The sequence below is a fragment of the Phyllobates terribilis genome, unplaced genomic scaffold (genome assembly GCF_046119375.1).
Source record: "Phyllobates terribilis strain yellow unplaced genomic scaffold, ASM4611937v1 Scaffold_5__5_contigs__length_657084704, whole genome shotgun sequence".
NCBI lineage: Eukaryota > Metazoa > Chordata > Amphibia > Anura > Dendrobatidae > Phyllobates > Phyllobates terribilis.
In genome coordinates, this window is record NW_027362765.1 from 47,793,663 (window position 1) to 47,937,841 (window position 144,179).

Sequence of the window (144,179 nt, forward strand, 5' to 3'; positions counted from 1 at the left end):
CTCCCTCTTCCTATTGGCTGCGATAAGTTTTAAACTCCCTTCCTGAACATAGCCCCACCCCCTGACGAAGGTGCGATACCGAAACGCGCGTCGGGGTAGGCGCCATCGTGCTCTGGTATAGTATATACATATACATGTGCTTGCTATAGACAATCCCTGTTATCTATGTATGAGCTTTATTGGACAAGTTAGTAGTTGGAATTTTACCCATGGTATTTTGTTATTTCTATTTGAGTGGCCAGCGAATAGGAGTGGATCACTATATATGACCACAAGGTCAAATACATTATGATGCATTACTGTGTTGCCCCTATTAGTGCTGGTAAAGTTTTGTTCCATTATCTATGACATTGTGGACCTATTAAAGGTTTTTACATTTATACTATTTAAAGCTATATAGATATACTTTTCTATTTATAATATACACTTTGCACTTTAGATATACAGGATATACCATTATGCTTGACTGTATATGCACTTTTTGACCAGTTATTACACTGATATACATATATGGATATGATATTCTCTTGTCTTTATTTAAATGTACCAGATTCATGTGAGTGCCTCTCTATGTAGTGCCACCTTTGGCCAAACCATGATTGAATAAAGGTTTTTTATGTATCCGTTTATTTTTGGTCTATTTTTGTTCGGTTGTTCTCTTTTTGTGTTTTCATTCCCATTCTTGAAACCTCTGAATGCAACATGAAAACCCACCTCTTAAAAAAAAATGCAAAAACCTACCAGCCACCTCACTGCCATCTTATCAGCTTCTACCCACCCCCTTCTCTGTGTTCAGGTTTACTTTTTGTATCTTTTGAAGCATTGTTAACTGATTAAACCGGTTTCTGCATGGATAGTATTTTGGAGTTCAGAGCACTATATAATTAATATATTGCTATGTAAGACTATTTTTCTAGCAAGGGAAATTATAGTAATGAAATGGATAGATAGACTGGCTTAATTTATTTATTTTACTCACTTATATAGCACAAATAATTCCTCTGCACTTGACTGACATCCTCACTGTCCACATTGGGGCTCACAAATTAAATTCCATATCAGAATGTCTTTTGGAGTGTGGGAGGAAACTGGAGTACCCAGAAGAAACACACAAACATGGGGAAAACTTACAAATCCCTTGCAGTTGTTGTCCTTGGTTAGACTTGAACCCGATCGTTAATGGCATAGTATGGCTAATATAATTAACACCAATAATAGAATCATTTTCAAGAACATAAAACAACCTATAAAACTATAGCTAGAATGTATGGCGTTATTTTCACCTTATTATTTATACACAAAATGGCTACCAGCTCCTCCTGAACTCCCCACTATCATAATATGTAAAGACTTAAAGATTATCCCAAATACGAGCATATATTGCAAACATTTATTATTGATAGGTACCAAGTTTGGAGATTCACATATATATATTTAAATATAACTCTTTGAAAAAGCTTGAGCGTGCTATGCGCATTGTGGATAGAGTGCTGGTGTGATATTAGCACTTTCCTATGTTCCAGTCTGGTCAGTAAAATTCTTCTTTATGCACTTTAGAGCCAATGTACTTTTCATTTCATTTTTCATGCTCATTTTTCTGCATCATGTTTCCATCCTCAGACCAATTTCAGTATTGCTGCCTTATTCGCTTCCTGAAAACACAATTGCCTTATTTCCTGTGTGATTATTTTGATGTGCTGTAAGATTTGCTTTGTTCGTAAACCATTTCCCACATTGTGAACATCTAAATGGCTTCTCCCCTGTGTGAGTTCTCTCATGTATAGCAAGACTTGATTTCTGGTTAAAACGTACCCCACATTCTGAACATGAAAATGGCTTCTCTCCAGTGTGAGTTCTTTGATGTACAGTAAGAGTGGATTTCCTGTTAAAACATTTCCCACACTCAGAACATGAATATGGCTTCTCCCCTGTGTGAATTATCTCATGTTTAACAAGACTCGATTTGTGGTTAAAACGTATCCCACATTGTGAACATGAAAATGGCTTCACCCCCGTGTGAGTTCGCTGATGTACATTAAGATTTGTTTTGTATTTAAAACATTTCTCACATTCTGAACAAGAATATGGTCTCTCACCTCTGTGACTTCTCTGATGAGCAGTAAGATCTGATTCATGGTTAAAACATTTCCCACATTTTGAACATAAATATGGCTTCTTTCCTCTGCAGGTATTTTGATGATCAACAAGAGTTGATCTTTGAATGTAATATTGGCCACACTCTGAACATGAAAATTGATTTCTTTCTGTATGAGATGTTAATTCAACATCCCTAACGAGATGTTTTCTTTGCTGTGATGAATGAGAAGAAAGGACCTTTGAAAAAGGAACAAATGTTACATTGTTGCTGCACAGAGCGGTTTGTAGAGCTTGATGAATGGTATGCTCTTTATTTGTATCTTGTATAATCCCATGATCATCCATTTTAAAATCTGAAGAAAGGACCTTTGGAAAAGGAACAAATGTTACATTGTTGCTGCACAGAGCTGTCTGTAGAGCTTGGTGAATGGCATGCTCTTTATATGTATCTTGTATGATCCCATGATCATCTATTTCAAAATCTGAAGAAAGGACCTTTGGAAAAGAAACAAATGTTACATTTTCGCTGCACAGAGCTGTTTGTGGAGATTGGTGGATAGCATGCTCTTTATATATATCTTGTGTGATCCCATGGTCATTTATTTTAAAATCTGATGATTTCTCATGTCCCTCTGAGTTTCCAACACAGTCACCTGCCCAAAAAAAAGTTTTTTGTTTAAATATTACTATATAGTTATATTGATTTATCACATCTTTCTATAAATATTAGCATACAAATTGAAAAGCATGTACATAAATTAAATTTGCTCATTAAAGTTGTCATACACTTTAGAAGTGGAAAACTTTCCTTACAAGCAAGGAATTATAGCTGTCATAAATAATATGGGTGCAACGGAGGATCTTAGAGAGTTTGTAGTTGTGCTTGCCCTTGATTTTCAGCACAATCCGATAGCTGAAGTTACATTTAGGCTATGTGCCCACGATGCAGAAATGCTCCGGATTTTTCCCTGAGCGTTTCTGCATCTCCCTGGCAGAAAAAACGCATGCGGATTGTACATGCGTTTTTCCTGCCAGGAACAAGCGTAATTGAAGCATTTTGCACATGCGATTTTGCATGCGGGTTGTCAAGCGCTTTCCAAGCAATTTTAGCATCACTTGGAAAGTGCTTGACAACTTGGTCACACTATATAAATCCATGCAACAGGCATGGATTTATATATTGTGACCGTAAAAGAATGGTAAAAAATAAATATTATACTCACCTTCTGATGGCCCCCGGTGTCTCGCTGTTGTGTAAAACGACCTGCCATGACGTCATTTAGTCATGTGACCCGTCACATGACTAAATGACGTCATGGCAGGTCCTTTTAGACCATCGTGAGCTGCCAGTAAGCCAGGACGGATCGCTGAGGAGACCGGGGGTCATCAGAAGGTAAGTATAATGTATTTTTTTATTTTAATTCTTTTTTTTTTTTTTTTACAGGTACTATGCTACCTGGGTCTGGAGGAGAGTCTCCTCTTCTCCAAACCCGGGTACCATAAGCACATTGAATCGCTTAATATCCGCATGTGCACATGTAGTGATGCGGATTTTATGCGATTCAATGCAAGTCAATGGCGGCGATTACGCAAAAAAATTGGTAGTGCTGCGGATTTTTCCGCAATGATAATCCGCAGCAGAAACTTCCGCAGCATGTACACAACACATGCGGATTATCATTGGGGAACATGGCAGACCTTCTACCAAGCGTTTTTTAAGCGTTTCTGCAGCGGAATTGCCACTGCGGAAACGCTTAAAAAGCGCATAGTGGGCACACAGCCAAAAAGTGTATTTCATAAATAGAACATGTCCTGTGCCTGTAAAGGCGCTTTAATATTGAGTAAATCATTATCATTATTATGTATTATTATAGCGCCATTTATTCCATGGCGATTTACATGTGAAAAAAGGGGTATACATACAAAAACAATTATAATGATCTTTAACAAAACGTGACGGCGACTGGTACAGGAGGAGCGAGGACCCTGCCCGCGAGGGCTCACAGTCTACAAGGGATGGATGAGGATATAGTAGGTGGGGGTAGAACTAGTCGTGCAGCGGTATAGTGCAGCAATGGTTACTATAGGTTGTAGGCTTGTCGGAAGAGTCTTCAGGTTCCTTTTGAAGGTTTCCACGATAGGCGAGTCTGATATGTTGGGGTAGAGAATTCGAGAGTAGGGGGGACGCACGGGAGAAATCTTGTATACAGTTGTGGGAAGAGGAGATAAGAGGGGAGTAGAGCAGGAGATCTTGTGAGGATCGAAGGTTGCGTGCAGGTATGTATCGGGAGACTAGGTCACAGATATAAGGAGGAGACAGTTTGTGGATGGCTTTGTATGCCGTGGTTAGGGTTTTGTCACACAAGCTGTGGGAAAGACTTAGTGCAACACAGAGGGGAGAGGGAAAGGGAGCCCAGACACTAGGGAAAGGGGGGAGTGGAGACCTCCTAGTCTTGTCTAGTGTCACTCTGTCTCAAATACCGTCCCTATATTGGCTGTGCACCAATCGCTGCACACGTGCCTCACCCTGACTTTCCCTGGCGTATGGCTAAGGCTAGGGAAGGCAGGAGATGAGCACTAGTTAATCTCCACTAAACTCTATAGACAACAAGGGTAGACAAACGGGGGAATTGCATAGCTTTAGACGACTCCAAATGCGCACACAGCCTGAAGCTCCAGAGAGGACGAAGTACTGCTCTTGCTAAAGCCTCACAAGTAGTGATGAATATAGCCGGCGCCTTCCTCTCAGACACACCAGGTATATATACACCCAGGCCAGGGAGCTAATTAGCCAGAGGGAGGTAGCCGCTAGGTCCTAGAGACAGCCTCTCATCTAAGAAGATGTCTGTAATGCTAAACGTAGAGATCTCCTGCAACCAACTGCAGGGCGACTGTATGTCACCCCTGATACACCTGTGACAGGTTTTGAACTGGAGTCCCTGGGCAATGGGGAGCCAGTGAAGGGATTGACATAGAGGAGAATCAGGGGAATAGCGGGGGACAGGTGAATTAGTCAGGCAGCAGAGTTTAGGATAGATTGGAGGAGTGCGAGAGTGTTAAAGGGAGGCACAGAGCAGGAGGTTGCAGTAGTCGAGGCAGGAGATGAAGGCGTGCACTAGTGTTTTTGCAGATTCGGGATTGAGGAATTTGCGGATCCGGGAGATATTTTTGAGTTGGAGTCGGCAGGAAGTGGAAAGGCAGTGAGCTTGCGGGACTAGGGAGAGTGAACAGCCATTGACATTGATAGATAGGTCAGATGGGGGAGGATGAATGAGATAGTGGAAAGATGATAAATTCTGTTTTATCCATGCTAAGTTTTAGAAATCTAGCAGAGAAGGATGAGATGGCGGACAGACATTGTGGGATTTTGGTTAGTAGGGAGGAGATATCGGGTCCAGAGAGGTAGATCTGTGTGTCATCAGCATAGAGGTGAAATCATTAGTTTGTTTGCAGAAATCTATTTTGCTGTTTTAGAGAAATCCATAATTGAAATTGTATGCTAATGAATTGCAAGTACAGCGGAGTTGAACATTGCACTTGCAACTCTCCTGCCCTCTTTCCCTATTCCCCGCCTGTTGCCTGGCTCCTGTCTCTCTGACTGACAGAACACTCTTGTTTCAGATCTCAGAGATCTGTAAGTCTGAGACAAGAGGCAAATATTTTTTTTCTCCTCTTCTTACAAGAGGCATAACGCTTCTATTTTTCTGTTTGCATAGCCATGTGATGGCTTGTTTTTCTTCAATTCCATTATAGCAATTTTGGGGTTTGTGAAATGGTGAAAAAAAATCCATACTCTATTTTGGGTTTCATACGAATAGGACTATTGTAAAGCTGTATATTGCTGTGTATCTTCACACAGACAAAATTGTTAGTACCCACATGTTAAAGCAAGAAAAACCCACAATATGGCTGAAATAATTTGAAACAGAAAAGGGTTATTTTCATTTTTAATTTACTGAATATCAACTAATAAGCATCAGACATTGCTTGTGAATAGTGTTCAAGAGAAAAAAAAAAAAAAACTTGAAAAATTTGACCATAGGGACATGTTTAACTAAGGTATGTCTACAAACTTGGAATCAGTTTTGTGTGTGCGTGTGTCTATTGTAAGATAGCAGGAGGTAGGGTTCTGGATGCCAGGTATGTGTCACCGAGGCGGCTGGCCTTGGTAAAGCAAGTCCCATGAAGTCTGTACCAGTAACACTAGGATACTGAGAGGGTTTTTACTTGACTGGATTTTGGGTCCGGGATTTAGGAGCAACCAAAAGAGTCTGGGTGGGAAAGGTCACACATACTTTAGTCTGGGTCTTACAGTTATATGAAAAAGTTTGGGCACCCCTATTAATCTTAAGCTTAATGTTTTATAAAAATTGGTGTTTTAGCAACAGCTATTTCAGTTTGATATATGTAATAACTGTTGGACACAGTAATGTTTCTGCCTTGAAATGAGGTTTATTGTACTAACAGAAAATGTGCAATCTGCATTCAAACAAAATTTGACAGGTGCATAAGTATGGGCACCTCACCAGAAAAGTGACATTAATATTTAGTAGATCCTCCTTTTGCAAAAATAACAGCATCTAGTCTCTTCCTGTAGCTTGTAATGAGTTCCTGGATCCTGGATGAAGGTATTTTTGACCATTCCTCTTTACAAAACAATTCCAGTTCATTTAAGTTTGATGGTCGCCGAGCATGGACAGCCCTCTTCAAATGATCCCACAGATGTTCAATGACATTCACGTCTGGGGACTGGGATGGCCATTCCAGAACATTGCAATTGTTCCTCTGCATGAATGCCTGAGTAGATTTGGAGCGGTGTTTGGATCATTGTCTTGCTGAAAGATCCATCCCCTGCGTAACTTCAACTTTTTCACTGATTCTTGAACATTATTGTCAAGAATTTGCTGATACTGAGTGGAATCCATGCGTCCCTCAACTTTAATAAGATTCCCGGTGCCGGCATTGGCCACACAGCCCCAAAGCATGATGGAACCTCCACCAAATTTTACTGTGGGTAGCAAGTGTTTTTCTTGGAATGCTGTGTTTTTCTGCCGCCATGCATAACGCCTTTTTGCATGACCAAACAACTCAATCTTGGTTTCATCAGTCCACAGGACCTTCTTCCAAAAAGAAATTGGCTTCTCCAAATGTGCTTTTGCATACCTCAGCCGACTCTGTTTATGGCGTGCTTGCAGAAACGGCTTCTTTCGCATCACTCTCCCATACAGCTTCTCCTTGTGCAAAGTGCGTTGTATAGTTGACCGATGCACAGTGACACCATCTGCAGCAAGTTGATGCTGCAGCTCTCTGGAGGTGGTCTGAGGATTGTCCTTGACTGATCTCACCATTCTTCTTCTCTGCCTTTCTGATGTTTTTCTTGGCCTGCCACATCTGGACTTAACAAGAACTGTCCCTGTGTTCTTCCATTTCCTATGTTCCTCACAGTGGAAACTGACAGGTTAAATCTCTGAGACAGCTTTTTGTATCCTTCCCCTGAACAACTATGTTGAATAATCTTTGTTTTCAGATCATTTGACAGTTGTTTTGAGGAGCCCATGATGCCACTCTTCAAAGGAGATTCAAACAGGAGAACAACTTGCAAGTGGCCACTTTAAGTAGCTATTCTCATGATTGCATACACCTGGCTGTGAAGTTCAAAGCTCAATGAAGTTACAAAACCAAAAAAAGTGCTTTAGTAAGTCAGTAAAAAGTAGGTAGGGGTATTTAAAACAAGAAAATGATAAGGGTGCCCATACTTATGCACCTGTCAAATTTTGTTGGAATGCAGATTGCACATTTTCTGTTAGTACAATAAACCTCATTTCAAGGCAGAAACATTACTGTGTCTAACAGTTATTACATATATCAAACTGAAATAGCTGTTGCAAAAACACCAATTTTTATAAAACATTTAGCTTAAGATTAATAGGGGTGCCCAAACTTTTTCATATAACTGTACAAAGCTAATAACAGGCAGCTGGGTTACCTTAGCAGAGTGTGCTGTGTTGGAGCTGCAGAAAGACCATTAATGGTGGATAGTCTATGCTAGAGACAAAGTACCTCTAAAACCAAGTGGGTGAGACCATTTTGATTTACTTTGCATTACACAGGAAAAGGACAGTGTCGTTATTCATTTGGGCCAAAGAAAGGACTGTTCCTGTTATTCATTTGTGCTGAAGAAAGGCTGTTTTAATCTGGAAGCTGTAAAGTTTATGAAAGACAATAAACTTAATTCTGTTTTGATATAGGAAGCCTGTGTGTATCTAGGCAGCTACCAAAGAGCTGAAATCCCTACAGCGTGTGTGTGTGTCTGTGTGTGATTATATATACAGTACAGACCGAAAGTTTGGACACACCTTCTCATTTAAAGATTTTTCTGTATTTTCATGACTATGAAAATTGTACATTCACACTGAAGGCATCAAAACTATGAATTAACACATGTGGAATTAAATACTTAACAAAAAAGTGTGAAACAACTGAAAATATGTCTTATATTCTAGGTTCTTCAAAGTAGCCACCTTTTGCTTTGATGACTGCTTTGCACACTCTTGGCATTCTCTTGATGATCTTCAAGAGGTAGTCACCGGAAATGGTTTTCACTTCACAGGTGTGCCCTGTCAGGTTTAATAAGTGGGATTTCTTGCCTTATAAATGGGGTTGGGACCATCAGTTGTGTTGTGCAGAAGTCTGGTGGAAGCACAGCTTATAGTCCTACTGAATAGACTGTTAGAATTTGTATTATGGCAAGAAAAAAGCAGCTAAGTAAAGAAAAACGAGTGGCCATCATTACTTTAAGAAATGAAGGTCAGTCAGTGCGAAAAATTGGGACAACTTTGAAAGTATCCCCAAGTGCAATTGCAAAAACAATCAAGCGCTACAAAGAAACTGGCTCACATGAGGACCGCCCTAGGAAAGGAAGACCAAGAGTCACCTCTGCTTCTGAGGATACGTTTATCTGAGTCACCAGCCTCAGAAATCGCAGGTTAACAGCAGCTCAGATTAGAGACCAGGTCAATGCCACACAGAGTTCGAGCAGCAGACACATCTCTACAACAACTGTTAAGAGGAGACTTTGTGCAGCAGGCCTTCATGGTAAAATAGCTGCTAGTAAACCACTGCTAAGGACAGGCAACAAGCAGAAGAGACTTGTTTGGGCTAAAGAACACAAGGAATGGACATTAGACCAGTGGAAATCTGTGCTTTGGTCTGATGTGTCCAAATTTGAGATCTTTGGTTCCAACCACCGTGTCTTTGTGCGACGCAGAAAAGGTGAACGGATGGACTCTACATGCCTGGTTCCCACCGTGAAGCATGGAGGAGGAGGTGTGATGGTGTGGGGGTGCTTTGCTGGTGACACTGTTGGGGATTTATTCAAAATTGAAGGCATACTGAACCAGCATGGCTACCACAGCATCTTGCAGCGGCATGCTATTCCATCCTGGTTGCGTTTAGTTGAACCATCATTTATTTTTCAACAGGACAATGACCCCAAACACACCTCCAGGCTGTGTAAGGGCTATTTGACATAGAAGGAGAGTGATGGGGTGCTACGCCAGATGACCTGGCCTCCACGGTCACCAGACCTGAACCCAATCGAGATGGTTTGGGGTGAGCTGGACCGCAGAGTGAAGGCAAAAGGGCCAACAAGTGCTAAGCATCTCTGGGAACTCCTTCAAGATTGTTGGAAGACCATTTCCAGTTACTACCTCTTGAAGCTCATCAAGAGAATGCCAAGAGTGTGCAAAGCAGTCATCAAAGCAAAAGGTGGCTACTTTGAAGAACCTAGAATATAAGAGATTTTCAGTTGTTTCACACTTTATTGTTAAGTATATAATTCCACATGTGTTAATTCATAGTTTTGATGCCTTCAGTGTGAATGTACAATTTTCATAGTCATGAAAATACAGAAAAATCTTTAAATGAGAAGGTGTGTCCAAACTTTTGGTCTGTACTGTATATATATTATAAAATAATATAAACACACATACACACATCTTGTAGTTGAAAACAATAAAGAACATTAGAAAACTAAATACATTTTTGGTTTTATAGTGGAAAATATTTACGATAGGGAGACCACATAGGTACTAACAATATGTAGTAATCGGAGGTTATTATAACAATATGGGGACTACATGGGGGACAAAATTTATGGTGGCAAGAATTGGGGGACATTATTACTATGTGGGGGCCACATGGGGGATTACTACTATATGGGGGCCAATAGGAGGACATTATTAATGTATGGGGCTGCAAAGTGAAATATTACTACTGTATCAGGGCCACAAAGAAAGATGTTACGCCTATAGGTGGACAATACTACTATATGGGTGCAACAGTGAGGAGAGGTCTACTGTACTTGGGCACAATTTCAGACATAAGGATTAATACTGTATGGGGGAACATCACCACTGTATTGTATTATATTTTGGGGGATACTGTTGGTTCAGAATTGGGGAGAATGCGCTAGAAGTGATTAGCCATAGACGTCTGTATGTTACATTTTGCAGCCATTTTCCTGACTGAAAGAAGTCATAGTGGTATGCGCCGGAAGAAAAAGAAAAGATAAAATTACTCGAACTGGAGACATCATTGTTGAGTATCAGGAGTTACCTGTACTGTATATACTGATACCTATACTATATTATATGGGGGTAGTATTAGTGTTAGTACTGTGATATTTATCAGTATGGTATTATTCGGTCACAATATAGTGGTAATATGTGTTCTGATCATGGTATGGTGATGGTGGTATTTATCCCTTGTTTGTGGTATTATTGGTGCATTGGTCTTGGCAGAGTTGGTTTCTGTCTTTAACAAGATGGTGGTTATATTCAAATACTATGTGATGATAATATATGGTCACGGTGTGGCAGCATTGTTCCTAGTATTATAGGTATTTGGATCTTGTTATAATTTGTTGTGTTCACTAATAGCATGAGGCTATTAGTTATTTGGTAACTTTAAAAGTTTATTATTTAGATTTTAAAAATATATATTTTTAATGCCATGTTTTTCTGACATTTTTAAATTGTACTTGTATTATTATTTTTTTTTAGGGGGCTAGCACATAATTAATGCTACTGGGGCCCACGCAAATGTGCACCATGTCCATGGGGCCAAATTACTCTAGTTACGTTATAGCTAGGATACTAACTTCTTACAGTATATAGAAAGAATTGCAATCTCCTATGAAATCATATTTTTGCTTTGAGTTACATTGGTGTAACACCAAGATGGTGGCGATTGGGGCCTTCAATAAGGAGGTGTAAGGCGCAGGAAGGGATTTCAATGAAGAGACAAATAATGGTAAAGAGAACACTAAGCTGTAACTAAAGATTAACTGAGCTCTCTAAAGGGTTTCTTTTGGATATGTTATAATCATCATCAGTGTGTTGCTAAAAGCATATGTGACAATCTTAAGTCAGTGATAAACAATGGCATGTAATGTTAATAATTGTGTGTTACTGGGGCATTTCCTAATATTTGTGGTGTGACTACTTTACATTACATTTATTATTAGTAGAATCTGTGACGTCTCTGCATTTAGTGGTTACTACTCACCAGGGCTGTTATCTGTAGGAATCTCCTCTTTACACCGCTCATCACCACTCACATATGTCTCTGTAGTATTAATATGGGTCAGATCTTTACCCTGAAACAAATATTGTAAAAGTCACATCTATGATCAGCTCTAATCCTGCCATCTCCACTGTGCTCATTACACAAGTATAAAACATATAATACTGGTGGATAAAACAAGACTGAACACAAGACCTTCACAGCCGTCTATACATCATAGGGGAAATCTCATGACACCTTCTCTCCATCTACCTGATGATCCTGAGGAACATTGGGATCTTCCTGTTTACAGTCCTGTGGGAGAAGAGGACGGGGACATCTCTCTGGTATTATTCTCTCACTCGATAAAACTGGAGGAAACACATATAGGGACCGAGGAGTGAATTCATTCTTTACATACAGAGAATTATAGGTCATGTGTATTTAGTCCTATTACCTGGTGATATGAGAGGCTGGGGAACCTCCATCATAACGTCCTTGTACTGATCCTTGTGTCCTTCTAAATACTCCCACTCCTCCATGGAGAAATAGACGGTGACATCCTGACACCTTATAACAACCTGATACATACAATGATACAGTCATCCCCGATCCCTTCATAGTGTTACTGTATCACATCCCAGCAGTGTTACCTCTCCAGTCAGCAGCTCAATCATCTTGTAGGTGAGTTCTAGGATCTTCTGGTCATTGATGTCCTCATGTATCAGGGGGTGAGGTGGAGGCCCTGTGATTGGGCTCAGGAGTCTTCCCCATCCATCAGACACAGGGTCCTGACAGCGCTCACTAGAGGTCTTCTTCACTACAGTGTAATCCTGGTTATGGAGAGACACATTAATAAATCTCACTACAGACATTTCCAGAGTCCTCACCTCTCCAGTTCTGTCCATCTGTTATTCCCATACATAAGAATGATGTAATGTGACGTCATCAGAATCTCTCACCTCTCCAGTAAGCCCGAAGAGGATCTCTAGGGTGAGGTGTAATATCCTCTCCGCCATCTTGACCCTGTCCCTAGCCATCCTTGATGAGTCAATCTGGAAAATTCTCTTATATAGAAGATTTACACTGAGAGTATCTGATATTGTAGGGACCTGAATGGGAAGAAGATTATCCAATGTAACATCATAAAGAATCCCATGCAAAATACAAAGCGATGTCAGATGTTTACGTGAACTTTGCACCCACCAATCAGAGAGGTAATGGCAATATGCAGAGCAAGTAATTACCGTAGACCAGCACTTCTCAAACTGTGAGGTTCGACTCATCGTCTGTTGATAATAAGCATAGACTCCAGAGAAGGAATTTCAGCAATACCTGTGATCATGTTGGTACACGGGAGGGCAGAATGGTGAAATCCAATAATTTTGTGTCTCAGATTAACCTTACTAACCCTGTAGTTAGGCTCAGAAGTTAATTTGTGCCACCAAAAGTACAATTCCTTGTTAAAACTTTCATTTCTCTAATTGAAAGAGGTATGGCTAATTTTAAATGTGACAAGGCTAACCACATTGTCCTTCTAATCTTAGTGAACAAGAGACAGATATTAAAATTCCATATTGAGGAGAAAGACCTTATAATTAAACCAGCTGACAAGGGTGGGACCACAGGCATTAAGGGTGAACATTAGTGTTGAGCGAGCACTAAAATGCTCGGGTGCTCGAAGCTCGGGCCGAGCTCACCATGATACTCGGGTGCTCAACCCGAGCAACGAGCCCAATGTTAGTCTATAGGAGACCCGAGCATTTTTGCGGCGGCACCCCCAGCAGTCTGTAGAAAGCCTAAAAAGCGCCCAAAACGATAGTGACAGTGCTCAAATGACATGGGGACAGCATGGGGATCGCCCTAGGAAGCATTTCTGACCCCCAGGTCACTGCTGTCAACAACATGGTCAGAGGTATTAAGCCACTTTTACGGGCTCACAATAAAACATTCAAAAACGAAACTGAAACTGTTTTCCTGTGAAATATGTTAAGGAACTTCCTTTCCAGGGTAAAGACTTGTGTATAAGGTAAAATAAATAACCAAAAACAAAAATACTCCTCCACACCTTGGGCTATGTTCACAAGTAGCATTTTTTATGCGTTTTTACACTTTTGTATTGCTTTCAACCGTGACAAATGCGTTCACCGGGAAATGTCATTTTAACATTTTACAACCTTATCTGGCCATGTGCTGTGTGACACATGCATACAGTGCTGAGAAGACATGGAAACAGCATGGGGAAGACCCCTGGAAGCATCTCTGACACCCAGGTCACTGCCTAAAAGTGTGCCCATCATTTTGCAGGCTTTAGAGACCCTACACTACCTATTTCGCAGTATAAATCTCTCCCTAGCTCAGCAGCACTCTCCCTACACTGTCTGATCTGGAGCGACTGTGTCCAAGATGGCGGCGCCTGGTTTTAAATACTCGAGGCGAGGCTGTGCGGCCAGCCAATCACTGTAATGCCCACAACCAACATGGCTGCGGCATTACAGTGACTGGCTGGCAATCCCTGCATGTTCATTGGCTCTGTAAAGAACGCCAAACATGCAGGGTGGAGACCCGAGCTCCCGCCCGAGTAACCCGAAAATGCTCGGTGCTCGCCAAACATCCCGAGTAGTGAGATGCTCGGGCGAGTACCGAGCAGTGTCGAGCATGCTCGCTCAACACTAGTGAACATGAATACAAAGAGAAGATTTAGAACAACTAAGTAATGCTGCGGTGTATCAGATAGTACCAGGTAATCCCATTATTGCTGTATAGACCAAAATGAAGAGAATTATTGACTATTATATTCACCTGCAGGTTATAGACAGAAAGGTTAATTTTTCACAGAAGAAGAAATTTCAACATTCTCTCACCTCTTTCCATTCACCTTCAAAAAATTCTTATGCCTCTAGGGAACAGAACCACCTCCTTTCTCATTGATGCATGCAAATTCCTAAATTTTATTAGGGACCTAAGCCAAATACCTGAGGACATGCTATTGCTTACATGGGATATCAGTGGCCTCTATACCTCAATCATACATGATCGGGTTTAGCGGCAATTGAAACGTAAAATGAGTTTGATTATAGTCTGAGAATTCTGAGCTGATCTTTTAACTTTGGTCCTCAAAAAATTTTTTTTTATGTTTCTTTTTGAAAATACAAGGTATTGCTATGGGATCCAATTTGGCCCCCACATTTGCAAATTGCAACGTAGCCCATTTTGAGGCGTATTTTACACACACACACAGACACATTCCATCTGTCGACATGGTCACATCAACAACATTTTTTGAAATTTGGAGGGGGGGGCTTAGATACCCTTGTGATCTTTCACTAGCATCTAAATGGCATTTGGCTGCAGTTCAGTTTGTTATGCATTATAGTGAAAAGCAGATTCATTTTTTAGTTACAAGCATCATTAAATAAGAGGGAGGTTTTCTATCCATTGATCCATTGTTAAGGAAACTAATAGAAGGAACAACTTACTGCATTTCTTCAGCTGCCATCCTTTAACACAGTGTTCTCCAACCTTTCATACCTTGAAAGCCACACTCAGCCGTGAAAGAGGGTTGCGAGCCAAATCCAGAGAACCACCTCCTCCCACAGTAGTGACATTCAGGGCCCCCATTGATATAATGATAGCCAAAGCGTCCTCGCAGAAATCACACCATGGCAGAATACTTACTGTATTTTTCAGACTATAAGACACACTTTTTTGCCCTCAATTTTGGGAGGAAAATGGGTGTACTTCTTATAGTCTGAATATAGCTTAACAGGGGGGCCCGGCTGCGGTGGAGAGGGGCCATAGGAGGCAGGGTCACTGCTGCAGGAATCCGCTGGCCGCATGAGTGGAGCGATGCTGCGGACCCTGGGTTGGGAGGAGGGGGGTGTCCCAGCGGTGCAAGGCAGGAGCCATTTATCTCTCAGCGGTGGGCTACAGGAAATTGGCACCGGCGCATGTGCAGTTTTAGAACTCAGCTCAAAGAAGAGCCGAGATCTCAATCTGCACCTGCGCCACCTTTGGTGCCATTTTCTTGTAGCCCACCACCAGAAGATCAATGTGCGCAGCAGGGACTCCGCTCCTGCCTCGCACTGCCTACATTTTCCTGGAGCCCACCGCCGGGAGATCAATGGCTCTTGCCTCACACCACTGGGACACCCCCTCCTCCCAGCCCAGGGCCCACAGCATCGCCCAACTCCTGCTGCCGACGGCTTTCTGCAGCGGCGACTCTACTCATGCCTCCTGTGACCCCACTCCACTACCGCTGCCACCCTCCCCGTAAGCTAAATTATGGACTATACGACGGGCTCCCATTATTTTTACTATTTTTCTCTCTTTTTGGTTGCGTCTTATAGTCAGAAAAATATGGTACATCCAGGAATTCCTACCTTATCCTCATTCGATATTCTTAAATCAAGCACTCCCGCCACGCTAACACATCCAGATTCAAGCACACCCTCTATCTGGCAGTATCATCCTATGTCCAGTTTAGACTTACTAAATTTCTCTCTCCAACCGCAAAGTCAGTATATGCATATCCAGATCTGGATTTTCAAATAAAGCGCCATCAAAAAAGAATTGAAGAAAAAAAATTAAGAAAAGAAAATCGGCTAGATAAGGAAGGATAGTGAATTATTAATTCAAGTATATTAGAAAATAGTTTTGATTATTGCACTAATAGATGGAGATTTAAGATGAAAATTAATTTGTACTTTGGACCACCACTTTAATAGAAGTGCTTCTTTAAGGAAACTCATAAATTCAAAATGAGATGCTATCCAGAGTCGATATTCCCAACAAATTAGAGACCACAGATTAAGAGACAACAAAATAAAAGATAATAGATTAACATATCTTCACACCTATCATCACTTCACCTACAGAAAACATAACTAGATCCAGAGATTTACAACCATAATCCTTAGAGGTTATTCCATGGCTGAGAGTTATTCCCATGTTTTCACTATCCCCCAAATTGGAAAAAAATTAGTTTGGGCTGACTAAGGCTAAGCTCACACATCATGGTTTTTTCAGCGTTTTTTATGCAAATTTTCAGCTGTGTTTTGTAGTACGAGCAAAGTCTATGAAATTCCAGAATTCTTGGTTCACACATCATGGTTTTTCTTTTCTTCAGGATTTTGTGCCTTGCATGTTTTTTTGGAAAATAGAGCAAGTCACTTCTTTCAGGGTTTTTTCACCCAGGAAATAATGGGTGGTGAAAAAACGCTGAATAAATACACCAAAAACGCAGGTAACTTTTTTCCAACGTTTTTGATGTCAAAATAGAATGGGTTGTTTTTTTTCACTGAACTTTATGTACATGCTTAAAAAGTGACAGAAGGACAGTGAAATAAACGCTGAAAAATCGCACCAAAAAAAATCACCAAAACTGCAAAAAAAATCCTGAACAAACCTCCCTTGAGAGATCAGGTTTTGATGCAGAAAATGGACGCCAAAAAAACATGATGTGTGAACATAGCCTAGGTGTCTAAAACACTCTAAAAATCTGCAGACTTTCCTTAAAACCCCCAAGAGAGATACATTCCTATGTCTCAATTACCTACAGTGCAATAACCAGGGCTGTGGAGTTGGAGTGGATATAGAATGGACCGACTCAGACTCCTAAAATATATAATAAATTGGGTACAGTAGTACAATGCAGGATGTGCTGTAAATGTTTTCATAAGAATTTGGGAAAGTTATGAAATGTCCTATAAATGTCTGTTCTGTTCCTGATCTAAGGATCTAGGCTTTTAGCTGAGATGAATCTGTACTACACTTTATGTACATGCTCAGTAGTGAGGCCGTGCTGTGGAGTCGGAGTCGTGGAGTCAGAATCCGGAGTCAGGGAAATTGAGGAATCGGAGGTTTGGCTTACTGATTCCACAGCTCTGACAATAAAGTCCAAAACGGTGATAAAACGTATCACCGTGAAGCAGGTGAGGACATTAACATCAAGGGCTATTTCAGATGTGAAAAATCTTTTGTGGTTTATGCCATCAAACGAACTAGCTAGCCCTGGTGACCCAGATGTCATCACCATGGCACCGATTGAGTCCCCGCGATAACGTTGCAGGGGCTATGATCGAAGGGCAAAGGAAGTCCCCTTCCTCTGCCTTCTAAATGGTGCGTTTGATATCGATCGTAGCATTTAAGGGGTTAAACTGCCGGAGCGGTGGAGGCACAGCTCCTGGCAGAGAGTGCGAGTGTCCAGTGTCGGCTGTCATATCAGCTGAACACCCAGCAGCGATCGCTGGCGCAAAACCCATTCACGCAAAATCACCTGGACGTATCCATACGTCCAAGGTCGGGAAGGGGTCACATACAAGTGAAATCCCATCTGAATGTGAGCGTATCTGGTGAATTAAATCTTTGCCAGATTCCTTCCTCCTCAGTAATAATCTGGCAGATTCCCTCCTCCTCAGTAATAATCTGGCAGATTCCCTACTCCTCAGTAATAATCTACATCAGTCACCAGAATTACATCTACATTAGAGGAAACACAAAATGTGGGGAGGTTTACACTGCAGTATATAGATGGCAAGTTACCCATGAACTCCGGCCGCCTCCATTAGGAGAAACAACAACGGTTATAATGTAGGAGAAACGAGGAATTCCTCCATTGTGGAACAATGAGACATTAAGAGGTAAAACATTAACTGATTAGTGTTCTCATTACCAGGAGTAATGGAAAAATACAACTCAGGTTATGTGCACAATATGCAGTTTTAATGCATTTCCGCGGCTGTTTTTCCGCCACGGAAACGCATTAAAACCGCTTGTTAATATGTCTGCCATGTATAGCAATAGTAATCCAGATGTGCTGTGCACATGATGCAGAAGTTTCCGCTCCGCATTACCAATGCGGTAAAAACCGCAGCATTACCATTTATTGCGCGATTTTGCGCCCATTGACTTGCATTGAATCGCAGCAAATCCGCATGTATAATATCTATACCCGGGGAATTGCTGGGTTTCAATGAAAATCAATAGGCGCAAAATCGCGCCGGAAAAGCGGTGCGGGTGGTAACCGGGTCGGGAGAGGAGGCTACTACTCCTCTCATCCGACCGCAGCTCTGGCTGATAACAGCGAGAGCTGCGTGGATGGGAGGAGCAGCAGGCTGCTCTTCCCAGCCCTCGTGCCCATGGTAGTAAAAACTAGAAAAAAAAAAAAAGTAAAAATAAAAAAAATAACCTCTATACTCACAGGTCCGGCTGCCCACGGTGTCCTCCTGGCACCCAGCGATGCTGTCTCCCCGGCGGCCAGTAGTATACTATGGGGAGCAGGCTCGCGCCCCGCAGTGTACCGAGCTGCCAAGACCTGCGGTGATGTCACTGAACAGTGCCGGCAGCAATCAGCTGATCCGTCACGTGACCATCCGCTGATCGGTCACGTGACCATCCACTGATCGGTGACGCCAGCGATCAGCTGATCGGTTAGGTGACTGATTAACTGATGCTCACCCTGGGAACATTCGCAAGTCAATTTGTTTTCTGAGGTCTCCCTGTAATCTAGCCAGTAAAGTCTAAACAGCTGTGGGCTGATATTAATAGCCAAGGAACATTGTTGGCTAATGGCCCCTTCCCCAGCTACTAATATCAGCCCCCAGCGGTCGGCTTTCCCTCTGCTGGTTATAAAAATGACGCGGGAGCCCACGCCATTTTTTAAAAAATATTTAGGCTCTGTGCCCATAATTCAGACGTAGCAGCACTTTGGATGCAAATTTTTTCTGCGCCCAAAACGTTGCATTCTATTTAATGCAGTTAAATCCACATGTGTTCACTGAACCATGCAGATTTACTGCATTCAATACTTTCTAGTGGTCAAATTTCTGTTGCGGAGACTAGCAACTCCGCAAGAGAGTTTGAAATGCTGCGGTCCTGAAAGATGCACCGCATGTCACTGTCCACAGGTGATCCGCAGCCTCAGATGCACGCATAGTGGACATGGGACTTCTAGAGATCCCATCCACTATACTGTAACATCTGGACGCTGCGGGTTTGACGCTGTATAAACACGCAGCATAAAACCTGATTGTGGCCACGTACCTAAACTCACCCGCAGCATATCAATTTCTGTAGCGAACAGGCTAGTCTCCACTGCAGGTTTTTAACCGATTGAAGTGTCATTATATGCAGTGGATTCACATGTACCAACAACAAAAGTGCGGTATTAGAACACCATGTTTTGCATGCAACAAAAATACGGTGTGTCCAAAGCGCTGCTGAGTGCTGATCGAGGGGACGTAGTGGCTAACAAACCAGCTGTGAGATGGTAATTCTGGCCATGGAAAATGTTTGCCTAATGGCACCTTCCCAAGCTAAAAATAACAGCTCACAGCAGCCGCATAAATTACATGAATAGAAATGCTAATGAAGACTGGGTGAATGGGACTAGCTGACACCCAGCTCTTTTGTTTGGTGATGACAAGGTGTCAATCAGACCTGTTCATGACCAAACTTAATGAAAGTAAAGTAAAGAGTTTAAATAAACACACAGACACAGAGTAAACACTTTATTTGTAATACAACAGACACATTATTTAATCATTTAAAGGAACCAATATACTCACCCAGATCTATAGTAATCCAAGGGTTTAAGCAATGTCCCACCAAATAACTTTATTTAGCTCCAAAAAGCATTCATTGATGTACAAAAACACTTCAAAAGACGCATATAAAAATCACGTAAAAAAAACATGTAAAATCCGCATGCGTTTTTTCTGCCAGCGGGAGTCAAAAACGCTCAGGAAATTTCTGCTTCAAATCCGCATAGCCTCATAGAAAATAACATCACTTTACAACTGAAAGGAGGAAAATTAAAGTTTTTAAATTTTTGCAGATTTCTATGGATATAAAAAAGATATTTCCATTCCCTCTAAATCTCCTCCCCAGAGAGAAAGAGTCATCTGTCCCCAAACCAGAGTGACCTCCCCTGCATACATGAGCACGTCCAGCGTTATATTACTGTACATATACACATGTCAGAACTGGGGGAAGCGGGCACTATCTCCGGGAATGGAGGGGTTAATGTCCCCTGTATACATGATCACATCCAGAGTTACAATACTGTACATATACACATGGTAGAACTGGGGGAAGGGGGCACTATCTCCGGGAATGGAGGGGTTAATGTCCCCTGTATACATGAGCACATCCAGCGTTATATTACTGTACATATACACATGACAGAACTGGGGGAAGGGGGCACTATCTCCGGGAATGGAGGGGTTAATGCCCCCATGAGCATATCCAGCGTTATATTACTGTACATATAGTACAGACCAAAAGTTTGGACACACCTTCTCATTTAAAAATTTTTCTGTATTTTCATGACTATGAAAATTGTACATTCACACTGAAGGCATCAAAACTATGAATTAACACATGTGGAATTATATAGTTAACAAAAAAGAGTGAAACAACTGAAAATATGTCTTATATTCTAGGTTCTTCAAAGTAGCCACCTTTTGCTTTGATGACTGCTTTGCACACTCTTGGCATTCTCTTGATGAGCTTCAAGAGGTAGTCACCGGAAATGGTATTCACTTCACAGGTGTGCCCTGTCAGGTTTAATAAGTGGGATTTCTTGCCTTATAAATGGGGTTGGGACCATCAGTTGTGTTGTGCAGAAGTCTGGTGGATACACAGCTGATAGTCCTACTGAATAGACTGTTAGCTGCTTTTTTCTTGCCATAATACAAATTCTAAGTAAAGAAAAACGAGTGGCCATCATTACTTTAAGAAATGAAGGCCAGTCAGTGCGAAAAATTGGGAAAACTTTGAAAGTGTCCCCAAGTGCAGTTGCAAAAACCATCAAGAGCTACAAAGAAACTGGCCCACATGAGGACTGCCCCAGGAAAGGAAGACCAAGAGTCACCTCTGCTTCCGAGGATAAGTTTATCCAAGTCACCAGCCACAGAAATCGCAGAGTAAAACAGCAGCTCAGATTACAGACCAGGTCAATGCCACACAGAGTTCTAGGTGCAGACACATCTCTTCAACAACTGTTAAGAGGAGATTTTGAGCAGCAGGCCTTCATGGTAAAATAGCTGCTAGGAAACCACTGCTAAAGACAGGCAACAAGCAGAAGAGACTTGTTTGGGCTAAAGAACACAAGGAATGGACATTAGACCAGTGGAAATCTGTGCTTTGGTCTGATGAGTCCAGATTTGAGATCTTTGGTTCCAACCACCGTGTCTTTGTGCGACGCAGAAAAGGTGAACGGATGGACTATACATGCCTGGTTCCCACCGTGAAGCATGGAGGAGGAGGTGTGATGGTGTGGGGGTGCTTTGCTGGTGACACTGTTGGAGATTTATTCAAAATTGAAGGCATACTGAACCAGCATGGCTACCACAGCATCTTGCAGCGGCATGCTATTCCATCCGGTTTCCGTTTAGTTGGACCATCATTTATTTTTCAACAGGACAATGACCCAAAACACACCTCCAGGCTTTGTAAGGGCTATTTGACCAAGAAGGAGAGTGACAGGGTGCTACGCCAGATGACCTGGCCTCCACAGTCACCAGACCTGAACCCAATCGAGATGGTTTGGGGTGAGCTGGACCACAGAGTGAAGGCAAAAGTGCCAACAAGTGCTAAGCATCTCTGGGAACTCCTTCAAGATTGTTGGGAGACCATTTCCGGTGACTACCTCTTGAAGCTCATCAAGAGAATGCCAAGAGTGTGCAAAGCAGTCATCAAAGCAAAAGGTGGCTACTTTGAAGAACCTAGAATATAAGACATATTTTCAGTTGTTTCACACTTTTTTGTTAAGTATATAATTCCACATGTGTTAATTCATAGTTTTGATGCCTTTAGTGTGAATGTACAATTTTCATAGTCATGAAAATACAGAAAAATCTTTAAATGAGAAGGTGTGTCCAAACTTTTGGTCTGTACTGTATACACATGGCAGAACAGGGGGAAGGGGGGCACTATCTCCTGGAATGGAGGGGTTAATGTCCCCTGTATACATGAGTACATCCAGCGTTATATTACTGTACATATACACATGGCAGAAAGGGGGGGCACTATCTCCAGGAATGGAGGGGTTAATGTTCCCTGTATACATGAGCACATCCAGCGTTATACTACTGTACATATACACATGGCAGAACTGGGGGAAGGGGGGCACTATCTCCGGGAATGGAGGGGTTAATGCCCCCTGTATACATGAGCACATCCAGTGTTATATTACTGTACATATACACATGACAGAACTGTGGGAAGGGGGCACTATCTCCGGGAATGGAGGGGTTAGTGCCCCCTGTATACATGAGCACATCCAGTGTAATATTACTGTACATATACACATGGCAGAACTGGGGGAAGGGGGCACTATCTCCGGGAATGGAGGGGTTAATGCCCCCTGTATACATGAGCACATCCAGCGTTATACTACTGTACATATACACATGGCAGAACTGGGGGAAGGGGGGCACTATCTCCGGGAATGGAGGGGTTAATGCCCCCTGTATACATGAGCACATCCAGCGTTATATTACTGTACATATACACATGGCAGAACTGGGGGAAGGGGGGCACTATCTCCGGGAATGGAGGGGTTAATGCCCCTGTATACATGAGCACATCCAGCGTTATATTACTGTACATATACACATGGCAGAACTGGGGGAAGGGGGGCACTATCTCCGGGAATGGAGGGGTTAATGTCCCCTGTATACATGAGCACATCCAGCGTTATATTACTGTACATATACACATGGCAGAACTGGGGGAAGGGGGCACTATCTCCGGGAATGGAGGGGTTAATGCCCTTTGTATACATGAGCACATTCAGCGTTATATTACTGTACATATACACATGGCAGAACTGGGGGAAGGGGGCACTATCTCCGGGAATGGAGGGGTTAATGCCCCCTGTATACATGAGCACATCCAGCGTTATATTACTGTACATATACACATGGCAGAACTGGAGGGAGGGGGCACTATCTCCGGGAATGGAGGGGTTAATGCCCCCTGTATACATGAGCACATCCAGCGTTATATTACTGTACATATACACATGGCAGAACTGGGGGAGGGGGGCACTATCTCCGGGAATGGAGGGGTTAATGTCCCCTGTATACATGAGCACATCCAGTGTTATATTACTGTACATATACACATGGCAGAACTGGGGGAGGGGGGCACTATCTCCGGGAATGGAGGGGTTAATGTCCCCTGTATACATGAGCACATCCAGTGTTATATTACTGTACATATACACATGGCAGAACTAGGGGAGGGGGGCACTATCTCCGGGAATGGAGGGGTTAATGCCCCCTGTATACATGAGCACATCCAGTGTTATATTACTGTACATATACACATGGCAGAACTGGGGGAAGGGGGGCACTATCTCTGGGAATGGAAGGGTTAATGCCCCCTGTATACATGAGCACATCCAGCGTTATATTACTGTACATATACACATGGCAGAACTGGGGGAAGGGGGCACTATCTCCGGGAATGGAGGGGTTAATGTCCCCTGTATACATGAGCACATCCAGTGTTATATTACTGTACATATACACATGGCAGAACTGGGGGAAGGGGGCACTATCTCCGGGAATGGAGGGGTTAATGCCCCCTGTATACATGAGCACATCCAGCGTTATATTACTGTACATATACACATGGCAGAACTGGGGGGAGGGGGCACTATCTCCGGGAATGGAGGGGTTAATGTCCCCTGTATACATGAGCACATCCAGCGTTATATTACTGTACATATACACATGGCAGAACTGGGGGAAGGGGCACTATCTCCGGGAATGGAGGGGTTAATGCCCCCTGTATACATGAGCACATCCAGCGTTATATTACTGTACATATACACATGGCAGAACTGGGGGGAGGGGGCACTATCTCCGGGAATGGAGGGGTTAATGTCCCCTGTATACATGAGCACATCCAGCGTTATATTACTGTACATATACACATGGCAGAACTGGGGAGAGGGGGGCACTATCTCCAGGAATGGAGGGGTTAATGTCCCCTGTATACATGAGCACATCCAGCGTTATATTACTGTACATATACACATGGCAGAACTGGGGGAAGGGGGCACTATCTCCGGGAATGGAGGGGTTAATGCCCCCTGTATACATGAGCACATCCAGCGTTATATTACTGTACAGATACACATGGCAGAACTGGGGGAAGGGGCACTATCTCCGGGAATGGAGGGGTTAATGCCCCCTGTATACATGAGCACATCCAGCGTTATATTCCTGTACATATACACATGGCAGAACTGGGGGGAGGGGGCACTATCTCCGGGAATGGAGGGGTTAATGTCCCCTGTATACATGAGCACATCCAGCGTTATATTACTGTACATATACACATGGCAGAACTGGGGGAAGGGGCACTATCTCCGGGAATGGAGGGGTTAATGCCCCCTGTATACATGAGCACATCCAGCGTTATATTACTGTACATATACACATGGCAGAACTGGGGGGAGGGGGCACTATCTCCGGGAATGGAGGGGTTAATGCCCCCTGTATACATGAGCACATCCAGCGTTATATTACTGTACATATACACATGGCAGAACTGGGGGGAGGGGGCACTATCTCCGGGAATGGAGGGGTTAATGTCCCCTGTATACATGAGCACATCCAGCGTTATATTACTGTACATATACACATGGCAGAACTGGGGAGAGGGGGGCACTATCTCCAGGAATGGAGGGGTTAATGTCCCCTGTATACATGAGCACATCCAGCGTTATATTACTGTACATATACACATGGCAGAACTGGGGGGAGGGGGCACTATCTCCGGGAATGGAGGGGTTACTGCCCCCTGCGCCCAGTAATGGGGGTCTCCACATACCTCCACCTGCAGAGCCGCCACCACATATATGGCTGTTCTGTGCGCACAGGACCTGTGATGAGGTCACAGGAGGGGAGGAGTCAGGGGTCACATGATCAGGGGCCTCAGTGGATGCAGGACTCTGCTGTGCTGGTTGTCATGGTGCTGAATGAGGTGAAGGTTGTGTGGGGTCAGGAGGGGTTTACAGTGTGGATGTAGCAGAGCCGCGTGTGTACGAGGTGTACGGAGCGGAGCCGCGTGTGTACGAGGTGTACGGAGCGGAGCCGCGTGTGTACGAGGTGTACGGAGCGGAGCCGCGCGTGTACGAGGTGTACGGAGCGGAGCCGCACGTGTACGAGGTGTACGGAGCGGAGCCGCGCGTGTACGAGGTGTACGGAGCGGAGCCGCGTGTGTGCGATGTTTGCGGAGTGGAGCCGCTTGTGTACGAGGTGTACAGAGCGGAGCCGCGTGTGTACGAGGTGTGCGGAGCGGAGCCGCGCGTGTACGAGGTGTACGGAGCGGAGCCGCGTGTGTACGAGGTGTGCGGAGCGGAGCCGCGCGTGTACGAGGTGTACGGAGCAGAGCCGCGTGTGTACGAGGTGTGCGGAGCGGAGCCACGCGTGTACGAGGTGTACGGAGCGGAGCCACGCGTGTACGAGGTGTACGGAGGGGAGCCGCGCGTTTACGGGGCGTACGGAGCCGTGTGCGAGGTGTACGGAGCAGAGCCTCGTGTGCGTGATGTTTGCGGAGTGGAGCCGCGTGTGTACGACACATATACACACAGAACAAAAATATAAACGTGACACTTGTTTTTGCTCCCATATTTCATGAGCTGAATTTTAAGATCTAAGACTTTTTCTTTCAAATATTGTTCACAAATTTGTCTAAATCTGTGTAAGGCTATGTGCCCACGATGCTGAAATGAAGCTGAAAATTTCTTCTGCGTTTCTGCATGTCCTTGGCAGTCAAAAATTCTTGCGGATTTTACACGCATTTTTGCAGCGTTTTTACATGCGGATTTGACTTGCGTTTTTCAAATGCATTGGGACCTCAAATCCACATGCAGAAACGCACAAATAATGGACATGCTGCAGATTTTTCCGCAAGGAAAATTCCGCAGCATGGGCACAGAACATGCCGATTTTCATTGGGAATCATGGGGCACGGATTGCCAAGCGTTTTGCAAGCGTTTATGCTGCGGAAAATCCGCATCAAAAACACTTGAAAAACGCATAGTGGGAACACAGCCTTAGTGAGCGCTTCTCCTTTGCCAAGATAATACATCCACCTCACAGGTGGGGCATATCAGGATGCTGATTAGACACGATTATTGCACAGGTGTGCCTTAAAGGGAATCTGTCACCACTTTGGAGTTATCAGACCTCTACTATGGGCATACAGGGTGTAGAAAAGTAAATCTATATATACCTGTATGGCCCATAGTAGAGGTCTGATTGTAGAGAAATGTAGTTTTATCTGTTTGGTTTTCAACAGGCTTGGCGTCTGGAGGAATATAGATCTTTAAGTGTACCAGTCATTTTATTTAGTATTATAATAATTTTTTTGTTAAATATACAATAGGCACTGCAAATAGCTTGTGATCGGTGGGCATCTGGGTCCTGAGACCCCCACCAATTGCTCAAAACACCGCTCTGAAGTACGCTGCTCTTGTAAGCAGCACACACATAGAGCAGTGCATGGGGTGAATAGTAATCCTATGGGTCCACACTGTGTACATGCTGCTTATAACAGCAGCGCAAATCACATGCAAGCGATCGCGTGACCGCCCACTTGCACTGGGAATCAGGATTGCAATTTATTTTAAGGGATGTAACAGAAACATTTGAACAATTGTACTGTACATTGGGTCAGTATGATGCCCATGTTCACTGACCCTATATTAACCAGTGTACCAGGGGACTTCAGCGATTCTTCATACAGACTTGTGGTCTATGCGAGATTGCAGCTTGCCCCTGCAGGGTACAGACCACATTAGTGCATGTCACCGGCAGCCGCTGTGCACACAACTTGTGGATATGTGACCGGCACTTTCCACTGGTGACCACTGCTGCCAACATGTTCATATAGGATTTTTTGATTTCTTTAAAACAATACTATTCCAGAACTTCCACAGGAGAGGCTGCATGTCTTACCATCCTGTCAGTCTAGTACACACACAGTTGTCTTCTGCTGAAGCTTCCCGCTCCAAGCTGTGACTCCCGGGCACAGAAGACACTTGCATATCATCCCCTGTCAGCTATATAAAGCAGGCAATGATGCACAAATGTCAGTGTGCAGTTCCTATAACTTCATAATGGTGTATGAAGGGGTGCTCTGGAGACCCTCCTTAGGCTGAGTGCCCACAATGTGGATTTAATGCGTTTCTGCTTTGGCATTTCCACCGCAGAAACGCATTAATATCGCTTGTTAAGAGGTCTGGGATGTATCCCAATGATAATCCGCATGTGCTGTGCACATGCTGCAGAAATTTCCGCTGTGGATTATCATTGCGGAAAAATCCGCAGCACAACCCATTTGGGCGCGATTTCGTGGCGAAATTGCGCCAATTGACTTGTATTGAACCGCATAATATCCGCATGTATACATGCGGATGTTATGCGGTTCAATGCACAGATGGTACCCGGGTCTGGAGAAGAGGAGACTCTCCTCCAACCCAGGTACCATTGTACCTGCAAGTAAAAAGAGAATAATAAAGTAAAAAAGAAAAAAAATTATTCATACACACCTCTCCAGAAGCCCCTGGTCTCCTCCCGGCCGCATCCTCTCTCATCAGTGTTCCGCGGCATACTGGCAGGACCTACGGTGACGTCATTTAGTCAGCTGATGGTCACGCGACCATCACCTGACCGCTGATGTCAGCGGTCGCGTGACCATCAGCTGACTAAATGACGTCACCGCAGGTCCTGCCAGTACACCGTGGGACGCCGAGGAGAGAGGACGCAGCCGGGAGGAGACCGGGAGCCGCTGGAGAGGTTAATATAAGGTTTATTTATTTATTTTTACTTTTTAATTCTTTTTTTTACTTTTTAGATGCAGCATTTGAAGCAGAAATTTCCTCTAAGTTGGTCATACAATATAAATCCATGCCAGTTGCATGGATCTATATTGTGTGACCAACCTGTCAAGCCCTTTTCCAAGTGATGCTCAAAATCGCTTGAAAAAAACACATGCATAAACGCATGTAAAAATGCTGAGAAAACGCATGTAAAATCCACATGCTTTTTTTCGGCCAAGGAGATGCAGAAATGCTCAGGAAATTTCGGCTTCAAATCTGCATCATGGGCACATAGCCTTAGGCTGCGTGCCCACTATGCGTTTTTCAAGCGTTTTTGCCGCGGAATTTCCGCAGCAAAAACGCTTGGTAATACGTGCCCCCATTGTCCCCAATGATGTAATTTAGTCATGTGACAGGTCACGCGACCACTGACTTCGGTGGTCGCGTGACCTGTCACATGACTCAATAACGTCATGGCAGGTCTTTTACCGCGAGACACCGGGGAGACCGGACACATCGGAGAAGGAGACCAGGGGCAATCGGAAGGAAGTATAATCTTTATTTTTTACCATTTTTATTCTTTTTTTTTAACTAACTTGGTCACACTACTATAAATCCATGCCAGTTGCATGGATTTATATAGTGTTAACAAGTTGTCAAGCACTTTTCCAAGTGATGCTAAAATCGCTTGTAAAAGCGCTTGATAACCCGCATGCAGAAATGCATGCAAAGACGCTTGACAAATGCTTCTACCTGGCGGGAAAAACGCATGTAAAATCCGAATGCGTTTTTCCTGCCAGGGAGAAGCGGAAAAAATCTGCAGCATTTCTGCATCGTGGGCACATAGCCTTATAGTCTCCTGAGTCAGAGATCCTCTCTCCCTCCCAACACCTCCCCCTAGCACAGGCAGGTCAGGTGTCAGCAGCTGCAGAGGGGAAGTCACAGCCTGACAGACTCCCTCCCAGTGTCTGCACATAGATAAGACAGGACAGCAGCATTAACCCTTAACAGGTGAGGACAGGGCCCCTTTCATCATAATCTTGTGTAGTGTGCAGCAGAGCGGGGCCCCGTCTGTTCTCTTAAGTGTTAATGCTGCTGACAGCTCTGTGATGGATCTCCTGGGCCCCCTGGGCTGCACAGTTGGTATGTCCACCACTGGGTGTATTAATTTTTTTATCATTGGGACACTAGACATTTTTTTTTCAAGAATTAAACAGAGCATAGTAGTTAAATCATCAAGCTTTAAAATAAAACAAAATGAGATAGTCTGAACAATTAAATAGTAATTATTTAAACTGAGCATTTATCATCAATTTGTCCCTTCTACTGGGCGAGATAAAGTCTTGTCCACAATCTCTTACTAACAATGGCCATTTCCTTTTGAGTCAGAGTATGTACGGCCTGTTATGGGGTTTGGATCCATCTGAGTTATATCTGATTTTTGTTTACTTTTAATATGTCTGGTTTTCATGGATACACAAAGGTTGGGATTGGACCAGAAGGATGCAAAAAAAGTCACTTCTACTTCTTCATTAGCATAATCTTTGGAGAGTCCATTAGCTACCAATACCGATCATATTCACAGGTCACATAACCAGTTACGTCATCCTTTGCCAATCTTGTGCCATCTCCAATCACTTCATGGACTTCACTGTCGTTGCTGAATGAAAAAATCCTTGTTTATATTTCTTTTTCACTCAATGGAATGAAAGTGTGGTATTGCCGAGTCCTTTTAATGGGTTCAGCTTCCTTTAGCTAATGTTTTAACAAAATCTCCTCTTCTTCTTAGTCCTGGTTTGCACAGTACATGAACTGAATGTTAGGAATATTTTTCTCACTCTAGTTGAAAAGTTGCATGGGTGTTAAGACTTGGTCTGAATACGGCCTCTGGAAGCTAGCCCGAGCTACTAGACGTTTGCTATGGTAAATATTTATACTTTGCTTTATTATTTAGACAATTCACATATCTTTGATAAAAAACTAATATTAAAATATGAAATTAAGTGTTATTCATAAAAGTGAACATAAGGCATTGTATCTGATATAGAGATGTCTTTGTATTATGTTTATTTGTTACAGAAGGCATAGAAGGCTGGGTAGAACCAGTTTTCTAGGAATTTAACAGTTTCCATGATTTACGACCATGTTTTTCCCAAACTTAAACATTCCTTTTTAGGTAAAGCCTGTAAAGACATCCCCTTTTTTTCCTCATCTCTTTGCTTGTAATAAAGATATGTGACCAGGCATCTGAGACTCAAATGAGCCTGAGACACAGACAGATTTGGTTGTGTTTCTATTGTCTCCGATCGATCGACTCCCTGATTTGATCAAAACTGGCAAACGTGTGAAGCCTCTTGAGCTTTTCCTAAAACTTTGCTTATAGGTTTCCACATCACGTTTCACGGATCCTCCTAAACCATCACATACATCTTTGCCATGAGCTGTGGCAAAAAAGTGCCATTCAGCATCCACTCCAAAATCTTTCTTGTGATGGCAGACATTTATAAAGTTTTTCCTGTTTTTAATATGTGCCAAAGAGCCATTTGAGAAGTAGTAGACCTTGCTCAAACTTGGTAGGATATCCATTTTTGTCACCGAAATCAATTATTTTTGAAACAAATGAACTGCTATTGAATCATGAAGTAAGCACTCATATCATAATGACACTTTTGTATTTTATTCTTTATTGTCATTGTAAAAGACCGCAAAAGGGGAGACAGTTGCTTGTTCATTGTCCCAAGTAAATGTCCCAAGTAAATGACTGTGCCTCATCCTGAACAACTAAGGAATAGTTCTCTGAAAAGTCTAAGCTTATTACTGTCTCACTCGGTTTGAGGTTTCTTTGAAGTGATTATAATAGTCCGACTATTGATGAGCTATAAATGAGTGTTTCTTAAGGACTATGAGCTTCTCACAAAAAAAATCAACAAAGTCTTCTGCACTTTTAGAGGTTGTGTCAAAAGTACATCTGTCCACGGATATCCACTGTTTATAAAGTTATTTTATCTACCATAGCCTCTTCGAAAATGATGTCATATTTTTTCTTTCAGAGCCATTACTGGAAGACATTTTTTGCAAATATTTAGGTAACAGTTTGAACCCTTTTCTTGACACATTATTTGAGACTCATACTTTGTAATCACCAACGTTAGACTCGCCAAACTGAATATATAAGCTTAGTGTTCTGGTGTGCTGTACATGCGCATACTGAGCGTGTACCACTACCACCAGCCAGGACACAATTCTCAGGTCACAGGTCAGCAAATTTTTAAAATCCTATTTTTGCAGAAGTTGAATTATTTTTTAAAAAAAAACAAAACAACATAGGTCTCTTTCAATTTGGCAAGAACCAGCCTCTTTTGGGCATGAGTTTTCATACCGTTCACTTGCATAGTCACACAATCTTTCCTGCCAGGCATAATTCGTTTCATTGCATCACTATTATAAAAAATCTTTCACTTTATCCACTATATAGATGTATCTAATGCTTTGCCTGGCTTAGGATCAGGACTAGCCATTAAATCTTTTTCTGTAAATAGAGATTTAGTTTTTCTAGCCTTTCTATTGCTAATGTTAAATTCATTTTATATTCTTTTGCATGTCCAACTCTTTGGTAATGTAGTTAGTATCATGAACTGTTCACTCCTGCCGAGAGTGAATTTCAATTTTTCTTTAAGCTGCAGAATGATCTCTGGATCAGTGTCTTTTTTTCCTTCATCTTTTTTTATTGTTTCTCCTACCAGTTCCTGGGTCAGTTTTTTTGCTGCATTTTCTAATTTTCTTTTGCAATAACCTGGAAAATGCATTCTTTTTTTGCTACAGGTGATTTTTCGATGTTAGAAAGTGATTTATTCAAATACTCTATTCTTAAATCACGATTTATAAACTCCTCATTCATGTTTGAAGTTCCAGGTTCTTGCAAATGTTCTGCCTCTATAGTATATTCCTCTTTTGCAAGTTGCTTTCTACAATGGTCACAAATTTTCATGCCTGCTTTGAATGATGGATTTGCATCAAACATCTAATCTTGTACTGGCCTCAGATTTCTTATTGTTTTGTCTTTATTTTTATTTTTTCGAAAGGATTGCAAAAGTATATACTAAAACCCATTCCAAGTTTAGAAGTACCAGCCATTTCTGTGTGAGAAAGAAACCAAACCGTTAATGTTAGGTAATAAAAATAGAGATTTTCAGTACTGTACGCTCTATAGCAAAGGTTCCCAACCTGTTGCTCGGGGCCCATGATGTGTGGCTCACGGCTTTCTACCAGCTCTGTGCATTAGCACAAGGTTTAGAAAACAGCTATGGAGAGTGGGTCTCCAGATGGTGACTTTTGTGAGTAACCCCTCATAGAAGTGCAGATTGGAAAAGGGGTAAGGTAGGAATCCCTGGATTTTGGTATACTGCATCAGTGTGATTTCTGTGGGCAAGCTTTGGCTCTCATACCGGTCATGGGCGCTCTGGGTGTCACTACTGTGAGGGTGGCGAGAGCTTAATGTGGCTCTCAAGGTCAGAAAGGTTGAGGACCTCTGCTCTATAGTGACACCACAATAAAAATGGAGATTTTCAGTACTCTACACTGTGTAGTAACAGTTACAGTTTTAACTAAAGTCAGTATTAATACTAAAAGAAAAACATTAAACAATAATGCAAATGCACTGAAACTGAACACACCAACCCAGATTGTAGTACACTGACTCACTTAATGCCTGTGTAGAGACTACTGTTTGTTTAACTCAGCAAGAGGGCACAGGTCCAGGTATGTCAGGATATAGGTTCTCCTTTGCCTCTCTCGGTTTTAAAATAATACTTCACTTCTTTCAGCATTAACCCCTTAATTTTCCCCTTCAGGTATTTATTCATTTGTTCCTTTTTTATTTTAATTATTGCTATATTCCACATCCATTCTGGGGTGTGCTTGTGGTACTCACCTTTCTAGAATCTGCTCAGGTTGTCTCCATTACTGGGGAGATCCGGGAGATGTGACTGGATTGGTGGAGAGCAGTCTAAAAAACATAGACCCTACACTTTTAGACCACAGGCTGAACAGATCTGAATTCAATATTTTCGATTTGACACTGCGTTTTGAAATTTTGCATTTAATTCCGCATGAGTAAAATATTAACAAAGATGCTATTGTGACATACCTATTGAAAGCCTGTACTGTTCTGAGTTGAATGGTGTTTTCTCCATTTCTCTATCTTGTTTCTTGCCTGAGTTATGAGGAGAAACGTAAAGGCATGCAATACAGAAATTCACATTTTTTCACATCTTTGAAAATTAATTAAAAAAAACAAAAAAATCAGTATACATTAGGCAGCCACCAGTGCTGATCATTTTCATAGGTCACATAACCAGTTATGTCATCCATTGCCAATATTGTGTCACCTTCAATCACTTCACTGTCATTGCTGAATGAAAAAATCCTTGTTTTTATTTCTGTTTCACTAAATGGAATGAAAGTGTGGTATTACCGAGTCCCTTTGAAGGGTTCTGCTTCACTTCACTCCTTTACACCCGAGGGTGGTTTGCACGTTAATGACCAGGCCAATTTTTACAATTCTGACCAGTCACTTTATGAGGTAATTACTCTGGAACGCTTCAACGGATCCCACTGATTCTGATTGTTTTTTCGTGACATATTGTACTTCATGATATTGGTAAAATTTCTTCGATATCACTTGTGTTTATTTGTGAAAAAAATCAGAAATTTGGCGAAAATTTAGAAAATTTTGCAATTTTCAAATTTGAATTTTCATGCCCTTAAATCAGAGAGCTGTGTCACACAAAATAGTTATTAAATAACATTTCCCACATGTCTACTTTACATCAGCACGATTTTGGAAACAATTTTTTGTTGTTGTTAGGAAGTTATAAGGGTTAAAAGTTGACCAGCGATTTCTCATTTTTACAACAAAATTTACAAAACCATTTTTTTTGTGACTACACCACATTTGAAGTGACTTTGAGGGGCCTTTATGACAGAAAATACACAAAAGTGACACCATTCTAAAAACTGCACCCCTCAAGGTGCTCAAAACCACATTCAAGAAGTTTATTAACCCTTCAGGTGCTTCACAGGAATTTTTGGAATATGGAAGAAAAAAATTAACATTTAACTTTTTTCACAAAAATGTTACTTTAGACCCCAATTTTTTATTTTCTCAAGGGTATCAGGAAAAATGGACCCCAAAATTTGTTGTGCAATTCCTCCTGTGCCTGCCAATTCCCCATATGTGGGGAAAACCACTGTTTGGGCACACGACAGGGTTCGGAAGGGAAGGAGCACCATTTGACTTTTTGAATGTAAAATTTGCTTGAATAATTAGCGGACGCCATGTTGCGCTTGGGGAGCCCATGTTTTGTCTAAACAGTGGAAATCGCCCACAAGTGACACCATTTTGGAAACTAGACCCCTCAGGGAACTTATCTAGGTGTGTGGTGAGCACCTTGAACCCCCAGGTGCTTCACAGAAGTTTATAAAATTGAGCCGTAAAAATAAAATCTTCACATTTTTCCTACAAAAATGTTTTTCAGCCTCCAATTTTGCATTTTCATAAGGGTAGCAGGAGAAATTGCACCATGCAATTTGTTGTGCAATTGCTCCTGAGCACGCCGATTCCCCATATGTGGGGGAAAACCACTGTTTTGGCGCACGGCAGGGAAGGAGCACCATTTGACTTTTTGAATGTAAAATTTGCTTGCATAATTAGCAGACGCCATGTTGCGTTTGGGGAGCCCATGATGTGCCTAAACAGTGGAAATACCCCACAAGTGACACCATTTTGGAAACTAGACCCCTCAAGGATTTTATCAAGGGGTATAGTGAACATTTTGAACCCAGAGGTACGACACAAAATTTGATAACATTAGGTCATCATATTGAATAAGTTGTCATTAGTCTTTACTTGAGTTTACATCGGATACTCGGGTATGAACCAATTATCGCGGGTGCTCAAGTGACATGCTCGAGTCCCTGCCCACGTTTCACGGTTCTTAGACACCCCCCCAAAAAATGCAGGGATCGCTCATGCATGGTAGGCAATCCCTGTGAGTTTTTTTTTTTTTTTATGCCATATCGTCGTCATTTTTTTTTCTTTACTTTTGAAAAAATCTCAACTCCAACACAACCCTAACCGTAACACAACCCTAACCCTAGCCCAACCCTAACCCTAGAGTTTATTTATTACGCCGTTCCTCATGCGGTATAAGTGATTAGACGACTTTATTCTTCGGGTCGGTGCGATTACAGCGATACCAGATTGATATCGGGTTTTTATGATTGACAGCTGTCACACACTAAAAAAAATTTTTTTTTTTGCAAAGACTAGTTTTTGCATTGCCATATTTTGAGAGCTATAATTTTTCCATATTTTGGCCGACAGAGTTATGTGACAGCTTGTTTTTTTGCGGGACAAGTTGACGTTTTTATTGGTACCATTTTCAGGCACGTGACATTTTTTGATTGCTTTCTATTCTGATTTTTGGGAGGCAGAATAAACAAAAACCAACAATTCAGAAATCTTTTTTTTTTTTTTAATGCTGTTCTGCGTGTGGTAAAATTGATAAGGCAGCTTTATTCTTCGGGTCAGTATGTTTACAGCGGTACCACATTTATATTTTTTTTATGTTTTAGTGCTTTTACACAATAAAAAGTATTTTATAGAAAAAAATCATTTTTTTGTATCGCTTTATTCTGAGAGCTATAACTTTTTTATTTTTCGGGTAATGGAGCTGTATGGCGGCTTGTTTTTTGCGGGACAAGATGACATTTTCAGCGGTACCATTTATATTCGTGTTTTTGATTGCGTTTTATTCCATTTTTTGTTTGGCGTTATGATGATAAAGCATAGTTTTTTTGCTCTCTTTTTTTTCTTTACCGTATTCACTAAAGGCGTTAACTAGTGGGACAGTTTTATAGGTCAGGTTGTTCCGGACGTGGCAATACCAAATATGTGTACTTTTATTGTTTTTGTTTTCATAATATTTATTTATGGGTACAGTATATTTTTATTTTTGTGGATGATTTTTTTTATTTTTCCAATTTTTTTTTCACTTTGACACTTTTCTTACTTTTACACTTTGTCCCACTATGGGACTTTCACTTTTTGCGTTCTGATCGCCTATATAGCGCAGGGATGCAGCAGCATCCCTGTGCTATACTGCCTGTCAGCACTCCATAGGGAGAAGTTACTTTGATACTGCACTGCGCATGATCAAAGTAACCTATTGCTGTCTGGTGACCCGGATGTTGTCATGACGACATCCGGGTGACCATGACAACCACCGGGACCCGGCTCAGACAGCGTGGGACGCTGGAGAGGAGGTAAGTATCGGTGCTTATCACCCCTTGCTCCCGGATTGCTGCGATCGATTTCGATCGCAGCATTTCGGGGGTTAATGTGCAGGAAGTGGTGCGGCACCGCTCCTTGCACATTGTCACAGCTGACACCCGGTACTAACAGATGACACCCGGCAGCGGTCGCGATCCCATTATGCAGTAATAGTACGTCCCTGTCCCAATAGGCCCAAGGCACAAGGACGTACTATTACCACACACATCAGAAAGGGGTTAACCAATGTTTTAACAAAATCTCTTTTTCTTCGTAGTCCTGGTTTGTACAGTACATGAACTGAATGTTAGGAATATTTTTCTCACTCTAGATGAAAAGTTGCATGGGTGTTAAGACTTGGTATGAATATGGTCTTTGGAGACTAGTCCGAACTGCAAGATGTTTCACAGTGCCTCCTAAACCATCACATACATCTTTGCCATGAGCTGTGGCAAAAAAGTGCCATTCAGCTTCCACTCCAAAATCTTTCTTGTGATGGCAGACATTTATAAAGTTTTTCCTGTTTTTATACTGTGCCGAAGAGCCATTTGAGAAGTAGTAGACCTTGCTCAAACTTGGTAGGATGTCCATTTTTGTCACTGAAATCAATTATTTTTGAACAAATGAACTGCTATTGAATCATGAAGTATGCACTCAGATATCATAACGACACTTTTGTATTTTATTCTCCATTGTCGTTGTAATAGACTGCAAAAGGGTGGACAGTTGCTTGTTCATTGTCCCAAGGAAATTACTGTGCCTCATCCTGAACAACTAAGGAATAGTTCTCTGAAAAGTAATAATAATCTTTTTATTTATATAGCGCCAACTTATTCCGCAGCGCTTTACAATTCAGACAATTTACAGACATTATCGGCACTGTCCCCATTAGGGCTCACAATCTACATTTACTATTAGTATGTCTTTGGAGTGTGGGAGGAAACTGGAGAACCCGGAGGAAAGCCATGCAAATATGGGGAGAATATACAAACTCCTTGCAGATGTTGTCCTTGGTGGGATTTGAAACCAGGACCCCAGTACTGCAAAGCTGCAGTGCTAACCACTGAGCCACCGTGCTGCCCTGTGTCTAAGCTTATTACTGTCTCACTCGGTTTGAGGTTTTCTTTGAAGTAATTATAGTAGTCCGACTGTTGACAAGCTATAAATGAGTGTTTCTTAAGGACTATCAGCTGCTCACAAAAAAAAAATCCACAAAGTCTTCTGTACTTTTAGAGACTGTGTCAAAAGTACATGTTAAGAGCTCTGCATAAACCACGACAAAGTTAACAAAACAAACACGACCTTTCCGGCTTAACAGGAAAACAAAACATAACGTATGGCACAGTCCTTGTTGCTACGGGTACTCGCCTGCTTCAGAAACAAACAACCCAATTTATAGCTTTCCTTCACATGACAAAACAGCTCTAGAGCTTGTGCCTCCAGGCCCATTCCACAACAAAGGCTCTAAAAGGTTGGGATTTTATCCTCTGACCTCCTCCCTCTCTACTGGTGTTTAATCACCCTAGCACTGAAGATGGCTGATTAACCCCTTTCTCAAATTAATGTGCTGGAACACTTTTTCTATGTTTATATTACTGGAGCTAACAATCTCAGTGCTACACATCTTCCCTTCAGTACTTTGCCAGTGACTTTGTCATATATCTCCTTCTTCTGCCCAAAGCCGTAGGTTTTGGCACCTTCAGTCATCAAACAGGGAAGTCTAAACAGTGCATCTGTGGTACTGTGCAGCTTCTCAGGGCTGTGTTCCACATGACAGTTGAAGTCCTGTAGCTCTGAGTTTCAACTCTTGGAACGCCATCTCTGTTTCAAGAGACAATTTGGCCATCACAGTCTTTGTGCCCTTAAGAAGGTCGGTCAGGGGTGCGCCTATCATGGCAAAATTCGGTATACACCGCTCATAGTTGTAACATCCCTGGCGGCGTGCTTGCATGGTGCACCACCTCCCACCATGCAAGACCGCAATCTTACCTGTCAGTCCATGCTGCACTCTTTGCTCCAGTACCTGTTGTGTCCATGTCTCTTGTCTGATTGCTTAGGGCGTCAGCGCGGCTTTCTGCTTGTTTCTTATAGCTACTGTGTGCACAGTCCTAATGCGTCCCCAGCCTATTGCTGTGAGTCACTGGATACTTAAACCCCCTCCTCCCTGTAGGAGGTGCCTGAGCAACACTTTCACTCAGTTTGTCATTTGCAACTGAGTTGCCAGGTCCTGTCCTGTATCTAGTCTGTTCTGCCACCCTGGGGGCTGAGTACCCGGGGCCGCTACCTGTATCTCTGACTTCTAGTCTGTTTCCGCCACCCTGGGGGCTGAGTTCCCAGGCTCGTTCCTGTATCTTGTTCCCGGTTCAGTTCCTATCTGAACAGTGTCCTAGCCCGTTACTTGTTTCTCTCTATGTCCGTGCCTTCCCTTTTCCTGCAGTGTCTGAACCTGCACTTAACTCCAACTCGTTGTCTCTGTACTTCTGTTTGTGAGTTTTGTGTCCACTGGCTACTTCATTGTAAGTACCTTGTGTGTATCTGGTTCTGCTTGTCCCCTTTCCCAGCCTCCGTATCTACCTCCTGTGTTCTAACTATCTTCCTGTATTTTCCAGTCTGTTCCATGTGAACAGAGCCCTGTCCTGTCTGCCTTCACCTTCTGCTCTGTTCTGCTTGTTCACCGCTCCGGCGGTTCTGCTCTGCTCTGCTTGTTAACCGCACCTGCGGTTCCGCTCTGCTCCGCTTGTTTACCGCACCTGCGGTTCTATTCCGCTCTGTTCCGCTTGTTTACCGCACCTGCGGTTCTGTTCTGCTCCGCTTGTTCACCGCACCTGCGGTTTTGCTCCGCTCTGCTTGTTCACCGCTCCTGCGGTTTTGCTCTGCTAGTCCACTGCACCTGCGGCTCTGTTCCTGTATCCCAGTCTGTACTGGTCCCTATCCAGCCTGCGTTCATACCTGCCAGTATCTGCCTGTCTGCATTCCAGCCGTGCCTGTCAGCACCCGCCTGTCCGCATACCAGCCGTGCCTGCCAGTACCCACCTGCCTTCATACCAGCCGTGCCTGCTAAGTACCCAACTGCTGTCATACCAGCCGTGCCTGTCAGTACCCACTTGTCTGCATACCAGCTAACCTGCCTGTTCCTGCATTCCCCGGTGTGGGTCAACAGCTGTGACCGGGGTCTGACCTGGAGTAGCACCTGGTCCCTCTGCTCGGTTCCTCCCTGGTTCACGGAGTCGACTGAGCCGCCGTGCGACCTTGGTCTGACCGGGTTGATACTTAGTTACACCCCTCCAGGCACTCCTCGGTTCATGGTTCAGTGGGATCACTAATCATGCTCACGCCAGTCAGTCCGGGCGCGAGCGTAACAATAGTATCCCACCATTCCCAGAAATGCCCGCACCTGTTTCTTGGACATAGGTTTTGGACAATTTTGGCTGCTTCCATCTTATTCACTTGCCGTCTTCCGACGATGTAGCCCAGGTATTTTCCCTTCTTTTTCCCAATAGCACACTTTTGTATTACTATTGTAAACCTCACTTTCCTCAGCACATCCAGCAGGACCTGGACCTTCTGCAAATGACTTCCCCAATCTGGACTGAATATCACAATATCATCGAGGTAAGCTGCGCCCTACTTTTTGTGATGTGCTAAGATCTGGTCCATGGCCCTCCAGAATGTAGCTGGGGGTCCTTGCAGCCCGAAAGGAATTATGGTATATTAGAAGCAGCTGTCAGGTGTAGAAGAAGCCGTCTTCTCCTTTGCACTTTGAGGATTTGGCAACAACCTTTCATTAGGCCCAGGGTGGTGATGTATCTGGCTGACCTTAGCTTCTCTACGAGATCATCAATGCGGGGCATTGGTTACGCATCACATTTAGTCTCCTGTTGTTGCAGAAACGCGACTCTCCCCCAGGCATCCGCACATGTGGTTCTGTCAGGATTACATGTCCAATCACCTGCGCACGTCCTGGCAACTCAGAGAACACGTCCCAGTTCCACTTAAGCAGTTCTCAGCACTGTTGTTTCTGGGCCGGTGACAGTGTCTCTGCCCTGGGTGACACCTCTGTTGCCCTGCCTTGATGGATATCGGCATGAGAGGATTTTGGACATGAGAGGTGGTAGCGGTTAACTAGCAGTTGAGACAGGACTTGGAATATGTTTGGATTTCTCAGTGCCATCTGGGCCAACAGAACCTCTGCATGACTCATTCTTGAGTTTTGTCCACCCCTAGATGGCCACTTAAGACATGTGAATGGGCTCTGTCCAACACTCTTGTCTATAGTGTCCTGGTACCAACAATTGCTCCACTATCTCCTCCTTCACCTTAGTAACCCGGTACAAGTCCCCACTCAATATGAAATAGGGAAGCCTAGTGTTAGCCCCTGACTCCTATGCTATGCCGTTTATAACAGTTACCTTATTGAAGGCTTCTTTTAGAGCTTGGTCCCTCTGTTGGGTGAACCCAAAACTTTCTCTGATCACCCCTATCTCAGAAATGTGTCTCAGGGGCTACTACTTTCTCTAATAACCCCCCACGACAGCACACCGGAGGATGTAACCCCACCCTAATAGGGACAGGAAACATGAAGAGGTTAAATAACCCCTCCCACTTCCTTCCTCCAGTGTTTTTCCTGTCCCTATCAGGGATGAAGAGGTCATCCTTGGTGTGCTGTGCCAGCGGCAGACACTGGGGGGAAAAGAATAAAGAGCTGGGCAGCTGGGGACCACGCGGGCCTACCTCTCCTCCCAGAAATGCTGCTCTCATCTCCTTAGGGACTCGGGACCCCCCTCCTCCAGTCCGCACCTTCGGGCAAGGTCTGCAGGTTCTCCGCCTCCCGGAGCTCTGCTGCCAATCTCCTCCTCCTTCCCTCTTCTCTCCGGCTGTGGTGGAGCGACGCTGGGGGCCCGCGGTTCCACACAGGGCGCGCATGATCTCTGCGCCGGAAGTGACGTCGGACGGTGGATGATGACGTCACTTCCGATAGATTTGCGTTCCACGGTGGAACGCATCAGCAACCATGGGGAGAATGGCGTCAAATGACAGCCGGTGATCACCCAGCGCCTTCAACTGGCTACAGGAGGAGGAGCCCCTCTAATAAGAGGAGGGCGCTGCATCCAGTCGCCCATAAAGGAGCCCTGGATAGGAAGACACCTGAAGGTAGGACAAACTATGTCTATCATGGAAGGGTTAGAGACATCCTGCTCTGAATCTGTGGAGCCCAGCGCCGTTCCAGTCCCATTAAGTATGGCACTGGCAGTCCATCTACAAAGTGCAGGTAATAGATATTATAGCCCCCTCTTCCTTCTCCCCTCTCTTGCAGGGGAACAAGGAACCTTCACCTGGAGGCAGAACTAAGACATCACACAGATGTCCAATTTGTACGAAAAAATTGTCTTCCTCCCATAAGAAACCTCTATGCAAGGAATGTACCGAGAAGATTATCTGGAAGGAACAGCCTTCCTTAATGGAAGAGATAAAGGTTATAGTTCGCCAGGAAATCAAATCTTCCTTGGCCCCGTTCTCTCACCCTACACCCTCACCCAGCAAGAGACTACGTCTACTCCCCCGGCAGCAAAGAAAATAAAGATCAGCCTGCTAGAAGAAGGAGACAAGCAGGGCCGGCTCCAGGTTTTTCTGGGCCCCGGGCGAAAGAGTCTCAGTGGGCCCCTTTAACACATACCACGATTCATGATGCACAGATACGGCGGAGAAATTATATATATATATATATATATATATATATATATATATATATATATATATATATAGTACAATGCAAAGATTTCACTTCTTACATTACATGAGTGATATCTATTGTAAATTCCACAATAGCTCAGAAACCGGTGAATCGCTCCACACAGAATACTGGCCCCCATATAAGGCTCCATACGGAATACTGGCCCCCATATAACGCTTCATACGGAATACTGGCCCCCATATAAGGCCCCATACGGAATACTGGCCCCCATATAAGGCTCCATATGGAATACTGGCCCCCATATAACGCTCCATACAGGATACTGGTCCCCTTATAAAGCTCCATACAGGATACTGGCCCCCATATAATGCTCCATACAGGATACTGGTTCCCTTATAAAGCTCCATACAGGATACTGGCCCCCATATAACGCTCCATACAGGATACTGGTCCCCTTATAAAACTCCATACAGAATACTGGCCCCCATATAACGCTCCATACAGGATACCGGTCCCCTTATAACGCTCCATACAGGATACTGGTCCCCTTATAAGGCTCCATACAGGATACTGGCCCCCATATAATGCTGCATGCAGGCTGTTACCCCCCACATAATGCCCCATACAGGCTGTCCCCCCCTTATAATGCTCCATGCAGGCTGTTACCCCCCACATAATGCCCCATACAGGCCCCCCCCTTTTAATGCTCCATGCAGGCTGTTGCCCCCCACATAATGCCCCATACAGGCTGCCCCCCCCCTTATAATGCTCCATGCAGGCTGTTCCCCCCCACATAATGCACTATGCAGGCGGCCCCCCGCCTTTATAATGCCCCATGCAGGCTCTTCCCAACCTTATAATGCCCCATGCAGGATGTCCCCCCCTTCTCTTTATACTGCCTCATGCCTCCATACATTAAAAAAAAAAAAAAATCAAATACTCACCTCCCTTCTCCTCACCTGCTACCTGCTGCCCGCTGCTCGGGTCCGAACTCCAGCGTTGTCGGCGTCTTCCCGCTCAGCGCTCCCTGTGACGGCTCAGGGGAGGGGGCGGTGTAAAGACGTCACCGCGCCCTCTGACCTGAGACGTCACAGGGAGCGCAGAGCAGGAAGACAGCTGATCTGCGGAGGCACGGGGAGAGGTAAGTATCCGGCTGCCGGGGCCCTGAGCAAGCGGGGGGAAGGGCGGGCGCTGACACCGCTCTCCTCCGCCCATAGCCCAGCGGGGTGCGAGACCGCCAGTGGGCCCCTCTGCCTGCTCAGGGCCCCGGCATTTGCCCGGGTGCTGACGCCGGCCCTGGAGACAAGGATTCTCAGGATGTGATATCTATCCCAGAGGAACCTCCAGAAGAGGGCGAGCTGAGTCGAGGTCCTGATGACTCCCAACAATACTATTCCTATTCACCAAAATATTCGGGATCTAGTACTAGAGGAATGGGATTCCCCAGAAAAAAAGGCTGAATACTCCTGCAGAACTAAGGGATAGGTTCCCGGTAGATGATGAAACAGCAGAATGATGGTCTGAGATCCCAAAAGTAGACATCCAGATTGCGCGGGTGGCAAAGAAAACCACCTTGCCATTTGAGGATTCCTCCCAGCTAAAGGATCCCTTGGAGCGCAAGATGGAGGGACTATTGAAGAAGTCCTGGGAAACCTCTGCAATATTATTAAACACGAATACTGTCTCCACATGTGTTGCCCGATCTCGTTGGCCAAGTCAGCTGGAAGAACACCTGGCCTCAGGCACTCCCAGAGAACACATCCTGGAATCATTACCACTTCTCCAGAAAGCTACAGGATTCCTGGCGGATGCCTCCGCAGAGTCAGTGAGAGTAGCAGCAAAAGTATCTTGGCTATCCAATTCTGTAAGACGTGCTCTTTGGTTGAAATCCTGGAGTGGGGACGTCACATCAAAAATGAAATTATGCTCTATTCCCTTTAAAGGAAAATACATGTTTGGGCCAGTCCTAGATGATTTACTCAAAAAAGTTTCAGATAAAAAGAAATCCCTCCTTGAACCTAGAAGCTCGAAAATAAGACCCTTTCGACCTCCTAGGAACAGACTCCTCAGTATAGAGGAACAGGGAAGTAAGGTCGGTGGAGCTACTCGAAGGGAGGATAGGGAAGGAATCTTTTTCTTTCCCAGAACCAGCGTCAGAACAAGCCATGACACCGAGACAGTCGGGGGCCGCATTTCGAGTTTTCTTCCCCAGTGGCGAAAGTTCTGCTCACACCCGAGGATCCTAAGATCGGTCGAATTTGGCGTAAAAATAGAGCTCTCTTCCTATCCCCCACGGAGAGTAAGAACAACACGACTCTCCTCTCTGGAGCTACAAGCTACCTTGATATCTGGTCTGGGAGACCTACTATCTTCAGGGGTAATCTCCCTAGTTCCAACAAAGGAGAGATGCAGGGGACACTACTCCAAACTCTTCTTGATAAAAAAAAAAATGGGTGGTTCCCATCGAATCATAATCAATCTGAAACCTCTAAATCAACACATCCTTTACAGAAGGTTCAAGATGGAATCGGTCAGATCAACAGTTTCCCTGAAAGTCTTGCCCTATGTCATGGCTACGATCAATCTTCATGACGCATATTACCACATCCCGATTCATCCGACTTACCGGAAATTCCTAAGGTTCGTGGTGGTCCAAGGGGAGCACATAATACACTACCCATCCAATGTTCATCCATTCGGGATATCATCAGCCCCAAGGATCTTCACGAAGATCATGGCAGAGGTCATGGCGTACATCAGAAATCAAGATGTTTCCATAGTACCATACCTTGGCGACCTCCTACTAGTTGCCCCCTCAGTACCATTACTCCAGGAACATGTACAGTTGACCACCCGGATTCTGTCATCGCTTTGCTGGTTAGTGAACCACAAGAATTCAGATATGGTTCCCTCCACAACGAAAACATTCCTGGGGGTACTGTTGGATTCCAACAGCCAGACGTCTTTCTTGTCCAGACAAAAACAGATCATGTTGAAATCGAAGGTCAACGTTCTACGAAGCAAGAGATTGGTGTCACTAAGAAGTGCCATGTCAGTCCTCGGATCAATGACGTCCTGCATTCAGATGGTGGCCTGGGCTCAGGCACACACCAAAACGTTACAGACTCACATTCTGGCTTATTGGGACAGATTTCCGCAATCCCTGAACAAAAGAATTCCTATACCACCGCGAGTAAAGTCCTCTCTATCCTGGTGGCTCAGCACAAGAAATCTGAGCAAGGGAGTCCTTTGGATCCAGGACCCGTTGATCACCATAAAGGTGGACGCTAGCGGAAGGGGATGGAGAGCCATGGTCTCCCAAAAATTATTGCAAGGTGTCTGGTCCAGAGAAGTAAGTCAACAATCATCCAATTTCAGAGAATTAAAAGCTGTAGAAGAAGTCCTCATGTCAGCAGGATTTCTGATCCTGAATTCCCACGTAAAATTTCTCTCAAAAAATATGACCACAGTTGCCCACCTCCCTCACCAAGGAAGTACAAGACACGAGGACTTAAAATCAATCTCAACAAGAATATTTTCCTGGGACAAGGAGCACCTTTTTTCCCTGTCGGCTCTTCACATCAAGGGCTCAATCAACGTCCAAGCCGATTTCCTCAGCAGGACAAGGATTCATCCAGGGGAGTGGCGTCTAAACCTGGAGGTCTTCCATATTCTAACCGAAAGATGAGGCTATCCGGAAGTAGACCTCTTTACGGGACATCAGAACACAAAGGTACCACAGTTTTTCTCCCTGGATTCCAACGATCCCTGCTTGGGTGTAGCCGCATTCGCTCACCCGTGGAAATTCAAACTGGCATATGCCTTCCCACCACTACCAATCCTACCAAGAACCCTGCAGAAGATAAGAGCCGAAGGGACTAGGCACTCTAACCAACCTAAGTGTAGACGATCCCCTAGTCCTTCCTCCCGTCAAGAGAGCTTCTTCTCCAGGGACCAATTTATCACCCGGACCTCAAGAGACTACACCTGGCTGCCTGGCTACTGAATTCTCAATATTAAAGACCAGGGGCCTTTCAGACAGAGTCATTAAAACTCTCCAAAAAATGAGAAAGCCAGTGACAAACACCATATACCATAAGATCTGGAAGACATTTTTATGAAGGTATGCACCTAGTCATCCAGACCCTCATAAGGCGAATATAGCCCAGATACTGGATTTCTTACAAGACGACTTGGACAAGGGGCTCAGACCCAGTACCCTTAAAGTCCAGGTAGCAGCACTAAGTTCTTACTTCGACCAGAGACTGGCTGAACATCAGTGGGTGAGAAGATTTATAACGGCAGCCTCCCGCATCCAACCTAAAGTGGCGAACTTAGTTCTCCCCTGGGACCTTAAAGTTGTTCTTGAGGGATTAACTCTTTCACTCTTCGAGCCCTTATCTACCATAAGACCAGACAGACTTTCCTGGAAAACAGCCTTCCTGGTAGCTATAACCACAGCCAAAAGAGTGGGTGAACTACAGGCTCTTTCAGTTAACGAACTTTACCTAAGAGTCCTAGAAGGTCGATTAATTTTTCGTCTAGACCTGTCATTTATACCTAGAGTGATCTCGGACTTCCACAGATCTCAGGATATAATTCTCCCATCCTTCAGGGACAATCTAATAAATGAGAAAGAAGAGGAGTTCCGCACTCTGGATGTTCGAAGGATGGCCCTGCATTACCTTCAGGAAACACAGGAAGGGAGAAGAGACAAAAATCTATTTGTCCATTCTCAAGGCCAAAATAAAGGAAGAAAGCGTCTAAATCTACGATCGCCAAATGGATTAAGATAGCAATTACTGAAGCTTACCAAATCCAAAAGCTTCCACCTCCAGAGAAGCTCAAAGCTCATTCTACAAGAGCGGTATCTATCTCCTGGGCTGATAAAGCCAGTGCCTCCATTGAGCAGATTTGCAGAGCAGCTACCAGGTCCTCAGTCCATACTTTCTCCAGACATTACAGATTGGACCTAATGTCCGTTAGAGATTTAGCCTTTGGAAGGAAGGTCCTCCAGGCTACTGTCCCTCCCTAAATATCTCTTGGGTATACCTCTGGTGTGCTGTCGTGGGGGGTTATTAGGGAAAATAGAATTAGACTTACCGGTAATTCAGTTTCTAATAACCCACCACAACAGCACGGGTAATTCCCTCCCCTTTTTTGCTTATTATTTCTTACATTATCATATCAGTGAGAATAAAATATAATTTGAAGCATTCATACTCTTGTGGCCCTTTATAATAACACTGGAGGGAGGATGTGGGAGGGGCTATTTAACCTCTTCAAGTTTCCTGTCCCTAGTAGGGTAGGGTTACATCCTCCGGTGTGCTGTCGTGGTGGGTTATTAGAAACCAAATTACCGGTAATTCTAATTCTATTTTCTCCTCTTCTCCCATTGCACAGAAGGGATACTCGTCAGACTCTGGGGTTGGTGAGACTTTTTTAGGGTCAACCCATTCCGCTCCTCCCTCACAAGTCTCAAAACAACATAAAGCCCCGGCCTATGATAATTGGGTGCAACAAATCCGGAACCACGCCAACCTAATGGGACTCAGTACCTCGGGCCGTTTCAATGACCACTCTGGCCACCGGATAGTCTTTAGCATCCTCATGAATGCAGCGGACGCTAACCTTCTTCCCAGGAATCAATTGGAGAGGGATTGTGGCCCTCACGAGGGTCACCAAACTCCCTGAGTCTAATAGTCCAGTCATTTGCAGGCCATTCACTTTTACAGGACAAGCTTGGAGACCCTTTACTGGATGGACAGTCCACACTGCAAGCTGGATATGCATAGAAGGAACACAGACGTCCCATGCTACCGTCCATTTGCTCGGTGGTCAGGGGACAATGGGCGGCTATATGACCAGGGCCATGACATCTCCAGCAAATTACATCCCCCGATGAAGGTGTTGAAATTACCTCTGCCACCTACTTGGTCTTTGGATGCCCCACCCCCTTTTTAACCTCTGCCCCCTCAGTATGGACCGGGTTGCCACCGCAAGGTCATGTCGACCCCGATACCTTTTGAAAAGTCCAACCAAGTCATGAGCGTTCCGGGGGTCTCTCTGGGCAACCCATGTCTGCATCGGGCTTGGAAGGGAGTACACGAACCGGTCCATTACAACTGGCTCGACCATCTGCGCTGGAGTAGAGGACTCCAGCTGTAACCACTTTTGGACAAGTTGCATTTGGGAGCGAGGGGGGTTGTCACAGTGAAATGCCCAGCGGTGGACCTGTTGTGCCCTGACAGACATTGTCACCCCCAAGTGCGCCAAAATTTCTGTTTTCAACTTTTCATATTCTTTGGCGTCTTGTAAGGCCAAATCATAGTAGTCTTTTTGTGGCTCACCTGTTAAGTATGGCGCCAGGACTTCCGCCCTCTGCTCTGGCGGGAGTTTCTCCCTATCGGCGACCCTTTCAAAAACAGTTAAAAAAGGCCTCTATATCATCACCCAGGGTAATTTTCTTCAAGGCTCTCGGGACAGAGAAATCATCAGCTGACATTGGGGACAAAGCTGCTGCAGTGCCATGAATCGCCTCTGTGAGTAAATCAATCTGCTGATGTTGTTGACCTTGTTGCTGGTACTGTTGGAGCTGGTGCTGTAACTGTTGCATAAGCAGTTTACTTGTCTCCTGTTGTGCCAGCTGTTGCTCCCAATGCTGCTGTAGCTGCTGCTGTTCCCGATGCTGCTGGTGTTGGCTTTGGACCAGGTGCTTGATCAGCTCCTCCTTTTTGTCTGACCGCTGTTCCATCCTCACAGCTGCCTTCACCCAGGACATGCAGTTTGTTCTCAGCCGTTACACTTGCTTCCTGGGGATCTTGCCCGCATTCACCCCAACTGTGGTAGATCTGCTCACTTGGCTGCACTTAGAGGTAAACACAGGAACACTGTCTCTTTAAATCTTCTGTGGTTTATTAAGAGCTCTGCATAAACCACGGCGTTAGCAAAACAAACACGGCTTTCCTGGCCTAACAGTAAAACAAAACAGGACGTATGGCACAGTCCTTGTTGTTACGGGTAACCGCCCACTTCAGGAAAAACAACCCAAGGTTTAGCTTTCCTTGACATGACAAAACCGCTCCAGAGATTCTGCCTCCAGGCCCACTCCACACCAAATGCTTCAAAAGATTGGGATTTTATCCTCTGACCTCCTCCCTCTCAGCAGGTGTTTAATCACCCTAGCACTAAAGATGGCTGATTAACCCCTTTCTCTACTTCGTGTGCTGGAACACAAATCAGGACTATTAGATCATGGATTTCTTCTCATTTACGTCCTCCAATATGGTGTACATGATATAGTGTATGATGTGCCCTCGAGGAACCTACAGTCCTACTCATCATTATTGGCACCCATGAAGTTTCAGTACATAATGTGGAATATCTTCTGAAAAAAATGAATCAAGTGAAAGTTTTTTGTTTTTTTGTTTTTTATAGAGCACTCGTGTTAAATACAAAAGAGAAAATGATAAACAATAATTTAAAACAAAAAACAACGTGAGGGAAAAATAGAAAAACCTTTACATTTAGTATGGAAACAAATTTTGACTCGCCTGTGGTAAATCAGAAAAGAGATTCTCCTGTGATTAATTGTTGGTGCCCATGTGACATGAATTAGCCAATGAATGATGACTTCAGTGTTTTAAAAAGCCACATTGTAAGCTGTGTTCTTTTGTCACAACGGTGAAGACAAAGGAGCTGTCTGAGGACTTCAGAACTGCTATTATTAGCAAACACAAGACTTCCAAAGAGAATAAGGCCATCTCCAAAGACCTTGGTATCCCAGTTTCAACAGTGTGCAATGTTATTAAGAAGTTTTCCAAGCATGGAACAGTCAAGAACCTCCCTGGACGTGGGGGAAAGAGGAAAATTGACAAGAGATATCTTCTAAGGTTGGTGCGACTGGTGGAAAAAACACCATGTCAAACATCCAAAGACCTGAAGGCCAACCTGGAACAGTATGCATACGCCGCACACTAAACCAAGCAGAGCTTTATGGGCAAAGGCTAAGGAAGAAACCATTGCTGAAAAAAGACATAAAAAGGAAAGACTGATCTTTGCCAAAGAGTACCTTGACAAACCACAATCCTTCTGGGAAAATGTTCTATCGACTGATGAAACAAAAAGAATACCTTACCAACAGTTAAGCATGGTGGAGGATCCATAATGCCGTGGAGTTGCTTTGCTGCATCTGGTACTAGAGGCCTTGATCATATCACAGGAATCATGAAATCTGAGAATTATCAAGAGATTTTAGAGTGAAATGTCCTACCCAGTGTAAGAAAACTTGGTTAGAGTCGAAGATCATGGGTCCTCCAGCAAGAACGTGACCAAAAGCACATATCCAAAAGTACACAGGAATGGTTGAAAAAGAGAGAAAAAAAAAAAAATCAACCGAGTTAGAATGTCCAGCAATGAGTCCTGACCTAAATCCCATTGAAAATCTTTGGGGTGAGCTGAAATCTGCCATTGGGAAAAAGAACCTTGGAAACATTCAAGAGCTTGTATAAACTGCAAATGAAGAGTGGGAGAAAATTCCAGCTGAGAAGTGCAAGAAGTTTATAGATGGCTACAAGAAACGTTTGGAGGCTGTCAACAATGCCAAAGGGTGTGCAACCAAGTATTAACTTGGGGGTGCCTTTATTGCTGCACATACTCTTTATTCTGTTTCTTAATTGAAACTGCAACATGGAAGTTTTAAAAACAATGTTTTATTGTTGTATTACTTTGTACCACTAATTAAAAAACCCAGAGGATATAACTTTGGTACCATTTCCATTTATTTCTGAAGATATTGTACTAAGCAAAAACTACAAACGAGGATGAAGCTACACAAGCACACAATTAAAAATGAACTGGACACGCCTATGGGAAAATATTTCTCTGGACCTGGACACTGTATGACAGATTTAAAATTGTTAATACTGAAAGGTAATTTTAACGACGACAAAGAGGAAAATCTGGGAATTAAAACTGATAAGGATGTTCAACTCTTTGACAATGGGACTCAATTTAACACCTGGAATTAGGACTCACTATATGGACAAAGTTCACACCTCCACCAGACTAAAGCCCCCGTCTCACATAGCGAGATCGCTGCTGTGTCACGGTTTTGGTGACGCAACAGCGACCTCACCAGCGATGTCGCTATGTGTGACACTTTGCAACGATCAGGCCCCTGCTGTGAGGTTGCTGATCGCTGCAAAGTGTCCTGGACCATTTTTTGGTCGTTGCTCTCCCGCTGGTCAGCACACATCGCTGTGTGTGACCAGCGAGAGCAGCGATCAGGCTGGTAACCATGATAAACATCGGGTTACTAGGGGCACACGCGCACCTAGTAACCCGTTGTTTATCATGGTTACGAGCCTGCTAAAGTGAGCGGTAACCTCCCGCTCACCGTAGCAGAGTGGTAACCATGATAAACAGCGGGTTACTAAGTGCGCGTGTGCCCCTAGTAACCCGCTATTTATCATGGTTACCAGCCTGCTCCTGCTTCAGCAGGCTGGTAACCAGGAGCAGGACATCGCGGAAAGATTCTTTCCACGATGTCGCTGCTCCCCTGATCGCTGGTGAGCCTGCCTGTTTGACAGCTCACCAGCGACCACATAGCGACGCAGCAACGATCCCTGACAGGTCGTATCGTTGTCGGGATCGTTGCAGCGTCGCTAAGTGTGACGGGGCCTTTACTCCAGATTACTAAACTATCACTACCACCACGTCTCCATTCATAACAACCTTAGTTTTATTACCTTGGTTTATCGTTAGGAGGAATCACCCATCCACCCAATGCACAAATGTCCTATTGTAATATCTCTTAAATGTTGTGCTCTTGTCTCTTCATTCATTTGTAAATCTACCTGAAGAAAGAGCCTCTGTGCTCTAAAAGCTTGCAAACATAATTCTTCCGGTTAGTTAATAAAGATATCACTCCTAGAATACTTTCGTCATTTTTGGGCATGAAAGTATTTACACAAATTTTTCTGGCTAGCACAATACCACAATATAATTTTTTTATTGTACATACATACTGTGGTAGATTAACTCACTTGGTTGCACATAGAGGTACACACGAACACTGTCTCTTTAAATCTTCTGTTGAGTTTATTAAGAGCACTGCATAAATGACAGCAATGTTAGCAAAAACAAACACGGCCTTCCTGGCCTAACAGGAAAAACAAAACATAACCATAACATGTGGCACAGTCCTAGTAGCTTTCACCTCCATGCCCACCCCACACCAAATGCTCTGAAAGGCTGTGAATTTTATCCTCTGACCTCCTCCCTCTCTACAGGTGTTCAATCATCCTAGCACTAAAAATGGCTGATTAACCCACTCATGTGCTGGAACCTTTTTCCTATGTATAATTACTGCAGCTATTAATCTCAGTGCTACATATCTCCCCTCCAGTACTTTGTCACAATACATATATAATTGTAAATACTTTATACACATGACAGGCGTGTTCTCTGGATTCTCTGCATTTTGGAATACAGATGTTTATTTGTAAATCACAGGCAAATGTTTGTCATAAGTTAGCGCTCTGAATTGCTTTTCTCTTGTATACGAAATGTAATTTCACTTAGACTTCAACTGTTGTACCGTATTTTTCAGACTATAAGACGCACCTAGGTTTTAGAGGAGGAAAAAAACAATAAAAATGTAAGCAAAAAATGTGTTCATGATGCACTTTTAAGGGGGAGGGGGTCTTCTGCTGACACTGGTATAGGGGTAATATCCCCCAATTCTGACAATATCCCCTATCCTGGTATATATGCCCCCCCCTTCCTTTTATACGTGGTACCCAACCCCATCCTGGTATGCCTGGCATCCCTCCATCCTGGTATGCATGGAACCCCTCCATCCTGGTATGCATGGCACCCCTCATCCCTATCCTGGTATGCATGGCACCCCTAATCCCTATCCTAGTATGCATGACACAGCAATCCCCATCCTGGTATGCATGGCACAGCAATCCCCATCCTGGAATGCATGGCACCCCTCATCCCTGTCCTGATATGCATGGCACCCCTCATCCCTGTCCTGGTATGCATGGCACCCCTCATCCCCATCCTGGTATGCATGGCACCCCCTAATCCCTATCCTGGTATGCATGGCACCCCTAATCCCTATCCTGGTATGCATGGCACCCTCAGAGTTATCCTGGTATGTATGACCCCCTCATCTTTATCCTGTTATGTATGGTCCCCTCATCCTTACCATGGTATGTATGGCCCCCTCATCCTTACCCTGGTATGTATGGCCCCCTCATCCTTATCCTAATCCTAGTATGCATGGTCCCCTAATCCCCATCAGGCTGCACATAAAAAAAAGAATCACTCCTACTCACCCTTCTTCTCTCTCCTCCTCTCTCCTCCAGCGCTGCGTCCTGTCTGCCCGCACTGATCTCTCCATGTGAGTCGCGCATGACGTCACTGCCATGCGCGGCTCACATGGAGAGATCAGCTGCCGGAAGTCACTGCTCCTCAAGCCGGGACTGTGTGCGCGGGGAGCAGTGACTTCACTTTCTTTCATAGCCGGCACACAGCTTAGCCGCGCTGCGGCTCCTGCTGCTGCCGGGCTATCGCGTATGCCCGCTTATTAAAGGGCATGAATATTCACCCCTCCCCAAGCCCATGGGCGTGGAGAGAGGTTGAATATTCATGTCCTTTAACAGCGGGCACAGGCGATTCCGGCAGCAGCAGGTGCTGCAGCGCGGCTACACTGTGTGCTGCTATTAAGGAGCATGAATATTCAGTGCTCCCCATGCCCCATGGGCGTGGGGAGCACTGAATATTCATTTTCTTTAGCAGCGGGGACAGTGTAGGCTGCAGCAGGCGGCTGCTGCCTCCTGTGCCCCGCTCCTCCACCGCTACCGCCCCCCCCACACCCCACAAATATATACACACCCCCAACATTCGGACTATAAGACGCACCCCCCATTTTCCTCCAAAATTTTGGAGGAAAAAAGTGCGTCTTATAGTCCGAAAAATACGGTATATAGATTTTTTTGTCAGTAACACAACATTTGAAGAAGGTAAAGGTCTACTTCATCGTTAGCATTCTTTGATGTTTAAGAATATGTTTTAGCAGACAAAATATTTTGCTCACTCAGGCAAGGACTATGGCTTTGCCTCAGTGTGAGTTCTTGATGGTCAACAAAACTGGTTGTCCGAATAAAACATTTTCTTCATTCTCAACATAATAATAGCTTTATCTTATGTGAATTCTTTGTTGTGCAATAAGATGTGATTTAACCTTACAACTTTGCCTCATTCAAAACATGAAATGCGTTTCTGATGTCTCACAAGATGTAATTTCTGGTTAAAACCTTTACCACATTCAGAACATATAAATGGTTTCTCCTCTGTATGAATTCTCTCATGTGTAGTAAGAACGGATTTCCGGCTGAAACATTTTCCACATCTTGAACATGAAAATGGCTTCTCCCCTGTGTGACTTCTCTGATGTCTAACAAGACTTGTTTTCCTGGTAAAACATTTCCCACATTCTAAACATAAAAATTGTTTCACCATTGTGTGACTTTTGTGATGCTTAACAAGATCTGATTTCTGGTTAAAACATTTCCCACATTCTGAACATAAAAATGGCTTCTCGTCTGTGGGAATTCTCTCATGTGTAATAAGATCTGTTCTCTGGTTAAAGTTTTTTTCATATTCAGAACATGAATATGGCTTTACCCCTGTGTGAATCCTCAGATGTTCTACAAGATCTGATTTCCACTTAAAACACTGTCCACATTGTGAACATGTAAATGGTTTTTCCCCTGTGGGAATTCTCTCATGTATAACAAGACTTGTTTTCTGGTTAAAACTGTTATCATAATCTGAACACATAAATGGATTCACCGGGCTGTCAAATCTCTCAAGTTTAACCAGATGCAATTCCTTTGTAAAACATTCCTCACATTCAGAACATGAACATGGATTCTCTTTTGTCAGACTTCTCTGATGTGTAGCAAGATTTGATTTCTGGTTAAAATAGCTTTCAGATTTTGAAAATGAATAGGACTTCTCCTTTGTGTGACATCCCTGATATTCAACATCCATTCTGTGACTATTTTGTTGCTTAAAAGTCTGTGATGAATCAGAAGATAGGACTTGTTGAAAAGGCTCACATGAAAGATCTTTGCTGCAAAGGGCTGAAGGTATATCTGGGATTATGGCATGCTCTTCATATGTATCTGCTGTGGTAACGCGGTCATCTACTTTCAAATCTGAATACTTCACATGTCTCTCTGAGCCTCTGATACCTGCCAAAAATAAAAATAGTTGTGATATTAACCCCTTCACCAGCTTGGGTTTTTCCATTTTTGCATTTTCGTTTTTTGCTCCCCTTCTTAGAGCCATCATTTTTTTTCCCGTCAATATGGCCATGTAAGGGCTTGTTTTTTGCGGAACGAGTTGTACTTTTGAACAACACCATTGATTTTACCATATAGTGTTCTTAAAAAAGGGTAAAAATTTCCAAATGTGGAGAAATTGCAAAAAAAGTGCACTTCCAAAATTGTTTATTTTTTACCATGTTCACTAAATGATAACACTGACCTGCTATTATGATTCTCCGGATCATTAAGAGTTCATAGATACCAAACATATATAGGTTGTTTTTTATTTCCGTGGTGAAAAAAAAAAAAAAATGACGCCATTTTCCAAGACCTGTAGCGTTTCCATAATTGGGGATCTGGGCCTGGATGATGACTTATTTTTTGCGCGCCAAGCTGACGTTTTTATTGATACCATTTTGGGATAGATACGATGTTTTGAGCGTTATTGCATTTTATTGCGGCGACCAAAAAACTTAATTCTGGTGTTTTGATTTTTTTCTTGTTACACCATTTACCGATCGGATTAATTATTATTATGTATTGATAGATGGGGTGATTCTGAACACTGCAATACCAAATATGTGTATTTTTTTATTTTTATTATTATTATTATTTTGAATGGAGCAAAAGGGCGCTGATTTGAACTTATATTTGTTTAATTTTTTTTATATTTTTAAAAACTTTTTGTTTACTTTTTCCATGCTTCAATAGTCTCCATGGGAGACTAGGAGCTGCGATCATCTGATCGCTTGTTTACACATAGTTGGGATTCAGCCCTGCTGTGTGCAGCAGAAATTCACATCTGCTATGAGCACTGGCCACTGGGCAGCGCTCAAAGTAGTTCGGCAATGACAACCACAGGGGTCTCCTGCAGACCCTGGGTTGTCATGCCAGCCCATCGGCGGCCCGCGATCAGTTGACCGGTACACTGATGGGCGGAGCTAACGACGCGTTTCCGTTGCAAACATGTTAAATGCCGCAGATGGATCGCGATTACACCCGCGGCTGTGAGGGGCACATGTCAGCTGGTGAAATCAGCTGTCATGTGCCTGAAAAGGTGCGGGCTCAGTGCCGGTGCCTGCACCAAAAGGAGGAGACAACCTATGATGTACCTATACGTCATAGGTCATAAAGGGGTTAATCTCAACTTTGAAATTGCAATACTAAGAAAGAAACCACGGTTTTGTCCTGATGAAAAAGTTTGAAACGCTGAATAAGAAGCAGAAATTGATTCCCATCTTTTCATCATCATTCGACGGCAGCGCAGTTTAACAAACATTGTTTCCAGTGCCTTTGATTCCTTCCTGGTGGGTCTGCAGCAGCCCAAGTCTTTTTCAGTGGTTGTGGGCACACAACCCGATCAGGTGAGCACGATGGTGCATATTCTTTTCCAAACCATCTACCCAGATGAGACCCTATTGCGCTTTTTGTCCCTTCCAGGTTTTTTCTCATATCTTAGAACACTTTTTTTTACATAGCTTTTGATCATGGCATCCAGAGGATTAAACAGCCAGGAACGGTGCTGGAACTAGATCTTGCCATTAATGCAGGAGCTTTACTGTCAATTAAATTGAGCTTCTGGCGGTGATCTATGTAAGCTAGGTAATTGCTTTAATCATACTGACCTGGACAATCAAAATAGCAGGTCATATTTACCATGCAATGAACACGGTAAAAACAAAACCAAAAAACATATGGCAGGATTGCAAGTTTTTTTACCATTTCATCCCACTTGAAATTTTTTCCCTCATTTTTGAGTACATTATATGGTGAAACGAATTCTGTCATTCAAAATTACAACTCATCCCCAACAAGCCCTCATACAGCTAAGCTGAAAGAAAAATAAAAATGTTATGCCTATTTTAAGAAGGTAAAAAAAAAAACAAAAGTGCAAAAATTAAATGTCACCTTGGTGTTAAGCAGTTTTATGTGCTTCATTTACAGAGGCAAGCCGTCCTGATTAAGGAAATGCACTGGAAGCCATTTCCCAGCTCCAACACCACCAGCCTGACAAGTCTCCCTCAGACCAGAAGCAATGATATCACGACGACAATGTCACCGGACGACTGATTTTCAAAAACAACCAGTGGCAGTGCTGGCGTGGGGGTGGATTTTGTTGGTAAGTATGCCTTCTTATTTTCTTTGATCTGGAAGACTTTCCACTGTTAGTTAATAAAAAAAGGGCAGAAAACCTGTTTAATGTGTGTGGAGTTATAATGGAAAGAGTCTTAAAAATATATTTAGTAATAACATACAGTTTGCAACCAAACTTAGAAAGAATTCAGCCATTTGCTCTAACAGGACTCATGTCCACTTTTTTTTTTTTATGTGTGAACATAGACTGGTGTTGTTTTACAAAAGTCAGGTCTACGGAAAGCTTTAAACATAACACAGGTTGTCAGATATTTTGGATTTACTGGAGAATACAGGTGTTTACAAATAAGATATATACACACTCGTTGGTACCCCTCGTTTAATGAAAGAAAAACCCACAATGGTCACAGAAATAACTTGAATCTGACAAAAGTAATAATAAATTAAAAATCTATGAAAATGAACAAATTAAAGTTAGACATTGCTTTTCAACCCTGCTTCCACAGAATTAAAAAAAAAATTAAACTCATGAAATAGGTCTGGACAGAAATGATTGTACGCCTGAAAATAATGTGACAAAAGGGACATGTTAAATCAAGTTGTGTCCATTAATTAGCATCACAGGTGTCTACAATCTTGTAATCAGTCAGTGGGCCTGTATATAGGGCTACAGATACTCACTGTGCTGTTTGGTGACATGGTGTGTAGCACACTCAACATGGACCAGAGGAAGCAAAGGAAAGGGTTGTCTCAGGAGATCAGAAAGAAAATTATAGACAAGCATGGTAAAGGTAAAGGTTATAAGACCATCTCCAAGCAGCTTGATGTTCCTGGGACTACAGCTGCACATATTAGTCAGAAATTTAAGATCCATGGGAATGTAGCCAACCTCCCTGGACGTGGCCGCAGGAGGAAAAATTGATGACAAATCAAAGAGACGGATAATACGAATGGTAACAAAAGAGCCCAGGATACAATACAGACCAAAAGTTTGGACACACCTTCTCATTTAAAGATTCTTCTGTATTTTCATGACTTTGAAAATTGTACATTCACATTGAAGGCATCAAAACTATGAATTAACACGTGGAATTATATACTTAACAAAAAAGTGTGAAACAACTGAAAATAGGTCTTATATTCTAGGTTCTTCAAAGTAGCCACCTTTTGCTTTGATGACTGCTTTGCACACTCTTGGCATTCTCTTGATGAGCTTCAAGAGGTAATCACCGGAAATGGTTTTCACTTCACAGGTGTGCCCTGTCAGGTTTAATAAGTGGGATTTCTTGCCTTATAAATGGGATTGGGACCATCAGTTGTGTTGTGCAGAAGTCAGGTGGATACACAGCTGATAGTCCTACTGAATAGACTGTTAGAATTTGTATTATGGCAAGAAAAAAGCAGCTAAGTAAAGAAAAACGAGTGGCCATCATTACTTTAAGAAATGAAGGTCAGTAGGTCCGAAAAATTGGGCAAACTTTGAAAGTGTCTCCAAGTGCAGTTGCAAAAACCATCAAGCGCTACAAAGAAATTGGCTCACATGAGGACCGCCCCAGGAAAGGAAGACCAAGAGTCACCTCTGCTTCTGAGGATAAGTTTATCCGAGTCACCAGCCTCAGAAATCGCAGGTTAACGACATCTCAGATTAGAGACAAGGTCAATGCCACAAAGAGATCTAGCAGCAGACACATCTCTTCAACAACTGTTAAGAGGAGACTTTGTGCAGCAGGCCTTCATGGTAAAATAGCTGCTAGGAAACCACTGCTAAGGACAGGCAACAAGCAGAAGAGACTTGTTTGGGCTAAAGAACACAAGGAATGGACATTAGACCAGTGGAAATCTGTGCTTTGGTCTGATGAGTCCAAATTTGAGATCTTTGGTTCCAACCACCCTGTCTTTGTGCGACGCAGAAAATGTGAACGGATAGACTCTACATGCCTGGTTCCCACCATGAATCATGGAGGAGGAGGTGTGATGGTGTGGGGGTGTTTTTCTGGTGACACTGTTGGGGATTTATTCAAAATTGAAGGCATACTGAACCAGCATGGCTACCATAGCATCTTGCAGCGGCATGCTATTCCATCCGGTTTGCGTTTAGTTGGACCATCATTTATTTTTCAACAGGACAATGACCCCAAACACACCTCCAGGCTTTGTAAGGGCTATTTGACCAAGAAGGAGAGTAATGGGGTGCTACGCCAGATGACCTGGCCTCCACAGTCACCAGACCTGAACCCAATCGAGATGGTTTGGGGTGAGCTGGACCGCAGAGTGAAGGCAAAAGGGCCAACAAGTGCTAAGCATCTCTGGGAACTCCTTTAAGATTGTTGGAAGACCATTTCCAGTGACTACCTCTTGAAGCTCATCAAGAGAATGCCAAGAGTGTGCAAAGCAGTCATTAAAGCTAAAGGTGGCTATTTGGAAGAACCTAGAATATAAGACATATTTTCAGTTGTTTCACACTTTTTTGTTAAGTATATAATTCCACGTGTTAATGCCTTCAGAGTGAATGTACAATTCTCATAATCATGAAAATACAGAAAAATCTTTAAATGAGAAGGTGTGTTCAAACTTTTGGTCTGTACTGTAACTTCTCTAAGAGATTAAAGGTGAACTTCAAGCTCAAGGAACATTAGTGTCAGATCGCATCATCCGTCATTGTTTGATCCATAGTGGACTTCATAGGAGACGACCAAGGAGAACACCATTGTTGAAAAAAAGTCATAAAAAAGCCAGACTGGAATTTGCCAAACTACATGTTGACAAGCCACAAAGCTTCTGGGAGAATGTCCTATGGACAGATGAGACAAAAATGGAAGTTTTTGGCAAGGCATACCAGACGGAAAAATGAAGCATATCAAGAAAAGAACACTGTCCCTACTGTGAATCATGGAGGAGGCGCGGTTATGTTCTGGGGCTGCTTTGCTGTATCTGGCACAGGGTGTCTTGAATCTGTGCAGGGTACAATGAAATCTCAAGACTATCAAGGGATTCTAGAGAGAAATGTGCTGCCCAGTGTCAGAAAGCTTGGTCTCAGTCGCAGGTCATGGGTCTTGCAACAGGATAATGACCCAAAACACACAGCTAAAAACACCCAAGAATGGCTAAGAGGAAAACATTGGACTATTCTGAAGCGGCCTTCTATGAGCCCTGACCTAAATCCTATTGAGCATCTTTGGAAAGAGCTGAAACATGCCATCTGGAAAAAGGCAACCTTCAAACACGAGACAACTGGAGCAGTTTGCTCATGAGGAGTGGGCCAAAATACCTGTTGAGAGGTGCAGAAGTCTCATTGACAGTTACAGGAATCGTTTTCAGTGATTACCTCAAAAGGTTGTTCAACAAAATATTAAGTTACGAGTACCATCATTTCTGTTCAGGCCTCTTTCATGAGTTTAATTTTTTTTTAAATTCTGTGGAAGCAGGGTTGAAAAGCAATGTCTGACTTTCATTTGTTCATTATCATAGATTTGTAATTTATTATCACTTTTGTCAGATTCAAGTTATTCCTGTGACCATTGTGGGTTTTTCTTTCATCAAAGGAGGGGTACCAACAATTTTTACCATGTGCATGTATGTGTTATATATATATATATATATATATATATATATATATATATATATATATATATATATATAGTCCTGTCTATTACCTGGTGGTGTGAGGGGCTGGGGAACCTCCATCATGACATCCTTGTACAGATCCTTGTGTCCTTCTAAATACTCCCACTCCTCCATGGAGAAATAGACGGTGACATCCTGACACCTTATGGGAACCTGACACATACAATGATACTGTGATCACCCCAACCCTGTCATAGCGTTACTGTATAAACTCCCAGCATTCCCAGCAGCGTCACCTCTCCAGTCAGCAGCTCAATCATCTTGTAGGTGAGTTCTAGGATCTTCTGGTCATTGATCTCCTCATGTATCATGGGGTGAGGTGGAGGCCCTGTGATTGGGCTCAGGGGTCTTCCCCATCCCTCAGACACAGGGGCTTGACAGCGCTCACTAGAGGTCTTCTTCACTACTTTGTAATCCTGGTTATGGAGAGACACATTAATAAATCTCACTACAGACATTTCCAGAGTCCTCACCTCTCCAGTTCTGTCCATCTGTTATTCCCATAGATAAGAATGATGTAATTGACGTCATCAGAATCTCTCACCTCTCCAGTAAGCCGGAAGAGGATCTCTAGGGTGAGGTGTAATATTTTCTCCACTATATTGTCCCTGTTCCTATCCATCCTTGACGCGTCAATCAAGAAAATTCTCTTATATAGAAGATCTCCACTGCCCTGGATGAGGAGAAAATGACGATGTAACAACATAAAGATCACATATAATAATATAATTACTGTGGACAAACCAATTTTGTAAATTTTTATCAAAAGTTTCCACAAAATTCTTCTCTAGTAATGATTAAAAAGACAGTTTTGTGTGTCAGTGAATGATCCTGTGTGTACATCGGCCTCCACTATCACAATACTCCATGTTGAACACACACCACCACTGTCCTCTACAGAGAAACACCTGACTGACAGGAAGGAGACAGAGGCCTCAGTCATTTCTCACACCTCTGAGGTAAAATGAAAGCTGAGCTCTATTTGGTTGCCCTGGTGAAATGAAAGCCGATTGGTTGCTTTGGCTAATAAATACAGTTTTACTTTATGAACGCTCTAATACACGACATCCCAAGAATAAGAAGAGTCGTCATGTACAAACCACATAAGTGATGTGATCTGGTTTTCGTAGCCCACTCTGTACTTGGTTAGGACATCCAGATATCTTTCCTTAGTAAAAGTTATAGCTCAGTGCTGAAGAGTTTAAAGGGGATGTTCACTACTTTATATTGATGGCTTAACCTTAGGCTAGGTCATCAATAACAGGTCAGTGGGGTGCGACAACCGACACCAGTGATGACCAGATGTGATTAGTTGTGGAGTGAGATCTACATCAGCCGCCGTGCCGTACTGCAGGTCCACCTCCTTATTCATTCACACAGGAGCAGATGTGCACCACCTGGCTACTATACAGTTAATGGAGCTGTGCTCTACCTCTCCTCAACTGATCACATATGGCTGCCACTGGGAAGAGCTGATTATTCAGAAAGCTGGGTCTCAAACCCCCACAATCTAAAATTGATGACCAATCCTAAGGAGAAGCCATCAATATAAAGTACTGGACAACCTCTATAATGCCCCCAGTGCCAAATAATGGGGAATCTCCACATACCTCCACCTGCAAAGCCGCCACCACATATATGGCTGTTCTGTGCGCACAGGACCTGTGATGAGGTCACAGGAGGGGGGGAGTCAGGGGTCACATGATCACGGGCCTCAGTGGATGCAGGACTCTGCTGTGCTGGTTGTCATGGTGCTGGATGAGGTGAAGGTTATGTGTGGGGTCAGGAGGGGTTTACAGTGTGGATGTAGCAGAGTCGCGTATGTACGAGGCGTACGAGGTGTACGGAGCAGAGCCGCGCGTGTATGAGGTGTACGGAGCGGAGCCGCGTGTACGAGGCGTACGGAGCGGAGCCGCGCGTGTACGAGGCGTACGAGGTGTACGGAGCAGAGCCGTGTGTGTACGAGGTGTACGGAGCGGTGCCGCGTGTACGAGGCGTACGGAGCGGAGCCGCGCGTGTACGAGGCGTACGGAGTGGAGCCGCGTGTGTACGAGGCGTGCGGAGCGGAGCCGCGCGTGTGCGAGGTGTACGGAGCGGAGCCGCGTGTGTACGAGGTGTACGGAGCAGAGCCGCGTGTGTACGAGGCGTGCAGAGCCGTGTGTGTACGGGGCGGAGCCGCGTGTGTACGAGGCGTACAGAGCGGAGCCGCATATGTGCGAGGTGTACGGAGCGGAGCCGCGTGTGTACGAGGCGTACAGAGCGGAGCCGCATATGTGCGAGGTGTACGGAGCGGAGCCGCATGTGTACGAGGTGTACGGAGCAGAGCCGCGTGTGTACGAGGCGTGCAGAGCCGTGTGTGTACGGGGCGGAGCCGCGTGTGTACGAGGCGTACAGAGCGGAGCCGCATATGTGCGAGGTGTACGGAGCGGAGCCGCATGTGTACGAGGTGTACGGAGCGGAGCCGCGTGTGCACGAGGTGCGGAGCGGAGCCGCGTGTGCACGAGGTGTGCGGAGCGGAGCCGCGTGTGCACGAGGTGTACGGAGCGGAGCCGCGGGTGTACGGAGCGGAGCCGCGTGTGCACGAGGTGCGGAGCGGAGCCGCGTGTGCACGAGGTGTACGGAGCGGAGCCGCGTGTGCACGAGGTGTACGGAGCGGAGCCGCGTGTGCACGAGGTGTACGGAGCGGAGCCGCGTGTGCACGAGGTGTACGGAGCGGAGCCGCGTGTGCACGAGGTGTACGGAGCGGAGCCGCGCGTGTACGAGGCGTACGGAGCGGAGCCGCGTGTGTACGAGGCGTGCAGAGCCGCGTGTGTACGAGGCGTAGAGAGCAGAGCCGCATGTGTGCGAGGTGTACGGAGCGGAGCCGCATGTGTACGAGGTGTACGGAGCAGAGCCGCGTGTGTACGAGGCGTGCAGAGCCGTGTGTGTACGGGGCGGAGCCGCGTGTGTACGAGGCATACAGAGCGGAGCCGCATATGTGCGAGGTGTACGGAGCGGAGCCGCATGTGTACGAGGTGTACGGAGCGGAGCCGCGTGTGCACGAGGTGTGCGGAGCGGAGCCACGTGTGCACGAGGTGTACGGAGCGGAGCCGCGTGTGCACGACGTGTACGGAGCGGAGCCGTGTGTGCACGAGGTGTACGGAGCGGAGCCGCGTGTGCACGAGGTGTACGGAGCGGAGCCGCGTGTGCACGAGGTGTACGGAGCGGAGCCGCGTGTGCACGAGGTGTACGGAGAGGAGCTGCGGGTGTACGGAGCGGAGCCGCGTGTGTACGGAGCGGAGCCGCGCGTGTACGAGGTGTACGGAGCGGAGCCGCGCGTGTACGAGGTGTACGGAGCGGAGCCGCGTGTGTACGAGGTGTACGGAGCGGAGCCGCATGTGCACGAGGTGTACGGAGCGGAGCCGCATGTGCACGAGGTGTACGGAGCGGAGCCGCGTGTGCACAAGGTGTACGGAGCGGAGCCGCGTGTGCACGAGGTGTACGGAGCGGAGCCGCGTGTGCACGAGGTGTACGGAGTGGAGCCGCGTGTGCACGAGGTGTACGGAGTGGAGCCGCGTGTGCACGAGGTGTACGGAGTGGAGCCGCGTGTGCACGAGGCGTACGGAGCGGAGCCGCGCGTGTACGAGGCGTACGGAGCGGAACCGCGTGTGCACGAGGTGTACGGAGCGGAACCGCGTGTGCACGAGGTGTACGGAGCGGAACCGCGTGTGCACGAGGTGTACGGAGTGGAGCCGCGTGTGCACGAGGTGTACGGAGTGGAGCCGCGTGTGCACGAGGTGTACGGAGTGGAGCCGCGTGTGCACGAGGTGTACGGAGTGGAGCCGCGTGTGCACGAGGCGTACGGAGCGGAGCCGCGCGTGTACGAGGCGTACGGAGCGGAACCGCGTGTGCACGAGGTGTACGGAGCGGAACCGCGTGTGCACGAGGTGTACGGAGCGGAGCTGCGTGTGCACGAGGTGTACGGAGAGGAGCCGCGGGTGTACGAGGTGTACGGAGCGGAGCCGCGCGTGTACGAGGTGTACGGAGCGGAGCCGCGTGTGTACGAGGTGTACTGAGTGGAGCCGCGTGTGCACGAGGTGTACTGAGCGGAGCCGCATGTGTACGAGGTGTACGGAGCAGAGCCGCGTGTGTACGAGGCGTGCAGAGCCGTGTGTGTACGGGGCGGAGCCGCGTGTGTACGAGGCGTACAGAGCGGAGCCGCATATGTGCGAGGTGTACGGAGCGGAGCCGCATGTGTACGAGGTGTACGGAGCGGAGCCGCGTGTGCACGAGGTGCGGAGCGGAGCCGCTTGTGCACGAGGTGTACGGAGCGGAACCGCGTGTGCACGAGGTGTACGGAGCGGAGCCGCGTGTGCACGAGGTGTACGGAGCGGAGCCGCGTGTGCACGAGGTGTACGGAGAGGAGCCGCGGGTGTACGGAGCGGAGCCGCGTGTGTACGAGGTGTACGGAGCGGAGCCGCGCGTGTACGAGGTGTACGGAGCGGAGCCGCGTGTGTACGAGGTGTACGGAGTGGAGCCGCATGTGCACGAGGTGTACGGAGCGGAGCCGCGTGTGCACGAGGTGCACGGAGCGGAGCCGCGTGTGCACAAGGTGTACGGAGTGGAGCCGCGTGTGCACGAGGTGTACGGAGTGGAGCCGCGTGTGCACGAGGTGTACGGAGTGGAGCCGCGTGTGCACGAGGTGTACGGAGCGGAGCCGCAGGTGTACGGAGCGGAACCGCGTGTGCACAAGGTGTACGGAGCGGAGCTGCGTGTGTACGAGGTGTACGGAGAGGAGCCGCGGGTGTACGGAGCGGAGCCGCGTGTGTACGAGGTGTACGGAGCGGAGCCGCGCGTGTACGAGGTGTACGGAGCGGAGCCGCGTGTGTACGAGGTGTACGGAGTGGAGCCGCATGTGCACGAGGTGTACGGAGCGGAGCCGCATGTGTACGAGGTGCACGGAGCGGAGCCGCGTGTGCACAAGGTGTACGGAGTGGAGCCGCGTGTGCACGAGGTGTACGGAGCGGAGCCGCATGTGTATGAGGTGCACGGAGCGGAGCCGCGTGTGCACAAGGTGTACGGACTGGAGCCGCGTGTGCACGAGGTGTACGGAGTGGAGCCGCGTGTGCACGAGGTGTACGGAGCGGAGCCGCGGGTGTACGGAGCGGAACCGCGTGTGCACGAGGTGTACGGAGCGGAGCCGCATGTGTATGAGGTGCACGGAGCGGAGCCGCGTGTGCACAAGGTGTACGGACTGGAGCCGCGTGTGCACGAGGTGTACGGAGTGGAGCCGCGTGTGCACGAGGTGTACGGAGTGGAGCCGCGTGTGCACGAGGTGTACGGAGCGGAGCCGCAGGTGTACGGAGCGGAACCGCGTGTGCACGAGGTGTACGGAGCGGAGCTGCGTGTGCACGAGGTGTACGGAGCGGAGCCGCATGTGTACGAGGTGCACGGAGCGGAGCCGCGTGTGCACAAGGTGTACGGAGTGGAGCCGCGTGTGCACGAGGTGTACGGAGCGGAGCCGCATGTGTATGAGGTGCACGGAGCGGAGCCGCGTGTGCACAAGGTGTACGGACTGGAGCCGCGTGTGCACGAGGTGTACGGAGTGGAGCCGCGTGTGCACGAGGTGTACGGAGCGGAGCCGCGGGTGTACGGAGCGGAACCGCGTGTGCACGAGGTGTACGGAGCGGAGCCGCATGTGTATGAGGTGCACGGAGCGGAGCCGCGTGTGCACAAGGTGTACGGACTGGAGCCGCGTGTCCACGAGGTGTACGGAGTGGAGCCGCGTGTGCACGAGGTGTACGGAGCGGAGCCGCGGGTGTACGGAGCGGAACCGCGTGTGCACGAGGTGTACGGAGCGGAACCGCGTGTGCACGAGGTGTACGGAGCGGAGCCGCGTGTGCACGAGGTGTACGGAGCGGAGCCGCGTGTGCACGAGGTGTACGGAGTGGAGCCGCTTGTGCACGAGGTGTACGGAGCAGAGCCACTTGTGTATGAGGTGTAAGGAGCGGAGTCATATGTGTGTGTATTAGGTGTACGGAGCGGAGCCGCGTGTGTACGAGGTGTACAGAGCGGAGCCGCGTGTGTACGAGGTGTACGGAGCGGAGCCGCATGTGCACGAGGTGTACGGAGCGGAGCCGCGTGTGCACGAGGTGTACGGAGCGGAGCCGCGTGTGCACGAGGTGTACGGAGCGGAGCCGCGTGTGCACGAGGTGTACGGAGCGGAGCCGCGTGTGCACGAGGTGTACGGAGCGGAGCCGCTTGTGCACGAGGTGTACGTAGCGGAGCCACGTGTGTATGAGGTGTAAGGAGCGGAGTCATATGTGTGTGTACGAGGTGTACGGAGCGGAGCCGCGTGTGTACAAGGTGTACAGAGCGGAGCCGCGTGTGTACGAGGTGTACGGAGCGGAGCCGCGTGTGTACGAGGTGTACGGAGCGGAGCCGCGTGTGTACGAGGTGTACGGAGCGGAGCCGCGTGTGTACGAGGTGTACGGAGCGGAGCCGCGTGTGTACGAGGTGTACGGAGCGGAGCCGCGTGTGTACGAGGTGTACGGAGCGGAGCCGCGTGTGTACGAGGTGTACGGAGCGGAGCCGCGTGTGTACGAGGTGTACGGAGCGGAGCCGCGTGTGTACGAGGTGTACGGAGCGGAGCCGCGTGTGTACGAGGTGTACGGAGCGGAGCCGCGTGTGTACGAGGTGTACGGAGCGGAGCCGCGTGTGTACGAGGTGTACGGAGCGGAGCCGCGTGTGTACGAGGTGTACGGAGCGGAGCCGCGTGTGTACGAGGTGTACGGAGCGGAGCCGCGTGTGTACGAGGTGTACGGAGCGGAGCCGCGTGTGTACGAGGTGTACAGAGCGGAGCCGCGTGAGTACGAGGTGTACGGAGCAGAGTCGCGTGTGTACGAGGTGTACGGAGCGGAGCCGCGTGTGTACGGAGTGGAGCCGCGTGTGTAAGAGGTGTACGGAGCGGAGTCTCGTTTGTACGGAGTGGAGCCGCGTGTGTACAAGGTGTATGGAGCAGAGCTGCGTGTCGACGGAGCGGAGCCGTTTGTGTACGAGATGTACAGAGCGGAGTTGTGTGTTTACTACGTGTACGGAGCGAAGCCGTGTGTGTACGAGGTGTACGGAGCTGAGCCGTGTGTATGATGTGTATGGAGCGGAGTCATATGCGTGTGTACGGCATGTGCTGAGCGGAGCTGTGTGTAGGATGTGTGCGGAGTAATTTGGGCGTTACATGATGATGAAAAAGCTTTATTTATTACATGTTTAATTTTTTTTTTTTTTACGTTGTTCATCATATAGGACAAATAATGGGAGACTTTTATAGATCGGTTCGTTCTGGAAGTGGCGATTCCAAGTATGTGTACTTTTTTTTGTTTTCATTTTTATTTTTTCTATGAAAACAATGTTTTTAGTGACTAAATATTTTTCAGGACATTTTGGACTATTTTTACAGATTGTCTTTTTTTTTAAATAATTTGTCCCAGTACGGGACGTCAACTTTCACTTATCTGATTACTAGTTTAATAGCCTAAAAAACAAAGAAATGAGCCGGACTATAAGCTGGTATAAGTGCAAAGTGTAAGAGCATGTTCACACTATGGCAATTTCACAGACAAAACCCAGGAAAAAAAAACAAAATGAGCATATACCCTACAGCAAGTGAATAGTAATAGTACATGTAAATAACATAGGGTATTTAGTTAACGATATTTTGATAAAAAAAAGCATAAAAGTCATCCCATCATGACAAGTTGTACCCATCTGGATGATCCTAAACTGTCTCTAGTATTATAACCTTTCCTTGTGTCAAACGAGCTCAATGTGAATAAGGGCAGTGCAGGAAATACTAAGCTCAGAAAGGAGGGGCTACCACCCCTGTTTGTACATAGTAGAAGAAAATACAGCAAAGGCAAAGAAATGAGCCGGACTATAAGCTGGCATGTGTGCAAAGTGTAAGAGCATAGTCACACATGGACCACTTCACAGACAAAACCCAAGAAGAAACGAAATAAGCATATACCCTGCAGTAAATTAATAGTAATAGTACATGTAATAGTGCATAATATTAATAATATTCACATTGAGGTTGCTACTTGGCCTGGGGTCTCCATGGCAATCATTGACAATTCACAATTGTGAGTTGTCTATGAGGATAAAGAGGGAGCCCAATCCCTCATATAACCCTCTAGATACTGCTGTCACTTTTTGGGATTATATGGCTGTGATCAGTACTGGCACAGATCGCAGCTGTTGCAGCACCTTAATAAGTCACAATATTATTGTGCACATCGGTAGACTGTTGCGACATTTGCCGTTAGTACAAGCAAGGGCATAGGACCAACATGAGATGAAGAAGATGCTAACCTCATCATTATTGTTACAGAGTAAGTGGTGCTCTGTCCACAGCAGCTGTGAGTGCACTAACAGCAAATACATCTCTTGGCTGGGAGACTTCGGTGAAGCTCCATTACATCTGCCTTCACTTACACTGCTACTGCTACATCCGAGAGCGAAGGAAGTTCCGGAATTCCACCTGCACTCTGCTCCAGGCTTATTCACATCTCTCTGCCTTCAGATGATTATAATGACAGAGTGCAGGACTCATGAGATATCTTCAGACAGGAAGAGGAGCTAACAAAGTCAGTGTTTTGGAGTGGCCATCACAAAGCCCTGATCTCAATCCTATTGAAAATGTATGGGCAAAGCTGAAAAGGCAGGTGCGAGCAAGGCGACCTACAAACCTGGATCAGTTACACCAGTTTTGTCAGGAGGAATGGACCCAAATTCTGACTGACTATTGTGAGAAGCTTGTGGAAGGATATCCCAAACATTTGACCCAAGTCATTCAGTTTAAGAGCAATGGTACCAAATACTAATAAAATGTATGTAAACTTTTGACTTTGCAGTAGGTAATCAAAACATTCTCTCTCTCTCATTATTCTGGCGTTTGGCAAATATTAAAAATTATGGTTATCCTAATTGACCTAAAACGAGAAAAGTTTATTCTGATTTCATGTCATATATTGAGAAAAACATGCATATGTGTCTTTTTATATAGTGTATGTAAACTTCTGGTTTCAATTGTATATACCCACCCCTCAGTCCTATAGTATCTATATTGTATATATTTATATATGCTCATGACATATTGTCTGATCACCTGTTGAGGATGCCTGGTCAGAGTAGTGGTAATTGACGAGGAGTGGGGGAGCCATACCATTTCAACTTAGGGTGCTAACCTCTGCGATGAAGGGAACTGTGAAGCGCAAAACTAGTCCCTGTCTCCCATCATTTCTGCTCTTTTTTTAAAAAAAATCATTGTTTTTCTGTGCAAATGTGTGTGCATTTATTTGTGTGTGCAGTTATGTCTTCATGTATTGGGTTTTTAAATTAACTAAACAAAGAGTTTTTAAAGGGTTTTTTGGTTATGGCTTACATGTATAAGGGTCCCATAGGTTGACTGATTTGGTTGTTGATTGTGGGGGCTATGTAGGGGCTCATACTGTATATAGGGGGATGTCAGCATACTTAATTCTGCTCAATATTAAGTCGTACAATTATTAATATTTTTTTATATTATGTTAATATTATTATTGAGCAGAATGAATTTCAGCTTATTGGTTCGGCCTCCACAACAGTCATGGTCTCTCATGTGGCCCCTTGTGAAAATTAATTTCCCACCCCTGCTCTATTTTATATAGCGCTATGTAATGTATGGTGCTGTACATAAGGGACAAATTTGCACGGCGTGATACACACGCTGCTATCTCTGTCGTTTTCCATCTACGGATGTACACCAAAGCACCTGTGTATTACTCACAGAGCCTATCACGATATATCAAAGGGGATCATGTGGCATTTCACGTGATACATTTGGTACCTGAAGTGGGGGGAATCAGTCCCATCTAAGATGCGGGGGGCCCTGGCCACTCTTAATCCACCCCTGCAGCCAGCCAATCACAGTAATGTCACTACCAAGATGGCTTCGGCATTACAGGCAATCCCCGCATTCTTATTAGATGTGTAACAGGCAACAACATGTGGGGCGGGGATTCGAGTTTCAAATTAGAGCACTAGCTAATGCTCGCTGAGTACATCCAAGCACCTAGATACTTGAGTGATATCAGAGTATCACCGAGCACGTTCTCTCATCCCTAGAGGAATGGCTATAGGAGTGACGTGGGCTGCATAGCAAAAGAGGGAGCAGGGTGCAAAAGCACCACGGTCAGCCCCTAGCCAGTACGTTGGATGCTACTGCACACTGCGGCCGGCTCCCAGCCAGTGTGTTGGCTGCTTCTGCCCACTACACAGACGAACTGAGCACACCGAAGCCAGCTCAAAGAAGCTCCCTGCCAAAACACGGGCAGTTTGCACACTGTGCCATCAGAGATTGAAGCGAGGCATAAATGTTCTTAACCTGAGCGCCACCTGCATGACGAGGCACCTGAATGCAAAGCACAAGCTGCAGTGGAGTACACACCTGAAAAAAGAGGTAAGATCTGAGCCTCCTCCTGCTGCAGTCTCGTCCTCTTCCTCCTGCTCCCAAGCAACAAGGCTACATAGCTCCTCGTAAAGAGAGGATGTGACAGCACTACCACCACCAGTGTCAACGAGCATCTCTACACCATCCCATTGAAGCATTCAGCTGTTCATCCCCCAAACACTGGATCCCATATTGCACATGTGGCCTCCCAAGTGATTTAGAAAGGGCTATCAATACATTGAGATCAGGGGAACCACAGTACGTGGTTCAGAGCCGCCGCTACTTTTCCAGGTAGGCCATCCCAGCCCTGCACAATCATGTCATAGACAAAATCAGGTGCGCACTCCGCAACTCCACCGATATGTGGACTATTAAGCACAAGCAGGGACGTTATATCTCTCTGACTGCCCATTGGATAAATTTTGTAGCGGCTGGGCCTGAGGCAGAAAGCGTTTTGGTGCAAGAGGTGCCTCCTCTTCCTGCTCCACTTTCTCCAAATCTGGTCAGCTTAACACCTGCACGACCTACTTCAGCAGAGCCAGGGGGAAACAACAGCAGGCTGTTCTGAAACTCATCTGTTTGGGGGAAAAAATCCCACACTGTGCAGGAGCTGTGGACGGGGATCAAACAACAGACCAATGAGTGGTTGGGGCCGCTGAACTACAAGCTCGGCCTAGTGGTGTGCAATAAAGGGCGAAATCTTGTAGCATTTCTGGGCCTAGCCAGTTTGATAAACATCCCTTGCCTGGTCCATGTGCTAAATTTGGTGGTGCACAGCTTCCTGAAAAATGACCCCAAGATGTCAGAGCTGCTGCAGAAAATATGGGCCGTCTGTGAGCTCTTTCGGCGTTCTCACTCTGCTGCTTGCCTGTCTGTGCTGCAGGATTACTTCTGCTTTCCCACTCACAGCCTCATATGCGACGTACCTATAAGGTACCTTGCATATGCTGGAGAGACGGTGCGAGCAGCAGCAGACAATAGTAGAATTTCAGCTGCAGTATGCATGGGTGAGTCGCTCTTCACAACCAAGGAGTGGGCCTTCTTGCATGACATGTGTGCCATGTTGCGCTACTTTGAGTTCTCCACGAACATGGCCAGTGCTGAAGAAGCCATTATCAGTGTTACTATCCAACTTCTAGGCTTCCTTGTAAAAACGCTTAAGCGATGATGGATGAGGTAGTGGCATAGGAGGAAGATGTGGAGGAACAGGGACCATTCACACCATTAACATGACAGTCGTCCACACATGGCTCAGAGGATGGATTCCTGTACCAATAGCAGCCACGTACACAACTGTTCAGCCAGGGAACATATTTTGAGGATGATGAGGAGGAACCATAGTCACAGCAGCAGGGTGGCACTCACAGCAGCTCACAGGCATCACAGAAGTACGGCTGGGGGGGATACAGAGGACCAAGATGATACACTACCCATGGAGGACAGCTTGTCGTTGCCTCTGGGCAGCCTGGCTCACATGAGCCAAGTTGCCCGGATTGTTACAAGTCCTGATTACTAAGTGGCAACCTGCTGGATCCCTCTACAATCGCAATGTGTCATCCTTACTTCCATCACTGGAGCGTGATCGGAAAAAAGGGAAAACAAGTGCACACTGGTAGACGCACAACTGACTGCGTCCTCACCTGACAGCGGGGGCTCATTGGAAGAACAAGGCAAAGGAGGAGGAAGTCGCCAACGCAGCTGGGGCACTGGCACCACCTCAGAAGGGAGGGTCAGCATGGCTGAAATGTGGAAAACCGTCTTCAGCATGCAGCAACATCCAGCACCACCAGCTAATATGGTTCGAAGTAGCAGGAGGCAGCGTTTCGGTTATGCCTGTGTGGCAACTCACTCGGGATTAATAAGTTATAGATAATAAAAAATGCAACTGACCCTGCCAGTTCCTGTGTACAGACTACATATCCTGACACTTCAGTCAATAGTGGTGCCTGCGAGTACAGAGATAGCAATAAGGCCTCGGCCCCACTATCAGTATTTGGTCAGTATTCGGTCAGTATTTTTCCTCAGGAGTGGGAGCCAAAACCTGGAGTCGGTGATAAATGCCGGTGTAGTGCACTTGTTTCTGTTATACCTTTTCTCTGATTGTTCCTCACCTGGTTTTGGCTCCCACTCCTGAGAAAAAAAACTGACCAAATACTGATAGTGGGGCCGTGGCCTAACCACAGAACTAGGAGATGGCAACTTGGACTTAACCTGCCGGCGAGTTGCTGCATCTTCCTCCTAAAGACCGGCAGAGCAGAGTGTGAATTAACTACAAGAGGAGAAGTGTTTTGAACAAAGGAAAGATCCCAGAGTGAGTAAAGTAAATAATGAAATACCAAACAAAGAATAAAGCAATTAGGCTATGTGCCCATGATGCAGAAATGCTCCGGATTTTTCCTGAGCGTTTCCGCATCTCCCTGGCAGAAAAAAACGCATGTGGATTGTACATGCGTTTTTCCTGCCAGGGACATGCGGGTGCGTTCTTCACATGCATTTCCGCATGCGGGTTGACAAGCGCTTTCCAAGCGATTTTAGCATCACTTGGAAAGTGCTTGTCAACTTGGTCACACTATATAAATCCATGCAAACAGCATGGATTTATATAGTGTGACCCGAGAGAATGTCAAAAACTAAAAAATAAATCTATACTTACCTTCCGATGGCCCCGGTGTCTTGCTTCGCTCGGTCCCGGCTGCCGGCAGATCGCGGTACACTGAAGGACCTGCCGACGTCAGCGTCGCGTGACCCGTCACATGACTATGACGTCAGCGCAGGTCCTCCAGTCCATCGCGATCTACAGGCATGAGAGGAGGAGCGCAGCGGGGGCCGCCAGAAGGTAACTATACATTTCTTTTTTATTTTATTCTTTTTTCTTTTTTTTTTTTACAGTTTTCTATGGTACCCGGGTCCGGAGGAGAGTATCCTGTTCTTTAGACCTGGGTACCATCCGCACATTGAACCCATGTATTTCGCATGTGCTTATCTAGTGAAGCGGAATGCATGCGTTCTAATGCAAGTCAATGGTGGCGAAAACGCAGCACTTCCGAAAAATAATTGGTAGTGCTACGTTTTTTTCCACAATGATAATCCGCAGCGTAAATTTCCGCAGCATGTGCACAGCACATGCGGATTATCATTGGGGAACATGGCAGGCCTTCTACCATGCGTTTTTTAAGCGTTTCTGCAGCGTTTATGCCGCTGCGTAAACGCTTAAAAAACGCATCGTGGGCACACAGCCTTTCTGTTAACAAATATACAGCCTACTTACTAAAGATAAACAGAAGAGAGGTGCAGAGTATAGAAAAGAAACAGCAAGGCACGGTAAACAGAAGGAAAAAGGGAGGGCCCGGCCGGCCAGCCTGCTTTGGTTCTCCCTCTTTCTACTTCTACTCACCAGACCCTGGGACACACAGTTCAGATCATCATATACATGCACGCACCCCCCCCCCCCCTCCGCACCCGACGGCCGGAAATATGCGCTATACCTTTAAACCGCTGCAAGGTGTGGGTGCTTCATGGTCCTGACGCAGTGACGACACCGGTCACGTGAAACGCATGCACGCTGCGCGCTCACTTGTATTTTGGAGCAGGGAAGCGTGCGTGCAACATGTGCATGGACATCGGACCACGGGCGATCTGGTGGACTGGGGCCTGGGGACCAGGAGTCGGGACAGCCGGCGGCGGCAGCGTGTGTATTGAGGAGGCTGGCTGCTGAGGGAGGTGTGAGGAGGTGAGGGGGGTGAAAGACCCTGTTAGGGTATTCCGCGCCCTGTGAGGCCCTGCGATGGGGCTGCCTGTCCCTGCGATGGGGCTGCCTGGCCCTGTGAAGGGGCTGCCCCATCCCTGTGGACAAGGACAACCAAGAACAGTTTACGATTGCGTGTCAAGAAGGTGCCAACCAGGAGGTAGGAACATGAATGGTTGACAAATAGGATGTCCCCCCCTTTCCTTTTTTTTTTTATTCTTGACTACTATATTTTTTGTTACATTATCACAGTTTGAGTTATATTTTGGGGTGTATTTATATTCTAGAATTTATTGATTTTTAACCCCTCCATGAGTATTTTGCGTTTTCATTTTTTGCTCCCCTTCTTCCCAGAGCCATAACTTTTTTATTTTTTGGTCAACATGGCCGTGTGAGGGCTTATTTTTTGCGTGAAAAGTTGTACTTTTGAACGCCATCACTGGTTTTACCATATCGTGTACAGTAAAACTGGAAAAAAAAATCCAAGTGCGGTAAAATTGCAAAAAAAGTGCAATTTCAGTTAGATCTTTGTTTGTTTTTTTACCACGTTCACTAAATGCTAAAGCTGACCTGCCATTATTATTCTCCAGGTCATTGAGTTCGTAAAAACGCACCATTTTCCGAGACCTGTAACGTCTCCATTTTTTGAGATCTGGGGCTGGGTGAGGGCTTATTTTGACTGTGGAAGGTTCAAGGGGTGGAGGCGGAGCTGGGGTGGAGAATGGGCGGAGTCTCAAGGGGGCCCCAAAATTCCTAGTGGCAGTGAGTAGAACAATTTGTTTTTACACACACTACTCCCACAGACACGGGTGCAGAGTAGAACAATTAGCATTTACACACACTACTCCAGAATGTGTGTGGGGGATGGTGGAACTGTGGGGACATTATACTGTGTGTGTGTGTCAGACAGGGGGAGCTGTACTATGGGAGCGATGTGTGTTTCCTGACTTCCGGTGTTTCATAGTTGGGTCGTATGTATCTATCAGAGGAGAGGGAGGAAAGCGTTATAATTCTTAGTACTGGGGAATCTCCACATACCTCCACCTGCAGAGCCGCCACCACATATATGGAAGAGACTAAACCCATGTGGTCTTAAGGACCTTTGCTGACATCATGCCCATGTGACCAGGTGAGGGGATTGTGTCACTGGAAAGGAAGGGGCCTCCTCCTCCTCATCCTCCTCCTCCTCCTCCTCCAGTGCAGACCTGACACCAGAAAGCTGTGGCTGCTGCTGAGTCTGTGGTGATGACACTGATGGGCTGAGGGGTTTTGGGAGCGCAGATAAGTGGATGTTCCTGTATGGGGGCTGCACAGGGAGCAGGGGGATATTGTATGCATGGGGAAGGAAGTGGTCCTGTTACTCGCGAGGGCTGCGTGCTGGGGGTCTGCGTGGGGAAGGAGCAGGTCATATTACTTGTGTGGGTCTGTTTGCTATGGGGCTGATGTGGGGAAGGGGATGAAGTTTTGTGTGACTTTGTGGTGGCGGGCTGATGTGTAGATGGGGGTGATGCTTCATGCGTGGAGAAGGGGATGATGTTACATAGCGCTGTACAGGATAATGTGTGATGTCACTTGCATTGAGCTGCATGTGGAGGGTTGTGCAGAGAATTTGTTTAATATACATATTTTGTATATTTATTTACAAGATTCAATACTCCAAAGAAAATGTCACGATAATTCTTAAAAAATAAAATGTAGTGATTTATTGGATTGCCTACCAAAAAGAATCATTGCAGCAAAATATGTTAAGTAGTTGCAAAGAAATTGTCCATTTATTCATAATTAGCTCATTAAATTAGTTGCTGTTCCACGAGTGTCTATCCGGGTTGTAGCACGTCTCAGCTGCTTATCCAGGATCGAGCACATGTTAGCATGGACAGGAACATGAGTTTAGCTTCTGGACGTAGACCCTCTGACTGATGTCAGTGTAAAGTGAAAAGTGTCCACGTGGTTTATAAATACGTCTCACATAGCACCTGTTTCTATATATGGCGATACCATCTACCCTGAGCTAAGTGTACAGAAATAACCTAAATGTCATGTCAGCAAAAATATACCCAGGATGCCAATACAGTTGAAACTTCAATGCTGGGTGCGCCCCCTCCATCTCACGGGTCCCATAGCAGCTGCGTGGTCTGCCACCATCACGGACCTGTATAGATTGGAGTTGCTTCACGGAGATCCTCACAGGAGTAACTCCAATCTAGCGAAAAAGTAGGACAAACAGGTCAGCTCAGCCACATATGGAAGATGCGTGCAAAAGAAACTTGCGGTGCCACAGAAAAAATAGGTTCCAGCATCCAAATCTTCGTAAAAACACTATTAAAAAATATTTGACAGGTCCCAAGTCCCGTAACCGTCTGTTACAAGCATACACAGTTCATACTGCTGTCTTTATTCATTACATATACAATTGTGAATTGGTAAGCGTTAGGGTTGAGCGAGTATGTTCTGTTCCGAGTATGCTCGGGCCGAGCTTCGAGTATTTACAGCTGTTTGACAGTTTTATTACATGTGAGGAATGTGTAAGAAATAGACATTCCTCACATAATAAAACTGTCAAACAGTTGCAAATCATGCACAGGGAGCGATTCAAACACATCACCGAGCAGCTATAAATACTCGGAGCTCGGCCCGAGCATACTCGGCGAAAGGGTTAACAGAACATACTCGCTCAACACTAGTAAGCGTCTTATATGATATATATGATATCCTGCAATGCACATGATCAAACAAGACCAATCACAGGGAACGAAGGTCAGAGTATGTAAAAAAGTGGGTGAATAATAGATATGTTACAACTAGTGTTGAGCGAGCACTAAAATGCTCGGGTGCTCGAAGCTCGGGCCGAGCTCGCCATGATACTCGGGTACTCAACCCGAGCAACGAGCCCAATGTTAGTCTATGGGAGACCCGAGCATTTTTGCAGCAGCACCCCCGGCAGTCTGTAGAAAGCCTAAAAAGTGCCCAAAACGATAGTGACAGTGCTCAAAAGACATGGGGACAGCATAGGGATCGCCCCAGGAAGCATTTCTGACCCCCAGGTCACTGCTGTCAACAACGTGGTCAGAGGTATTAAGCCACTTTAACGGGCTCACAATAAAACGTTCAAAAACTAAACTGAAACGGTTTTCCTGTGAAATATGTTAAGGAACTTCCTTTCCAGGGTAAAGACTTGTGTATAAGGTAAAATAAATAACCAAAAACAAAAATACTCCTCCACACCTTGGGCTATGTTCACAAGTAGCATTTTTTATGCGTTTTTGCACTTTTGTATTGCTTTCAACCGTGACAAATGCATTCACCGGGAAATGTCATTTTAACATTTTACAATCTTATCTGGCCATGTGCTGTGTGACACATGCATACAGTGCTGAAAAGACATGGGAACAGCATGGGGAAGACCCTTGGAAGCATCTCTGACACTCAGGTCACTGCCTAAAAGTGTGCCCATCAGAAGTGATCCTTGCCACATCAGAAGATGCAGACTTGCAACTATCCCCGTGCAGGTCCTTGTCCCAGGGCAGTGTTCAATTGTACCTCCCCCATTCCTTGCAATGCAAGCGCAAGTATGCAGCCTGCCACCCATCCACCCCCAGGCTGCAATACCATGCTGCTAGCTTGCACTTGAAATGGGGCCTTTTAGTTTGGAGAAGGCCTAAGCTGGCCACTACCTCATGGCTGCTTTGGCAGCGAGGTATCCATACTCGGTCCCCAGCCGCCCGGCGGCCGGGTGTCCACGCTCGGTCCCCAGCCGCCAGGGGGCGGCCGGGTGTCCATACTCGGTCCCCAGCCGCCCCGCGGCCGGGTGTCCACACACGGTCCCCAGCCGCCTGGGGGGGCGGCCGGGTGTCCATAAACGGTCCCCAGCCGCCCCTATTTCTCCTTGGAACATCCACCCACACACTTTTCTTAGCCCGGCCTGCTTTAGGGCAGTATTGGACGAGCCCACCAGAGAACCAGACTCCTCCGGTGGGCCCTGGCTTCTCCATCAGGGGAGTTGAGAGTGCCAAGGTGAGGAGCATGATGATGATTGAAGTTAGCATCTGCTTTGTTTTCTTGGAATGCAAGCGTAAGTGTGCAGCCTGCCACCCACCCACCCCCAGGCTGCAATACCATACTGCTAGCTTGCACTTGAAATGGGGCCTTTTAGTTTGGAGGAGGCCTAAGCTGGCCACTACCTCATGGCTGCTTTGGCAGCGAGGTATCCATACTCAGTCCCCAGCCGCCCGGCGGCCAGGTGTCCACGCTCGGTCCCCAGCCGCCAGAGGGCGGCCGGGTGTCCATACTCGGTCCCCAGCCGGCCCGCGGCCTGGTGTCCACACACGGTCCCCAGCCACCTATTTGAAGGACAGCCTAACCACAAACACGTGGACAAGTGAATGTGGCCAGGGATGGTCCATCTCACGCCTTCACACTGGATTAATATTGTGGAAGCCGGGACACAGTTGGACACTGGGATGCAACACGTCCTCCAGACATAGAGGATTGTGGGTCCTGGGTCAATCAGGCTTCAACACAAAGTTCAAAAGGTAGACAGCAGCAGTGGTCGGCCTCCTACACAACGAGTAAATTATTCATGATCATGAGGCCATCCATCTCCTTAGCTTTCTGTTCCTTGGAATGCAAGCGCATGTATGTAGTAGCGGCTAGGCCTGAGGTGGTCAGCGTTTTGGCACATATCCTACCTCCTCCAAGGATTGCTGGATGTTTTCCTGCTACTATCCCAGTTCTATGACTCCCGTTAAAACAAAGCTTCAGGTGATGAATGATGGATGAGGTGGTGGCAAAGGAGAAAGAGCAGGAGGAACAGGGACCATTGACATCAATATCAGGCCAGTCAACCACACATGTCTTGTAGGATATGTTTCTGTACCAAAAGGAGCGGTTTGGCTACACAGTTATAGGGCATACAGTGAGTGCAATGCCTACCAAAAATTTCGAGGCACTCCAATGCCCCTTGGAAGTGACATGGAGGTCAGAGGGCCTTAACTAAACCGTTTTTTTCCATTTATAGCAACTGGGTCTCCTGTGCACTGTTGGCCTAAGCAGTGAATGGAAGGCTTTCCAAAAATTATGAGGAACTGCAATGGCCCTTGAAACCGACGTGGATTACAGCATACTAAAAACCTTCTACCCATTATTGGCGAGTGGGTCTCCCTTAGTGTTCGCCTATGCATTGAAAAGCAAAAGCTGACTAAAATTAGGAGGAAATGCAATGCCCATTGGAAGAGTCATGGAGGTTAGAGTTAATTAAAAACAACATTTCAATGCCCCTTGGAAGAGCTGTGGAGTTCAGAATGGTTTAACAAGACGGTTTTAATGCCCCTTGGAAGAGCGGTGGAGGTCGCAGTAGCTTAAAAAGACGCTTTTAATGCCCCTTGGAGAAGTGGTGGAGGTCGCAGTAGCTTAACAAGACGGATTTAATGCCCCTTGGAAAAGTGGTGGAGGTTGCAGTAGCTTAACAAGACAGTTTTAATGCCCCTTGGAAGAGCGGTGGAGGTCGCAGTAGCTTAACAAGACGGTTTTAATGCCCCTTGGAGAAGTGTTGGAGGTCGCAGTAGCTTCACAAGACGGTTTTTAATGCCACTTGGAAGAGACGTGGAGGTCGCAGTAGCTTAACAAGACTGTTTTAATGCCCCTTGGAAAAGTGGTGGAGGTCGCAGTAGCTTAACAAGACGGTTTTAATGCCCCTTGGAAGAGCCATGCAGTACAGCATCTTAAAAACATTATTTCCATTATTGTGGGTCTCCCATAGTCTTTGCCTATGCCTTCCAAGCAAAAGCTGCCAAAAATTAGGAGGCAGGAACTTGCAATGCTGGCAACACGGACCAAGGTCACCCTGGTGGTATAGTGGTGGTGGAGGCTGAGGATAAGGAGAAGAGCAAAACACAGCCGAAATGAGGAAGCGTATACCCATGTGTGGGTGTGAAGCGGTGCATGGGAATAAACCTCCCGAAATAACACAGTGGATTTGACTTTATGTTACTCTGCTGTCATTTGGTGGTGATGAGAAGTCTGGCCCAATCCAGCCCTTGTTCATTTTGATAAGGTTCAGCTTGTCAGCTGACAGGCGAGTGCGCTTATCAGTTATAATTCCCCCAGCGGCACTAAAAACACACTCCGATAACACGCTAGCGGCAGGGCAGGCCTGGACCTCCAAGGCGTACAGAGCGAGTTCATTCCAAGTGTCCAGCTTGGATACCCAATAATTAAAAGGCACAGAGGAATCACGAAGGATGCTGGTACGGTCGGCAAGGTACTCCCTCACCATCTTTTGAAACTTTCCACTCCTTGTGAGAGTACCCCGCGCCTCACGGCCTGTAAGCTGGGCGGGTCTCAGAAAACTGACCCAGAATGTTGACAGTGTTCCCCTGCCTCTGCTGGATTGGAGTTGCGTCTCTCTCGCCTGTACGCCTTGGTTGGTCAACGAACTGTGACCTCTGCCGCTAGCGTGTTCAGATGGGAATTTTTTTAACAGTTCTGCAGCAAGGGCCTTCTGGTACTGCCCCATTTTTGTAGACCTCTCCACCTCAGGAATAAGAGAGTGAAAGTTCTCCTTGTAGCGGGGGCCTAAAGGTGTCACCAACCAGTAATGACTGTCACCCAACATTTTGACAACGCGAGTGTCACGGTTAAGGCAGCATAGCATAAAGTCAGCCATGCGTGCCAGACTGGTAACGGGCAAGACTTCCGTGTCCTCACCAAGATGACGACTGACCATGCTCTCCTCCTCCTCCACCTCCTCCCCCCTGTCCTCAGGCCACCCACGCTGAACCGACGGTATGACAGTTGTACAGGTACTACCGTCTACAGCGCATGATACCAGCTCCTGTTCTTCCTCCTCCTCTCCCTCATTGTCCCCCAATGCCCGTTGGGATGAGATGAGGCTGGGCTGTGTGTAATCGCCCGCTATGGCTTCTTGATCCATCTCATCATACTCTGGCTGCAATGCCTCCTATTTAATTCTCTGCAGAGCATGTTGCAAAAGACAGACAAGTGGGATGCTGACGCTAATGATGGCGTCATCGCCACTCACCATCTTGGTGGACTCCTCAAAGTTTGTCAGGATGGTACATATGTCAGACATCCAGATCCACTCCTGAGGTCTTATGTGTGGAGTCTGACCTGAATATCGACGGCCTTGTTGCAGCTGGTACTCCACAACTGCACTCTTCTGCTCACAAATCCTTTGCAACATGTGGAGGGTAGAGTTCCAACGTGTGGGGACATCACACACCAGTCGGTGTGCCGGAAGCTGCAAATGCTGCTGCAACACATCAAGGGCGGCGGAAGCTGTAGCAGACTTGTGAAAATGAACTGACAGGCGGCGTACTTTGACGAGCAGATCTGGCAACTCGGGGTACGATTTAAGAAACCGCTGAACCACGAGGTTAAGCACATGAGCCAGGCATGGTACGTGTGTGATCTCTCCCCGCCTCAGAGCCGCCACCAGGTTCAGCCTTCTCAGCCTCAGATCTGCCTGCTCTTTCACAGCTGTCCACAACTCACAAGCAGTGTGAGGTTTATCACCTAAGCTTATGAGTCTCAGCACAGCCTGTTGCCGCTTGGCTGAGGCAGTACTGCAGTGCTTCCAGCTTGTAACTGATGTGGTGATATCGGAGATGGAGGCTGAACATGAGGAGGAGGATGAGGTGCAGGAGCTGTACACTGTGGGGGCAACTCTGACTGACATAGGGCCCGCAATCCTCGGTGTGGGTGCTTCCACTATGCTTCCTCTGTTTACCCAGTGTGCCGTCAGGGAGATGTACCGTCCCTGGCCACAAGCACTTGTCCACAACTCTCCCAGTAACTGCGTTGTTGAGGGCACGGTAGATGTTTTGGGACACGTGCTTGTGTAGTGCGGGGATGGCACACCGGGCAAAATAGTGTCGGCTGGGGACCGAGTACCGAGGGACGGCCACCGCCATAAGGTTGCAGAAGGATTCCGTCTCCACCAGCCTAAAAGGCAGCATTTCCAACGCAAGCAGTCGTGAAATGTGCGAATTTAGGACTGTGGCCTGTGGGGCGTTGGCTGCGAATTTGCGCTTTCGTTCAAAGGTCTGGGATATGGACAATTGAACGCTGCGGTGGGATGTGGACGTGGATGCTGTTTCTTGAGAAACTGCCATAACAAGTGAAGACTGAGAGGAGGGGGCATCTTTGCATGCAGTATGGACAGGGGATTGCCTTGCACGCACAACAGGGTGTTCTATTACACGCACAACAGCGGAAGAAGCAGTGATGACACCCGCTGACACTGGTCGTGGACCCTGGGGTTCGCCCCACAAAGTTGGGTGCTTTGCTGCCATGTGCCTGATCATGCTGGTGGTGGTCAGGCTGGTAGTTTTGTCATCCCTGCTGATGCTGGCATGGCAGGTGGTACAAATGGCCTTTTTGGGGTTATTAGCTGAGTCTTTAAAAAAATTCCAGACTCTGGAAGACCTACCGGTTGTACTGGCAATGTCCCTCGTGTTGGTGTTACGGGGAACTGTTGCCCGCCTTCTGTGTGCGGCCACCACACTGCTTCTTCCTGCCTGTTGGGGTACTCTGCTTCCCTCCCCATGTGTGCTGCTGGCCTCGCTCTGCTTGTCCTCCTGCCACGTTGGGTCAGTTACTAGATCACCACCTCCTCCTCTTCCACTTGCGCACCACGATCCTCCTCCTCACTTCGTGGCAATTGTGTCTCGTCATCATCCACCTCTTGTCACAAATTGCCAGCGTCGACTTCCTCTGGCCGCGGCTGTTCAAATATTTGGGCATCGCTACATGGGATCTCCTCTTCCACCACTTCAAGCGGAGCAGGCGGGGGGCACAAATATGGAAATGGACCAGTGAACAGCTCTTCAGAGCGTCCAAGTGTGGGATCAGTTGCTGTCTGACGACACTCGGCATGGTGGGAGGAAGGAGCATCAGGAAGAGGAGGAGTATGCGGTCGAGACTCACGGCTACTAAAACTTGACCGTGTGGAAGACAGACCGGAGGTGGTGGTGCCCAGGTAACTGGAAGTATTATCTGCTATCCAATTAATAACCTGTTTACACTGATCAGTTCGCAATACTGGTGTTGTAGTGTGGCTCCCTAGTAATTCGGTCAAGAAGTGGGAGCAAGAAGATGTGGCTGTTGGTTGTGGCACATTTTCACCTTGGCCACGGCCCCGTCCTCTACACGCACCATCACCAGAACGTCCAGTTCCATGTCCCTTGCCACGCGCCTTGCCCATTGTAAATGAAGTAAAATAGCTTACACTCGCACTGTCAATGGCAAAAGGGTAATAGAAAGTAGATTAGAACCGTGGAAGAGGAAAACCACTGTTCTATTTCTCTGGCCTACACCAGAATCTTTTAAACAGATATATATGTGACTGAACAGACAGGGAGACACTATTTTTTAGTTTTTTTTTACGTAAAACAGGCAAAAAGCTGCCTCCTCATCTCACCCCCTATCTGTCGGTGTCCCCCAAGGTTCAGTTCTAGGACCCCTGCTCTTCTCCATCTACACCTTAGGCCTGGGACAGCTCATAGAGTCTCATGGCTTTCATTATCACCTCTATGCAGACGACACACAGATCTACCTCTCTGGACCTGATATCACCTCCTTACTAACCAAAATCCCACAATGTCTGTCTGCTATTTCATCCTTCTTCTCTGCTAGATTTCTAAAACTTAACATGGACAAAACAGAATTCATCATCTTTCCGCCATCTCATTCAACCCCCCCAACTGACCTATCCATCATAGTCAATGGCTGCCCACTCTCCCCAGTCCATCAAGCTCGCTGCCTCGGGGTAATCCTGGACTCTGAACTCTCCTTCAAACCACATATCCAAGCCCTCTCCTTCAAACCACATATCCAAGCCCTTTCCATTTCCTGCCGACTCCAACTCAAAAATATCTCCCGGATCCGCACATTCCTCAACCATGAATCTGCAAAAACACTAGTGCACGCCCTCATCATCTCCCGCCTTGACTACTGCAACCTCCTGCTCTGTGGCCTCCCTTCCAACACTCTTGCACCCCTCCAATCCATCCTAAACTCTGCTGCCCGACTAATCCACCTGTCCCCCCGCTATTCCCCAGCCTCTCCTCTCTGTCAATCTCTTCACTGGCTCCCCATTGCCCAGAGACTCCAGTTCAAAACCCTAACCATGACATACAAAGCCATTCACAACCTGTCTCCTCCATATATCTCTGACCTAGTCTCCCGCTACATACCCGCACGCAACCTCCAATCCTCACAAGATCTCCTTCTCTACTCCCCTCTAATCTCCTCCTCCCACAATCGCATACAAGATTTCTCCCGTGCTTCCCCTCTACTCTCTACCCCAACACATTAGACTCTCGTCGACCGTGGAAACCTTTAAAAAGAGCCTGAAGACCCACCTCTTCCGACAAGCCTACAACCTGCAGTAACCACCACTCCACAAATAATGCTGCACGACCAGCTCTACCCTCACCTACTGTATCCTCACCCACCCCTTGTAGACTGTGAGCCCTCGCGGGCAGGGTCCTCGCTCCTCCTGTACCAGTCGCCGTCACATTGTGTTCAAGATTATTGTAATTGTTCTTGTACATATATCCCTTCTTCACATGTAAAGTGCCATGGAATAAATGGCGCTATAATAATAAATAATAATAGTGGGACTGGGACTACCTGCTTCCATTTCTATTTTTCTCCATCAGAGAAGTTCCTCAAGCCTCCACTGGCTTCTCTCCGTTTGAGCTCCTGTATGCCCGGCATCCAAGAGTTCTCCTAGACCTCGCCAAGGAAACCTGGGAGGCTGAAGTCACGCCCCACCGGAGCATCATCGAACATGTCGTCCAGTTGCAGGACAGAATGGCGAAAGTGATGCCCATCGTGAAGAAACATCTCCAGGCACAGGAAGCCCATGCGAGGGTGTATAGCCGGTCAGCAAGGCTGAGACAGTTCCAGCCTGGGGATTGCATTTTGGTTCTCATTCCCACCGTCGAAAGTAAGTTCCTGGCCAATTGGCAAGGCCTGTATGAGGTGATGGAAAAATTCGGTGAAGTGAACTACAGAGTCCACCAGCCTGGCTGAACAAAGCCACATCAGGTGTACCATGTAAACCTGCTCAAGCCGTGGCGAGATCAGGAACCCGTGGGAGCTCCTTGCATGGGAGCCACTCCCAAAGGCCAGGTGGAAGATGTCACAATAGCAGAGACTCTATCGCCGGCACAGAAGCAACAGTGTCAAGAACTGCTGCAGTGGAATTGTGACCTGTTCTCAGAGTTGTCGGGGCATACATAGGTGGTAGAGCATGACATGCTAACAGAGCCGCATATAAGGGTAAACCTGAAACCCTACAGGATTCCTGAAGCACGCAGAGAGGTGATCTCAACCGAGGTGAAGATGATGTTAGACCTCGGTGTGCTAGAGGAGTCAAAGAATGGGTGGTCGAGTCCCATCATCCTCGTGCCAAAACCCAGAGGGGAGTGGCGGTTTTGTAACAATTACTGCCGGCTGAATGAGGTGTCCAAGTGTGACGCATACCCGATGCCCCGCGTCGACGAACTCATCGAGAGGCTTGGTCCGGCGAGGTATATTACCACTATCGACCTGACGAAGGGCTACTGGCAGATCCCCATGTCCCAAATGACCAAGGAGAAGACGTCTTTCTCGACACCTGATGGGTGTTTCCAATACACTCGGATGCCGTTCGGACTGCAGGGGGCCCCAGTCACCTTCCAGAGGGCTATGGATCGGATACTAACCCCACATAAGAAGTATGCTGCAGCCTACCTTGATGACATTGTGGTCTTTAGCCCAGACTGGGTTAGTCATTTACCTAAGGTTCAGGCGATTCTGGATGCTCTGAGGAAGGCAGGATTTACTATAAATCAGAAAAAATGTGCCGTTGGAAAGAAGGAAGCCAAGTACTTGGGCTATGTCGTTGGGAGACATAAAGCCACAAGTCAATAAAGTGGAGGCAATCCAGAGCTGGCCGCAACCACGCTCCAAGAAGCAAGTGAGAGCGTTCCTGGGAATTGTGGGATATTACTGGCGGTTTATCCCAAATTTTGCCATGATGGCCGTGCCACTTACAGACCTCCTAAAAGGCATCAGATCAACTATGGTAAAATGAACGGAAGAAACAGAGACAGCGTTCCAACAGTTGAAGCTAGCACTGTGTAAGCAGCCGTCCTGGTCGCACCAGATTTTGAGAAAGAATTCGTGGTCCAGACAGACTCTTCAGAAGTTGGCCTAGGAGCCGTACTCTCTCAAGAGATAAATGGGGAAGAACATTCCATTCTCTATCTGAGCCAGAAGCTCTCTTCCTGCGAAAAGAACTATGCGCTAGTGGCAAAAGAGTGTTTAGCCATAAATTGGGCCATAGATACACTGAGATATTACTTACTAGGCCGGAAGTTCAAGCTCTTGTCAGACCATGCCTCATTGACGCGGTTGAGGGAAAAGAAGGGTGAGAATGCCCTGGTAATTAGGTGGTTCTAAGGTCTCCAGGACTTGAATTTCCACGTGGAACATAGGCCTGGGAAGTTACACGGGAATGCTGATGCCCTCTCTAGAATTCTCTGTCTGGTGTCTGAAGGTGCCCAAACCACTTGCTTTGGGCAGAGGGGAGAATATGTGAGTGACTGGTGTTATATGTGAGGGGAAGTATGTTTCGCTACGGTTGCTAGCCTTAGCGAACTGAACCTACAACTATTCTCTAGCATGTTATATGTTGGGGGTTAAATCCAAAAGGGAGTGATTTTTTGTGAATGACCACTGTGAAGAGTGGGAGGTCATTCATCATACCTCTCCAATCAGGGGAGTGTCTGGGCTTTAAATAGCCAAGCCAACCTTGGCACTCAAGTGTGGTCAGGACCTGGAGGCCAGCTCCAGAGAAAGGAGCTCCTGTTTGTTTGTGCTGAACTGAACCGTGTGGATCTCTGTTGCTGATCCTGAGTGGCTGGACCCTGGCCAGGTGAAAGGACTTTGTGGACACTTTCTTAAATTTGTTTTGCCATTATGCCAGATGGACTACGTTTACAGTGGGTATGGAAAGTATTCAGACCCCTTTAAATTTTTCACTCTTTGTTTCATTGCAGCCATTTGGTAAATTCTAAAAAGTTCATTTTTTTCTAATTAAAGTACACTCTGCACCCCATCTTGACTGAAAAAACCCAGAAATTTAGAAATTTTTGCAAATTTATTAAAAAAGAAAAATTGAAATAAAATGAACTGTTTAGAATTTACCAAATGGCTGCAATGAAACAAAGAGTGAAAAATTTAAAGGGGTCTGAATACTTTCTGTACCCACTGTATGTTTCATGAACTTTGCGTTGGTTTATGCCGCTAAATAAACCAACTGAAAATTGAGACTGTGTCACTTGTTTACGTCCGCATACAGCCAAGTAAGTCGATTTACCACACTAGTCAGTGTTTATAAAAAATATACAAAGATGAAACAAAATGGGAATAATACGGTATATAATTACATAAAATAAAAGGGATGAAAGAAAAGTACTAAACCTGTGGCACTGCAATAGCCCAGCGAGTGAGGTTTGACAGAACTACAGCAATCTGTGCCTTCCAGGACTGACAAATGACCAAAACTCTGATTTTTATTAGATTAAGGTTATGCCCACATATCTCCCCTTGGTGAGTTCATATAGGGGCTGGTCGTGAAATGTGCTAGGTCTTTTAGAGTTTTATGAAATCTCCAACTTTCAGGATATCTACACCCCAGGAGATGCCAGGCAGGAGATATTATTGTCATGTTTTGTACCACGATTTTACCTTTCTATTGTTATGTTCTGCTACCAAAGCTAAGGAAAGAGAGGAGATCTGTCCCTACTATAAGACTCAGCTGAATCCCTACGATGTAACAGGGAACCTGATCCTGCGATCAGACCTGCTAAAGTCCTAATCTAGTCTGTACGGAGACCTATAGATTTGGGGAGGGAATCCCTACAAGTACTAAGGACTGGGAGGAATATGGGACACCTCCTAACAGAAATAGCAGCAGACAGACGAACAAACAAAATAGATAGAACCTAGAGGTCCGTAGACCAAGCAAACTAACAGAGTTAGATACAGAGCACAGGCTAGCTAGAAAGTAGATATACAATGAAGTCCAGCAAAGCCAGAAGGGCGGAGCAGGATTAAATAGGCCAACAAGGTCATGTGACCAGCAAAGGAAAAAAAACCTAACAGCAAGGTTCTAACAGTACCCCCCCTTCTAAGAGGATCCTCCGGATCCCCTAGGACCAGGCTTATCAGGAAATCTCCTGTGAAACGCTCTGATAAGTCTGGACGCGGAAACATCATCTGACCTCACCCAAGAGTTATCCTCGGGTCCGAAACCTTTCCAGGCCACAAGATACTGCAAACTACCTCTATACCGTCTAGAGTCAAGGATGCGAGAAATTTCATATTCCCCGTCCTCCACCACCGGAGGAACAGAGGCAGAGGCGTCACCATCCGACACAACAGCTTTTTTTAACAGAGAGACATGAAAGACCGGATTAATTCTCCAGGAGGTAGGAACCTCCAACCTAACAGCAGATTGGTTGACAACCTGAAGCACCTTAAAGGGCCCTACAAACTTGGGACCCAATTTCTTAGAAGGAATCCTCAACCGCAGATTCCTAGAGGACAACCAAACCATGTCACCAACAGCGAACAAAACCTCCTGTCGTTTCCTATCAAAGTAGTCTTTAGATTTTCTGTTGGCCTCCTGAAGATTACCACGCACATCCGTCCAAACTCTTTCCAAATCACCGGAAAAATTCTCCTCCTCAGGCACGGCAGATCCCAACTTGGAGAACGACCCAAACGACGGATGTCTCCCAGAACAACAAAAAAAAGGCGAACAACCAGCAGAAGAAGATGTATGATTGTTCAGAGCAAATTCGGCAAGTGGCAGAAACTCAGACCACCCCTCTTGATTGTCTGCCACAAAACAACGCAAGAACTGCTCAACATCCTGATTTTTCCTTTCTGTCTGGCCATTAGATTCAGGATGATATCCGGACGAAAACGACAAATGAATTCCCAACCTGTCACAAAAGGCACGCCAAAAACGAGCCACGAACTGAGGACCCCTATCAGAAACAATGTCAGTAGGAACGCCATGAAGTCTGACAATTTCCTTGACAAAGGCCTTAGCGAGAGTTTTAGCGCAGGGCAGTTTGACGAAGGGAACCAAGTGACACATCTTGCTAAAACGGTCCACGACCACCCAGATGACAGTAAAACCCTCAGAGGGGGGAAGGTCAGTTATAAAGTCCATAGCCAAATGTGTCCAAGGAGCACTGGGGACCTCCAAAGGACAAAGCAACCCCGCAGCAGGAGTATGTGAGGACTTAGATCTAGCACATATAGTACATTGGCGCACCCACTTAATGACTTCCTTCTGCCATCCAGGCCACCAAAAACTGCGACCCACCAGTCTCTTGGTCTCAGAGATTCCGGGATGACCTGCCAACCGAGATTCGTGACACTCAACAAACAAATCTCTCCTAAAGGTCCCAGGCACAAACAACCTCCCATGAGGAGTGTTAGATGGGGCATTCTCCTGAGCTTTAAGAATCTCATCTTCCAAAACGGAGTCTAAAGCAGCTATCACAACACCTTCTTGTAAAATGTTTTCCTCTTTCTCAGCACCGACTATGGGAGAAAAACTGCGAGACAAGGCATCCGCCTTAACATTCTTAGTACCAGGGATGTAAGTAACGGAGAAATTAAACTGCGAGAAAAACAGTGCCCACCTAGCCTGACGGGCATTCAGGCGCTTGGCAGCGTCAAGATATATCAGATTTTTATGATCCGTAAGAACCTGAACGGGAAATTCCGCACCTTCCAAGAAGTGGCGCCAGTGTTCAAATGCGAGTTTAATAGCCAATAATTCCCGATTACCAATATCGTAATTCAATTCAGTCTCCGAAAATTTTTTTGAAAAAAATGCACAGGGATGTAATCCATCCCCGTTATCCTGAGACAATACTGCGCCAACCCCCACAGAGGAAGCATCAACCTCAACCAAAAACGGCCTAGTAACATCAGGCTGCATAAGGATGGGAGCAGAGGTGAACCTCTCCTTGAGATACACAAAAGCTTCAATGGCCTCAGAAGACCACTGAACCGCATCAGCACCTTTCCTGGTGAGATCAGTCAGAGGTTTGACAATACTAGAAAAATTTTTTATGAATTTTCTATAGTAATTGGCGAAACCCAAAAACCTCTGTATTGATTTCAAACCAATAGGCCTAGGCCATTCCTGCACAGCCTGAACCTTAACCGGATCCATCTCAAAACCTTTGCTGGAGATAATGTAGCCCAAAAAACTAATTCTCTGTACAGCGAACTCACATTTCTCCAGCTTAGCAAAAAGCGAATTGTCCATTAATAACTGTAATACCTCACGCACGCTCCGCCAATGAGACTCCAGATCTGGCGAATAAATCAAAATGTCATCCAAATACACAACCACATTTTTACCGATCAAAGGTCTAAGGATGTCATTAATCAGATTCTGAAAAAATGCAGGAGCATTAGTAAGACCAAAAGGCATAACCAGATTCTCAAAATGACCCACAGGAGTGTTAAAAGCAGTCTTCCATTCATCACCCTCCTTCATGCGCAACAGATTGTATGCCCCCTTAAGGTCAATTTTAGAGAACCACTTGGCCCCCAATAACTGGTTAAACAGATCAGGAATCAATGGCAGTGGGTAAGGATTGCGTACCGTAATTTTGTTAATCTCACGAAAATCCAGACAAGGACGTAAACCGCCGTCCTTTTTTTTTTACAAAAAAAAATCCAACCGCCACAGGAGACTTAGAGGGCCTAATGTGACCGGCGGCCAAACTTGTCTGTATGTATTCCTCCAAAGCCTTCCTCTCAGGAATAGTAAGGTTAAATAAACGACTTTTAGGAAGAGTCGCTCCAGGGACAAATTCAATAGAACAATCATAGTCTCTATGGGGAGGCAAAACCTGCGATTCTTTCTCAGAAAAAACTCTCCAAAAATTCTGAATAGGAACAGGCAATTCTCCCCTATCCAAAGCTGCAATACGCCCGTTACAACACTTGTCATAACATTTATGGCTCCAGGATTTAATTTCACTGGTAGACCAATCCAGTACAGGATTGTGAAATTTTAACCAGGGCAAACCCAATATTACTGGAGAAGGCAAGTTATTCAACACTACCAAATCCAATTTCTCATGGTGAACACCATTAATAGTGAGAGGAAATTCACTGACCTTGAGAGTAATATTCTTCAAAGGGGAGCCATCCACAGAAACCACAGCAATGGGGGATGATAAAGGTTCAGGTTTTAAATTGAGTTTTTCCACGAATCCCCCATCAATAACATTCAGTGTAGACCCGCAATCAACAAACACCCGAAATTCCATTAATTTTTCCTGAGCAATCGTGGAAGCAGCTAAAAATATACCCTTGGAATTTAAACAGGCAATACGGGCGTGACTGACCATTTTTTTTTTCTTTCTTCATACGAAGCTCACAGCCTTTAATCAAATGACCAGATTTTCCACAATAGAAACACAAGCCTTCTGAAAAACGACGGTGTTTTTCTTGAGAGCGAGGTGCCACCGATCCAATCTCCATCGGTTCACCACTGTTAGTACACACATTATCATAACCAGAAACTGACATAGCAGAGGATTTGCTCTCATTAACCCTAGCACGCAGTCTTCTGTCCACCCGTATAGCTAATTGCATAGCCTGTTGCAAATCCTCAGGTGTAGGATAAGCAATTAGCAGGTCTTTAACCTTTTCACTGAGCCCAGCAAGAAATAGACTTTTCAGAGCAGAATCGTTCCACCCTGTTTGAGTGGACCAACGACGAAAATGTGTACAATATTTTTCCATATTACCTGATCCTTGTTTTAAACGTCTCAACTCAGTCTCAGCTGATGCCACACGGTCAGGATCATCATATAATAGTCCTAAAGCAGAAAAAAAACTATCCACTGATCTGAAGCATGTATCACTAGGTTGCAAAGAAAAGGCCCACTCCTGAGGCTCTTTGCGCAAAAGTGACATTATGAACCCTACGCGCTGGGATTCATCCCCAGAGGACTTGGGTCTCAAACGAAAATACAATAAGCAAGCATTTTTAAATGAAAAAAATTCTCGATGTTCACCAAAAAATAAATCCGGCAAACATACCTTAGGCTCCAAGAAATATGCTCCAGGACAGTTACTCACGTGCTGACGGAGCTCGGCCACTTCCAGAGAGAGTCCCTGCAGGTGTTTAGCCAAATCCTGAACCGACACCATGATGGAACAAAAAAAAAATCTTTCCTTAGAGAATTTACAGGCTGGACTTACTGTTATGTTCTGCTACCAAAGCTAAGGAAAGAGAGGAGATCTGTCCCTACTATAAGACTCAGCTGAATCCCTACGATGTAACAGGGAACCTGATCCTGCGATCAGACCTGCTAAAGTCCTAATCTAGTCTGTACGGAGACCTATAGATTTGGGGAGGGAATCCCTACAAGTACTAAGGACTGGGAGGAATATGGGACACCTCCTAACAGAAATAGCAGCAGACAGACGAACAAACAAAATAGATAGAACCTAGAGGTCCGTAGACCAAGCAAACTAACAGAGTTAGATACAGAGCACAGGCTAGCTAGAAAGTAGATATACAATGAAGTCCAGCAAAGCCAGAAGGGCGGAGCAGGATTAAATAGGCCAACAAGGTCATGTGACCAGCAAAGGAAAAAAAACCTAACAGCAAGGTTCTAACATCTATAGAGATGAAACATGGCATAGATAGCATCATTCATATGCCGATATTCAGTGTGAAGTTTTCACTGGTCTTATGGTGATGAGAGTGAATGCGTTATGTTTGTCCCTTCGCTGTGACTTGAAAATATATCTCCCATAAATATCACATAGATACAAACCCCAATATTTATCACTGACCCCTAGATCCAGAACATCTGAGACAATTCCTTTGAACAGAGGAAGCTAATTCTTTTGACCAGAGGAAGCCCCTGTACTTCCCAACCTCTGTGTATACGAATCCTTGTTGGCTGTTCTCTTCAAATCCCCTGTTGTAATTAACTGTTCATGGTAGGAAGTCCTACTTCAATGGAGATTGAAGTGTCATCTCTTTCTCACTTCCCCAGTTATAATTAATCCCATATGGTCAATATCAGAGTGATATGTCCCCTCCCTGGATATGTCTTTATGAATTTTACAAGTTTTCCTGTGACAAACATGGTGGAAGATACCGTGGCCCTAGTATAACAAAACATCCATGAGCTCAAGTATAAATACACTGCTCAAAAAAATAAAGGGAACACTCAAATAACACACCCTAGATCTGAATGAATGAAATATTCTCATTGAACACTTTGTTCTGTACAAAGTTGAATGTGCTGACAACAAAATCACACAAAAATAATCAATGGAAATCAAATTTATTAACCAATGGAGGCCTGGATTTGGAGTCACCCCCAAAATTAAAGTGAAAAAACACACAACAGGCTGATACAACTTTGATGTAATGTCCTTAAAACACAAAATGAGGCTCGGTATTGGGTATAACCTCCACGTGCCTGTATGACGTCCCTACAACGCCTGGGCATGCTCCTGAAGAGGTTGCGGATGGTCTCCTGTGGGATCTCCTCCCAGACCTGGACTAAAGCATCCGCCAACTCCTGGACAGTCTGTGGTGCAACGTGACGTTGGTGGATGGAGCGAGACATGATGTCCCAGATGTGCTCAATCGGATTCAGGTCTGGGGAACGGGCGGGCCAGTCCATAGCTTCAATGCCTTCATCTTGCAGGAACTGCTGACACACTCCAGCCACATGAGGTCTGGCATTGTCCTGCATTAGGAGGAACCCAGGGACAACCGCACCAGCATATGGTCTCACAAGGGGTCTGAGGATCTCATCTCGATACCTAATGGCAGTCAGGCTACCTCTGGCGAGCACATGGAGGGCTGTGCGGCCCTCCAAAGAAATGCCACCCCACACCATTACTGACCCACTGCCAAACCGGTCATGCTGAAGGATGTTGCAGGCAGCAGATCGCTCTCCACACTCTGTCACGTCTGTCACATGTGCTCAGTGTGAACCTGCTTTCATCTGTGAAGAGCACAGGGCGCCAGTGGCGACTTTGCCAATCCTGGTGTTCTGTGGCAAATGCCAAGCGTCCTGCACGGTGTTGGGCTGTGAGCACAACCCCCATCTGTGGACGTCGGGCCCTCATATACCACCCTCATGGAGTCGGTTTCTAACCGTTTGTGCAGACACATGCACATTTGTGGCCTGCTGGAGGTCATTTTGCAGAGCTCTGGCAGTGCTTCTCCTGTTCCTCCTTGCACAAAGGTGGAGGTACCGGTCCTGCTGCTGGGTTGTTTCCCTCCTACGGCCCACTCCACGTCTCCTGGTGTACTGGCCTTTCTCCTGGTAGCGCCTCCAGCCTCTGGACACTATGCTGACAGACACAGCAAACCTTCTTGCCACAGCTCGCATTGATATGCTATCCTGGATGAGCTGCACTACTTGAGCAACTTCTGTGGGTTGTAGAGTCCGTCTCATGCTACCACGAGTGTGAAAGCACAACCAACATTCAAAAGTGACCAAAACATCAGCCAGAAAGCATTGGTACTGAGATGTGGTCTATTGTCCCCACCTGCAGAACCACTCCTTTATTGAGTGTGTCTTGATAATTGCCAATAATTTCCATCTATTGTCTATTCCATTTGCACAACAGCATGTGAAATTGATTGTTAATCAGTGTTGCTTCCTAAGTGGACAATTAAATTTCATAGAAGTTTGATTTACTTGGAGTTTTATTCTGTTGTTTAAGTGTTCCCTTTATTTTTTGAGCAGTGTATAATGAGCCTATGACAAAACTTGATGACCAGAAAACTCACCGGAGGCGCTTTAACTTACGCATAGAATTTTGGCAAAACCAAAATCTCTTTGGGCCATGCCCCACACGTTCATAGCTAAAGTGCTAAATTACAGAGATCGAGATACAGTGCTCAAGTTCACTACACAACTGGGCCACCTTTCACTACAAAATGCAGACATCCCAGTACACCCAGGTTTCTCAGCGGCAATTCAGAAAGACAGAGTCAAATTCACAGCAGCTAAGAGGAAGGTTCAAGACCTGAATATTAAATATAGCCTTTAAAAAGGGTCTGGATGATTTCCTCGATACACACAACATTGTGGGTTATAGTTAAATTGGTGACAAAATTTTTACAATTGGTGGAGGAAGGTTGAACCTGATGGACCTAAGTTTTTATTCAACCTATGTAAGTATGTAAAAATACGTTATGTTATATCCCGCCAAGATTTGCTTAGCTCCCGTAAATGCTGTGCACCTGTTTTACAATGCAGAAGATGTTTTCCCCTGAATATAACACCGAAGCTTGGGGAACCATTAACCACAGAGAAGATGGCCACAGGATGAGTGTCATATACAATGGGCTACTTACCATTCAATTTGTATATCTTACTGGGCTCTGCTATACTGCTGCGCCATGCACCTGCTTTGCTATAAGATTTCACCTTTGCTTTCCATCATCAATCAATCAACATTTAAGGTGTTGGCAAGAGGGACTAGGAATAGGTGTTAGTGGTGACGTCTTTCAATATCAAGTATAGGAATTTATTATCTGGTTTGGAAAATGGAACATTTAATGAAATGAGGTCCGGACAACTTATTGTTTGGCTGATCCATAAAGCTGTGAAGAGGCCTCACTTTGTATACATCTGTGTGGAACAACCGGACCCCACCTAAACTCCTACATCTAGATTGGTTTGAAAATTGGATTCCATCAGGTATTAGGAGACTCAGACGACTACTGTCCAATAATGCTTTCTGTTCGTCTCAGCAATTACAGGTGGAATGGAACCTCCCCATAGATGATTTTATCATTATATTCAGACGACAAACCTTTGATGCGCAAAACAAGATTAAGAAACCTTAAATGCATTCAGACATGTTGTTGAGCACAAGAGCAAATTCAGGGAGAACATCTGGTATGTTTCTGGACTTTATAAAATGTCGCCATCTAAATAGTTGGAAAATTATCCCCTCGTAAGTATGGGTAAATGGAGAAGGAACATTGGGCCCGTTAATGACGACCAATCGACAAGCATCCTTGAAGTGGTCAGATCTATATACAGTACATAAGGAAAGTAGCAGTCTGTCACAATTATATTATCCATAGGGGATATAAGATCCCTCTGTTACTCCACAAGGACGAAATACGTGCAGAGGCCAAAGGTCAGAAGTGCTGATCTTATACACATGTTGCGGGAATATACAGTACAGACCAAAAGTTTGGACACACCTCATTTAAAGATTTTTCTGTATTTTCATGACTTTGAAAATTGTACATTCACACTGAAGGCATCAAAACTATGAATTAAACACATGTGGAATTATATACTTAACAAAAAAGTGTGAAACAACTGAAAATATGTCTTATATTCTAGGTTCTTCAAAGTAGCCACCTTTTGCTTTGATGACTGCTTTGCATACTCTTGGCATTCTCTTGATGAGCTTCAAGAGGTAGTCACCGGAAATAGTCTTCCAACAATCTTGAAGGAGTTCCCAGAGATGCTTAGCACTTGTTGGCCCTTTTGCCTTCACTCTGCGGTCCAGCTCACCCCAAACCATCTCGATTGGGTTCAGGTCTGGTGACTGTGGAGGCCAGGTCATCTGGCGTATCACCCCATCACTCTCCCTCTTGGTCAAATAGCCCTTACACAGCCGGGAGGTGTGTTTGGGGACATTGTCCTGTTGAAAAATAAATGATGGTCCAACTAAACGCAAACCGGATGGAATAGCATGCCGCTGCAAGATGCTGTGGTAGCCATGCTGGTTCAGTATGCCTTCAATTTTGAATAAATCCCCAACAGTGTTACCAGCAAAGCACCCCCACACCTCCTCCTCCATGCTTCACGGTGGGAACCAGGCATGTAGAGTCCATCCGTTCACCTTTTCTGCGTCGCAAAAAGACACGGTGGTTGGAACCAAAGATCTCAAATTTGGACTCATCAGACCAAAGCACAGATTTCCACTGGTCTAATGTCCATTCCTTGTGTTCTTTAGCCCAAACAAGTCTCTTCTGCTTGTTGCCTGTCCTTAGCAGTGATTTCCTAGCAGCTATTTTACCATGAAGGCCTGCTGCACAAAGTCTCCTCTTAACAGTTGTTGAAGAGATGTGTCTGCTGCTAGAACTCTGTGTGGGATTGACCTGGTCTCTAATCTGAGCTGCTGTTAACCTGTGATTTCTGAGGCTGGTGACTCGGATAAACTTATCCTCAGAAGCAGAGGTGACTCTTGGTCTTCCTTTCCTGCGGCGGTCCTCATGTGAGCCAGTTTCTTTGCAGCGCTTGATGGTTTTTGCAACTGCACTTGGGGACACATTCAAAGTTTGCCCAATTTTTCGGACTGACTGACCTTCATTTCTTAAAGTAATCATGGCCACTCGTTTTTCCTTACTTAGCTGCTTTATTCTTGCCATAATACAAATTCTAACAGTCTATTCAGTAGGACTATCAGCTGTGTATCCACCTGACTTCTTCACACCACAACTGATGGTCCCAACCCCATTTATAAGGCAAGAAATCCCACTTATTAAACCTGACAGGGCACACCTGTGAAGTGAAAACTATTTCCGGTGACTACCTCTTGAAGCTCATCAAGAGAATGCCAAGAGTGTGCAAAGCAGTCATCAAACAAAAGGTGGCTATTTTGAAGAACCTAGAATATAAGACATATTTTCAGTTGTTTCACACTTTTTTGTTAAGTATATAATCCCACATGTGTTAATTCATAGTTTTGATGCCTTCAGTGTGAATGCACAATTTTCAAAGTCATGAAAATACAGAAAAATCTTTAAATGAGAAGGTGTGTCCAAACTTTTGGTCTGTACTGTATATACTTTTTTAGAGTTATTACAATTGTGTAATCTTAATTAGCAGGTTTGGTTGGAGACATTAGGGAATGTAGAATAACTGACACTGGACACACATGGTAAAACTGCGGTAGGACATTTATTGTGTTTTGCACATAAATTTATAACATTTAGATGGATTCAGACGAATCCTCCTACAAAACGTAATTAACAAAGACATTACTACAGGACTGTATGAGAAAGTGATTTATTCTAAAAGAAATGCTATTGCCAAAAATGAGAGGATTCAGGCACCATGGCTGGATACTTCAGGCCTCGCCTCCAGCGTGTTAGTGCGAGACGGGGTCTTCGTCCCTGGAGCTTCTCTACTTGATATAATGAGACTCACTGATCTTGTTGCTATACAGAGTGTTTGAGTAAAATAGAAACTGCCTAAATACGAGGACCTTGACTGATCTAGATGTCACTGTATAAAGAACTATGGAGATAGCGCTATTCTTGTGTATAGAATGTGATGTCGCTGTAGCCCTAATATTTCCATACATGAGGTCTCTGTATAGATAATCTTACCCAAGCATTATAAATTTTAGTTTAATTGGAATGGAAAACATCAGATGTTCCAATAAAGAAGGAATGGATCGTACATGGAAATAGTAATTTTCAATATGAACATGTTTATTATTGTAGTATAGAAAAGTTAAAAACTTTGTTCACACACGGAGATTGTGATTGAAAGAGACTGATGAATGGCAGGTCGCTGAGATTGGGCAATAGGAAGAAGAGGGAGGAGGAAATATTGGGTATTTTTGGGAGATTTAAGGGGAGGTACTGAAATGCTCTTGTCCATATAGTGAATATATAAACATGGAACTGTGAAATATTCAAAGGAATATTGCATATAATTTGGTTTTTAGATAACAGATGTATTGTATATTATAAACTTTATATGTTTTAATTCAACTGTAAGTTCTAACTTAATTTCTTGTTTACTTCGTCGTTACTTTGACTCGTTGTTATGTGTTTTCTTGTACAGTTTGTCAAAAATATATGATTTATACCTGTATGAGTTTTAATTTGTGGTCAACAAATATGATTTTCAAGTAAAACATTTCCCACCTTCTAGGTATGATACTGGATTCTCCCTTTGTGAGATATTTGATGTTTAGTAAGACTCCTTTTGTTGGAAAAACATTTTCCACATTCTGAACATAAAAATGGCTTCTCCCCTGTGTGAGTTCTCTGATGTGTAACAAGATGTGATTTATTTGCAAAACATTTCTCACATTCTGAACATAAAAATGGCTTCTCTCCTGTGTGAGTTCTCTGATGTCTAACAAGACTTTTTGTATCTACAAAACATTTTCCACATTCTGAACATGAACATGGCTTCTCCCCTGTGTGAGTTCTCTGATGTATAACAAGACATGATTTATGTGCAAAACATTTCCCACATTCTAAACATGAAAATGGCTTCTCTCCTGTGTGAGTTCTCTGATGTTTAACAAGATGTGATTTAATTGCAAAACATTTTCCACATTCTAAACATGAAAATGGCCTCTCTCCAGTGTGAGTTCTCTGATGTTTAACAAGATGTGATTTCATTGCAAAACATTTCCCACATTCTAAACATGAAAATGGCTTCTCCCCTGTGTGAATTCTCTGATGTGTAATAAGACTTTTTTTATCTACAAAACATTTTCCACATTCTGAACATGAACATGGTTTCTCTCCTGTGTGAGTTCTGAGATGTGTAACAAGACATGATTTACTTGCAAAACAATTCCCACATTCTAAACATGAAAATGGCTTCTCTCCTGTGTGAGTTCTCTGATGTTTAACAAGACTTTTTTTATCTATAAAACATTTCCCACATTCTGAACATGGAAATGGCTTCTCTCCTGTGTGAATTTTCAGATGATTAACAAGATCTGATTTATATCCAAAACATTTACCACATTCTGAACATAAATATGGCTTCACCCCTGTGTGAATTTTCTGATGTTTAAAAAGACTTGATTCATATGGAAAACATTTACCACATTCTGAACATGAAAATAGCTCCTTCACTGTGTGAATTTTCTGATGTCTAATAAGAGATGATTTCTGGCTAAAATATTTCCCACATTCTGAACAAAAAAATGGCTTCTCCCCTGTGTGAATTCTGTGATGGGCAACTAGTTTTGACTTAATTGCAAAAAGTTTCCCACATTCTGAACATGAATATGGCATCCCCTCTGCGTGAACTATTTTTTGTCTATCAAGCTCTAATTTTGGGTTAAAATATTTCCAACGCTCTGAAGAAGAAAATCTTTTCTCCTCTATGTTAGTTTTTGGATGTGTAACAAAAGACTGTATTTCTGGAATAGTGGAATAGACGTCAGTTATATATTGAGTGATATCAAGGTCATCTGATTTAAAAATTGAAGATGTCAGTTGTCCCTTTGGTCTCTTGGTGCAGTCACCTGCCAAGAATAAAGATTATTTTTGAATAAATGAATCTGAATTATAATTTTATAATATTTATAAAATACCCAAAGAAATTGCAAGTTATGTAGCAAAATTATGTTATTTACCAAGACAAAAACTGTTAACAATTTAACAGTAGACCTTGAAAAGCAACATGGCTTCCGTGAACCAATCCAGAAAAATCTGTGCTCCCCAAGCCAAATATTTCCCTGAATCCTGCTGTGTGCCCAAATACTGTTACTACCATTTTAGCATTTCTGTAGTAGGAAGAAGCCACTTAAAAATTTATTGTGGTCATGTCTCTTGAAGCACAAGCTTAAGCACAAAATGGCATATATGCAATTTTCTCTCTCCAGCATCCACTGTGTGCTAGTTTCCAGAGATTACCTGTGGAGTCAAAATAATCGCTACTCCTAAAGATGAATTCCATGAGGGTAATAAAGTTACTTTATAAGGTTTTCTACTGTTCTGTTTTACTGCAGTTCTGTCTGTAGCAAATGTCACCCCAGCCAGTTTTCATGGACCATACTGTAATCATGCCAACCTTATTTCCCTCTTGGAATTAAATGTAGCTGATGGTTAAGGGTGGATGTGAGCACCTCTGCCCAACCAGGCGGCTGATCCCAAGAGACGTAGAACAATAAGCCACATGTTTGGTTTTGCCACATATGGCACGACAAAGAATGTTATGTGGGCCGCGGAGCTGACTGGGAGACGCCGCTCCCTTCTTTCTATATTCAAATGTATTCGCGTCTTTTAGACACGAATACATTTGAACACTGCGGTACTAGGACAGGAGCAGCGCAGCACTCATTAGTCCCCGCCCCGACATGCATTGGCGTGATGAGGTCAGCATGCTACTGACCTCATCACAGTGCTGCTGGAGCCAGGCCGCAGAGGTGGCGAGGAATCGACGGGCACTGGTAAGCGTTCCAGGAGGAGCCAAAGGTGAAATGTGTTTGTTTTGTGTTACTTTCCAGGGAACATTATGGATCAATGGGGGACATTATGGGGCAATTAAGGGGAGGTGGGGCATAGTATAGTGTACGGTGAAGAGGGACTTTATGCAGAGAGGTAGTGTGGGGAGATATTATTGAAAAGTGCAGTTTGGGGGGGGGCGGCATTATGGAGAGCAGCAGTGTGAGGGAACATTAAGGAGAGGGGCTGTGTGGGGAAGATATTATGGAGAGGGGCAATGTGGGAGGAGACATTATGGAGAGGGGCAGTGTGTGGAGGACATTACGGAAAGAGGTGCAGTGTGGGAGTGGGGTATATTATTGAGAGGGGAGAATTATGATTATGAAGAGGGTAAGTTTGGGGGGAGGACAATATGGAGAAGGGCAGTGAAGGGGGGATATTTTGTGCAAGATGGTGCAGGAAGGACAGTGAGAGAGCAATTATATATTTAGGGGTGCAGATTTAGAGATATTTATGTGGCAGAATAATTATTCCTTTATTTCTAAGGGCACCGTGTTGAGAAGTGCTGCTGCAGACGGAGAAGATGGAAATCTGCAGAGACGAGTTCATGGCGTGAAATCTCATCATGGCATCTGTACTACATGGTGACAAAAAGGATGGGAATAAGTTGAATCAGAGAAGATGTCACCTATAAGGTACCTGGATGTAAATGTTGGTAATCCTGCCTGAGTCTAAACAGTAATGTGGCTCCTGTATGGTACGCAGTCTGATGATGGCTGGTAACAACAACTCGTAGCATATTTTTATCATTGTTAAGGATATACTGGGAATTGTAGGTTCAAGCAATATAACTATATATGGGACTGACCTGCCATTACAATTGACCACTGTACTAAGCTTGGTGCTGCATGCATGTACTGATGGTGGTTCAGGGGCTGCATAGATGCACTGATGGTGGTTCTGGCACTGCATTCATGTACTGACGGTGGTTCTGACGCCAAATACATGTGCTGATGGTGGTTCTGATCTTGTACACAAGTAACAATCCATAATGTGCTTCATAGCTATGTTAAAACTTAAAAATCCTCAAAACTTAGAGATCTGAGATTATGAGGAGAATATGGCAAGTTTCTGTTGCAAAAACTCAATTTAAGTTAGCGTGTCATACTGATTTTTTTTTGGAGCAGAACTTGGTTCTTGTGATATATTAATGTTCTGATGGTGATTCTAGTGGTGTATTAATGTAAGTATCCCATTAACATTTTTGGTGGACCTTGGGATTGGATCAGTATTGCAATGTGGCCCAAGGAGCAAAATATGTTGTGCACCCCAGAATTAGAGTATGTGACATGTTAGTACTTGGTAATTCAAACTATTGTAGGGGACATTATTTTCTGTTTGATGAATTTCTTTAAGAAATATTAGACATTTAAAGAGAACCTATCAAAATAGTGCACTAAACCGGAGTTGCACTCATTTATGATGGACTATTGGAGCTACTATAAGTCCTGACTAGAAAGGTATAAAAAGTATTAGTTCTCCCTATTTTAGAAGAGATTGTGCTGTAGTTTTCATTCCTTAGGATTGAAAACATCATGAAATTCATGACATGGAGTCATTAGAGCCATCAACCACACACAGCTTAGAGATGTATCATGGCATAGGTGTTCTGTGTTTTAGTGTAGATTATAGTGAACTTCTTTGAAGTTAGACAGATCTTTTCTCACAAAAATTGAAAAGTCAGGATAAAGGGAAACTCTGCTGTTACTGTACAGAAATTCAAAATTGGCCAAGATTATTACATTTAATTTATCTACCAATAAGGGGGAATTTTTATTTTCTGGCATTGCAGATTCAACAATGGATGGCTCCAGTACAATTTCTTATATAAAGGCTTAAACTAATAGGGACAGTTTTGGGCGGAGGAGCATGCAGTGGTATAGTGGCAGAATGGTGACTATTAATTGTGATATGGTCAGGCTACACTGCCGATAAAGAAGTGACCGGCAGTGACTGAGGAGAATCTGACTTCTCTGCACTCAGTGGTTACTACTCACCTGGGTAATTATCTGTAGGAATCTCCACTTTACACCACTCACCACCCCTCACATATGTCTCTGTAGTATTAATATGGGTCAGATCTTTACCCTGAAACAAATACTGCAAAAGTCACAGACAGAAGTAGAAGTCACATCTATGATCAGCTCTAATCTAGCCATCTCCACCATTCATTACACAAGTATAAAACAGATAATAAATAATATAACAAGACTGAACACAAGACCTTCCCAGCCGTCTACACATCATAGGGGAGATCTCATGACACCTTCTCTCCACCTACCTGATGATCCTGAGGAACATTGGGATCTTCTTGTTTACAGTCCTGTGGAAGAAAAGGACGAGGACATCTCTCTGGTGTTGTCCTCTTACTGGATATAACTGGAGGGAACACATACAGGGACTGAATTCATTCTTTACATATAGATGATTATAGGCTGTGTGTATTTAGCCCTGCCTATTACCTGGTGATGTGAGGGGCTGGGGAACCTCCATCACAATGTCCTTGTACAGATCTTTGTGTCCTTCTAAATACTCCAACTCCTCCATAGAAAAATAGACAGCGACATCCTGACACTTTATAGGAACCTGACACATACAATGATACAGTCATCCCCCCGATCCTTTCATAGTGTTACTGTATAATGTCCCAGCATTCCCAGCAGTGTCACCTCTCCAGTCAGCAGCTCAATCATCTTGTAGGTGAGTTCTAGGATCTTCTGGTTATTGATGTCCTCATGTATCAGGGGTTGAGGTGGAGGCCCCGTGATTGGGCTCAGGGGTCTTCCCCATCCCTCAAGCACATGGGCATGACAATGCTCACTAGAGTTCTTCTTCACTACTGTGTAACCCTTGTTATGGAGAGACACATTAATAAATCTCACTACAGACATTTCCAGAGTCCTCACCTCTCCAGTTCTGTCCATCTGTTATTCCCATAGATAAGAATGATGTAATGTAATATCATCAGAATCTCTCACCTCTCCAGTCAGCCGGAAGAGGATATCTAGGGTGAGGTGTAATATCCTCTCTGCCATCTTCTCCTTGTCCATATCCATCCTTGACGGATCAATCAGGAAAATTCTCTTATATAGAAGATCTCCACTGAGAGGATCCAATATTGTAAGGACCTAAATGGTAAGAAGATGACGATGTAACATCATAAAGATCTCGTGTTATAACACAATTATAGGCGATAATAAGGAGAATATATGAAGAGATAGAACGTGTTGTAAGGTGGCTGTTAGACACCTATTGGTTGGAAGATAAACTTGAAGCAATGCTTTAGTGCATATAGGACTAAAAGGGGTTAATCAGCCATGACAGGTTGATTAAGAGCAGCTGAACCGGCTGCTCACTATATCCTCCACCCCTGGGTGTGATTCACTGGGTAAACCGAGAGCTATTTGTCTTACACAGGCTGGACATATGAAGGCTGCAGGTCTCCTGAAATTAATGTCCTTTGCTAAAGGACATAGAAGCTGGACTCTAAGCCAGGTGGGCTAACCAGCACTATTGTGTGGACTTGTTACTTTATGTTTTATCTTGTGCCAGACAAAGGCTGTATTTAAGTTTTTTGTAGACAAGGAGAACTGCAATAAACCAGCCGGACTTTATATAGAAACGGTTCCTGTGTCTACCTCTTTAAGAAGCCTAGTGAGTTGACCTGCCACAGTGTAGAAGTTATATTCTCAGATCGGAAAAACTGGGATGTCAAAAACATCACCCACTTGCAGCAATCTTGACTTGGATGTGACTGTAAAGGGGGACTCTGTTTCTCACAATAATTATTCCATTCATCTACCACAAAAGGCTGAAAATGAGCTAAGCACTCCCCACAGTCATCTCACACATCCACACCACACTTCTCGCAGCCACCACTCGCCATTTTGATAGGCCACCAAGACGCCTGCCCTGGTTGGCACACTAGCTCACACACACAGCTAACTTTTCAAGGCACCCGATAGGTACTTCTTGCACTCTGGCATACACTGGGTTAAAAAAACAAGGTATACTTTTCCTCTTTGATGTGGGTGTGCTTAGAACAGCAAGGAATAAACTTATTAAACTTTACTTTTATATATTAAAGTACAGTGCTTAATAAATGACAATATTTACACACAATGAAAAAAACAGTACAAAAAAAACGGGTTAAATACAGAAACGTCTTATGGATTCAGATCTTTACTCTGAAACAAATACTGTAACAGTCACAGACAGATGGAGAAGTCACATCTATGATAAACTCTAATCCTGCCATCTCCACCGTTCTCATTACTCAAGTATAAAACATATAACACTGGTGGAAAAAAATTGATTTTTTACTTACTGTAAAATCTGTTTCTTTCTTCATTGAGGGACACAGAACCATGGGATAGTCTGCTGCCACCTGGATTCTGACACTATTATTGCAATTTGTGATGATACAGCCTATATTCTTAATAAACCAGATGTTTAGATTTGTTAATCCAAGAGAAATACACTATTGTGTTTCTGTTGACTTGTGAATGTATGTGTATTTATGTGCCTGGTCAATAAGAACAAACCAGTATTTGTATAACCCTGATTGTTGTCTCCTCTTTGATTCTAGAACAATGAATGTTTGCTAATTATGTTGATTAACCTTTGTGGACCCTGTGGCTTATTGACTCACCAGACAGGAGGACAAACTAAGCAAATTCATTAAATGCTCAATGAGACCTGAGTGAGCCCTGCACCTTTACCTCAAACCCCGACCTGTGACTGATGACCTTTATATGTAAATAGAAAAAGGGGTTTTCTACCCTGCTGAAAAGAGACTTAAAAACATAGAATCAAGGAGAAGCAAGAGGACACTCAGACTCTGTCACACCATCACCTTAGAAGGATGGCTTTACCCAAAGAGACACAGATTTGGATTCTACATGATTCTAGTCTAAGGGTATATAGCACTGACTGGAAAGATACGGCTCTGCTCCATTAACCATCAAAGAGCCCATGGATACATTTGGGGAGACGAGGTTGGGACGATGAAGTCACCTGGCCCCATGGATATGCTGTTTGGGGTTGCCAGGAGGGACCCACCGGTCGCCTGGAACTCATGGAGACATTTGGAGAAGCCAGATTGAGACCCACTGGTCATCTGGCCCCATGTAAACTCTCGGAGAGGCCAGGGTGGGACCCTCGGGTCTCCTGGCCTTGTACCTCGATGGACTGCTAGGTTCCTAAGCTTGCCGCTACCTTCTCTTTGTGGGGGCCCGCCAGAAGCGGGGGGCCACTGGTTGAGGTCGTTGGCCTTGGAAATCCCAAAGTCGCAGGTGAGACTGTGTAATGTTGTACCATCTTGGGTATTTGCTGGGATTGCTCCATGTGTTTATTGTCCGCTTTGTGGTTCAATAAAGTGTTGGCACACTGTTTTACCCTCACCCTCTGTTGTCTGAGTAGTGATACGCCCGCGGAAGACCGCGGGTCTTCACACAATTAAATAAAATTGGCTCTCCTCGCCTGCTGGAGCCAGGCTTCCTCAGATTAGTGAGAAAGCAGTAGGAGGCAAAAATAATTAAGGCAAGAAGAAACATAACTGTACGCCCAACTGGGCAACCAAGAGAGGGAGCAGTGTCCACCAATGAAGACTATGAGAAACAGATTTTACGTAAAAAATCTATTTTTCTCGTTCGTCTTATTGGGGGACACAGAATCATGGGACTTCCTAAAGCTGTCTCTAGGGATATATTATAAAATATCATACAGTTACCATCTAGTCGAGCGCCGTAACTCAAGCGGGATTCTGGGCTACTGCCGCCTTCAGTACCTTCCTACCAAGACTTGCATCTGCCAAGGCAAAATGTGCACCCTGTAGAACTAACAAGGGAGGGATAAATTAAAATACCAATCATACAAATATACACTCACAGACTACAGAGAGAAACACCAGGGAGAAAAGGAAGGAAAACAAAATAGGAAAGGATGAGGACTTGCACACAGCCGAAATACCAAGCAGCAGTCACAGATCAACACTCCAAACGCCTCTAACCAAGAACCGACACCTCCACTCCACACCAGTGGAGTAAGTGAAACTAAAGCTGGCAATCCAGATTGCCAGAGGCGAGAATATATAGGATAGGGGAGTGGCCAATATTGAACAGCTGAGATCATCCAAGCAGGAAAGCTTCAGAGACGTTTAACCCCTGCACTGCTAAAAGAAAACTGTACCGTTTAATATGAAAGAGCAGTGCTTCTGATCAGGGCAGGAGTACGTGAAATCAGATCCTGCGGTCTTCTGGCCCCTCTCTGTCGCGGTAAACCCGAGACAGTAAACCCATTCTAAGAGGGCTCTCCGGAACCTCAGGCCCAGGTCTATCAGGGTGTGCAGCGTGAAAGGACCAGATCAACCTGACCGTATGGATATCAGATGCTGGTACCCACATTCTCTCTTCAGGATGGTAACCCTTCCAGTGTACCAGGTACTGAAAAGACCGACGAACCAAGCAAGAATCAACGATCTTAGCTATCTGAAACTCCAAATTCCCATTAACAATGACCGGAGATGGAAGTGATCGTTCAGAGGACACAACATATTTTTTGAGCAGAGACAGGTGAAACACATTATGAATCTTAAAAGTAGTTGACAAAGCAAGGCGGAATGCTACAGGGTTGACGACGGCCACAATCTTATAAGGAACTGGGACCCAGTTTCCAAGAAGGGACCTTTAACTTAATGTTTCTCAAGGACAACCACACCAAGTCACCAACATACAGGTCCAAACCCACCAAACGTCTCTGATCAGCCACACGCTTATGATTGGACCCTATCCTCTTCAAATTATTAAAAACCCCTTCCCACACAAACGTCATAGATGATGAAAACGGTATTTCTGAAGAACAATTCCTTAAAGAGCTGAACTGAGGATGAAACCCGTAGGCCGTGAAGAACAGGGACTTACCAGTAGACTCATGACAACAGTTATTCACCGCAAATTCAGCTAGAGGTAAGTAAGTAAAACACAGCAAAAAGGGCAACAGTGTTTACCTGCCCAGTTTTAGGACTAATACACTGCCAGGATGCAGCAAACCCTCATATTAACGATTGCGGCAACACAGCTGCAAAATACTGATGAAACAACCACTCCCAACCTACCAGTTCATGGAGGGGGTGATTACTTAGTATTGAAATTGAACACAAAAAAGGCTTGTATAGGGCGCTGTTCACACATGAGTAGTGCACAGCATCTGGCTTACATCCTATTAGTGACTCCCATACTATTCGATTAGGTGGGCTGTCCAGTACTATCTGAGTGAACCCCATGAGAACAGACACCCTAGTTTACAATGCCAACACTGATGGGCCTGGCTGCACCCTGGAATTAAAAAGTGCAAAAATTTTATATATAATATATGAGGTATTGGTCGATATTTTGGGCAAAATACGCAAGTTCGCAACCCAGGTCAAGGGTCCTCATACTTGCGAATCCTAACACTAAACTCATTAGTGTAGACTCATGACAACAGTTATTCACCGTAAATTCAGCTAGAGGTAAGCGAGTAACCCAATCTTCCTGATTCTCAGACACAAAACACCCAAGATAAGTCTCAAGGTTTCAGGTTAATGCGTTCAGTTTGCCCATTAGACTGTGGAAGAAAGGCTGAGGAAAACGACAGATGGATCCATAAAACAAGAGCAAAACGCTTTCCAAAATGTTAAAATAAATTGCACCCCCCAGTCAGAAACAATATTGGTAGGAATCTCATGTAATTTCACAATTTCTTTCTTGAAAATTTGCGTCAAGGGCTTGGCGTTGGGTAAGGCGAATAGCGCAATGAAATGAGACATCTTGTTTAACCTGTCCACTACCACCAAAATAACTGTATTACCTGCAGATAAGGGTAAATCAGTAATGAAATCTACTGATCAATGAGTCCAAAATCTAATGGGAATAGCCAATGGTTGGAGAGACCCAGATGGACGAGTATGAGGGGTCTTAGAGCGCGCACACACACTAAAGGCAGCTACAAATGATGAAGTGAGAGGAGGGGAACTGCAAATGATGGAGTGAGTGGTGGGATGGGGGACTGCAAATGATGAAGTGAGAGGGAGACAACTAATGATGAAGTGAGGGGGTCTGAAAATGATAAAGTGAGGGAGGACTACAAATGAGGGGGGAGGGGGGCTGCAAATAAAGCGAGGAGCTGCCTGTCACAGTTGTGTCAGATGTAGCAGACAGTCATTCTGCAGCTGGTTGCAAAAGGTCATTTTGTTTGGCATTACAGACGCCTTCTTAAATCTGTCTTACATTAGGACCCAGCGGCTACCTCCCTCTTGCTCTGATTGACACCCTGGCCTGGGTGTTTAAATACTTTCAGTTTGCTGCAGGGAGGCGCCGGTGATATTCACATGTTCCCTTGTGAAGACTTGGAGCTATTGCAGTCTGCTTACTTCCTCTACGGTGCTTGGAGGACGTTTGGTGTAATCTCTCTTAAGTCGGCTCAAGCTAAGTTTCTTCCCTGTGTTTGTCTCCGTTATTATCTTTAGTTTATAATGGGGACTGACCAGTTCTCATCCCCCTCTTCCCTATCCAGGGCCTAGCTCTAGGGATATACAGGGCTTAGTTTTCCTGTTCAGCGATTGGTGAGGAACCAGTATAGTGAAAGTAGGGGAGATAGGGTGATATTAGATCAGCCTAGGGGTCTCCACTTCCCATTTCCCTAGTGTTTGAGCTCCCTTCCCCTCATCCCTTAAGTTGCACTTAGTCTTTCTCTCACCTGCGTGACAGGAGCGGATTGGGAACAGCGAATGATGAAGTGTGGGAGGGAGGGGGACATTTAATGATGAAGTGAGGGGGGGAGGGGATTGCAAATGAGGGATGGAGGACTACAAATGATGAAGTGAGGGGAGAGGAGGACTGCAAATGATAAAGTTAAGGGGTATGGGGGACTGCTAATTAGGGAGGGAGGGGGACTGCAAATGATTAAGTGAAGGGGGGGACTGCAAATGATGAACTGAGGATGGAGGAACAAAACAGAAATTGAATTGAAGGTGGGGAGTGGGGAGAGCAAAAGAAGACTTGGGGGCTGGAGGAGAGCAAGTAATGACAAATTTTGAGAGTGGAGGGAGTAAATGATGATGTATTGAGACTGGAGAATGGGGGACAGTAAATGATGATGAATTGAGGGTGGGGGACAACAAATGATGAATTGGGGTAGGGCAGCTAATAATGATAAATTGAGGGTGGGTGGGAGTAAATGATGTACTGAATGTGGGGGAGAGCAGTTGATAATGAATAGAGGGTGGAGGTGGGAGAGGGAAGTCATGACATAATAAATTGGGGCGGAGGGGGGCATGTAAATATAATGAATAGGAGGAGCGGCAGCTACAGAGTAGGGGCATTGAGGATGCAGGAGTGTGACTTTCTTTTTTTGGGGGAAAAATACAGGTTCTAATTAATTTATATATTTATTGGGTGGGAAAGTGGCTATTTATAGTCAGTGGGGGAACTGTGGTAGATTACAATTTATATTTCGAATGGTGGGTTGCATAATAACTAATCATATATTAACAGTGGGTGCACGTATGTATTCAGCTGTGTAGAAGAAGGGGAAAAAGTGGGGAATGTGCTCTGGAAGCAGTGCTCTAGATAACTGGGTGTTATTTTCTGGAGAGACGAGTCCTGGCTGGAAGAAGTGATGGCGGTCTACACTGGATGAAGAAGATAAGCAAAGATGAAGGACTTCAACTAGAGACGTCACTGGTGAGTCAGTGTGTTACCTGTACCCTTACACTATACACTGTATACTATATACAGAGCTCCTGTGTATAATATCACTGGTGATTCCTATATTACCTGTACAATGTATACTATATACAGAGCTCCTGTGTATAATGGCACTTAGTATTGTGTTTTTTTTTTATTAATGATCAGTATTGTAATATTCGGTCACTATGTGGTGGTAATATGTGATCTGGTCATGGTGTGACAGTATTTCCTCCTTGTATGTGGTATTATTCAGTCTCTATGTGGTGATAATATGTGATCTGGTCATGGTGTGCGGTATTTGTCCCTTGTATGTGGTATTATTCAGTCACTATGTGGTGGTAATATGTGGTCCAGTCATGGTGTGGCGGTATTTGTCCCTTGTATGTGGTATTATTGGTCATTTTAAAAAAATGTACGTGACACCTTCCCTTAAAGAAGTTGTTCAGTACTTTTTTCAATTACTCCAATGTATTTGGGGCACTGAATCAAGTGGTGCAAACACACAGGGCAGGTAATTATTACACTGACATGTTTACATTATGATTTGCAACTATTGCAATTACAAATTCATGTATATGTATTAAGGTCAGTATTGAGTCATGGGGTTAATTATTAATTATTCTTAGTATGACAGCTTTTTGCCTTACAAACATAGGCTGACTACAGCATAACATACGCATGATTTATATCTTTCATGCACACTTGTGACTCATGACTTGTGGCAGGTATACACGGATCTGTGATCCATTTCTGCCCCCTCTTCTCCCTGCTTACATGTGGTTTGCATTGCACTGTTTGTGAGCCTATATCTGGACCTCGTTCTAACTTTATGAGGAATTTTTCTCTTTTTCTGTTGTTCAAATGAACACAGTCTTTTTATCATGTCTGTATGATTAATGTTCAATAAAATCATGGTTATTTCTAATATTGCAATTGTTTTGATCTTTTTATGACTCTAAATCTGTGCTTTGTAGGTATTATATTATATGAGTCTTGATCTATAATGAATTTTGCTGCCCTGTTCTTTTTTCGGTTCAATGTATTTTGCATGTGCCCATAAGTGATTTTGTAATTACTTTCAGTTGTATGTATTGCCTGTGTGCGGCGCTATAGCTGGCCGCTCACAGACATCACATGAACCCCAGCAGCAGCCGGCTTTTTCTTTTGCTGATGTCACGTCAAGTGAGGCGTGACATCAGTGACATGGTCCCCTCAAGGGGGCCTGAAAATTTTGCCAGTATGGGGCTCAGAAATTTCTGGTGGCAGTCCTGCACCCCAGCCAGCAAAAAGGCCAGGTATGGAGATCTGTGGTAGTCAAACACCATGGTAGTAAAGCCAAGACCAAATCATGATGTTCACTTATAACTTTAAGACGGAGATTCACAGGTGCGAACAGTTTATCCAGTGGACAGGCAGCAGGGGCGTCCCCCTGAGCCTCTGCAACCTCTTTCTCAAGGTCACAACTTATAGCAGCAATAACTACCCCTTTTTGTAGTATAGAAACCGGTTCACAATTTTCTATACACCCAGGAATACAACGAGAAAAGGCATCCGCCTTAGTGTTCTTATTCCCCAGCCTGTACATCACAAAAAAGTTGAATCTGGTGAAGAACAATGACCACCTTGCCTATCTAGGCGTCAGATACTTAGCAGATTCTAAATATAAAAGATTTTTAAGATCAGTGATTACCATGACCAGATAAACTGCCCCTTCCAGAAAATGACACCACTCTTCAAAAGCCCACTTTATTGCCAAGAGTTCCCGGTTGACAATGTCACAGTTTTTCTCAAAAAAAAATAGTTTCTTACAAAAATTTGCACATGGACGCCATTTTCTAGGAGATGCACTCTGCGATAATACAGCCCCCACCCCCATCAACTTCTACAATAAATGGCTGAGTAACGTCAGGCAGTATAAGAATTGGCAAAGTTGCAAAACATCTTTTCAAGGTATCAAAAGCCTCTCGGCCGGACTGGACCATTTGGAAAAGTCCGTCCCTATCCTGGTCATATCCGTCAGAGGTTTGGCCACTACTGAAAAGTTTTTTATGAAATTACGGTAGTAGTCGGCAAAACCCAAAAACCTTTGTAAGGCCTTTCAGTCCTCATGACGATCCCAGTCCAGTACCGCCTGGACTTTTGCCAGATCCACGCAAAAAACAACGATAAAAAAATAGCCCAGTAAAGGGATCTCCTGAACTGAGAACGAGCTTCATCCCTGTCCCTAACGCTAGGAGCTCCCTAGATATTCTGTCCCTGAATTACTTCTGATGGTGAAGACGCCGGGGCCACGTACCTTGCTGAATTCCTGAATCAGCCCTATGTCTGTTCTCCTCCCCACTAAGGGAAGTGGGGAGTAATATATGTATGAATATACACAAACCAAACTAACAAGGAAGGACATACAGGGACAAATGAATATATCAATCATACAAATATGCACTCACAGACAACAGAGAGGAACACAGGGGAGAAAAGGAAGGAAAACTAAATAGGAGAGGATGAGGATTTGCACACAGCGGAAACACCTAGCAACAGTCAAAGATAGACACACCAAAATGCCTCTACCAATAACCGACACCTCCACTCCACACCAGGCAGTATGAAACTAAGTATATGTAAGAGAGGGGTGTGGCCAATACTGAACAGCTGAGATCATTCAAGCAGGAAAGGTTCAGAGACTTTAAGCTGAACAGTTTTGCCCCTGCACTGCTAACAGAAACCTGCACTGTTTAATATGAAGCAGAAAGTGCTTCTGATCAGTATAGGAGTATGTGAAATCAGACGCTGCGGTCTTCTAGCCTTTCTCTGTCACGATTAATCCATGACTCCCCCAATAAGACAAACGAGAAAACAAGACTAAAACACAAGACCTTCACAGCCGTCTGCACATCATAGGGGAGATCTCATGACACCTCCTCTCCATCTACCTGATGATCCTCAGAAACATGGGGATTTTCTTGTTTAATGTCCTGTGGAAGAAGCGGACTGGGACATCTCTCTGGTGTTGTCCTCCTACTGGATTGAACTAGAGGAAACACATACAGGGACTGAATTTATCCTTTACATATAGATAGGACTAAATACGCATGGCCTGTCTATTACCTGGTGATGTGAGGGGCTGGGAAGCCTCCATCATGATGTCCTTGTACAGATCTTTGTGTCCTTCTAAATACTCCCACTCCTCCATGGAGAAATAGACAGCGACATCCTGACACCTTATAGGAACCTAACAAACACACAATGATACAGTCACCCCTCCGATCCCTTCATAGTCCCAGCATTCCCAGCAGTGTCACCTCTCCAGTCAGCAGCTCAATCATCTTGTAGGTGAGTTCTAGGATCTTCTGGTCATTGATGTCCTCATGTATCAGGGGGTGAGGTGGAGTCCCCGTGATTGAGCTTAGGTTTCTTCCCCATCTCACAGACACAGGGGCCTGACAACGCTCATTAGAGGTCTTCTTCACTACTGTGTAATCCTTGTTATGGAGAGACACATTAATAAATCTCACTACAGACATTTCCAGAGTCCTCACCTCTCCAGTTCTGTGCATCTGTTATTCCCATAGATAAGAATGATGTAATGTGACATCATCAGAATCTCTCACCTCTCCAGTAAGTCGAAAGAGGATCTTTAAGATGAGGTGTAATATCCTCTCTGCCATCTTCTCCTTGTCCATATCAATTCTTGGATGGTCAATCAGGAAATTTCTCTTATATAGAAGATCTCCGCTGAGTGCATCCACTATTGTAGGGACCAAAATAGGAAGAAGATGACGATGTAACATCATAAACATCCCATGTAATAACACAATTACAGGAGATAATAAGGGAACATATGAGCAGACAGAGCGTGTAGATGTTGTATTCTCAGATCGTATAAACTGGAATGTCATAAACATCACTCACTTGCTGCACTCGTGACTTGGATGTGACTGTAAAGGGGGACTCCACTTCTCACAATCACTTGTCCATTCAACTACCACAATAGGTTGAAAATGAGCTAAGCACACCCCACAGTCATCTCACATCCACACCACAATTCCACACTTCACGCAGCCACCACTTGCCATTTTGATAGGCCACCAAGACGCCTGCCATGGGTTGCACACTAGCTTACATGCACAGCTAACTTTTCAAAGCACCAGATAGGTACTTCTTGGACTTTGCCATACACTGGGTAAAAGACGAAGCTATACTTTTCGTCTTTGATGTGGGTGTGTATAGAACAGCAAGGAACAAACTTATTAAACTTTAGATTTATTATATAATATATATATATATATATATAAAAAATAAAGTACAGTGCTTAAAAATCTGAAAAATAAATAAAATAAGATTTACACACAAAAAAACAGTACAAAATTAAACTATGTGACAAAGTCACTGGCATAGTTTTGGAGGGGAGATATGTTTCACTGAGGCTATTAGCTTCAGTGATGTTTCACTGAGGCTATTAGCTTCAGTGATGTGAAACACAGAAGTTCTCCTGCATATTAGGTGCAGAGAGGGTTAATGAGCTAGGTTTACAAGGGCATGTTTTATATGTGGATGGCTAAGTGCAGGGAGGGAAGCCATCCACCATATCTCCACTCCATGGAGTGGTTTGGGCTTTAAATAGCCAGCCTTTACACTCAGACGTGTTCAGTGTGTGAAAGCTAGCTCCTAAGGGAGAGGAGCTTCTGTTTGTGCTAACCTGGACCATATGCTGTTTGCTATCCCTGAGAGGCCGGAGCTGGGCCGAAGTAAGGACTGTTTGTACCTTTTGTTTTCCTGTTATGCCAGAAAGGCTATTTTTATGTTTCCGCTTGTCTGTGTCCTATGCTGGGTTTTACAAGAAACCACGTAATTTAAAGAGACAATGCCTTATACCTACCTCCAAGTGCAGCAGAGCGAGAGACTTTACCACAATGGGTTCAATACAGAAACTTATGGATTGAACCTTCTGGTGGAGGAGATCATTGCTGAAATTAGGACAGATGTACAATTCAGGTTGTCTCTCCTGGATCTGACAATTAGTTTTTTTGGAGGAGATATTGTAAAGGGTCTCAGGTGAGAGGAGGATGGTTAATTGTATGCACAGACAGATGGTAGAAACACTTTCAATTATATTTCTGTGGCTTCCCGAGGCTGAAAATTCTGTCTGCTTTAACCCCCAGAAGCAATTATGTCTCCCGATTACAGATATATCCGTGGATGCTGTTTATATCAGACTTCTGAAAATATGGCATCGAAATATTGCATTTCCATTATGCCATGTGATGCTAGAGACGTCCAGTCTGCCTCAGGGACAATCATCTTCACCTTTTGATGTAACACCTATTTGCTAATGAGGAAGTACAGAGTAAGGTTAAGTGCACACGTAGCGTTTTTGATGCGTTTTCGCAGCGAAAACGCTTGGTAACCGGTCTGTCAGCTCTTGCAATGGCAATTCTGATGTGCTGTGCACATGATGCGGAAATTTCCGCTCAGGATTGCCATTGCAGAAATACTGTAACAGCAGCATGTCATTTCTATGCAGCGTTTCCCGCCCATTGATTTTAATTGAACCGCAGCAAATCCGCAGGTATAATATTTATACCTGCGAGTTTGCTGTGTTTCAATTAAAGCCAATGGGTGGTGAAACCTTGCGGAAACGCTGCGAGTGGTACCCGGGTCGGCAGAGGAGGACTATCACTCCTCTCATCCGACTGCCGCTCCCGCTGATAACAGAGAGAGCGGCGCGGCTGAGGGGAGAAGTAGTCTCCTCAGCCGAGCCGGGAACCACTCGCGGTAAAGAAAAAACAACAAAACACTATTCTCACCTGTCCGGCGATGTCCCCCGGCGAAGTTATCCTCCCAGCGGCCGACAGTACACTGCCAGGAGCGCGCTCGCTCCCAGCAGTGTACTGTGCTGCCATGACCAGCGGTCACGTGAGCTCTCAGCTGAAGATCAGCTGAGAGCTCACGTGACCTGACTTTACAGCATCGGAGCTGCGTGGGAACATTCTCGAGAATGTTCCCACCGGTACTGGTGCTGAGGTCACCAGGGCTGATCAGCTGATGAACCCCAGTGACCTCTCTCCTGCAGCAGCATGTACACTGACAGGAGTGATTTTACACTCCTCGTCAGCGTACATGGCTGTCTTCTACAGCAGTGACATCAGTGATTGCTGATGTCACTGCTGTAGAAGTGACCCGGATCACCGAGGGACAATCGTGACGGCGGTAATCGTGGACTACATTGTGACGTCAGACAGGTGAGTGATATGGTTGTTTTTTATTTTACCTTTTTTTTTCAGGAGATGAAGGATTTGGGGACTGAGAGTATAATAAAAAAAAATTTTAAAACCGTGTTTTTTATTTCATTAAAATACTTTATTCTGGCCGTGTATTTATTGAAAAAGCAGCGACCACTTTACTACGCAATTAGTAATGGGGGCGTCTTTTAGATGCCCTCCACTACTAACCTGGGCTTCATGTCAGCCGCCAATACAAGGCTGACGTGAACCCCAACCCCATTATCCCACAGCTACAGAGCAGTGAGAAAAGCGGTGGCAGATTTGGTGCATCTTATGGATGCGCCTTTTCTGGGACTGCTGAGGGGTGATATTATTAGCCGCGGAGGGGGCTAGTATCCATGGCCCCTTTCCTGGCTATTAATATCATCCTGCAGCTGTCTGTTTAGCCTTTTCTGGTTAGATTTTATAGGGAACCCTAAGTAAAAAAAAATTCTAGGGTCCCCCTGTAATCTAGCCAGTAAAGGTTAAACAAACAGCTGTGGGCTGATATTAATAGCCAGGGAACATTTTTGGCTAATGGCCCCTTCCCCGGCTACTAATATCAGCCCCCAGCGGTCGGCTATCCCTCTGGTTATAAAAATGACACGGGAGCTCACGAACATTTTTTTTTTTTAATTTTAGGCTCTGTGCCCACGATCCGGAAGTAGCAGCGCTTTGGACGCATATTTTTGCTGTGTCCAAAACGTTGCATTCTATTGAACGCAGATAAATCCACATGTGTTCACTGAACCATACGGATTTATCACATTCAATACTTTCTAGTGGTCAAAGTTCTGTTAAGGAGACTAGCGACTCCGCAAGAGAATTTGACATGGTGCGGTCATGAAAGATGCATCGGATGTCAGTGTCCACGGGTGATTCGCAGGCTCTGATGTACGCATAGCGGTGGACATGGGATTTCTAGAGATCCCATCCACTATACTGTAACATCTGGACGCTGCAGGTTTGACGCTGGATAAACACACAGCGTCAAACCTGCAGCGGCTCCTGATCGTGGCCACGTACCCAAAGTCACCTGCAACATGTCAATTTCTGCAGCGGACACGCTAGTTTCCACTGCAGATTTTGATGGATTGAAGTGTCATTATATGCGGTGGATTCACATGTACCGACAACACAAGTGCGGCATTAGAACACCGCGTTTTGGACGCAGCAAAAATACGATGTGTCCAAAGCGCTGCTTAGTGCTTATTGGGGGGCGACGTAGCGGCTAACGAAACAGCTGTGAGCTGTTAATAATAGCCAGGGACCATGTTAGCCTAATGGCACCTTCCTAGGCTAAAAATAGCATCTCACAGCTGCCCCAGAAATTACATGAATGGGAATGCTAATGAAGATTGGGTGAATGGGATTAGCTGACACCCAGCTCTTTTGTTTGGTGATGACAAGGTGTCTATCAGACCCTTTCATCACCAAACCTAATTAAAATAAAGAGTTAAATAAACACACAGACACAGAGCAAACACTTTATTTGAAATACAACAGACACATTCTTTAATCATTTAAATTAACCAATATACTCACCCCAATTCTGACGGAAATCCAAGGGCTAAAGCAATGTCCCACCAAATAACTTTATTTAGATCCAAAAAGCATTCATTGATGTACAAAAACGCTTAAAAAACGCATAAAAAACCGCGGCAAAACTGAACGTCTTTTCCACAGCGTTTTTCCTGCCAAGGAGATGCAGAAACGCTGCAGAAATTTCTGCTTCAAATCCTGAACATGCGCACATACTCTAAAGGTTTGTTCTTCCACAAACTGACAGCTACTTGCTAATTTATTTATCTACACACAGAGGAGGAGGCTTTAGTGATGTAGAAAATTGATTTATCTGATCTTGAACACAATTCATAACATGAAACATAAGTTGAACTGCTGAATAAGACATCTCCTCCATGCTCCCAATCACTGGCTATGTCGGTCACTGCATCAGCCACTGATTGGCTGTAGAGATTACGTATGTTAAGACTGACCAGGTAATTCAGACACTGGCGGGGAACCCAAACAGTGGTGGCACAAGAGTTGTGGGGGATCATTAATATGACTATTACTATTTGTATTATTTTACAGTAATCAGTTTTTTATTTACATCTACTAATAAATCCTATATATTTTAGGCCACACACACACAACAAGCAGTTTCTTCCTTGGACTCTTCAGCTGAATACGTTTCTCATAGACTCATCTTCTATAACGGTAATTCATATCCCATTTACCGACTCTGGAATCAGCATTAGCAATACTGCAGGAGATATTCATTACACGTGACATGAGAAATAACTACTTCATGATGAGGATAACCTCTTCATTTTTACTACGGTTCTATAAACATCTCTGGTCAGGGTCTGTCACTGACTACATTACTACCAGCCGCCTATATGAATGTTAGTGTGTATGGGGGAGTCAGGAGAGAGAGTCATCAGCCAAATGATCGTTCAGCCAACACTTATCTAATGTGTATGGGCCGTTAGTGTTACCCTGACAGGCAGGGATAGTACACCGCACAGTAGTGCAGTGCATCACCTGAGTGATATCATTTGTTTACATGTTGTATGAGTGTCATTGAAGAAAGTTTAAAAAAGGTTTTAAGTGAAAAAACATCACAGTTTTAGCAAAACAGAAAGAAAACATCCCAAATCTTGATGAAGACAGAGAGAAGGCATCTGAGTTACCCAAGAGATAGATAAAGCCTCCTCCATCTTATCTCACAGGAAAAATATATCTTTGTACTGTGTTATCCAGTAGATAGAAAAATCATGAAAGCTGAGAGTCGGTTGACGGAAAAGATGGTAACAAATGTAATATAAACTGATGAAGAGACCGGAAGAGTCTGGATAGAGGCTATTTGTTCCCATCTTTTCAGTCATTAAAGGCATCAACTACTGAGGACTCTCAATTATGATTGTTATGTGATCGGAGGTGCACAGAGGGGGAGGCCTGTTCCCATCAACACACCCACAGGGGCCTAACAATGGGTACCTAGAACAGCGTCATTAAGAATATAAGGTGAAGAAAAAGCTAAAATACAGCGACATTGTGTAAAGAACTAACAAGTTCTATTTCTGGGATAATCTGTCCCCAGAATGTCTCCATTACAATGTACAGCCCATACCACAGGTAACAGCCCCTCATACATCTATAGCACCAGCCCGGGGCCACATCTCCAGACTGGGGAAAATGAACCAGGAGGTCAGTGCTGAGTCTCGGGGTCATCTGCATCAAGAATGGGGAGAAGTGAGCATTTATTTATTAGCCAGTGGGGTGGGTGGTACTGTGAGAGCCGGAGTTGTTTCTCCGTCCTGACTCAATATTGTTTCTTGTTATTGTACTTTGCTCAAAGAGAAGCCTGTGATCAGATAAGAAGGTCTTAGGAATGTCTTCGTTTAAAGACACAGAAATAACAGACTTAGGCTATGTGCCCACGATGCAGAAATGCTCCGGATTTTTCCTGAGAGTTTCTGCATCTCCCTGGAAGAAAAAACGCATGCGGATTGTACATGTGTTTTTCCTGCCAGGGACAAGCGGAAGTGAAGCGTTCTTCACATGCATTTCCCCATGCGGGTTGACAAGCGCTTTCCAAGCGATTTTAGCATCACTTGGAAAGTGCTTGACAACTTGGTCACACTATATAAATCCATGCAAACGGCATGGATTTATATAGTGTGACCAAAAGAATGGTAAAAAATAAAAAATAAATATATACTTACCTTCTGATGGCCCCTGGAGTCCTTGTCTCTGCTTGCCGGCAGCTCGCGGTAGATTTAAGGACCTGCTGACCTCAGCGTCGTGTGACCCGTCACTTGACTAAATGACGTCAGCGTTGGTCCTTTGGTCTACCGCGAGTTACCAGCAAGCAGAGACAAGGACACCAGGGGCCATCAGAAGGCAAGTATAATATTTTTTTTTTTATTTTTTTTTTTACAGGTTCTATGGCACCCGGGTCCGGAGGAGAGTCTCCTCTTCTCCACACCCGGGTACCATCCGCACATTGAAACACATGGATTCCACATGTACAGATGCAGTGATGCGAAATCCATGCGTTCCAATGCAAGTCAATGGCGGCGAAAACGCCACGTTTACGCAAAATAATTGGTAGTGCTGCGGATTTTTCCGCAATGATGATCCGCAGCGGAAATTTCAGCAGCATGTGCGCAGCACATGCGGATTATCATTGGGGAACATGGCCGAACTTCTACCAAGCGTTTTTTAAGCGTTTCTGCAGCAGAATTGCGGCTGCGGAAACGCTTAAAAAACGCATAATGGGCACACAGCATTAGAGAAAACATAGAAACGAAACCTAAGTGAGAGACACACATAGACTTCAGTAGCGTGTAAACAGTATTATCTTTAGCCAATGAGATGTATGTATGCTAATGCCAGCACAGATGTAGAAATAAGCTGAGTCAATTAAATGCTACAATGAATGTCCAAGAAATGTCTATATATACGTGACCGATGATGTAATAAAGAGAGCTTATCCCTGATGCTCAATGTATCAGCGTGGCTCTTCTGTGCACGTATTTGAATTTTATAATTTGATTTGGACCAGGCACAACGTCTCAGAACATCCCACATTTTGTGGCAATGACAAAACCTGGCGCAACGAACAGGGACTTGCTAATTGAAAGGACCGCTGATCCAAACATTTTGCTGGTGCCTAGACAGATTGACAAATCATAAAAGCTTCAGTAAGGTAAAAAGCTTTATTCTTACACTACCTGAAATTGTCTTTCTCTTAGTTTCCAGTGTGTTTTGGGTAAGTGTGTCCACAGATCACTCGCTCTGTTCATAGTAAGTGGATCCACTATTGTTAGACAAAGAACCCTGATGAGACCTTGTTTACAGTGTTGAATTCCTGTGTTGTATGTTTTATGGGGAGTGTGGATTTGGCATTTCACTGGTGATCTGTACGTGGGGTTGGATTGTAGCGATTAGTTGATTGTACCCGATGGAGACAACATTGGTGATTGTAGGCAGCAGACTTTTGTATTGCTAAAGAAACCCATATGATTCCGGTCTTAGACGTAGGAGCTGATGGTTTTCGTCTAATTATATATAAGTCAGGCATGGAGTGACAAATCAGAAAATCATAGCGAGTGTGGTAAGAGTCCCCGCTGGTTTGCCTCTCTAGAACTGTATTCCTGTTTTTAAAGAAACAGAAGATGGGTAATCTGTTCAATAAGGGGCAGATTGAGCATGGTAGAGGTGCTGTTAAAATTGGTGAAACAGAAAGAGCAGAAATTTGTACAGAAAATGCATAGGTTTTGTTCAGTGTTTGGCTGTCCACCGGGTCGAAGACTTGATGAGGGTTTCTGGAAAGTGTATTGAAGGAACAGCAAGGTTGTTTAAATGAAGGAAGAAAAGGATGAAGGAAGAAAAACATGTTGATAAGTTTTTATATGTGAAAGTATGTAGCAAAGATCGCGTTTATCCTCCTGCTGCTCCCAGTTTAACTCCACCTCCTTACGTTGTCTCTGAAGGATGGACATGTTGTGTATGTAGGAATCAAAATCCAGATTGGGTGGAGACCTGTTGTGTATGTGGTGCCCCTGTTGGCACATAGGAACCATTAGACCTCCTACTCTAAGACAGGATTGTACCCTTTTGTTAATGCCCCACAATCCATTTGCATAGTGTGGCCCCCCTGGCTGGTGCCCCAAGTACTACGCCCCAATAAGTCTCGGCCATGTCCCCCATGAACATCATGCCTGTATTGGATGGAACTAACACCCCTTCAGACCCTGCCCTGCTCTCCAGTTCCTCCCCTGACAACCCAAAGGATGCATCAGTTATAAGTCAGTCTTTTGCTGCCATCTAAGACTCACTAGGACAATTACTCAGTCAGGGTGGGCAGCTCACCTCACACACTAGTCTGGGGACCCGATAATATAGAGCCCCAGGATGGTGTGTGGCGTCCCTGGAATCCTAGTGAAATGCTACCCGTGATGAGCAGAATGCCAGACCCTGAAATGGTTCCCATGCCATTTGTTAGAGAAGGTAGAGAAAATTAGAAAGGCTTTCTCCTGTTGTTGTCAGAATTTAGAGGACCTGGTGTCAGCAAAAGCAGGGCATACTTTCTACCCACTTGTTGTGGGGGCAATAGGGGCCCCACCCGCAGATGATACTTCACTAGATTTGGGGAAGCAGGATGTGAGAAAAGTCACCCAGTGGGATCAGAACAGGTTAGCTTCCCAGTCATCCACTCTTCATGATATCCAGCAGGATGACACAGAGTCAGTAGAAAAATATTATACCTGGCTATTGCAAAAATAGCAGGATTTGGGATATGAGAACACATCCGAAGTCCACACTTGTTTACTGTCCTGTGCCTTTGTTGAAGGTTTAAAGCCCGTGATCAGAGAGCCACTAATAGTGTCTAGCCCGGACTACCGAGTAGTTTGTCTCCTAGATTCAGAGCACAACGTGATAACCCCCTACCCTCCTCCCCCAGCGGGAGAGTCAGGGTCTCATTAAGCAGTAAATGCTGTGCAACTCCTGCTGTATAAGTCTGCTGGAATTGTTTTAACAGTCTCTCATGAGGCTACTGGCATTGTTTTTCAGTACTGCTTGACATCTCAGAATTCAATGTGCCCACCTGATAACATCATCATTCACCTTTGCACTATTCTGAATCCAGCCACCTTGTTGCTTCTGGAGGGGGGTGGGAGTGGTAGTGGTAACTTGGGTGATCTGCTAGTTGACCAACAACCGGAATATGACTGTGTAGAAATAATGTCCCATGGGGGAATTTCAGTCATGCTACCAATGTCCCACTAGATAACCCAGGCCAGGAGCTCTTTGTGGATGGACAGCGGTATGGCGTGGATGGCCATTTCTACACTGGACATGCTGTTGTTTCCCTCCATGAAACCATAAAAGCAGAATTGCTGCCCCAACACATGTCCGCCCAGAAAGCTGAACTTGGTGCCCTAGAAAAAGCTTGCAGACATGCTAAAGACCAAACTTCCACCAATTATACAGACAGCCTCTATGTTTTCTCGACTATGGACCTATATGGAGAGCTTGATCTTTCCTCACAGCGGCAGGAAGTCTATCAATAATGATAAATCCGTCCAGCTTGATGGAAGCCCTACTTTTACTAGGGAAAGTTGCCATAGTGAAAGTCAAATGCCATGCAAAGGAATTCTCAACTACAGCTGAAGGCAACCACCTGGCCGACCAGACTGCAAAATCTGCAGCTTAACAACCAAGAGACAACCTTGCCGGGGTGGCTGCTGCACAGGTGGACCCTGCTGCGGACCCACCTGTGACCTACGACCTTATCCAGAGGCTACAACAACAGGCTGGTGTTGAAGAGTTTGCCAGATGGCAAGAGAAGGGAGCTGTGCAGTCACCAGAAGGACTACGGCACGTGGGGTACAAAGTTTGCCTTCCCCGACTTCTGTATCAAATGATGGATGAAGCCACCCACGGCACTACCCACAAATCAAAGACTGCCATGCCAGATCTCGTCCTTCGCCATTGGTATGCTCCTGGGTTCAGTGTCACTGCAGCTAAACACGTTCAAGCCTGTCTGGTCTGTGCGCTCAACAACGTGGGACACATCACCAAGGCGCCTATGAGACACACACTGAGGCCCCTGTACCCATTCCAGCGTCTTCAGATAGACTACATTAAACTTCCCAAGGTGCAAACCTACGAGTATGTACTTGTGTGTGTCGACCTCTTCTCAGGATGGACAAAAGTGTACCGAGTGTGTAAAGCCACCGTCAAAGGTTACAGCAAAAAAATTAATCACAGAAGTCATCTGGAGATACGGGGTGCACGAGACCATAGTGACAGAGGCACCCACTTCACTGGAGAAGTAATGCAGGAAATAATGTCCGCCCTGGGAGTGGATCAGGCATTTAATGCTGTGTACCATCCACAAAGTAGCAGTAAAGTAGAGAGATTGAATGGGACCCTGAAACTGAAAATCCAGATAGCCATATTTGAAACGGACAGAATGCTTGCCCCTTACACTCTTCTCAGTCGGGTATATTCCCAACAAAAAGACAGGTCTCAGCCCATATGAGGTGTTATTTTGGTCAACCCCAAGGATAGGGCTGTATTTTCCAAAGCAGCTCCAGATGCAACATGATTGGCTGTCTTCTTATGGTATTGCACTTACAAAAAGCTTGTCTAACATATACTCTCAAGATTACCCTTCTTTTCCAGATCCAGATTCTGTAAAAGGGATTTACCCCCTGCAGCCCCGAGACTGGGTGGGAATAAAAAGACACGTCAAAAGAGCCCTTGAGCCTCTATTTGATGGGCCCTTCTAAGTCCTGCTGACAACTGAGATGGCTGTAAAGCTCAAGAGAAAGTCCAACTGGTTTGTTTAAAGACACAGAGAAAACATAGAAAGAAAACCTAAGTGAGAGACACACATGGACTTCAGTTGGGTGTAAACAGTATTACCTTTAGCCAATGAGATGTATGAGCCAATTATATTGCTACAATGAATGTCCAAGAAATGTCTATAAATACGTGACCGATGATGTAAAAAAGAGAGATGTTCCTGATGCTCAGTGTATCAGCGTGGCTCTTCCGGCAAAGTATTTGAATTTTACAAATTAATTTGGAACAGGCACAACATCTCAGAACGCCCCACATTGTGTGGCAACTACAGTTCCGTACTGTGGGGGGCATCTTGTAGCCTCAGAATGTGTTTTTGGGGGAACTGTGGGAACATTACACTATGTGTCAGTCAGGAGCGCTGTACTATGGGAGCAATATGTGTTTCCTGACTTCTGATGTTTCATAGTTAGGTTGTATGCAGGGGCGGACATACAGCCGATGCAGCTGCACTGGGGCCAGGAGATGGAGGGGAGCCCTTGCAGAGCAATTAATAATGAGAGCAATCTGGCCAGAGGCTCCGAGGGGCCCATGGCCAGATTGCCCTCTTCATAGGCGGCATGCCGGGCAGGGATCATTCCTGCGGCTCCGCTGCAGCAGCGGAGCCGCCAGGAACTCTTTCTCAGATTCCTGCCCGGCGTTTTCTCTGTGACATAGGTGCACACGTCATTCAGAAACTTCCCGACAAGAAGGAAGCGATGCTGTGGCAAGGGAATGTTCGGAGAGGTGAGTGAGTGAATGAATTTCTGTGTGCGGCTGTTTTTTTTTGTTTTTTTTTTACAATACAGTGGGGAGCAATAGACTGGAGGCAATAGACTGGGGAGCAATAAACTGGGAGGGGGGCTGGAGGCAATACACTAAGGGAGAAATAAACTGGGGCGGGGGGGCTGGAGGCAATACACTGGGGGAGCAATAAACTGGGAGGGGGGCTCGAGGCAATACACTAAGGGAGCAATAAACTGGGGGGGCTGGAGGCAATACACTGGGGGAGTGTATACTGGGGGGGCTCTAGGCAATACATTGGGGGAGCAATTCACTGGGGGTGCAATTAGCTGGGGGGGGCTGGAGTGATTACACTGGGGGAGCAATAAACTGTGGGGGGGGGGGGCTGGAGGCAATACACAGGGAATCCTGGAAACAATACAGTGGGGAGGAAATACAATGTGGAGAAATGAACTAGAGGAAGCAATACACTGGAGGAGGCAATCTACTGCTAAACGTGAGGGAAAAGAGGGAACAGGAGAGTCAGCTCACCAAATCCACGTTAAAAAGAAGCTGTGAAAGGCTAAGTGCCCACGATGCAGAAATGTTGCAGATTTTTTCTGCATCTCCCGGATTTTACATGCGTTTTTCCTGCCAGGTAGAAGCGTTTGTCAAGCATTTTTGCATGCATTTCTGCATGCGGGTCATCAAGCGCTTTTCCAAGCGATTTTAGCATCACTTGGAAAAGTGCTTGACAACTTGGTCACACTATATAAATCCATGCAACCGGCATGGATTTATATACAGTTATATGAAAAAGTTTGGGCACCCCTATTAATCTTAAGCTTAATGTTTTCTTAAAATTGGTGTTTTTGCAACAGCTATTTCAGTTTGATATATGTAATAACTGTTGGACACAGTAATGTTTCTGCCTTGAAATGAGGTTTATTGTACTAACAGAAAATGTGCAATCTGCATTCAAACAAAATTTGACAGGTGCATAAGTATGGGCACCCTTACCATTTTCTTGTTTTAAATACTCCTACCTACTTTTTACTGACTTATTAAAGCACTTTTTTTGGTTTTGTAACCTCATTGAGCTTTGAACTTCATAGCCAGGTGTATGCAATCATGAGAAAAGCTACTTAAAGTGGCCACTTGCAAGTTGTTCTCCTGTTTGAATTCCCTCTGAAGAGTGGTATCATGGGCTCCTCAAAACAACTGTCAAATGATCTGAAAACAAAGATTATTCAACATAGTTGTTCAGGGGAAGGATACAAAAAGCTGTCTCAGCAATTTAACCTGTCAGTTTCCACTGTGAGGAACATAGTAAGGAAATGGAAGAACACAGGGACAGTTCTTGTTAAGGCCAGAAGTGGCAGGCCAAGAAAAACATCAGAAAGGCAGAGAAGAAGAATGGTGAGATCAGTCAAGGACAATCCTCAGACCACCTCCAGAGAGCTGCAGCATCAACTTGCTGCAGATGGTGTCACTGTGCATCGGTCAACTATACAACGCACTTTGCACAAGGAGAAGCTGTATGGGAGAGTGATACGAAAGAAGCCGTTTCTGCAAGCACGCCACAAACAGAGTCGGCTGAGGTATGCAAAAGCACATTTGGAGAAGCCAATTTATTTTTGGAAGAAGGTCCTGTGGACTGATGAAACCAAGATTGAGTTGTTTGGTCATACAAAAAGGCGTTATGCATGGCAGCAAAAAAAACACAGCATTCCAAGAAAAACACTTGCTACCCACAGTAAAATTTGGTGGAGGTTCCATCATGCTTTGGGGCTGTGTGGCCAATGCCGGCACTGGGAATCTTGTTAAAGTTGAGGGACGCATGGATTCCACTCAGTATCAGCAGATTCTTGACAATAATGTTCAAGAATCAGTGATAAAGTTGAAGTTACGCAGGGGATGGATCTTTCAGCAAGACAATGATCCAAAACACCGCTCCAAATCTACTCAGGCATTCATGCAGAGGAACAATTACAATGTTCTGGAATGGCCATCCCAGTCCCCAGACCTGAATATCATTGAACATCTGTGGGATCATTTGAAGAGGGCTGTCCATGCTCGGCGACCATCAAACTTAACTGAACAGGAATTGTTTTGTAAAGAGGAATGGTCAAAAATACCTTCATCCAGGATCCAGGAACTCATTAAAAGCTACAGGAAGCGAGTAGAGGCTGTTATTTTTGCAAAAGGAGGATCTACTAAATATTAATGTCACTTTTCTGGTGAGGTGCCCATACTTATGCACCTGTCAAATTTTGTTTGAATGCAGATTGCACATTTTCTGTTAGTACAATAAACCTCATTTCAAGGAAGAAACATTACTGTGTCCAACAGTTATTACATATATCAAACTGAAATAGCTGTTGCAAAAACACCAATTTTTATAAAACATTAAGCTTAAGATTAATAGGGGTGCCCAAACTTTTTCATATAACTGTAGTGTGACCAATTTAATAGTTAACCCCTTCGCAACCCTGGGATTTTCCATTTTTGCTCCCCTAGTTCCCAGAGCCATAGTGTTTTTACTTTTTGGTCAATATGGCCGTGTGAAGGCTTATTTTTTGCGGGACGAGTTGTACTTTTCAACGCCATTACTAGTTTTACCATATAGTGTACGGGAAAACGGGACAAAAATTCCAAGTGCGGTGAAATTGCAAATAAAGTGCAATACCACAGATGTTTTTGTTTTTTTTTACCACGTTCACTGAATGCTAAAACTGACCTGCCATTATTATTCTCTAGGTCATTACGAGTTCGTAGACACCAAAGATGTATAGGTTCTTTTTTATTTAAGTGGTGAAAAAAAAATCCAAAGTTTGTTAAAAAAAAAAAAAAAGCGCCATTTTCTAAGACCCGTAGCGTCTCCATTTTTTGGGATCTGGGGCTGGGTGAGGGCTTATTTTTTGTGCGCCGAGCTGAAGTTTTTATTGATACCATTTTGGGGTAGATCCGTTGTTTTGATCGCCGTTATTGCATTTTATTGCAATGCTGCGGTGACCAAAAAACGTAATTCTGGCGTTTAAATTTTTTTTCTCGTTACGCCGTTTACCGATCAGATTAATTCTCTTTTTTTATATTGATAGATCGTGCGGCGATACCAAATATGTGTATGTGTTTTTTTTTTATTATTATTTTATTTTGAATGGGGCGAAAGGGGGGTGATTTAAACTTTTATATTTTTTTTCATTTTTTTTATATTTTTAAAAACATTTTTTTTTCACTTTTTGCTTGCTTCTATAGTCTCCATAGGAGACTAGAAGCAGCACTTGTCTGATAGCCTCTGCTACATAGAGGTGATCAGCAGATCACCTCTGTGTAGCAGAAATGGTCCTGTGCTATCAGCGCCGACCACTATGTGGTGCTCATAGCGATCAGCTCATGACAACCACTGGAGTCTGCTGGAGACCCAGGGTTGTCATGCCCACGCATCTGTGACCCGCGATCACGTGACGGGGTCACCGATGGGCGGGGTAAGTGACGCGCCTCCGGCGCGGCGCTGTTAAATGCCGCTGTCAGAGATTGACAGCGGCATTTAACATGTTAACAGCCGCAGGTGGATCGCGATTCCACCCGCGGCTGTTGCGGGCACATGTCAGCTGTAATAATCAGCTGACATGTGCCCGGTTCAGTGAGGGCTCAGCGCCGGAGCCCTCACTGAACCAGGGGCTACAGCCTTGTGCGTACAAATACGGCACAGGCTGTATAGTGGTTAAAAAAAGAATAAAAATGGTAAAAAAAAAACATTATAATCACCTTCTGATGGCCCACGGTCTTCTCTCCGGTGCGTCCGGTCTCTTGTACGGCTCGTGGTGGTGTAAAAGGACCTTCCATGACGTCATTTAGTCATGTGACAGGTCACGCGACTGTCGACGTCAGCGGTCACGTGACCTGTCACATGACTAAATGATGTCATGGAAGGTCCTTTTACACCATAGCGAGCTGCCGGGGAGCCAGGACGCATCGTACAGGAGACCGGGGGACATCGGAAGGTACATATAATGTATATTTTTTATTTTAAATTCTTTTTTTTACAGGTTCTATGGTACCCGGGTCTGGAGGAGAGTCTCCTCTTCTCCAGACCTGGGTACCATCCGCACTATGAATAGCTTAATATCTGCATGTGCACATGTAGTTTTGCGGATATTAAGCGATTCAATGCAAGTCAATGGCGGCAATAACGCTGCGTGTCCGCAAAATTAATGGACATGCTGCGTATTTTTCCGCAATGATAATCAGCGGTGGAAATTTCCGCAGCATGTGCAGAGCATGCGGATTATCATTGGGGACCATGGGGCACGTATTACCAAGCGTGTTTTAAGCCTTTTCGCTGCGGAAACTCCGAGGCTAAAACGCTTGAAAAACGCATAGTGGGCACACAGCCTAAGTCTTCGCGCGGAGCCGCCCAAGACCAGGTGCAGTTAGCAGGAAAACAAAAAAAGTCTCCAAGAATCGATTAAGTAAAACTTCAGTATTTATTTGAACATCTTAAAACAGTAGTGGTTCCTCCAGTGGTCTCCAACCAAGGAGACCACTTGAGGAACCGCTATTGTTTTAAGATGTTCAAATACATACTGAAGTTTTACTTATGTGATTCTTCGCTTGAGATTTTTTTTTTCCTGCAATTTTCCTGTGGAGCAGTACACTGGGGAAAGGACGGTGAGAGGGGGTTGGTGGAGGGTTGGGATGGGACTAAGACACTGGTTATATGTATTTATTGGGCACCGGAAGTTATAGTTAATGGGAGACAGAGCGAGGTTACCACTTTAAATTTTTAATACCTGTAATGGTTCGTGGCTGATTGTATGTAAATGGTGGGGTACATATCTGTAGTCATGCAATGTGAGAGAGACTATATATACACATATATATATATATATATATATATATATATATATATATATATATATACACACAGTACAGACCAAAAGTTTGGACACACCTTCTCATTTAAAGATTTTTCTGTATTTTCATTACTTTGAAAATTGTACATTCATACTGAAGGCATCAAAACTATGAATTAACACATGTGGAATAATATACTTAACAAAAAAAGTGTGAAACAACTGAAAATATGTCTTATATTCTAGGTTCTTCAAAGTAGCCACCTTTTGCTTTGATGGCTGCTTTGCACACTCTTGGCATTCTCTTGATGAGTTTCAAGAGGTAGTCACCGGAAATGGTTTTCACTTCACAGGTGTGCCCTGTCAGGTTTAATAAGTGGGATTTCTTGCCTTACAAATTTAGTTGGGACAATCAGTTGTGTTGTGCAGAAGTCAGGTGGATACACAGCTGATAGTCCTACTGAATAGACTGTTAGAATTTGTATTATGGCAAGAAAAAAGCAGCTAAGTAAAGAAAAACGAGTGGCCATCATTACTTTAAGAAATGAAGGTCAGTCAGTCCGAAAAATTGGGCAAACTTTGAAAGTGTCCCCAAGTGCAGTTGCAAAAACCATCAAGCGCTACAAAGAAACTGGCTCACATGAGGACCGCCCCAGGAAAGGAAGACCAAGAGTCACCTCTGCTTCTGAGGATAAGTTTATCCGAGTCACCAGCCTCAGAAATCGCAGGTTAACAGCAGCTCAGATTAGAGACCAGGTCAATGCCACACAGAGTTCTAGCAGCAGACACATCTCTACAACAACTGTTAAGAGGAGACTTTGTGCAGCAGGCCTTCATGGTAAAATAGCTGCTAGGAAACCACTGCTAAGGACAGGCAACAAGCAGAAGAGACTTGTTTGGGCTAAAGAACACAAGGAATGGACATTAGATCAATTCCAACCACCGTGTCTTTGTGTGACGCAGAAAAGGTGAACGGATGGACTCTACATGCCTGGTTCCCACCGTGAAGCATGGAGGAGGAGGTGTGACTGTGTGGGGGTGCTTTGCTGGTGACACTGTTGGGGATTTATTCAAAATTGAAGGCATACTGAACCAGCATGGCTACCACAGCATCTTGCAGCGGCATGCTATTCCATCCAGTTTGCGTTTAGTTGGACCATCATTTATTTTTCAACAGGACAATGACCCCAAACACACCTCCAGGCTGCGTAAGGGCTATTTGACCAAAAAGGAGAATGATGGTGTGCTACGCCAGATGACCTGGCCTCCACAGTCACCAGACCTGAACCTAATCGAGATGGTTTGGGGTGAGCTGGACCGCAGAGTGAAGGCAAAAGGGCCAACAAGTGCTAAGCATCTCTGGGAACTCCTTCAAGATTGTTGGAAGACCATTTCCGGTGACTACCATTTGAAGCTCATCAAGAGAATCAAGCTCATCAAGAGAATGCCAAGAGTGTGCAAAGCAGTCATCAAAGCAAAAGGTGGCTACTTTGAAGAACCTAGAATATAAGACATATTTTCAGTTGTTTCACACTTTTTTGTTAAGTATATAATTTTACATCTGTTAATTCATGAAAATACAGAAAAATCTTAAAATGAGAAGGTGTGTCCAAACTTTTGGTCTGTACATGTATATATATATATGTTTATATGTTGCTGTCTCTTATTATATAGCATCCTCTCTATCTATATATGATGCTGTCCCTTATTATATAGTATCCTCTCTATCTATGTATGGTGCTGTCCCTTATTATATAGCATCCTCTCTATCTATGTATGGTTCTGTCCCTTATTATATAGCATCCTCTCTATCTATGTATGGTGCTGTTCCTTATTATATAGCATCCTCTCTATGTAAGGTGCAGTTCCTTATTATATAGCATCCTCTCTATGTATGGTGCGGTCCCTTATTATATAGCATCCTCTCTAGCTATGTATGGTGCTGTCCCTTATTATATAGCATCCGCTCTATCTATGTATGTTGTTGTCCCTTATTATATAGCATCCTCTCTATCTATGTATGTTGCTGTCCCTTATTATATAGCATCCTTTCTATCTATGTATGTTGCTGTCCCTTATTATATAGCATCCTCTCTAGCTATGTATGGTGCTGTCCCTTATTATATAGCATCCTCTATCTATGTATGGTGCCGTACCTTATTATATAGCATCCTATCTATATGGTGCCGTCCCTTATTATATAGCATCCTCTCTATCTATGTATGGCGCTGTCCCTTATATAGCATCCTCTATCTATGTATGGTGCCGTCCCTTATTACATAGCATCCTCTCTATCTATGTATGGTACTGTCCCTTATTATATTGCATCCTCTCTAGCTATGTATGGTGCCATTCCTTATTATATAGCATCCTCTCTATCTATGTATGGTACTGTCCCTTATTATATAACATCCTCTCTAGCTATGTATGGTGCTGTTCCTTATTATATAGCATCCTCTATGTATGGTGCTGTCCCTTATTATATAGCATCCTCTCTATCTATGTATGGTGCCGTACCTTATTATATAGCATCCTCTCTCTCTATGTATGGTACTGTCCCTTATTATATAGCATCCTCTCTATCTACATATGGTGCTATTCCTTATTATATAGCATCCTCTATCTATGTATGGTGAAGTACCTTATTATATAGCATTCTCTCTATGTATGGTGTTGTCCCTTATTATACAGCATCCTCTCTATGTATGGTGCCATTCCTTATTATATATCATCCTCTCTCTCTATGTATGGTGCCGTTCCTTATTATATAGCATCCTCTCTATGTATGGTGCCATACCTTATTATATATCATCCTCTCTCTCTATGCATGGTACTGTCCCTTATTATATAGCATCCTCTATCTATGTATGGTGCCGTACCTTATTATATACCATCCTCTCTATCTATGTATGGTGCCATACCTTATTATATAGCATCCTCTCTCTCTATGTATGACACTGTCCCTTATTATATAGCATCCTCTCTAGCTATGTATGATGTTGTTCCTTATTATATAGCATCCTCTCTCTCTATGTATGGTACTGTCCCTTATTATATAGCATCCTCTATCTATGTATGGTGCCGTACCTTATTATATAGCATCCTCTCTCTCTAAGTATGGTACTGTCCCTTATTATATAGCAACCTCTCTAGCTATGTATGGCGCTGTTCCTTATTATATAGCATCCTCTCTATCTATGTATGGTGCTGTTCCTTATTATATAGCATCCTCTCTATGTATGGTGCTGTTCCTTATTATATAGCATCCTCTCTATCTATATATGGTGCCATTCCTTATTATATAGCATCTTCTCTATCTATGTATGGTGCCGTACCTTATTATATAGCATCCTCTCTCTCTATGTATGGTACTGTCCCTTATTATATAGCATCCTCTCTAGCTATGTATGGTGCCATTCCTTATTATATAGCATCCTCTCTATGTATGGTGCCGTACCTTATTATATAGCATCCTCTCTATCTATGTATGGTGCTGTTCCTTATTATATAGCATCCTCTCTAGCTATGTATGGTGCCATTCCTTATTATATAGCATCCTCTCTATCTATGTATGTTGCTGTACCTTATTATATAGCATCCTCTCTAGCTATGTATGGTGCTGTTCCTTATTATATAGCATCCTCTCTCTCTATGTATGGTACTGTCCCTTATTATGTAGCATCCTCTATCTATATATGGTGTCATTCCTTATTATATAGCATCCTCTCTATCTATGTATGGTGCCATTCCTTATTATATAGCATCCTCTCTATCTATGTATGCTGCTGTACCTTATTATATAGCATCCTCTCTAGCTATGTATGGTGCCATTCCTTATTATATAGCATCCTCTCTATCTATGTATGGTGCCGTACCTTATTATCTAGCATCCTCTCTAGCTATGTATGGTGCCATTCCTTATTATATAGCATCCTCTCTCTCTATGTATGGTACTGTCCCTTATTATATAGCATCCACTCTATGTATGGTGCCGTTCCTTATTATATAGCATCCTCTCTATCTATGTATGCTGCTGTACCTTATTATATAGCATCCTCTCTAGCTATGTATGGTGCCATTCCTTATTATATAGCATCCTCTCTATCTATGTATGGTGCCGTACCTTATTATATAGCATCCTATCTATGTATGGTGCCATTCCTTATTATATAGCATCCTCTCTCTCTATGTATGGTACTGTCCCTTATTATATAGCATCCTCTCTAGCTATGTATGGTGCCATTCCTTATTATATAGCATCCTCTCTATCTATGTATGGTACTGTCCCTTATTATATAGCATCCTCTATCTATGTATGGTGCCGTACCTTATTATATAGCATCCTCTCTCTCTATGTATGGTACTGTCCCTTATTATATAGCATCCTCTCTAGCTATGTATGGTGCTGTTCCTTATTATATAGCATCCTCTCTATCTATGTATGGTGCTGTTCCTTATTATATAGCATCCTCTCTATGTATGGTGCTGTTCCTTATTATATAGCATCCTCTCTATCTATGTATGGTGCCATTCCTTATTATATAGCATCCTCTCTATCTATGTATGGTACTGTCCCTTAGGCTGCATGCCCACGATGCGTTTTTCATGCGGAAACGCATCAAAAACGCTTGGTAATCCGCACCCCATGGTCCCCAATGGCATTCCGCAATGTCAATGCACATGCTGTGGATTTTTCCGCAGCGTTTCTGCAGCGCTCATAAATCCGCAGCATGTTCATTAATTTAGCGGAAGAGCCGCCATTGACTTGCATTGAGACGCATAGAATCCGTGTCTGTACATTTGTACACGCGGATAATATGTGATTCAATGTGCGGATGGTACCCAGGTCTGGAGGAGAGAAGACTCTCCTCCAGACCTGGGTACCATTGTACCTGTAAAAAAAAGAATAAAATAACAAATAAAGTTTATTTTCACCTTTCCGACGGCTCTCTCTGCATGCCGGCAGCGCTGAAGGACCTTCGGTGACGTCACAGTCATGTGACCGCAGGCCCTTCACCGCTGTGTCTCGCGATATGCCGGCAGCCAGGAACCAGACAGGAACGAGCGCTGCAGCACAAGCCGGGGCATCGGGGGTGAGTATAGCTTTATTTTAAGCATTGTTTTACAGTCACACTATATAAATCCATGCTGTTTGCATGGATTTATATAGTGTGACCTAGTTTTCAAGCACTTTTCAAGTGATGCTAATCGCCTGGAAAGCGCTTGTCAATCTGCATGCGGAAACGCATGTGAATCCGCATGTATTCTGCAGGAAAAACGCATGCACAATCTGCATGCGTTTTTTCTGCCAGGGAGATGCAGAAATGCTGCAGAAATTTTCTGCTTCATTTCTGCATCGTGGGCACATAGCCTTATTATATAGCATCCTCTCTAGCTATGTATAGTAACATAGTTTTTAAGGTTGAAGGAAGACTAAGTCCATCTAGTTCAACCCATAGCCTAACATGTTGATCCAGAGGAAGGCAAAAAAAAAACATGTGGCAAACACTAAGCTCCACACTGGGGAAAAAAATTCCTTCCCGACTCCATACGACAATCAGACTAGTTCCCTGGATCAACGAAGTATCAAGTAATCTAGTATTTCTAACCTGTAATATTATACTTTTCAAGAAAGGCATCCAGGCCCTTCTTAAATTTTAACAGTGAATCACTCATTACAACATCATGCGACAGAGAGTTCCATAGTCTCACTGCTCTTACAGTAAAGAATCCCCGTCTGTGATTATGATTAAACCTTCTTTCCTCCAGACGTAGAAGATGCCCCCTTGTCCCCGTCTCAGGCCTCAGAGTAAAAAGATCAGTAGAAAGGTCTTTGTACTGTCCCCTCATATACTGGTACATAGTAATAAGATCACCCCTAAGCCTACTTTTTTCCACAGTAAATAACCCCAAGTGTAATAACCTGTCTTGGTATTGCAGACCCCCCAGTCCTCTAATAACCTTGGTCGCTCTTCTCTGCACCCGCTCTAGTTCAGCTATGTCTTTCTTATACACCGGAGACCCGAACTGTACACAGTATTCTAAGTGTGGTCACACTAATGACTTGTATAGAGGTAAAATTATGTTCTCCTCATGAGCATCTATGCTTCTTTTAATGCATCCCATTATTTTATTTGCCTTTGCAGCAGCTGCCTGACACTGGCCACTAAAAGTGAGCTTGTCGTCCACCAATACACCCAGGTCTTTTTCAGTTACAGTTTTGCCCAGTGTTTTACAATTAAGCATATAATTATACATTTTATTTCCTCTGCCCAAGTGCATTACCTTACATTTATCCCCATTAAAGCTCATTTGCCATTTATCAGCCCAAGCTTCTAGTTTACATAGATCCTCCTGTAATATAAAATTGTCCTCCTCTGTATTGATTACCCTGCAGAGTTTAGTGTCATCTGCAAATATTGAAATATTACTCTGTATGCCCCCTACAAGGTCATTAATAAATATGTTAAAAAGAAGGGGGCCCAATACTGACCCCTGTGGTACCCCACTGTTAACTGAGACCCAGTCTGAGTGTATTACGTTAATAACCACCCTTTGTTTCCTATCACTGAGCCAATTCTTAACCCACATACATATATTTTCCCCTATCCCCATTGTTCTCATTTTATGTATCAACCTTTTGTGTGGAACCGTATCAAAAGCTTTTGAAAAGTCCATATACACAAAATCCACTGCATTTCCTTGGTCCAGTCCAGAACTTGCCTCCTCATAAAAACTGATCAGATTAGTTTGACAGGAACGGTCCCTCGTAAACCCATGTTGATATTGGGTCATGAGGTTATTCTTCTTCAGATACTCTATTATAGCATCTCTTAGGAAACCCTCCAGGATTTTACCCACAGTAGAGGTTAAGCTTACCGGCTTATAATTTCCAAGTTCAGTTTTTGTCCCCTTTTTGAATATTGGCACTACATTTGCTATACGCCAGTCCTGTGGTACAGACCCTGTTATTATGGAATCTTTAAAGATTAAAAATATTGGTCTATCTATGACGTTACTTAATTCCTGCAGTACTCGCGGGTGTATCCCATCCGGGCCCGGGGATTTGTCAACTTTAGTGATTTTTAGACGCCACAGTACTTCCTGCTGGGTTAAGCAAGTGACATTTAATGGAGAATTTTTGTTATCACTAATCATGTTTTCTGTCATGCGATTTTCTTATGTAAATACGGTTGAAAAAAAATCATTTAGCATATTGGCTTTTTCCTCATCCTCATCCACCATTTCACCCAGACTATTTTTAAGTGGGCCAACACTATTATTTTTTAGTTTTTTACTATTTATGTAGTTAAAGAATATTTTGGGGTTATTTTTACTTTCTCTGCCAATGATTCTCTCTGCCTCAATCTTTGCTGCCTTGATTTGTTTTTTACATAATTTATTTAATTTTCTATATTTATTTAATGCCTCATCACTACCTACTTGCTTTAGTTCTCTAAATGCTTTCTTTTTGTCACTTATTGCGCCCCTTACAGCTCTATTTAGCCATAGTGGTTTCCTCCTATTTCTAGCATGTTTATTCCGAAAGGGTATATATTGTGCACAGGTCCTATTCAGGATGTTAATAAATGTCTCCCATTTGCTTTGTGTAGCTTTATGTCTCAGGATATTGTCCCAGTTTATTGCACTAAGATCATCTCTCAACCGTTGGAAATTAGCCTTCCTGAAGTTTAGTGTCCTTGTAACCCCTCTACTACACATCTTATTAAAGGTTACATGAAAACGTATTATTTTGTGATCACTATTACCCAAGTGACCCCCAACTCGTATATTTGATATGCGGTCTGGCCTATTGGTTAATATTAGGTCTAGCAGTGCCCCCCTTCTTGTTGGGTCCTGAACCAGTTGTGAAAGGTAATTGTCAAAAACCTATTACCTTTGCTTGAACGACATGTTTCTGTCCCCCAATGTATTTCAGGGTAGTTGAAGTCTCCCATAATAATGACTTCTCCTTGAGTCGCTGCTTCATCTATTTGCTTTACGAGGATATTCTCCGCTACTTCCATTATTTTTGGAGACTTATAACAAACCCCTATCAGTAATTTATTATTTTTTCTCCCTCCCCTTATCTCCACCCACAGGGACTCTACATTTTCATTAGATTCACATATATCCTCCCGGAAGACAGGTTTTAAGGAAGATTTTACATGTAAACACCCCCCCCCCCTCGCTTGTTTGTATGGTCATTTCTGTACAGACTATAGCCCTGTAAATGAACTGCCCAGTCATGGCTCTCGTCCAGCCACGTCTCAGATATCCCTACCATGTCATAATTATTTTCCAACAAAATTAATTCTAATTCCTCCATTTTGTTGGTGAGGCTTCTGGCATTAGTGTACATGCATTTTATGTATCTCTCTGTACCTCTATTCCTTCTTACTTTATTGACTGTTCTAACCCCACCCCCAATTTCTTTATTTGTGCCCAGGTCACTATCAGCACTATCTTCCCCACCTATAAAATGAATACCCGCCCCCCCAATCCCTAGTTTAAACACTCCTCCAACCTTCTAGCCATTTTCTCCCCCAGCACAGCTGCACCCTCCCCATTAAGGTGCAGCCGGTCCCTAGCGTAGAATCTGTAGCCAACTGAGAAGTCGGCCCAGTTCTCCAGGAACCCAAATCCCTCCTTCCTACACCAGTTCTTGAGCCACTTATTTATCTCCCTAATCTCCCATTGCCTCTCTGGCGTGGCACATGGTACCGGTAGTATTTCAGAGAATACCACCTTGGAGGTCCTTGTTTTCAGCTTGCAGCCTAATTCCCTGAAATCATCTTTAAGGACCTTCCACCTACCTTTAACTTTGTCATTTATGCCAATGTGCACCATGACCGCTGGGTCCTCACCAGCCCCTCCCAGTAATCTGTCAACCCGATCAGCGATGTGCCGGACTCGAGCGCCAGGTAGGCAGCACACTGTTTGACGATCCCTGTCTTTGTGACAGATCGTCCTATCTGTTCCCCTAATAACTGAGTCCCCCACTACCAGCACCTGCCTGGCCTGCCCTACTCTCCTATTTCCCTCTTTACTGGAGCTGACACGCCTCCGGCTTTCAGGGGACATGCCTTGCTGCAGCAGTGCTACCCCTGTACTGTCACTCCCCTCATCTGCCAACTTTGCAAACTTATTGGGGTGTGCCAGATCAGGACTAGCCTCCCTGGCACTCTTCCCTCTACCCCCCCTTCTAACTGTCACCCAACTAGCGGCCTCACTGTCCTGCAGCTCCCGACTACCACCCTCCCCCACATCTACCCCAGTGAGCTGCTGCTCAGTTAGCAGCAGACTCCTTTCCATGTTGTCAATGGATCTCAGTGTTGCCAGCTGCTCATTTAGATCCAGTATCTGGGCTTCCAAACGCACAACGTGCATACATCTCACGCAGCAGTAAGCAACCCCGACCGGCTGTTCAAGGAATGCATACATGTGGCAAGATGTACACTGGATAGCATTGTCAATAATAGAGCTCATTTCCTAATGGGGATTGCAATAGACAGAATGTTAAGTAAAAAGAAAAGTAAAGAATTAATGAAATACAGACAGCAATTCAGTCCAAAGTCCTCCCTGAATCCAAGTCAGTGAAAAACAAGTCACACACTTACTTTCGTTCGCACTTACGCTCGGGTCACACTCAGCTCGTTCACACTCGCAAATTAAGAGATTTAAAGAGTTTCGTTTTTTTTTCCCCTTTTTCAGCAATGCACCCTTCACCTCAATGCACTTCCAAAAGGGTGTATGGTACTGTTCCTTATTATATAGCATCCTCTATGTATGGTACTGTCCCTTATTATATAGCATCCTCTATCTATGTATGGTGCCATACCTTATTATATAGCATCCTCTGTCTCTCTGTGTGGTACTGTCCCTTATTATATAGCAACCTCTCTAGCTATGTATGGTGCTGTCCCTTATTATATAGCATCCTATCTATGTATGGTGCTGTTCCTTATTATATAGCATCCTCTCTATGTATGGTGCTGTTCCTTATTATATAGGATCCTCTCTATCTATGTATGGTGCCATTCCTTATTATATAGCATCCTCTCTATGTATGGTACTGTCCCTTATTATATAGCATCCTCTCTAGCTATGTATGGTGCTGTTCCTTATTATATAGCATCCTCTAGCTATGTATGGTGCCATTCCTTATTATATAGCATCTTCTCTATCTATGTATGGTGCCGTACCTTATTATATAGCATCCTCTCTCTCTATGTATGGTACTGTCCCTTATTATATAGCATCCTCTCTAGCAATGTATGGTGCCATTCCTTATTATATAGCATCCTCTCTATCTATGTATGGTGCCGTACCTTATTATATAGCATCCTATCTATGTATGGTGCTGTTCCTTATTATATAGCATCCTCTCTAGCTATGTATGGTGCCATTCCTTATTATATAGCATCCTCTCTATCTATGTATGTTGCTGTACCTTATTATATAGCATCCTCTCTAGCTATGTATGGTGCTGTTCCTTATTATATAGCATCCTCTCTCTCTATGTATGGTACTGTCCCTTATTATGTAGCATCCTCTATCTATATATGGTGTCATTCCTTATTATATAGCATCCTCTCTATGTATGGTGCCATTCCTTATTATATAGCATCCTCTCTATGTATGGTACTGTCCCTTATTATATAGCATCCACTCTATGTATGGTGCCGTTCCTTATTATATAGCATCCTCTCTAGCTATGTATGGTGCCATTCCTTATTATATAGCATCCTCTCTATCTATGTATGGTGCCGTACCTTATTATATAGCATCCTATCTATGTATGGTGCCATTCCTTATTATATAGCATCCTCTCTCTCTATGTATGGTACTGTCCCTTATTATATAGCATCCTCTCTAGCTATGTATGGTGCCATTCCTTATTATATAGCATCCTCTCTCTCTATGTATGGTACTGTCCCTTATTATATAGCATCCTCTCTAGCTATGTATGTTGCTGTCCCTTATTATATAGCATCCTCTCTCTCTATGTGTGGTACTGTCCCTTATTATATAGCATCCTCTATCTATGTATGGTGCCATCCCTTATTATATAGCATCCTCTCTATCTATATATGGTGCCATACCTTA

The 144,179-nt window shown here is 44.6% G+C and overlaps 3 protein-coding genes and 1 long non-coding RNA gene across 9 annotated transcripts in view; 1 reads left to right on the top strand and 3 right to left on the bottom strand.

Annotated features, from left to right (window-relative positions):
- Positions 1 to 651: 651 nt before the first annotated feature.
- LOC141271920 (uncharacterized) lies at positions 652 to 25,584 on the bottom strand. Its single transcript, XM_073682162.1, has 7 exons — positions 25,510 to 25,584; positions 12,624 to 12,773; positions 12,315 to 12,494; positions 12,119 to 12,242; positions 11,935 to 12,032; positions 11,665 to 11,755; positions 652 to 2,750 (listed from the first exon to the last, which is right to left on the bottom strand). The coding sequence occupies exons 2-7, from the start codon at positions 12,699 to 12,701 to the stop codon at positions 1,642 to 1,644; spliced, it is 1,680 nt and encodes a 559-aa protein (XP_073538263.1). The 5' UTR covers positions 12,702 to 12,773; positions 25,510 to 25,584; the 3' UTR covers positions 652 to 1,641.
- Positions 25,585 to 52,210: 26,626 nt separating this feature from the next.
- LOC141271931 (uncharacterized) lies at positions 52,211 to 62,201 on the bottom strand. Of its 2 annotated transcripts, XM_073682180.1 has the most exons (3): positions 61,829 to 61,947; positions 61,622 to 61,734; positions 52,213 to 55,799 (listed from the first exon to the last, which is right to left on the bottom strand). In XM_073682180.1, exons 2-3 carry the CDS (start codon positions 61,704 to 61,706, stop codon positions 54,799 to 54,801), a joined length of 1,086 nt encoding a protein of 361 aa, XP_073538281.1. In that variant the 5' UTR covers positions 61,707 to 61,734; positions 61,829 to 61,947; the 3' UTR covers positions 52,213 to 54,798. The 2 variants fall into 2 exon arrangements, with proteins under 2 accessions (XP_073538282.1, XP_073538281.1); XM_073682181.1 differs by lacking the exons at positions 61,622 to 61,734; positions 61,829 to 61,947 and adding an exon at positions 62,066 to 62,201 and having other exon boundaries at positions 52,211 to 55,799.
- A 1,090-nt stretch (positions 62,202 to 63,291) lies between these two features.
- LOC141271944 (uncharacterized) lies at positions 63,292 to 70,825 on the top strand. The gene is made up of 3 exons (XR_012321949.1): positions 63,292 to 63,355; positions 68,874 to 68,928; positions 69,958 to 70,825. It is a non-coding gene; the product is annotated as an uncharacterized lncRNA (long non-coding RNA).
- A 29,445-nt stretch (positions 70,826 to 100,270) lies between these two features.
- LOC141271908 (uncharacterized) overlaps positions 100,271 to 144,179 on the bottom strand; it is a 44,876-nt gene continuing 967 nt past the window's right edge. The window contains exons 2-11 of one of the 5 annotated variants that reach the window (XM_073682135.1): positions 116,476 to 116,612; positions 116,167 to 116,346; positions 115,973 to 116,096; positions 115,798 to 115,895; positions 106,118 to 106,267; positions 105,809 to 105,988; positions 105,602 to 105,725; positions 105,421 to 105,518; positions 105,137 to 105,227; positions 100,271 to 102,157 (exon numbers count right to left, since the gene is read on the bottom strand). In XM_073682135.1, coding sequence (XP_073538236.1) covers positions 100,815 to 102,157; positions 105,137 to 105,227; positions 105,421 to 105,518; positions 105,602 to 105,725; positions 105,809 to 105,988; positions 106,118 to 106,267; positions 115,798 to 115,895; positions 115,973 to 116,096; positions 116,167 to 116,346; positions 116,476 to 116,547 — 2,460 coding nt within the window. In that variant the 5' untranslated portion in view covers positions 116,548 to 116,612 and the 3' untranslated portion in view covers positions 100,271 to 100,814. Of the gene's footprint in view, positions 102,158 to 105,136; positions 105,228 to 105,420; positions 105,519 to 105,601; positions 105,726 to 105,808; positions 105,989 to 106,117; positions 106,268 to 107,466; positions 108,809 to 108,870; positions 108,952 to 115,797; positions 115,896 to 115,972; positions 116,097 to 116,166; positions 116,347 to 116,475; positions 116,613 to 144,179 lie in introns of those variants that run through there. The other 4 variants (XM_073682138.1, XM_073682136.1, XM_073682140.1 and 1 more) reach the window with 4 other exon arrangements.

Excerpts from the sequence above, each read along its gene's own strand:
- LOC141271920 (XM_073682162.1), bottom strand. The coding sequence starts at position 12,701 with ATGGCTAGGGACAGGGTCAAGATGGCGGAGAGGATATTACACCTCACC. Across the intron at positions 11,756-11,934 it reads ATGTTCCTCAGGATCATCAG|GGTAAAGATCTGACCCATAT; the intron begins GTAGATGGAGAG and ends TATTTGTTTCAG. Across the intron at positions 2,751-11,664 it reads TCCTACAGATAACAGCCCTG|GTGACTGTGTTGGAAACTCA; the intron begins GTGAGTAGTAAC and ends TTTTTTGGGCAG.
- LOC141271931 (XM_073682180.1), bottom strand. The coding sequence starts at position 61,706 with ATGGAGGAGTGGGAGTATTTAGAAGGACACAAGGATCTGTACAAGGAT. Across the intron at positions 55,800-61,621 it reads CCAGCCCCTCACACCACCAG|GTATCAGAGGCTCAGAGAGA; the intron begins GTAATAGACAGG and ends TATTTTTGGCAG.